Source organism: Muscardinus avellanarius (assembly GCF_963383645.1).
Source record: "Muscardinus avellanarius genome assembly, chromosome: 9".
Lineage (NCBI taxonomy): Eukaryota > Metazoa > Chordata > Mammalia > Rodentia > Gliridae > Muscardinus > Muscardinus avellanarius.
In genome coordinates, this window is record NC_137795.1 from 14,877,915 (window position 1) to 15,018,501 (window position 140,587).

At 47.2% G+C, this 140,587-nt stretch overlaps 3 protein-coding genes across 27 annotated transcripts in view; 1 reads left to right on the forward strand and 2 right to left on the reverse strand.

Annotated features, from left to right (window-relative positions):
* The window catches only part of IKZF1 (IKAROS family zinc finger 1), a gene marked incomplete at both ends in the record, with an annotated part of 93,990 nt that extends 77,740 nt beyond the window's left edge, over positions 1-16,250 (forward strand). For 6 of the 25 annotated variants that reach the window (XM_080701595.1, XM_080701606.1, XM_080701597.1 and 3 more), the window contains 3 exons: positions 3,367-3,492; positions 7,626-7,760; positions 15,541-16,250. In XM_080701595.1, the coding sequence (XP_080557721.1) occupies positions 3,367-3,492; positions 7,626-7,760; positions 15,541-16,250 (971 nt within the window). The remainder of the gene's footprint in view (positions 1-3,366; positions 3,493-7,625; positions 7,761-15,540) is intronic. The other 19 variants (XM_080701615.1, XM_080701602.1, XM_080701617.1 and 16 more) reach the window with 5 other exon arrangements.
* A 25,585-nt stretch (positions 16,251-41,835) lies between these two features.
* FIGNL1 (fidgetin like 1) lies at positions 41,836-43,897 on the reverse strand (the record flags this gene model as incomplete). Its single annotated transcript, XM_080702001.1, has 1 exon — positions 41,836-43,897. The coding sequence occupies one exon, from the start codon at positions 43,895-43,897 to the stop codon at positions 41,897-41,899; it is 2,001 nt and encodes a 666-aa protein (XP_080558127.1). The 3' UTR covers positions 41,836-41,896.
* Positions 43,898-55,305: 11,408 nt separating this feature from the next.
* Positions 55,306-110,181, reverse strand: DDC (dopa decarboxylase; the record flags this gene model as incomplete). The annotated part of the gene is made up of 13 exons (XM_080701831.1): positions 55,306-55,503; positions 58,733-58,834; positions 62,266-62,364; positions 62,934-62,953; positions 69,140-69,216; positions 77,493-77,560; positions 83,442-83,536; positions 87,151-87,217; positions 95,754-95,897; positions 97,003-97,137; positions 105,444-105,563; positions 108,975-109,088; positions 109,981-110,181. 13 exons carry the CDS (start codon positions 110,179-110,181, stop codon positions 55,306-55,308), a joined length of 1,440 nt encoding a protein of 479 aa, XP_080557957.1.
* Between the last annotated feature and the right edge of the window lie 30,406 nt (positions 110,182-140,587).

The following is a 140,587-nucleotide window of genomic DNA, read 5'->3' on the forward strand; positions in this document are numbered from 1 at the left end:
TGTGCTTGTGTGTGGCAGATAAGCAATTCATACCCCAAAGTTTCCAAACACATTTCTTCACGGTCATGGGTGAGCCACCCTTATTTCTGTCTATGTGAAGTATTTGTTCTATTTTTATATTTTTATCGGCACATTATAATTATACATCATAGTGAGATTCAAAGAGCTGCATTGGTACTCGCACCATTAGCTTGGCGTGTTTTTAAGAGTAGGGATACTTTTCTTTGTAGAGGCAACACTAAAAGTAGCTTTAGAGGTAGTGCTGGGCAAACACACAGCAGTGTTTCTCTAAGTACATCCCAGATGACCTGGGGTCTCAGCCGGGTCGTTCTGAGTGTAGATGCATGCCTTGTCCAGACACACAGGAGTCCGTGATTGGAAGGGATCATCCACCTCCTGAGAGCTCTGCTTTGGGTGTGCCAGTTTCCAGGAGCCCCATCCTCTTGCAGGTCTTGGAGTGGAAGGTTCTTTCCCAGTTGGCCGTGTGTCCCTTTTGCCCTTAGTCTGATCTTCAGGACACTATATACATGGAATTCTTTGGCCCATCTGGGGGCACTGGAGGTAGTGCTCTATGTGAGGCTTTGGAAGCCTCACGCAGTGTCCAGTCCGGCCATACTCAGCCCATTTTCTTCAGCAGATGCTATGGAGGAGGTCCATGCCTCAGATCAGCTCCTCCCTGCTGTCCCAAGCAGCAGAAGGTGGCGGAACTTTCCCTGCAGAAAGCAGAAAACTATGTTCTTTGCAAAAGGCTTATGGAGCTCAAGCCTTCTCTTCCCAAGAGTGAGGAGTATATTTCATGATGCAGGTATAGAAGTCTCTCGTCATCCATCTCTTTGTCCCACATTCACCAATCCCCTTGGGGTGCACATTCTCCAATGGAGACAGGTGCACACAAGCAGAGCACCAGCTTCTCACAGGTGTGTAGCAGAGCATCCGAAGGCACTTGTGAGAGCAGAGGGCAAGAGATAGCAGCTCCAGGTGAAGAGTCAGAAGAGATTTCCAAGAGGAGGAGGCACAGGTACATGCCCAAGTCCCCCTGCTTCTGAATTCACTGGAGGGGAGTTGGAATGAGCGTGTGATCCTGCAGGGATCCAAGAAAGGGAAGGTACACATGGTAGCTAGCTCAGCAAGGGCTTGGTTCTTCCGGCAAGTGGACTCACAGGAAGGACATTCACCAGGCAGCTGAAGCAGCAGGGAGAGGAGTCTTGAGGGCTGTGAGCCACCTCGTCTCCATTCCCACCTCCTTCCTGGAGATGAGCACGGAGGAGGCCCCAAGGTGGTCATCATCACAACATTGTGATGACTTGGTCGAGCTTCTCAAGACCTACCAAGCCAGGAGTTGGCCCCAGTGGGGAAGTTGTTGCCCAGACAGTGTGCAGGAGAGCCGCAGGTAGCTCTGGGCTCCACATCCGCATCCCAGGCGGGGCTGGTGAGAGGCTTGCCACAGGGTTAGGGGAGAAGAGAAGGCTGCTCTGGGGTTGGGGATGACGCCAGGGGGGCTGAGAAGCGCTTGCCTGTGTTTAAGATGAGCATGGATGGCTCCGCCTGGAGGCCAAAGTCAGCCTCCTATCACTGTCTGCAAGCTGTGCTCAGTCTCCTAGGGAAAAGCAGAGTCACTTTTACATGTGCAAGGGGTCACGTAGAGAGACACGGTTGACGGCAATATCGCACTGGTGTTTATACGCCTCCTGGGTCAATGCAATACAAAAATACTCATTCTTAACCAGCCACACCACTTGTACCCTCAGATTACTTTGCTTTGCAATGCGAATCTCTGCAGCCAGTAAGTCCTTAAAACCTCAGGTGACATTGCTCCTTTGCTTTCTGGCAAAACGAGGAGCACCCCCTGCGGTGTTGAGTGTCATGCTGGCTCCATGGCTCCGTATTTCATATGGGGCAGGATGATACCCTGCTCTCTGGATGGACAGTTGCCTGAATAGCTACATAGAACAGGTGGCACAGTCCAGCCCGTTTGCTTCTGTTACGCATCCATCAATGAGTAAGTGGAGAAAACTCGCATGGAGCCAGTGGTATCTGGAAACACCATGGGTATGCTCAGCTCCTGGGGAGAAAGAAAAGTGAGTGAGAGTCTCCAGAATGACTACACTGGGATGAATCTAAGACCACAGCCCTGGCCTGGCAGATGCGGTTATGGCCACATGGAACAGCCATGTCTTCTCTTCCATGGAGAACCAGTATCACGCTCTGCTCTCCCCAGAAACTCGCGGTGACTGCACTGCCCCTTGGCAAGCTTTATTAGAAACATCCTTTCCTGCCGCAAGAGAAACTTCAGTTCAGTTGCTTATAGTGAACATGCTTTTTGTGTTCCAGTGTTGAAATTAGCAATACAATCAGGAAAATGGATAACAGGCCACCATCCGAGAGACCATGTGGTCATGGAATTCTCCAGAGTTAGAGACTTTCCAGGAAAGGACATAGAGTGGTTATCCATATCATCTTAATTTCTAAGACAGTACTCAATAAAGAGTACAGATTTAGGCAACATTCCATACTTCAACATTATCTCCTAGTGTTGAGCCTACCTCACTTTTTATAGAGAAAGAAAGGCCTTACTTTCTCTATAAATGCTTCCAAGTCAAATTTGGGTTTTCATGTTTGTTTTCTCAAATCATAGCTTCTGTTCACCCAGGAAAAGAGAGTTCATTAATATAAGCTTTGGTTAAACCAGTTGCCAAACATTTCTAATTGGGTGGTTTGGGATTTTTTATAGAATACCTTGAATCATGTTCAATCAAACCACATGAGAAAGAAGGCCCTGGTCCTCGGGTAGAAATTTACATTTCTTATATATATATAAATAATCGAAGAAATTTTAATCCATTTTATCTTTTTTATTTTTTTCCTGGTACTGGGATGGAACCCAGGGGCATTCTACCTCCAAGCTACACCCCCAGCCCTATTTTTTATTCTTTATTTTGAAACAGGGTCTCACTTAGTTACAAAGGGCCTAAGTAGCTGAGACTGTCCACGAACTGTGATCCTCCTGTCTCAGCCTCCCGAATGCTGGGATTACAAGCATGCGCCACCACCTTGGCACACTACAGAGTTTTGCTTCTTCCAGTTAAAAGACATGTTTCCATGACTGAAAAAGGAGAGAATGTGGCCATCTACCCAGGAGACAAACTGAAAGGAAGCAAGTCACCTGAGTTCTTGGGGTGGCCACGTAGTCCCTGGGCATTCACATTTTTAAATTCAGTACTGTTGACTGAGTCCGTAATGCTTTTAGGTCTCAAGAGTAGAATTATTTTTTTAAACGTTTTTTGGTAATAACTGTATTGCACACATGGCCAGGGTACAGAAAGTCGGCGTTTAACGGGGTCTTGAACTCACTTGTGTTCCCTGCAGTTGGTAAGCCTCACAAGTGTGGATATTGTGGCCGGAGCTATAAGCAGCGAAGCTCTTTAGAGGAACACAAAGAACGCTGCCACAACTACTTGGAAAGCATGGGCCTTCCGGGCACGCTGTACCCAGGTAAGCGCTGCGCTCCGAGGCCAAGGAGGGCCCCTGGCCTCACACCTTGGCCGCGAGGGAGGAGCCTTTGGGCTGATAGCATCACGATTTCACTAAAAACAACACATGTGCTTGACTGCTTCCAGATCTTCATTTGACCAGATGGAGCACACCTTAAAACTCCTCCCCTTTTAAATATGTAGAAACACCCAAGACAGTAGTAGCCTTTAAAAGCTTTCTTTGGGTGAGGGAGGTTGTTTTTTTTAACCTAGAGTAATGGGTGAGGGCTGTGACTCTCGATGGCAAAGTGCTTGCCTAGCATGAAGGCCTGGGATGGATCCATCCCCAGCACTGCAGGGGGGAAATAGCATAAGTGGTTTCTTCTCTGTGCTTTGTAATTAAAATGAGATTTGCAATCTTGTTTTAAATCTATTTTTTGTGAAAATGATCAAATAAGGATTTTCCATGTTGGGGTTTCAATCAATCCTGGTTGAGCCCAAGGTCTCCAATGTGCAGGCAAAACCTGGGGGACCCTCCAACCATTCATAGAAAGCAAGGCTGTCAAGGGAGGCAAGGGCGTTGAAGTTGTCTTCCAAGCTGTCATGTGTGCTGTGTAACAAGACGCCCCTTGGCTGACTCTTACAGTGAAAGCTGTAATGGAAGTACTGCAGAGGGCAGGTTCTCCCCATAGGCTTGGCACTGCCAGGAGAGGTCCCTTTCTAACTTCTGAAGAGATTCAAGTTGTATGGAGAGGTGGAGTAAAGCTATCCTCTTTCCAAACACTATAGCCATTTAGCAGGACTACTGGAAAGTCATCATGGGTTGTAGGGTAGAAATCAAAGCAATTTACTAAGCCTTACTCAGCATTATGACTTTAATAGTTGATTCATAAAGGAAGATTCACCAGAGTACACTCAAGTTACTAACAGCAGATGAGAGCAAGAGATAGAAATGGTCAGAAGTCCTAAGTCTCCATTCAGATAAGTGCCAGCATCGAGATGCAGCGTATCAGTTGTCAAGAGCTTTGGCTTGCAGTGCAGTCTCTCCACACGTCAGCTCTGGACCGGGGCTGATCCTTGATTTCTCTGGGCTTTACTCTTCTTACCTATGAAATGGAGATATTCCATTGCCTTATCAGTTAGCTTCATTCACAGTCTAAGTTTTGGACTGGACGGATATTGAAAGAGAATGGGAAAGAAGAAATTGAAGGTTAAACCAACAAGAGTACTACTACTATTACTACTACTACTAATACTAATAATATTGAACAGTTATCAATGTGTGGGAGACAAAGGGATGCTTTTATTCTTTGAAAATAAAATGTGAACACTCAGATATTTTATTTTTCTATAAAAAATAAATCAATGAAAGCCAGCCATGCTGGCTTAAGAGACCCTGTTTCAAAAAAAAAAAAAACATAAAAAATAGGTCTGGGAGTGTAGCCTGCATTATAGAAGGGCTTCCAGGAACCCCAGTACCACCTAAAATAAATAAATAAATAAATAGATAAATAAATAAATAAATAATAAGCAAGCCTTGGCCGCAAGGATGCCGAATGATGTATTAATGTTCAATACAACATTTTATATACCAACTAATATTCACTGAGGTGTTATCTACAATACCAAACCGTGTTGAGTAAAATACCAAATATACACGTGAAACTCAAAAAATGACTGAGTGTATAGCTCAGAGGTAGAATGTCCCTGGGTTCCAGTCCCACATGTGTAATGTGTGTTGGGGGTGTATATATGTGTATATATTACCTCCTAGTGAGAATCTGTTTCACACTACAGTGTTGATTGTTCCCACTGCTGGTCAGTTGAATGGGATGCCAGCACATTCCCCTTCTCAATAGATGAGAAGGCTTCTCTAGCAAGGAGCCGCCATTCCTATGTCGCCAAGCTAGGCCTTGTGTTAATTTAATGGACCCAACCAAGAGTCTCTAGGGAGTGATAAGATGACCCAGGCCGAGTGGTCTCTTGGGCCTGGGGCCAGGAAAGAGGAGAGGGATATTATTTTCTTTAGTAAAAGACTTTTGGTTGCTTGTCATAATTTCCTAATATCTTTACAGAACAAAAATAAGTTTCTCTTGGGCCTCTAGTAACAAATTGAGGAGCAGACAGGATGGCGCAGTCAGAGACTCCGGAGTTTGAGGGCCCCTTATTCCTTACTGTGGTCAACTCTGGGAGTCAAGGCTCAGCAGGGCCATAGTAGGGGAGACCTCATTTAGGGATGGGGTGCCCCAGTGGGCCAATGGGCTCTGCTCCAAGCACAGGAGTTAGATAGGTCAAGTGACCCATGAAATTGGGTTTTATGGGTTTATGTATGTCCTTTCTATGAATCAGGTACATTTTTTGGCATCTTTGACAAGAAACACACATTTCCACTGTTAGAAAATAAATATAGCCAGGCGTGGTGGTGCACACTTGTAATCCCAGTATTTGGGAGGCTGAGACCGAGGATCCCGGTTTGCAGCCAGCCTCAGCTACTTAGTGAGGCCCTTTGCAACACAGTGAGACCCGGTTTCAAAATAAAGAATAAAAAATAGGACTGGGACTGTAGCTCGAAGATAGAATGATAGTATGCCTCTGAATTCCATCCCCAGTACTGCAAAAGGAAGGAAGGAAGGAAGGAAGGAAGGAAGGAAGGAAGGAAGGAAGGAAGGAAGGAAGGAAGGGGAGAGAGAGAGAAAAGAGAGAGAGAGAGAAAGAGAGAGAGAGAAAGAAAGAAAGAAAGAAAGAAAGAAAGAAAGAAAGAAAGAAAAAATGAGCCAGGTGTGGAGGCACAAGCTTGTAATCTTAGCATTTGGGAGGCTGAGACAGGAGGATCACGGTTGTCAAACAGCTACTACTTCATGAGGCCCTTTGTAATTCAGTGAGACCTTGTTTCAAAATAAAGAATAAAAAATAGGGCTGGGGGTGTAACTTGGAGATAGAATGCCCCTGGGTTCCATCCCCAGTACCAATAAATAAATAACTAAATAAAATATACCAGCAAGAGCGTTCAATTCAAAACATGGGTGTTTAAGGTGGAATTCTTCGTAGCAATAAAGATAGAACCTACTCAGGAATCCTGGTAGCATGCCCGGGGCAGGGCCTTGTGAAGAGAGCTACCGCACCACAGCAGGCCGGGAAAGAGCGTGGGAGACCGAGAGGGAGAGGCCTGTGGACACTGTCCGCGTGCATCCTCCTAAATCAAGGCCTTGCTCTAATATGAAATTGTCTCGCAAATCTCATTGGAATTCACTAACCACCCATCATAAAGTGTCTCTGGAACTGGCAGGTATAGCATTATGTGAAGACATGGCTGAATTGTGTGTCACTCTCTAAAGAATGGAGAGATCCATGAGATCCATAGTAGAAATGGGTACGCTCACCAAAGCCCCAGTGATAAAACGGCGTCGAGTGTCGGAGGAGGATGCTGTGTAAGGCAGGGTCGGTGTTGGGAGAACTGGTTCCATGTGCAAAGCGTCATCAGTTTACAGTTTTAGCTCCTTAAACTTTAGGGTCAATGTCAGGGAAATGAAAGAGTTACATCTCAAAAATAACAGCCCTAAAACCCATGCAGGATACAAAGTTGTGTCTTCAATTGTGGAAAAAGATGGCTAGAAAAATAGAGCAGACCTAGACGTCGCCATGTCTGCATTTACGTGAGCTCTCACTGTTGACATTGTGTAGGTGTTGCACAGTTATCTGGAGTTTCTGTTTTGGGGGATAAGGAGGCCAGGGTTCCATCCCCACATTGCCAAGATGCACCTAAAGGCTTTGGTGGCCACGTTCCTGCATCTCAGTTCTCAGTACCAGTCTGTGGGGTCGCAGCCTTCGGTCACTGCTCGATCTGACAGGTCCTTGATCTTTAGAGGGTGAATGATTGAGGTAGTGCACTTGTGACACGATTCCATAGCCCCAGTCCAGCCAGAAGATGGTGGTGACTTCTTTCTCCTTTGGCCATCGGGGGGATGGTGTGGTTAGCAGGTGTTGGAGGCAGGAGCCTTATCCGGTGGCGGGTCACTCCCTTAGCTATTGCTGGTCTCTGTCTGTCTTGCAGGGTGGCCTGGCTCTTATATATGTTAAATAAATGTTAACACTGGACACCACAGACTCCTGTAAATGTAAGCTTTTCTAAACTGGCCTCTCTGTCTTTGACTTTAGTCATTAAAGAAGAAACTAATCACAGTGAGATGGCAGAAGACCTGTGCAAGATAGGATCAGAGAGATCCCTCGTGCTGGACAGAATAGCAAGTAACGTCGCCAGGCGTAAGAGCTCTATGCCTCAGAAATTTCTTGGTAAGAGTTAAACATTCGTTGTCTCTTAAAAAAAAAAACAGCTGTGTGGGTTCTTTAGACTCAAGTAGACATCAGGTGAGGGTAGAGAAAAGGGAAAAAATCTTTTTAAGCAAAAATTGTTAAGCTTATCATTTATTAAATATCTTAGAAACTTTTTCCAATACATCTCTTTAGATTGAACTTTCTTCTCCCACCAGTTGTTCTTGGATGCAATTTTGTAAGTGTGTGGAGCCCTAGGAATGACTGATCTTCCTGCAGTCACGGAGTGAGCATCAGGAGAGGGTCTGACAGGGTGTCCAGGGAGATGCGCAGAGAGGAAGCAGTGAGTGTGTCTAAGGGTCATGAAGTTACTGACTTGGGAAGAAGCAGGCTGTGACTTCTCCTTTCAGGCCAGGGCCTGGGGAGTGCTAAGTGCTATGATGAGTGCCCAGCTACGGCCCCTGAGCTCTGGAGGACTTTGGAGACTTCACACCAAATGGAAGGTCTGGAAGATTCCACCACAGCCCCCGCTGGGTGAGGCCACAGTGCGGGTGGTGTGGTCTTGGTCCAGATGCTCCTATGTTCAAAAGAAAAAGAAGCCGGCATGGTGGCCCATGCTTATAATCCTAACACTTGGGAGGCTGAGATGAGGGGATCTCAGGTTCAAAGCCAGCCTCAGCAACTTAGTGAGGCTCTCAGCAACTTAGAGAGACCCTGTTTCTAAATAAAAAAATAAAATAGGGCTGAGGGTATAGCTCAGAAGTAGAATGTCCCTGGGTTGAATGCCCACTAACACACAAACACACACACACATGAAGAAAGCATACTCTGACAGCGACATTAGAGGAGAAAGCGGCCCCCAGGGAGAGGCCGGTGCAGGAGGAAGCAGCACTGGGGGTGCTGTTTCCAGTGGGGGCTGGAACGGGTACGACGTTCCCAGGGATGAGCTCCCCCAGCTCTGGGTTCTTTGGTGTTTCCCCAGGAGTTGGGGATTGACAATCAGTAAGGCCTGCCTTATCTTTACTTCCGTCTAATGGCTCTCCCATTAACCATTTCTAACATGGTCAAATTCTCCATCTCTAAAATCGAAAGGGAGGTGAATCCCAAAGGTCTCTCTTCACCCCCAGGATGCTGTGTTTACCCTCAGGTAAGCTGAGGAAGAGTGTCTAGGAATCCACCTGTGTACAGTGCCAGCCGGCTCAGCAGTGGTGGAGTCGCCTGAGCTCCTGGCCCTGGCTGCAGCTCCTGGGTGATGATGGGTGATTGTGGGCCCGTCTTGAGCCATCGCTCAGAACAGTGTGCAGTTCTGCTTATTAATACATGAGCTATGACTAATTTGTGTGTGTGTGTGGTACTGAGGATGGAACCCAGGGACATTCTACCTCCGAGCTATACCCTCAGTCCTAGTTTTTATTCTTTTTATTTATTTGTTTTTTCTTTTCTTTTTCTTTTTCTTTTTTTTTTTTTTTTTTTTGTGGGTCTGAGGATGGAACCCAGGGGCATTTGACCTCTGAGCTATACCCCCTGCCCTATTTTTTATTCTTTATTTTTGAAACAGGGTCTCACTAAGTTGCAGAGGGCCTCACTAAGTACCTGAGGCTGTCCTCAAACCGCGATCCTCCAGTCTCAGCCTCCCAAATGCTGGAATTACAAGCGTGCACGACCACGCCCAGCTTATTCTTTTTATCTTTTGAAACAGGACTTCACTGAGTTGCAAAGGGCCTTGCTAAGTAGCTGAGGCCATCCGCATACTGTGATCCTCCAGTCTCAGCCTCCCGAATGCTGGGATTACAAGTGTACCACCTGACGGCTAAAATTTTTAAATCAAACTTTGACAGGAGTTTAAATAAGCATTTGTTTTGTTAGAGACACATCTGACCATTATATGCATCAAAGATCTCACCCTTGGACATTACCTGCAGCAGGTCAGCAGGAGCAATGGATCTGAAGAGAAAGGACTCATGATACATAGTCATGCTAATCACTCTTTTTAGACGTTCTGCTGACTGGGATGAGAACATTGTTTTAAACACAAAAAAAAAAAAAAGCAAAGAGGAAAGCAACGACTATCGATATTCCTGACACTCGTCATCATTATTATCTCTGTATGTTTTCTTTTTTATGAGAAAAAGGAATACTCTTGTGTTATTAAAATGACACATGGCTGAAATAAAGAATTTTGGTGCAAAATTCTTTATTTTGCAAAAATGTGTTTTTGCAAAACATATTTTCGCAAAAAAAAAAGAATGTTTTCAAGTCATCATACAACCCAACATAAAGAGGTTATTAATTTTACAAGTACGGGAACATCAGCTCCTGACATGTCTTTCTGTCATAGGCATGAGTCGAAAGGGTGATGAACAGGGTCAAGACAGCGAGATGTAAAACAAAGGCTTTCATAAAGACTCCATCATTTTAAATAAACCTGTCTTAAATTTAAGAGGTGAAAAAAAAAAAACCCTCCAGAAATGGAGGACTGGCTGATCTTCATATAAATATGCTTTCCCAGATGGGGATACCATTTTTAAAAAGATTACTCTAAGATTAAAAATATTTTTTTATGGCTAAGTGTAAGGGCACATGCCAGCTACTCAGGGGGCTGAAGCAGGAAGATCACAAGTTCGAGGCCAGGCTGGGCAACAAGACCCTGTCTGAAAATAAAAAATAAAAATGTTGAGTGTATAGCTCAGTGGCAGAGCTCTCCTGGATTCACTCCCTGTACCAAATATTTTATATTATACATATATAATATTATTATATATAATAAATGATATTTACTATTTATTATAAATTACATATGTAATGCAAATATTAAGAGTTTGGAATCATATTTCAGTCCACTTGCTTCAACAGAGGTAGTATCTACTACCTCTAGTATATACTTCTTTGAAATATAGGGATTTCTAATAAATTCTAATAAATTCTAATAATAAATATAGGTTTCTAATAAATTCTAATAAATTCGGTTTCTAATGTACACAGTTGTATTGTTTTTTTCCTATCCAGCTTCAAAATGTTTCCCTTCTTTGATCATTATGGTCATTGTAGTTTGGCTATTTATTACTAATTATATTTAAATAGATTCAGGAATCAGACCCAGTCCGTTTACCACCGTTTCTATCCTTCTAGTTTGATTATGCCCTTAATCGGCTGGACTTTCCCTCCTCACAACCTTTTGAACGAGGCTCAGCAAATGCCCCCTCCGCCTTTGCTTTGCCTCTCAGGAGGCCCCGTCAACAGCACACCTGGGAAGCATTCTGATGGGCTGGCTGGCCTGGAGTCACTCTTCCTTTTCCCCAGAGGGTCTAGATTTTACGGAGCCACCTCCTGGCTTTTCTGGTTGACTGTGTCTGAGAGGCCAGACATCAGTAAGATGTCTGAGTCCTGTCTGTTTTTGTTTTTTGTTTTTTACAGTGATTTCTATCTTCTTCCTGAACGACTGAGGACACTTTCTTTAACCCTAAAGTCGCATGCCCTAACTGGGAAGTACCTTGATGTTTGCATCTGAATACAAATGCCCTACCACATAATCTAGAGGCTCCCTTTTTCTTCTCTTTATTTCTGGGAAATGCTCTTTCTTATAGAAACACAGCTTTCATTCTGTCTCTTGTGATCTCTGTTGTGGGATGCCAGTTGTTCATTTGTTGGGTAACTGGTCTTCCATATCTGTTAGTATTTCTCTAAGTTACATTTTTATTTATCTTTTAAATACTTTTCACTGTTATTATCTTGTGTTGTCCCTTTGTATACTTAAATCAATGCTTAGTAGTTTTTGCTTTATTAGTTACTGTTTCTTATTCATGTATTAATTCTGAAATAATATGATTTGGACCTTATTTTGCATCCTGGGACCTGAAATCTGTGGTTTTTAAATGTTATCTTGGAATTTTTTAAATTTACTCCATGTCACAAAACAATTAGAGGCATTTCATCTCTTCACTGAAGTTTCTTTGTTCTGCCCCTAGGATGGACTGTTTTGATTTTCTTTCTTTTTTCCCTTGTGCCTTGTGTTACTAGAAAATATTTTCACAGCCATCATGGTTTTTCTTCTCTCATTCCTGGTCTGATAGAGCTTGATTGACATTCAGGGCTCTTCTCACCATCTGAGACTTTTTTTTTTCCTTTGAGAGCTATCGGCTTTTTTTAAATCTGAAAGCCAGGGATGGAATTGGAGGAGTTCAGGTGAGGCCTAGTGCTCCTTTATTAAAGACCTCCCTCTCTCTCTCTCTCTCTCTCTCTCTCTCTCTCTCTCTCTCTCCTCCCTCCCTCCCTCCCTCCTTCCCTCCCTCCTTCCCTCCCTCCTCCCCCCTCTCTCGCTTTGAGATTTGATTAAGTGCCCTAAACCAGCACTTTGGGGCTCCGGGTTCTCTTCTCCTTCCCAGGCAGCACAGACCATCTGGGCCTTCCCTTCTGCCTGAGGGAGCCAGCCTGTCTGCCCACTTCCCCAGTGTGTCATCTGGTTCTTGCTGTCAGAGGCTTCCACTGCCCTTTGGTCAGGAGAGGGAAGAGATACCTGTCTGACTTATTTCCCTATAGAGATGAGATGTTAGTGAACATGCCAAGGATGTGGCTGGGGTTTTGGAAGTGAGATTAGCAGTCAGTCTTTGTCATGTATCTCATGGTAGAATTTTGTGTTTTGAGGAGAGGAGAGGAGAGGAGAGGAGAGGAGAGGAGAGGAGAGAGGAGGGAGGAGGGAGGAGCGAGGAGGGAGGAGGGAGGAGGGTGAGGAGAGAAGAGGAGAGAGGAGAGAGAGAGGAGGGAGAGGAGAGAGAGAGAAGAGAGAGAGGAGAAGAGAGAGAGAGGTTTCATAGAGTATAATCCCTTCTTCAACTGATAGTTGTTGATAAATTTTGTTGGTTATCTTTCTCATGGTGTTGAGTATTAAGGAAGAGGATTCCATGGGAGCCTCCATATGTCGTGGTGTCTGGAACATACGTCTGCTTTTTTCTAAACCTATTGTTGACACCGAGTTTGCAAAACAACAGACTTTGGTGGTTGCGTAGGAAACCACAGAACCAAGACTTTAGCGAGAAACAGAATGTTTAAGTGGGAAAGCTCCACTTTGGGCTATACACCTTTACATTTGGCAGAACTGCTACCAAGCCCACACCTGTCCTTTCTTCACCAGGACTTGGTAGCAGGATAGACTTGGGTGCAAACCAGGACATGTCGATTTTGTTCTGGGGTTAGTGTAACAAGATGTTTGGAACTTCAGCACAAGCACAGATAAAACCTTGTGTGGTCTCAGGAACGTGGATTCAGGTGATTCCTTCTAACTAGAGTTGGGGAGAATCGTCACTTCTTTGATTCCACCATCAGCTGCACAGGGATTTCATTCTGTCCAGTTTCTGAGAGTGTTCCTGGCTTCAGGAAAGTGTCCTTTCTATAGTCTAGAAGCACATAGTACCGTTATCAGGACCTGCGCCACTTCTGACCACCAGTAGATGAAAATAAATTGCTTTGTGATATGCATCCATTGAGAAAGCCATCCAAAGAGACTTCTTAGCGTGAAGGGCAGGCTATATTCCTGGACAGCCATTCACAAAGTACCTAAGGACTATTAGCAAATCCATGGGCTACAGAGTAGAGCGTACCTTCCACTAGAAGGAGCAGCTCAGGCTAAGGAGAGGCTCAGCCTCCTCTCCTGTGGGCTGGGAAGTGTCTCCTCTCCATGGTCCGGAAGGCACTTCCTCCTCCAAACCCTGAAGTACCTTCCATTTTTCTTTGGCCACCTCTACTTGGGATAGCCCTGCCTGCCACAGAGGCGCTGCCGTCGCCCCAGGACCCTCACGCCTGCACCTGCGTGGAGTCCTGTGGAAGCCGAGTGTCGGGCCTGCCTCGGGACCTTCCCTCTTGCTGTCCTAGTGCCAGGACACAAAGCGTCACTCTTTTGATCTGAGAACCCCGTGTTACAGCCTCCTTCATCTCCGTGGGCATTGTAGATGGGGAGGAGCATGTGCGCCATCACGCTTTAACCTCTCTCAGAGGCTGGCTGCCGGCTGAACAGGGGGGCCATTATCACCTGCTCATCTTCAGTCTCCATGATCGGACACAAGTGTTGAAGAAAGGAGAGACAGACGGGGCGGGGGCGAAAGTGAAGACCTGAGACAGGCCCGGGGGTGGGGCCTGAGTCCTCCCACTGGTCCATCTACCACTGAAAGCCCCCCAAGTCAGCGGTCCTAACAGTAAGAGTGCAAACGCTTGCCTTCCTTCGTTAATGAATTTGTGAATTAAGCCATACGTTCAGACTGGACTTATGACCAATATATGGAAGGAAAGGCATAGTGTTTGGGGTTTTTTGGTCTTTTCTTTACTTTTGAAACCGGATCTCACTGAGTTGGAAGGGCCTCACTAAGCAGCTGAGGCTGTCCATGAACCACGATCCTCTGGTCTCCACCTCCTGAAAGGCATAGCTTTAAGGAGGTTTATTTATTTATTTCATCATCAGAATGTATGCTCTACAGCTAATGGCAGGAAGCCAAATCCAGGTTCCAGTGTCACCGTTACCAGGAAAGTGAGCTTGTATTAGCTAGCTTTGCGTCACTACAATGCCATACTGGGAGAAATCGACTTACAAAGAAAAAAGGCTTATTTTGGTTACAATTTGGAAGATTTTAGTCCATGATCGGTTGGCCCTGTTGCTTTGGGCCTGAGGGGCCCCGCTATCCCAGGGGAACACCCCCAGTGGCCAAAGGTCCACTCACTGAGCTTCCGGCACCTCCCAGTAGTGCCCCCTGGAGACTGGGCCTTTGAACATCTGAGATCTGAACTGTGACACCGCTTCTGACTCCGCATCAGGGATATGAGGCCCTAGTTTCCTGAGATCAAGGCCTAAGACGACAGAGTCGTCAGCGATGGGCCCTGTCCATCGGGGCGCGCGCTGCAGTGACGTGCCCTTCTCCCTCCTTACTCCCCGTCGTTGCTCCCTGACTTCTACCATGTACGTCTACTGGGTACAAGACTAAGTATCCTTTATACTCGGACCACAGGTCAGAGCCCCCTTACCTGTGTGTTATTTGTAAGAAATATATCACTTTATAATACATAATATGCAATCATTGTATATTATATCTTGATTGCAGTTCACTGCAGCCAGCCTCAGCTACTTAGTGAGGCCCTTTGCAACTTAGTGAGACCCTGTTTCAAAATAAAGAATAAGAAGTAGGGCTGGGAGTCTAGCTCGGAGGTAGAATGCCCTTGGGTTCCATCACCAAACCCGCAAAAAATAAAGGGATGGGGGTGTAGCTCAGAGGTAGAATGCCCTGGGGATTCTATCCCCAGTACTGAATAATAATAATAATAATAATAATAATAATAATAATAATAAATAATTAAATATTATAATGGTTTTTTGTTTTGTTTTGTTTGTGTTTGCAGTACTGGGATAGAACTCAGGGATATTCTACCTCTGAATTACACCCCCCCCAGCCCTATTTTTTTATTCTTTACTTTTGAAACAGGGCCTCACTAAGTAGCTGAGGGTGTCCATGAACCGGTGATCCTCCTTGTCTCAGCCTCCCAAGTACTAGGATCAAAGGCATGCACCACCACGCCTGGCTAAATATGATCATGCTTAACTTTGCCTTGTGCAGTAAAGACATGGGTACTGGCTTCGCCTGTGGGCACCTGCAGTTTAAATGGACAGAGAGCATCTTTGGTTCTCTTACTGGTTTGTAGATTTATATGCTAGATTGAGTGCACTGAGCTGGGCAGGGCCCGTGCTAGTGCACCAGCGCAGGCAGGCCGGCCCCTACCGCACACACACACATGGATTTCACTCACTGTCTCCTGCTTCCCACAGGGGACAAGTGCCTGTCGGACATGCCCTACGACAGCGGCGCCAGCTACGAGAAGGAGAACGAGATCATGACGTCCCACGTGATGGACCAGGCCATCAACAACGCCATCAACTACCTGGGCGCTGAGTCCCTGCGCCCGCTGGTGCAGACGCCCCCGGGCGGCTCCGAGGTGGTCCCGGTCATCAGCCCCCTGTACCCACTGCACAAGGGTCCTGCCGACGGCGCCCCGAGGCCCAACCACGCGGCCACGGCACAGGACAGCGCGGTGGAGAACTTGCTCCTGCTGTCCAAGGCCAAGGCCACCTGCTCAGAGCGCGAGGCCTCGCCCAGCAACAGCTGCCAGGACTCCACGGACACGGAGAGCAACGCGGACGAGCGGCCCGGCGGCCTCATCTACCTGACCAGCCACGTGGGCCCCCACGCGCGCAACGGGCTGGCGCTGTCTGAGGAGCCCCGTGCCTTCGAGGTGCTGCGCGCGGAGAACTCACAGGACGGGCTGCGCGTGGTGGGCACGGGTGGCGAGCCCGTCAAGGCCTACAAGTGTGAGCACTGCCGGGTTCTCTTCCTGGACCATGTCATGTACACCATCCACATGGGCTGCCACGGCTTCCGAGACCCGTTCCAGTGCAACCTGTGCGGGTACCACAGCCAGGACAGGTACGAGTTCTCCTCCCACATCACCCGCGGGGAGCACCGCTTCCACCCCAGCTAGGCTGGGCGCCCCATAGCCCGCCAGGCCGGGTGGGGTTTTTATTTTGTTTCTTTCTTTTTAAGTTGCTTGGGATTCGATTTGCTTTTGAAAACCAGGAGATTTTTATTGTTAAGAGGCAGGTTGCCTCTGGGCCATTTGGAATGGGCCTCTCCCTAAGAAGCTTACCTAGACTGCTAGCCGAAGTCCTCCCCCTACACACACACACATACACACACACACACACACACACACACACACACACACACACACACACACCTCTGTTCCCCAGCATCTTCTCCTCCAAGCAATTTGTCTGAATTTTCAGAGAATTAAGTAAAACAAGCCACAGCCAGGCATAGTAGTGCACGCTTGTAATCCCAGCATTCGGGAGGCTGAGGCAGGAGAATCACAGTTTGAGGACAGCCTCAGCTACTCAGTGAGACCCTGTTTCAAAATAAAAAATAGGGCTGGAGGTGTAGCTTGGAGGTAGAATGCCCCTGGGTTCCATCCCCAGTATGCAATAAATAAATAAGCCAGAGACTGGGAAGGCCCAGATGGTCCCCACGCTAAGATGGAGTTGGCGCACCGGACAGAATCCAGGTTCCCAGAGACTGTAAGCACAGCCCCTCTTTGTAGCCCTCTCAGCAAGCTCCGATGGTGACCAGCAGGAGCAGAAAGGCCATCCCTGCTGAGGCAGCAGCCTCAGGCCACCCCTATCTAGGGCAAAAGGGCTGCCTCTGTCCAAGGTAATACTCAGTCCTCTTCTGAATCAGAAAATAAATTGGGGAATGTTGTGTTGTTGGACCGCCTTGCGTAAAGGGGGGGGGGGGGATTGGAGAACCTTCTAGACCCCTCCTTTTTCCAAGGCTGAAAGTGCTTCCCAGGTGACAGGGACCCTCCCCAACTTGTGCCAGGTGGGGTGAGCTCCACTTTCCTGCGGACGAAGCTGGGGACCCCTGTTCTCCACTCTGGCATTCCCACACCGTAAGTGGCCCCACAGCCTATCAGTACATTTTAAAACAGAAGTCCTGAAATTTAGACTTTAATTTTCTTTTTAAAAAATCCCAAATACTAAAATTCTTCAAACACCAGTTTTCCTCCAAATTCTGTACCCTTTCTCTAGTTATCTGTCTCTTCCTTGAGCTGGCTCTACCTACGACCAGGACCTGTGATCCTGCCCAGAGCCAACCCTGGGCCTTTATTGTAATTAAGTTCATATTCTATTTGTAGCTGCAGGCCTGGATTTCTTAGTATCAATAAATTTTATTTCCTTACCCTAACTGTATATTATTCTTGTTTGAAAACCCATAAGAGGAAGATTTAGAAGGACCATTCATTTTTAGACCAAGGAGAGAGAAGGAACCCAACATCTCCATTGCTAACACACAGAACTCACCTATTAGAAGAAATTAAATTTTCAGATAATTTGAAACTCTCTACCATAATGACAAAAGAGTGTATGTGCCCACACATTAATGAAGCATGTGGCCCTGCCCCTTTATCCCAGTAGAGTATTGGGATGTATGGGGCCATTGTATGCGTAGTCTGCGTCTCCAAAGAGTAGCACCCACCAGGTCTCACTTTAAAGAAGCCCAAGTCGAGATGAGAACCAGCCCCACAAATGTGCTCAGACACGGCCACATCACCGGAGCCCAAGTGGGGTGTGTGGGGTTCTCATCTCAAGAAGGGTCTCCGTCTAGATTAATCATATCATTAAAGCCATATTCTTCACCACCTTGGCCAAAACAAACAAACAAACAAACAAACAAACAAAAATCACCATGCAGCTTTAAACATTTACAGTGCTTGTTCTCACCAAAACAGCAAAACTGCCCCAGGTGAGCAGGAGCAGGAAGAAACAGAGGGGTTACAGCGTGAACCTCTCGGCATTTCCTCCTCAGTCTCAGCCCTGCTAACATTTCAGGCTGGATAAGTACCTGTCCTGGGGACTCTTTTGTACACTGTAGGACTTAGCAGCATCCCTGGTCACCACCCTGCAGGTGCCAGTAGCACCCACAGTTGAGCTACAAATGTCTCCAGATGCTGCCAATGTCCCAGGGACCGGGGAGACCGGCTCCTCGTTGGGAACCACTGGTCTCAATGAATTCTAAACCATCTGAAGTTCTGGGAAGCTTTTCAAAGATAAAAAGCACTTTGAAGACTTCCCCGTCAGCAGTCTTAATCTGGACTTTGCTTCTTTGGAATGATCTTCAATTCTATAAATTAATCAGTCCCTTTCAGAATTTGCAAATGTACTTCTTTGTGCGCACTTGAGTTTCCTTGCAGGGACGGAGTTTACCAAGATGTTATTTGTGACTCAAGGGTTTCTTTGCTTCCAGAATGGCATGGCATTTGGAAACTGGAAATAAAAAAAAATTGAAGGTGTAATAATTTAGTCCCTGCCACACCAGCTGCAGAGTAAATGGAGAGGTGGGGGAATGAGGGTCGGGAGCAGTTTTCATTCAGCACGCAAGGACAGACAGATGTTTTCATCCAAATTCCTGCCACCATGGTGAGAACCTCCTTAGATTTCCTGTTTGCTGAAGATTTTGCCTGCCTTGCCCTTTTTCCACGCATCCCAAGGCGTCAATGGTTGAAGGGGGAGTTTTGTTTTTCTTTTTCTTTCTTTATTTTTTCCAGTGGCATTCAAGAATTTAATTCAAGAATCAAAACAAGAAACTGTAAATAGTAGCCACGGGGTCCTTTTCTCAAATGCTTTGTCCCTCCCTCTCATTGACTTTTATAACCGATATAAATGTCTATTTGCACACCTTTTGTTGTGGTTTTCTATTGTAAAAGCAACTTTGGGGAACTATTGTATTTAAAGTTTCATATTATGTCAACAAGTAATTAAATTATGTTTGAAAGGTGCCGATCTTCTGTACCAACACTTGAAGTTTTTCTTCTAAGCTGGTAAAAGTAGGACTTTGCATGACCTCGCACATTTGGTTCTGTGGTTTGTTCAGTAGCGATGGTGTGTGCCTAGGTCTCGAATCCCGCTGTGTCCCAAAGTGAGCCGAGGTCCCGTACATTCTCTGCATTTCAAATAAATTCGAGAGGTGAGAAGGTTGCCAGGAGCAGTTCGACCTGCTGGTGACAGCTAGCAACTGCTGTTTCCCATTCCTTCAGCCCACGCCCATCGGTCACCCAGAACCCCGGCTTCCTGCACTTCCACCCACGTGCCTTCTGTAATTTGTCCCTCGGAGCGTGTATGTGTCTCCATGAAGGCATCCTTAGACATGATGGCGTTATCGTTATCACCCTGGGCCAATCCCAGGGCCAATTGCTTCAGATACCAGCACACTTCATGTCAGGTGTAGAAGTAACTACTAATAAATGCATGCAGTCATCTCTGAGAAAGAGAACTACTTGTTCAGGAGATGTGGGCTCCTTGTGGGATGTTTGTTTGTTTGTTTTTATGTTTCTGCTCTTTTTTTCTTTGTTTGTTTTGACTATATCCCAACTCTGGTAAGGTCCTCTTTCTTGCTAAAACAAAAGATAGATGAACCAGACTTATGTAGACACATTCTGAAGCAAACATATTTCTCTGTCCTTCAAGTTCTTCCAGCAATAATGAAGTCCAACTCTATTTAAAACCCAGATCTCCCTCACCCAACATCCATTTCAATGTTAATTACTTTATAATGAACCAGCAGGCCTGGTGGCACATGCTTGTAATCCCAGCATTTGGGAGGCTGAGACAGGAGGATTGCAGATCACAGACAGACTCAGCAACTTTGTGAGGCCCTGGGCAACTTAGTGAGACCAAGTTTCAAAATAAAGAATTAAAAAAAAAAATAGGGCTGGGGTGGAGCTTGCAAGTAGAATGCCCCCTAGGTTCCGTCTCCAGTACCGCAAAAATAAAATAAATAAATAAATAAATAAATAAAATGAACCAAATTTTGACTTATTTAAGATGTATAGGCATCAAAAAAAGAAGTATAATATGCTGTTGGTGCGCTAGCACTCACTCTGAACACGTGTAACCAGACATGAATATGCAATATCGCTTCCGATACTTTTGAATACATTTTTTAATAATATGGTGTATGGTGATTGTTGAGGTCAAGTCTGTGCATATCAGGTGTTCCCCTCCCCTCCAGCAGGCGCACACGCAGGATTGTAAATGAGGAAACGCACTGGTCTTTCCCATCTGCCCCTGTGATGATAACTCTGCTTAGCTGTGAAGAAGGAGTGTACCACCCCTGGAGCACGGAGAGAGAATCTTTTTGTACACATTTTACCTAATCTTCTGTAGTGATGGAACAAATAAATGCAAAGAACACTGTGTGTGCCCAAGCTTGTGACGTCCACACTCCTATTAGACAGGGCCGATACAGAAGGAATCTGCTGTGTAAGACTCCCTCCCGGTGGGACTGCAGGGCGTGAAGGAGCAGAGCTGGACCAGGAGCCCATAGTAAGGTTTCCAAGGGCCCTGCCTCTCAGCTCCATCCCGCCCACAGCGGTGGAGCCGAGAGTGGTCTTGGGCCCCGGCCTTCCCGTGGCCACCTCAGAGCCGGTGTCTGCTGCCACATGGCTTCCCCCTGCCCTGTCTGCTGCAGCACTGTCTGATGGCAAGCCTTTCTTTGGCAAAAGCCCTTTGTCCCTTGCAAAAAAGGAGCCAGACATCATCCGAGTTCAGATCCAGAAAATAAGAAAGGGCCTCAGTTTCCCCGGTGGGATGATAGAACCAACAAAGATGAAACTTGAAGGAAACAAACAGAATGTCTTGGGAGTCACACCCGGCCCTGGCAACTTTCAAAGATACCTTTTCCAAGGCAGCATCTTTAAGATAAAGTTTCCAGCCCCCTCACTTAGCTCATCTCATTGAAATAGCACGTGGGTGGGTATACGTAACAAATGTGGTGGTAGATGATTTAGAAATGTATTCTACACGATACGTTGCATATATCTCGGTGATCACAAGTCAAAAGAAAAAAAAATAATATCCGCATTTACTATAAAGTAGCCCAGGCTCAGCCAGGTGTGCTGACTTCTACCAGTAATTCCGGTACTTGGGAGGCTGAGACAGGAGGACCACAGGTCCAAAGCCAGCCTCAGCAACATAGTGAGCTCTGTTTCCTGGGGAAGGGGATGTATCTTAAAGGTAGAATGCCCCTGAGCTCTAATCCTCAGCACCACCGAAAGAAGAAAAGAAAGCAAAATTAGCCTGGACTGAAACTAAGGGGGTGGGGAGAAGTAATTGAGCAGGGTGGGGATTTGGTGGCCAGGCTGGGGCCCATATCTGTGGTTATATTCGTGACGCTGTGTGATCTGTGTATAGCTCGGGGCCCAGGGAAGCTCAGTAGATGCATATGGCAAGTTTCCTGTGACAGGGAGTCACTGCGGGCGTCCCAGAGACCAGCCTCGCAGTGTCAGCTGAGGGAGGGTTAGGGAAATCCGTGTCTTGCTCCTTTGACTTTAAAACAAAGGAATTATTCTCAGCCTTTTAACGCCGGAGACCATTCACACGTATTTATCTACTTGTGGTCTAAGCGGAAGTAGGGGACCGCTGCTTGTTTTATTTCTGAGGAGTAGGGCAAATTTAACCATCAAGCTGTATTTTATTTCATTTCATTTCATTTCGTTTCATTTCAGTTTATTGGTGCACCATAGTCTCACACCATAGTGTGGATCATCTTGACAGTGGCATTCATTCACACGGTACCTGGTGCCCCCACCCCGCTTCCCTAAATGTGAGCCCAGGATTTTAGGATTTCAGCTTGAAATCCTCAAATCTTTGGCTGACAAGGGCCAAAGATCCCTGGCCCTTTCTCTACTGGCTTCCATCACATTTTCTATCCAAATAAAATGTCAACTGGATATGGAGGCACAGGCCTGTAATCCCAGTACTTGGAAGGCTAAGACAGGAGGATCACAGGTTTGAGGCCAACCTCAATGACTTAGCAAGGCCTTCAGCAAGTTAGTGACTGTTTCAAAATAAAAAAGGACTGAGAGTGTAACTTGAGGAAGTTGATTCATTGATACTCTTGGGCTCAATCCACAGTACCACAAACTTGGATCAATCAATCTGTCTGCCTTGAGGGAGTTTTTTTGACTGATGGGCTATTAAGGTCTTCTTTGCTTCTCACTGAAAAAAAAATTTCGATTCCCAAGAAACAGAACCCTTCTGGCTGCTTCCAAACCAACTGTCTTTCTGTTATGGCTTCCCAACTCCAGCACAGGCCTGAGGAGACCAAAGACAGAGAAGTGAGCTATCAGGAAAAGCCTCGGAAAGTTCTCAGATGACGAGAGCAGGAACTTCATGGTCCGCCATCATTCTAGAGACTTCTGTTCCTGGGCAGGCGCTAGCTGGCACAGCTCCCGAGCAGAGGCGGGGCCAGGACGTCCCTGTTGCCACACACCATCGCTGGGCCCTCACCACCGCCAAGGAGGGAAGAGATCCCCTCCCGTCTGCGAGAAACAACACTGCCTTCCGTAGCCCGGCTGCCTGCCCGTGGCTTCCCTTGGCTGGCTCCAGAGCCCCACCCTGAGATCAGCCTTCTGGAGACTCCCTCGCCAACTCCAGCCTGGGCTTCCCATCATCCTCAGACATAGCCCATAGGCAGTTAAATACACAGTTTCCAGAGGCCGCCTCTGGGCCATCCGGAACCAGAACCGAGGCTGCAGGGGAGCCGGCTCTGTCTTGTAAGCAGACCTCAGCCGGTCCCACTCAGACACTCTCCAGGGCTGGGACCACGTTTGTCTCCAGGGCACCAGCTCCAGAGCCAAACATGACCATGACCTGTGACCTGCAGGAAGGTCATTTGGAAATAAGGTGCATAAAAAGTCGTTTAAAAATGGCAGCCGGGCGTGGTGGTGCATGCTTGTAATCCCAGCATTTGAGAGGCTGAGACAGGAGGATCATGGTTCATGGCCAGCCTCAGCTACTTAGTGAGGCCCTTTGCAATTCAGTGAGACCCTGTTTCAGAATAAAGAATAGAAAATAGAGCTGGGGGTGTAGCTTGGGGTTAGAATGCCCCTGGGTATTCTATCCCCAATATCGAAAAAAAAAAAAAAAAAAAAAAATTGGTGAGGTGCTGTAAAAGCCCACTGGAAAAAAACATGGTTTCGCACAGGGGGAACTAGAGGGGAAAATCTCTTAAAAAGGTCCAGTCTGACCTGATCTGAACTTTGCAGAAGGAATGGAATTTGGCATCTGAAGGCAAAGGGCAGGAAGAGTGGCTTTCAAGACAGATGCAACAGAAAAACAGGATCCATTGTGCCGGGCGTGGTGGCCCACCTTGTCATCCCAGGACTTGGGAGGCTGAGACAGGAGGATTGTGGTTCATGGACAGCCTCAGCTACTTAGTGAGGCCATTTGTAACTCAGTGAGATCCTGTTTCCAAATAAAGAATAAAAAACAGGGCAGGGGGTATAGCTCAGAGGTAGAATGTCCCTGGGTTCCATCCCCAGTACTGAAAATAAATAAATAAATAAATAAAAGATCTATGTGCATCAGTGCCAGAGCCATAGGGTGACTCAGCTGGGCTGAGAGGAGGTATTCAAGAAGGAGCAGGAGAATGAGCTTGAACAGGGAGATATGCAGGTGACTGGAGACCTTTTTTAACAAGGTCTTGCTAAGTTGCCAAGGGCCTCACTAAGTTGCCAAGGTTAACCTGGAACCTGTGATCCTCCTGTCTCAGCCTCCCACGTACTGGGATTACTGGTATGCACCACCACACCTAGACTTGGGTTTTCTTGATTTTAAAAAAGAGGCCCAAAAAAAGAGGTCCAGTCAAGCAGATCAGCAGGGGAAAAAAAGGAATCTAAGAAAAGCCTGTGGGCCGGCTGTCTAGTGGGCTGGGGGAGTGGAGTTGGTGGTAGTGAGCCAGTTGGGACAGCCCTGGCTTTGAGGAGGAGGCTGGCAGAGTCCGCGGGACTCGTCCACACAGCCCCAGGCCTCTGCTTTAGAAACATCAAATTCTAGGCCAGATTTTCCTGAGGAGGGAGATAGAGCTTCACTGAGAAGTCCCTTGGTTTTGTCTGTATTTTTGACAGGCCCAGGGCAAAGTGGCATCCCTGGACCACTGTCCCGCTGCCTGGGAAGCCCGGCTGCTGGGGCTGGATTCCAGCTGGAGATTGGGTGCCGTGCCCCTCCTCAGCGGCAGGTGGCTGGCCCGGGCCCAGCAGTGGGGCCCTGCCGACCGGTGAATCTTGCAAGGGGAAGCAGGCGTGCCCACCAGAGTCCCCAGGCACAACCTGGACCTCGGCTGGGGGAGTGAATTTGCATAACAGGGATAATTTAGTACCAAAACTGTCCCCTGGGGTGACCTGCATGGATCCCAGCGCGGTTCACGGATTTCACTTCTTCTTTCCCTTTTTTTTTTTTTTTCAAACTAGCTCCATGTGATGTCGGGTGTGAATTGTCCAGCACTGACCCTGAGCCTGTCCCAGGGTGGCCTCACGGGGGCTCACTGCACGCCAGCGTGGCCTTGGGGCGGGAGGGAGGACCAGAGCCCCTTGCAGCTCCCAGCCTGCTTGGCTGCTCCCTGCACCTGTCTCAGCTTCCTCTTTGCTGGGTCCCTGCTGCTTTCTGTGGGCGGAGGGCGGGCGACCCAGCACCAGAGGCTGTGTGGTTTCAGGCCCCTCTATTCTATTCCCCTTTCAGGGCCCTCCCCCCTCCTGGGCACTGCCCCGTCCCCACCCACCGCAGGCCCCTCTCCTTCAGCCTGTCTTCCCTCTGCTCACACCCACTCCCCACCCATTAAGCATCACCATTTATGTTTTTTAAATACTGGGTTTGAAGCTGGGTGTAGCAACAAATGCTTGTAATCCCAGCATTCAGGAGGCTGAGACAGGAGGATTGCAGTTGGCAGCCAGCCTCATCTACTTAGTGAGGCCCTCTGCAACTTATTTTGCGACCCTGTTTCAAAATAAAAAATAGGGCTGGGAATGTAGCTTGGAGTTAGAATGCCCCTGGGTTCCATCCCCAGTACCGAAAAGAAAAAAAGAAAGAAAGAAAGAAAGAAAGAAAGAAAGAAAGAAAGAAAGAAAGAAAGGAAGAATAGCCCTGGGTTCAAACCCCAGCATCACAAAACAAACCAGAAGAGACCAAAAAAAAAAAGAAGGGCCACAAATAAAGCATTAACCTCAGTATACCAATAGCCACTTTAAATGTCAGTGGTCTAAACACAGCAATTAAAAGAGACTGTCGGATTGGATCCCCAAATGAGACCTGCCTAGAAGTTGTCAATGGAGCCCTCACCTTATATGTGGGGACACGTGCAGGTTAAAAGAGATGACGAGGAAGCAGAGATAGCAGGGGAAGCGTTAGCACAAAACAGGCAGGACCAGAGCCGCTGGTGTCAGAGTCCGCTTCAGAGCCAGGAAAGCTCCCGGGCGACGAGGGGCCAGCCGGCTGATGAAACATCACAGTTCTGAGCTCACAAGCCCAGTAACGGACCTTCCAAAGACTTCAGCCCAAAGCAGAACTGCAAGGAGAGAGAGCTGAGCCCTGTTACACCCTCTGCCTGAAACCCAGGGACCCGCAGGCAGAAAATCGGTGAGGACGTAGTTGACCTGCAGGGAGGAGTTATTTGGGGAAAGAAAAGGCGGCCAGAACGTTTTGGGCAAAGGGACAGAGGCCTGGCCGTGGGATGCTGTGTGGGGGGAAGGCAGGTGGCCAGGGTCTTGGAGGGTCTGCGGGGCCCGTGGTGCTCGGGATGCCACCGCTCGCTGGAGACTGCCCTCTCCACGTCCCGAGAGTAAGCGGCCAGGGAGAGAGGCCACAGAGGAGAGTCCCATCCTGGAGCTGTGGGCCTCAGGAGGAAGGGTGGGAATGGGTGTGACCACTCATTTCAGGTAGTGAAACCCAGGCCAGCTAAGCCAGGGCCGAGCTCAAGGTCACGGGGAATCATCCTCAAGCCGCGTTTCCTAAAGCGCAGTCCATGAGGCGAAAGGGGAACTGGGCGGCGCGGCTCAGGAGAAGCCTGGCCCTGGCCTCCTCCTGGAAGGACCCAAAACGGCCCTCGGCATTTAAAAAGTCCCCTGGGTAGCCAGGCACGGTGGCGCACGCTTGTAATCCCAGCATTCGGGAGGCTGAGACCTGGAGGATTGTGGTTCGCGGACAGCCTCAGCTTAGTGAAGCCCTCTGCAACTCAGTGAGACCCTGTTCAAAATAAAGAATAAAAATAGGGCAGGGGGTATAGCTTGGAGGTCAAATGCCCCTGGGTTCCATCCTCAGACCCACAAAAAAAAAAAAAAAGCCCCCGAGGGTGGAATAGGACTTAGTTAAGTGGATGTGGCCCCACAATCCCCATGGCCTGCTTCCGTTGTCTTCAAGACACAGAGGGGAAGCGCGTGGGGGAGCAGGCTCCTAGAAGAAGGGTCGAGAGCCCTGCAGTGCCCCGCGGCCTGGTGTGGTCCCTCGCTGCCACGCTCCAGGCCCTGTGGTCCCAGCACTGTCCCTCCCCCCCTGCGGCCCCAGGCCCACAATCATGAAGATGCAGGCTGATGCTGGGTGAGTCCAGGGGGGCCCTGACCGGCCCCCAGGGCTGGTTGGTACCTGCTCTTAGGAGGGCCCAGGCAGGTGCCCTTGGCCTGTCTTCTGGAACTCAATCATTCCACGATGGTGAACTTGCTGGGGCCAGGGCCCGTGTTTTGCAGCCCACACAGGTGGAGCTGGGGGCACTTTGGAGCTGAGATTAGGGGCATTGAAGGGAACCTAGGCTCATTTTTCCCATGGTGGGACACAGACAGGCAATGGTACCTGCTTCCTCAGACCAAGTTTAGATGTGACCATGAGAACCTGACCCAGGGCCTAAATAATTCAGAAATGATGTATATAGCACCTCAGTAACCGGGTTGACCACGTCAAAAGTGCCAGCATAGCCGAGCATGGTGGCGCACACTTGTAATCCCAGCCTTAGAGAAGCTGAAACAGGAGGATCGCGGTTCACAGACAGCCTCAGTACTTAGTGAGGCCCTTTGCAATTCATTGAGACCCTTTTTTCAAATAAAGAATAAAAAATCAGGCTGAGGGTGTAGCTCGGAGGTAAAATGCCCCTGGGTTCCATCTCCAGTACTGAAGAAAAAAAAGAAGTATAATGTCCCAATATTGCGATGCTATCAGATCTTAATAATATGTCTGATATGTTACTTTCAAATTATAGAATAAAAGGTATTGCTTAAGCTAATAAATTGTCTGCTTTTACAGATACATTCGCTGTAACCTGAGGCCTTTACTAATTATTCATATTTGCTTCATAGTGCTGGGATTAAACTCAGAGTCATTCTACCCCCCAGCCCCATTTTATTTTTTATTCTCAACAAGGTCCAAGTTGCTAAAGGCCTCACTAAATTGCAGAGACTTGCCTTGAACCTGTGTTTCAGCCTTTCAAGTAGTGGGATTACAGGTGTGCACCACTGTACCGGCTTCCTGATTATTTTTTACAACATGCAGACTTCTCAGATAGATTTGATTATTTCAAATCATGAAAAAGAATCCTCAAATGGATTGGGTGGTGTAAAACCTGCCTACAATACTCAGGTGAGAAAGTCGCTAGGTTTGGAATCCTTTATGGAAAGAGAAAGATGATGAAGACATTTGAGTACTTGGGAGGCAGAGACAGGAGGATAGCAGGTTCAAGGCCATCCCCGGCAACTTAGTGAGACACCGTTTCAACGTAAAAGGAGCTGGGGGTATGGCTGGAAGGTAGAATACTCTCGAGTTCAGCCCCCAGTACAGAAAAGAAAAGAAAAGAAAAGAAAAGAAAAGAAAAGAAAAGAAAAGAAAAGAAATTTGACATTTTACTTCTACAAGGTGTGAAGAAATGTAACTACCTCTGGAGCATGGAGAGGTGCGCATATGTCTTATTTTCAAGTCTAAAGCAGGTACAAAGCTCGAGGTGCCAACAGTTTCTCTTCTGGATGAAGGCAGGTTTAGAAAACCAGAAAGAATTCCCTCAAATGACCCTGCTTTATATTACACAAAATCCTTTACCCCATTTTAGGAGTAAATTGATTTTCTTTTCTTTATGACAATCTCCACATTGTAAGAAGTATTTGTATAAAACCGTAAGTGAAGGTGAATCTCTTTTTTCTTTCTTTTTTCTTTTCTCTTTTTTTTCTTTTTTTTTTCTTTATTTTTTTTTTCGGTATTGGGAATTGAACCCAGGAATATTCTATCTTGAGCTACACCCCCAAGCCTGACTTTATTTTTAACTTTGAAACATCCACTTAAACCAAAATCAAAGAGAATGCCAAGTTCAGCTGCTGAGTGGCCGACCTTCCAGTGCTCCACAAGCCAGGTGCAGCGTGGCCACCATCTTGTAGGGCGCAGGGGTGGGGCATCCCCATCCCTGCAGCCAGCTAGGTCCCTAGTGCTAAGGGACTCCTCGGGAGCACCGTGGTGCTGACCAGTTTCCAACACAGTTCAGGATGCAAGGTGGAAGTGCTTGGCAAACAGAATTCCCTCCCTTCTGTAAGCTGTGTGTTCCCAACACTGTCCCCGCAAAGCCTGTCCTGGGTCCTGAATCCCCAAAGGGCCTTCGCTGTTCCGTCTGTGGACGCCTCCACTCCCAAGCCCTTTGCTCTGCCCGAGTGAAGTAGTATCTGCTTGAGGCACGTGCTGCTTATAAAGCAGTCGGTGGCGCCCTCAAGGTGTTGGCTGCAGGCCGGCCCTCGTGGCTCCACACCCAGGTGCCCTCGGATGCTCAGGCCTGCGGCCTGCATCCCTGTGGGCCGAGCCCTGATGGACTGGGCCTTGCGACCTCTGTGCCCCTTCCCGCCAGTTAGTAACCTGCAAAAGAAGAAAGCGCAGAGCAGCCTGGGGTGGGATTTCCAGCAAATAGGGAAGCGCAGGCGTGGCCCGCTGGCCTGTTCTTGTAGGATTGTCCTCCTCCCAGGAGAAAAAGAGGAAAAGAAGGCAAATCACTTTCCTCTTGGTTCTGCTTCTCCTAAATAAACTGCTTGCCTAATTTCCTTGGCAGTTAGAGAAACGTCCCTTGTGAAAGCCGCTATTTCCACACGCGCGAGCGCTGCGGATTTGTAGGCTGTGGGAGGCGTTCCGGAGTTGAGGCTGTCCTTTGCCCCTCCGCGTGGAGACAAACACCAGAGCGAGTCAGACTGGCTGAAATCACGGATCCTGTCCGTGGCCCGCGCCGGCCTCCGCTGGAGCCGGGGGCACGTGCTGGGTGTCCACACGAAGGCTGGGGGTCTTGTAGGGAGGCTGTGACCATGTCGGCGACACAGCCCTGAGCAAGGCTTCTTTGGCTCCCACTGCAAAGCTCAGGAGTAGAGAAAAACAAAACGCCACTGTATTCAAGGGTACATGAAGTCCATTCTCTATTCCGTGTGCGTGCGTGTGTGTGTGTGTGTGTGTGTGTGTGTGTGTGTTGGGGTACAAGCAGAGATGTGCACAGTTAATTACTCAGCCTCACCTCTTCCCTAATGCACATAATGTACATTAACAGACATATCAAAGCCAAACATGAGAAGGAGGGCGGGGGGGGGGTGGGAATGGGAAAGGGCTAGTAATTGAGTGTTGTGTGCATGTATGACTCTACCATCTTGTAATCCATTAAGATGTATGACTACAGTGCACCAATAAAAATAATTTTAAAAATGAAAGACAGCCGAGCATGGTGGGGCAGGCTTGTAATCCCAGCATTTGGGAGGCTGAGACAGGAGGATCGTGGTTCACAGCCAGCCTCAGCTACTTAGGCCCTTTGCAACTCAGTGAGACCCTGTTTCAAAATAAAGAATAAAAAATAGGGCTGGGGGTGCAGCTCAGAGGTAGAATGCTCCTGGGTTCCATCCCCAATACTGCAAATAAAATAAAATAAAATAAAATCACTAAAAAAAATATGTCTGGGGGTATAGCTCGGAGGTACAATGTCCCTGGGTTCCATCCCCAATACTACAAAAAGAAGAAAGAAAGAAAGAAAGAAAGAAAGAAAGAAAGAAAGAAAGAAAGAAAGAAAGAAAGAAGGAAAATACAAGGGAAAAAAAGAGGCAGAGACCAGGACCACTCAGTGTTGAGGGATCAGCATCATTCCTGTTATCAGCAGATCCCAGGTGGGAAGGCATCCTTGCTTGGGGCATTTCCTACAAGCGCGTCAAGTCATTGTCAAGCATCGTGAGTGTAGTTCGTCTCAGTGCTGAGCACTCATGAATATACCAGTAGAGAAGAGAACTCTCCTCAGCACGTGCCGAGGAGCCAGCCTCTGCCCGTCTGTATCTCCGGCTCACCCAGCAGAGAACAGCTCACACCCATCAGAACAAGCCAAAAGGGAATCTCTGAGGAATGAGTAAATGCAGGCCAGAGCATTTTCAAGTCCATTTAATTGGGTATAAATGTATTTTTAAAAAATCTAAGTGCCTGCTACTAAAACAGAAAAGCGTAAGGAAACTTAATATTTGAAATTCGCATTGAACCAACGCCTATTCCTGACATGGGAGCCGGGACTCCTCCGAAGGGCAGGGAACCTCAGAAAGCTTTCCCTGGAGGAAGGTCACAGCCTGCGCAGGGCCTGGGGACCCGGGAAACCTGGGAGTCGCTCTCCACCTAGTGGCGGAGGAAGGCAGAGGCCGGAGTCTCCTGAAGACCCAGTCTGGCTGGGGAGGGGCCCACTGACCTTGGGGAGAGGAAGCGAGCCCAGGGGCGCAGCGAGGCGCCAGGTCACTGCCAGGCTGAGGGTGCGCGCGACTGCCGCCAGGTGAATGTGCTATATCACTATCCTTCACTGACCATCTGACTTTGAAACTACCCTTAAAATCGGTTATTCTGCCAGCGGTTCCTATAACATCAGTTCTCTTCTATATCCTGTTAATGCCCAAAGCAGGCATCTCTCCCCACCCAGGGGGTAGGGGACATTTTCCTTTGGTGGCTCAGACCCTTCTACCTGCTGGTATAATTTGGGAGTGTGTCTGCCCCTTTCAGTTTTATAAGCCGTATATATTTGGCATATCCACAATTCTTTTTATTTGTTGACTGTTTTCAGTCTGTGGTTAAATCCATGGCTTTGTTACCTGAAGACACCCGGAGCCAGCACACTACACAACTCTGAATGGTTCTTAGGAATTTGAAGGGCTGGGAAGTTCTACATAGAGTATATAAAGCTTTATAAAAATGTATCATCCTGTCTGGGTCAGTACTTGGGAGGTTGAGACAGGAGAATCACAAGTTTGGGACCAGCCTCAGCAATGTAGTGAGACTCAGAACCTGAGCTTGGAGGTATAATGCCCCTGGTGAATCTCCAGCACCACCAAGGGGTGGGGGAGGACAGACATAGAGTGTTGTGTGTACAGAGAATGCTCTAGAGAGAAATAGAGTAAAAGAATTGTGGGTGTGGGATGGTGTTATTTTTCCTTATGCATTGTGTACTTTTCAAACTTTATTCGATAAGCATACATTACAAAAAGTATTATATATATTAAGACAATTTTTAAAACTAAGATTGTGTCTGTTAGGAATGACAAAATCTGTAATGAGAACTTATTACATCTGTAATGAGAACTTTTTTTTTGGTTCTGAGGATGTAACCCAGGAGCACTGTATTTCCAAGTTGCATCCCTGCCCTATTTATTCATTTATTTTGAAACACAGCTCCAGTAAGCTGTGGAGGGCCTCACTAAATTGCTCAGGCTGCGATCCTCCTGTCTCAGCATCCCAAGTACTGGGATTACAAATGTGCACCACCACATCTGGCTAAATTGAGAGTTTTGTAAAGGTTTTTCTAAGTTTTAGTTGTTCCTTAAGAAAAGGTATTAAAGTAATTCACCTTACCAAATACTAATCAGTAAACTTCAGTTAATATCTGAACACCCCCCCCCAAAAAAAACAGAAGAAAGTCCAGTGGAAGGAAGAAAAAATTTTTTAATATATATTAAATATGTACATAGCTAGGCGTGGTGGTGCATGCTTGTAATCCCAGCATTCGGAAGGCTGAGACAGGAGGATCTTGGTTTGTGGACATCCTCAGCTACTTAGGCCATTTGCAACTCAGTGAGACCCGGTTTCAAAATAAAGAATAAAAATAGGGCTGGAAGTGTGGCTCAGAGGTATAATGTCTCCAGGTTCCACACCCAGTTCTGCAAAAAAATAAATAAAATAAAAATTGTACCTGATGTGTGTGTGTGTGTGTGTGTGTGTGTATGTGTGTGTGTGTGTTGGTACTGGGGTTCCTGGAAACCCTTCTACCTCCGGGCTATACTCCCAGACCTATTTTTTATATTTTATTTGGAAACAGGGTCTCTTAAGCCAGCACGGCTGGCTTCGAACCTGCACCATCCTCCTGTCTCCGCCTCCCAAGCGCATGGATTATAAGCGTGCACCGCCACCTCGCCTGGCTTGCACCTGATATTTTAAAATTGATTATCATCATGAAAATAAAAACAAGAAACATTAAGAGAAGGGACACAAAGACTGTTAAATTCTGGCACCTTTTAGAGCCATATTGTTTTATTTTTTGACCCAGGGCCTACATATATTTTTATTGTTACCTAAGAAAATGTTGGGTTTTTTATGTATGTTACAAAATTCAGGTTTGCCCATTTAATATATATTATCATATATAAAAATTTATAATCTTAGGTGACTTAATTTATCTTAAGCTGTTAACATCATATATCAAATGTCCAGAAAACGTTCCTTTTTGCTTTTAAAAAATTGTATTTTCTCTGTAACATTACAAAGTTTCTATTGTTATATGTAAATTAGCACATTTCATCCAATAAAGGAAATACTCTATTGAATTTCTCATTTATGAGAATCAATATCTATTTGGTTCCTAAACTTGGGCAGAGTTTTGGGAGGTCCTTACGCAATAATATTCACTTTAACTCCTACCCCTTCTTGATCAATCTGTTACATAGGCTGCAAGAAATATAAGTCTTTAGCCAGGCGTGGTGGCCCAGGCTTGGAATCCCAGGACTCAGGAGGCTGAGACAGGAGGATCACAGGTGCATGGCCAGCCTCAGCTACTTAGTGAGGCCCTCCGCAACTTAGTGAGACCCTGTTTCAAAATAAAGAAGAAAAATAGGGCGAGAGTTTTAGCTCAGAGATAGAATACCCCTGGATTCAATCCTCAGTACCACAAAGGAAGGAAGGAAGGAAGGAAGGAAGGAAGGAAGGAAGGAAGGAAGGAAGGAAGGAAGGATAGAAATGAATACAAGTCTTTCTTAATCAAAAATGACCTAGTTGGAAGGTATCACAGCTAGGGCTGGGCTTGTCACCAGTTATTGTTTGCTGTTTGTTTGTTTGCTGGTCTGGGGATGGAATCCTGAGGCATTCGACCTCCGAGCTATAGCCCCTGCCCTATTTTTTATTCTTTCTTTTGAAACAGGGTCTCACTGAGTTACAGAGGGCCTCACTAAGTAGCTGAGGCTGTCTGTGAACCGCGATCCTCCAGTCTCAGCCTCCAGAATGCTGGGATTACAGCGTGCCCACCACGTCCGGCTCAGTCGTTCTTTTGTTTGCAGATATTTGTCTGGTCTCACTAATTTGTTTTTTGATAAATGAAATCACTGACTCTACGATCCAAAGAGACTCAGTTGATCAAAGAGAACTGTGGGCTGCATTCAGTGGTAAAGAACTTGCCTGCCTGGGCAAAGTCGACACCCAGATGGTGTGCGAGATTATGCAGTGCGACCGAGCCTTCGAAATTAATTATGCGCCAGGATTAAGTTTTTCCAAAGTACTAAAATGGCTTGGAAAGACTCCTTTTTTCATTTCCATGTATACAATTTGAGTAGCTATTGTGTGCATCCCCCCTCTAATTTAGACGGGTTGAAGGGAATAAATAATGAAGTATGGACATGTTTATTTTGCATCTACCCAGTGTATCCATTAAGATAGATTTATCTGCACCATTTCCCTTAAATTGCAATCATGCCCTCGTTTTACAGCAATTTTCTATATTTTGTGAAATTATGCCTCCAGAAGCTTATCGTGCATTGGGGGCTGCATCGCCCCACCGGGTCAGAAGCACGTGGCTAGCTGGGCCGCTTCTCCCAGGCGGGAGAGCTCAACATTATCTGGATCCCAACTTCTGATGACACAGAATTTATCCACTTCCATAGGCACAGAGGCAATGTGATGAATGTCTGTTGCCTGCTCCAAGATTCCTTTGTAAGATGGCTTTCTGAACATTCCGTTTCTTACAGTGCAGATGGAATCCGCATTTGCCTCACAGCTACGTCTAAAAGCAACGTGGATAGCTTTACTCAATCTGGAGTTGGATGCACGACTATCTGCTATGGATTCTGATTCTGAGAGGTTTACGTTTAAATACAATCTTATATATGTGCAAAACATGGAGCCTTTCAACCTGTTTTTTAAGATTCATTTCTTTTTGGCTGTCATCTTTGAAGCCACATTTTCTGCATGTAATGTAGAATGTCTCCAAGAGGAATGTTTAATGGGGGCTTCACTTCTTACCTCCTGCCTCCCTGTGACTCTCTAACTAATCTAATGGCTCCAATTTAAAAATATACTGTTTACCTATTCAAGAAAGCTCTGTCCAATGCTTTAAATATGCTGTCTATTGAGCTTTTCCAAAAAGAGAGTACAATATTGTTGTAAATAATCAAAACAACCATATTGTGTATGTAAATTCAAATATAGAAAATTTCTCTCCTCTAATTTTTATCACCAGACAGGTAAACACCGTTAATTATCCTTATATATCTTTTTGGAGCTTTTTTGCATTTTTAAATGTACATATTATAAATTATGAATGAATTTAATGACAAATATGAATTCTTGTGTAACTTGTGCTTTTTTTTTTTTTTTTGCACTATACCACACAGCTTGGAGCTCTCTCCCTATCAGTGAATACACTTCTACTTAGCCTCTAACAACCACTCCATAGAAGCCCACGGGATGGGCTGACCCATTCCCTATTGATGGATATTTAGCTCATCTACTTTTTATATATTAAAACCTTTCCGTGAACTGACTTATATTATGCCAATTCCTAGAAGTAGAGTCATTTTTAGTAGATTTAACTAAACTGTCTTCCAGAAAAGCTGGGCTTAGTAAAACTCCCCAGCAATGCACGCCAGCACCTACTCCCCAAACTTTTACCAACACCGGATACTTTTGGTATTTTCATGTTTTGCTAGTATTTTAATAATTTTAAATGTTGAGTTTCACATTTTGGTGCTTATAGCTCAGTGTGTAACAGTTTGTAGTTGATATGAACGGTAGTAATCCTTAATCAAAATATTCTTTATCCCATGTAATGATACAAAAAGTAGCTATAATGATGTCATTATAAATGTAAAATAAAAAGCAGTCATAATGTAGTTGTAATGATATAAAAATAATGATATAAAAAGTAGATAGTTGATATAAACTGGCACTTTCCTACTTTCCTGTCTTTAGTTTCAGCATTTGTTCCACTTTATACAGCAACTGTAACTGAAGTTTTCCTTTTTACCTTATCTATGAAGCTTTGTTTATTCATCAAATAATTCTTTTCATTCATTTTATACCTTGAAATGTTTGTTTTCCTGCCACTTAAATTTTATCTTTATTAATCTTATTTTTCTTCATTGCTTTAAAATTTTTATGTGTCACTTAATTGACATTTTATTCTTTCTTCCTTTGAATCAGAAGTTTCATATCTCATTTCTGACTTGTTCCATTTCTGTTTTACTAACATTTGCACACATATTTTAGACAGACATTGAAATATGCACACATGTGAGTGCACCTAGATGAACACAAGTTTGTGTTACTCAATTTAAACGAGATAGACATATATTTAGGTAAAATCTACATTACATATGTAATTTCATTAGATGTTTGATGCTGTTGGAATAGTGTTTTAATCTAAACAAGTGACTTCATGTGAAGTAGTTGATTATTCACTAATATTTGGAGCCACCTATCCCAAAGTATTAAACGAAAGGTCAGTAAGTTTAAATGCCATGTTAGATACATGCTACTTTGAGTTCCAAATTTCAGTGCCAACAATTTTAGAGGCATTTTCAATAATCACATTATTTAAAGCATCTTACTTTTATACAGCCTTCTATTTTTTGCTTCCTCAATCTATAGGACTTCAAAATTACTTTTTTGACTTTTTAACTTTTCCTCTGAAAATAAGTTCTGCAGTATAAATTCACACCACATGATTTTAGATGGCGGAATGAGCCTGGGCTGAGACAAATGCCTATGGGATTTATTTATTTATTTATTTTAGTGGTACTGGGGATGGAACCCAGAGGCCTTTTACCTCCGGGCTACACTCTCATACCTATTTTATATTTTATTTGGAAGCAGGGTCTCTTAAACCAGCTGAGGCTGGCTTCGAACCTGCGTGATCCTCCTGTCTCCGCCTCCCAAGTGCCGGGATTACAAGCGTGTGCCACCATGCCAAGCGAGGCTGAGGGTTTTAAAAGATCAGCGTCCAAATCTGGAGCAGTCCTGGGGCAACGTGAGGCTTCTGTGAGACTCACTAATCCTGAAACCAGATTCTCAATTTGTACCTTCAAGGTATCAAAATTATTTTCTAGTTTCAAGATGCTGCCTGCAAAGATACAGCAGAGTTAAAGGAAACTGCCCCACTTTGCTGCAAACCCAGCTGCTGCAGTGCATTCTAGATCTGCTCCAGGTGCAATGGGTGCAATGGGTGCCAACCTGCCCCGGCTCCCTCAGGCAGTCTCTCCGGGAAGGGTCCAGGCTCACTGGAGCTGCTGGAAGGATTCGGTTCCCTGCATTGCAAACCGAAGCCTCCATATCTGCTGACTGCATCCAGGGACCACCTGCAACTCCCCAGCTCTTGTGCCAGCCCCGCAGCTGGGTTCCTGCAGCTGAGAGCTGCGAAGGCAGTTCAGATCCTAGGCACCTGGGATCTGACTTCCTCTTCTCTCTTCCTCTTCTCTAACCACACATGGAACATTCTTTCCATTTAAGGACTTGTAATTAGATTGGGTTTATACACATAATTCCAGAGAGCCTATTTTTTATAATGTAAAAGTGGTTAAAAACTGTGCTTGATCAGCTGAGAACTCAGTATTAACTATTAGCATTGTCCTTTTAAAGGTTGGAAAACACTGAAAAGACAGTAATATTCAGTCTAGCCTTCCTATTTTAATGCCTATAACTAAATCATATCTGCAAGGTTCCTTCTCAGCAGTACCTAGGTTAGTGTCTGATTACAAGTAGGGAAACTTGGAGGAAGATCTTTAGGATTCTGCCTACCATACTTCTTTGGGGAAAAGATGTTTGTTGTACCTCAGAAAAGATAAGGAAAGAATAATGAAGGCAGATGATGTTGAGATTCACTTTTATTTCAGTAGAAATCTATTGGAGACTTTTCATCATGGGAGAGGGACAGACTAATTCATACTTTAAAAGGCCCAGTGCATCAGGTGGTGAAAGCTCCTTTGCAGTTGTGTGGCTCTGCTCAGCAGGGCCATGGTGTGAAGGGCTGGATTCATTGTGGCATGATCTCTTCTGTGCTGAGAGAGAGTGCAGTGTGTGTCAGTGGCAGGGATGTAGGGAGGGACTTTTCTTCAGCGACTGCAGGTAGGAAGGTTGATCCTTAAGAATGAGAATGCAGATGAGGATTTCAAAGGCGCCTGGAGTGAGTACCCTGAGCACTGTCGCTGCATCCTCAGGTTCTTAGGCTGTTGTGAGACGTGGCAACCTAAAGTCCCCCCGCACTCTACCTCTGCACTCCCCGACTGCAGAACCCCACCTGAGTGGCTCCATGTGGGCAGAGTGGGCGGGAGCTCCACAGGACCTTCGCCACACAGTCCCTTCGGCTTCTGGCCTGCTGGCCACAGCTGGCTCTGCCTGAGCACGAGGTTCAGCCCTTGCACTGCCAGAGACCCAGTGGCCTGCCCTGGCCTTCCTTAGGCTGCGTGGCTCTCGGCTCTGGGATTCCAACAACCCACTGGGATTGCAACAGCCCCAACTTGTTGCCCTGTAACTCCCAGAAACTAAAATGCTGTTCTTATTTATTTTGTTGTGGTACTGAGGATTGAGCTCAGGGGCATTCTACCTGCTACCTCTGAGCTACATCCCCGGCCCTATTTTATTGTTATTTTTTTATTTTGAAATACTAAGTAGCTGAGGCTGGCCATGAACCTGAAATCCTGTTTCACCCTCCCAAAACTGGGATTACAAGTGTGTGCCACTATGTCTGGTTAAAAATGTCATTCTTAAAAAGACTATTCTTTCCCTATTTTTCCAATATTGCAATAGATTTATACTTAGTTCCTTCTTTTCATTTCAACAAGGATTTTGCACACAGAAGTGGCAAAGGTAAACCTGTGGCTTAGTTCACAATCTTAAATAGGAGTCTCCATACAATGCTTTATTAAACTAGAATTTTTTAAGGGGGGCTGGCAGAGTGGTTTTTTTGTGTTTGTTTTTTGGCGGTGGTACTGGGGGTTGAGGCCAGGGGCTTCTACCTCAGTTTGGTGTAGTTCTTTTTTAGAAGCACTGTAAAGGAAGCTAGTTTCCTCTCTGCATATGTTGGATTAAAAAATAAAGAGCAACTCCAACACCAAATATGGGAGCCCCCAAGAGGAGGGTTCCCTCTCCAGGACTGCATGCCTGGGTCACACTGGGGATGAGCACTGGGGTCTGACAGTCTAGGACAGCAAGTGGTGGGAAAATGGGCTGGGAGGGAACGAGGCTCTGCACTGAACCCGACTCTACACGTATCATCGTGCTATCAGGAGCTGGCTCTGGGCATAGGAAATGGAGACGTCCCTAAATGGTCTTTAAACTTCTGGGTAGAAATAAATAAACGGAGTTGGGCGTGGTGGCGCACGCTTGTAACCCCAGCATTTGGGAGGCTGAGACAGGAAGATCCCGGTTCGAGGACAGCCTCAGCTACTTAGTGAGGCCCCTTGTAAGTCAGTGAGACACTGTTTCAAAATAAATAAAAAATAGGGCTGGGTGTAACTCGGAGGTAGAATACCCCTGGGTTCCATCTCCAGTACCACACACAAAAAGAATAAATGGCACCAGGACCCAGGCTTCTCCATCAGCAGCCCCTTGTGGTTACCCAGACTCCTTGGCCTGGCAAGCCGCCAGGGCCCTAGCAGCCTTTCACGCTGGTACCTTGGTGGACTTGCTCTGCCCCCTTTGCCTAAATGATTCATAGTCAGCAGCACATGGTACAGACTTCACTCCTTTCCAAAGTTTTCTTCGTGGTTTCCCACTCAGTTTCTATGATGAACCAGCTTAGTAAGTAGCACCTGAAAAGTCCGCCCTCACCTCACCACGTTTTACGCTATGCTGAGCACAGTACCCAGCACCTAGCACTTACACATTTGTCAAATGACTGATTCACACTTGGTAATTGTAACAGGAGAGCAAGTCTGACTGTGTCCTGAAGATTTACCTAGGACAAGCCCCTCATTTTCATCACTAGGGAGGAGCAGGGATCACACCATCCAGATAACGGCAGCTTACTAATGCCACTCAATGCTCTTCCCGTTATGAGATGCTTGTGTACTGGAAAAAGGCAAAAGTCCTAGACAGAAGTTAAGAATGGTGGCACTGTCTTGCCTGTTTTCATGAGACTCCATCCCTTTAGCCAGGCTGCTGGAGCAGCTGTTAAAAATAGCTCCATCTGAACCCTGCCTGGTGATACCGGCCTGTAACCCCCGTACCTGAAGGCTGCCTGGGGAACTTAGCAAGATCCTGTTCCAAAATAAAAAGTGAAAAAATCCTAAAGGGCTGTGGGTATAACTCAGTGGTAGCATGCCCCTGGGGTTCACTACCCAGGAAAGAGGAAGGAAGGCAGGAAGGAGGGAAGAAAGGAAGAGTCCCATCTGCTTGAAGAAGTACACATACCCACAAACACACACTGTTTAAATCCACCTACTAAAAGTGCTTAAAATTCAATTTTAGACTTCAATGTTTAAAAGAGAAAACAGTAGATCCTGAATAAAAACTGCGTGAAGCCAGGCACGTGTGTCTGATTCGCTCCTTGACCTTCAGCACCTGGAGCGCCAGCTTTCAGTTTTTGAATAAATAAATGCACAAACGAATGCTAACAAAACCCCCAAGTGCTAAGTGCCCAGAGCTGCTGTGGACAGGTAATCAGACCCTTTGATCCAGGACAGCTGGAAATTCTAAACAGGCACTATCTTCTAGCGGACAACTTAGTACATATGCCAAAATCCTTAAAAACATGCATATTCTTACTCCAAGAATTTGACTCAAGAAAATTATACATACACATTTATAGACATATATACACATACATATAAAGAACATTAAACGGCATTCAATATATTATTATTTACAATCAATAAAAAGATAACTTAATGTCCTGCTCTAAATGTCCTCTAACAAAAGACCAAATCAATTACAGTCCATCCAGACAATGGACTTGTAGGCAAGCCTATAAAGGATGAGCATAGGTACTTATGTTAAAGTAGAAAACAACACACTTGAAAAGGAGCAGGTTACAAGATAACGCATAGTACAGTCCCACTTCTGTATAAGACATCAAAGCGAACCTATGCAGAAATAACATACCCCCACAGTGGTACTATGACAGCAATTTTTATTCTCTATATTTCAAGGTTTTTTCAATGAACATGTATTATTTATAAAACAAGATGGCCCATTATAAAAACCTGAAAACACTTATTTTTTAGATAGAGCGATACTACGGGTTGTGAATTAGTGTCAAAGAATTAATAGTAAACACCACGGGCCACCTGAAAAAAATACAGCATTCTTCACCTTTCAATCCTGTGGATCTGTCTCTGATACTAATTTGCACATTGTTATTTCTGCACATGTGTTTAATCATCTTGGTAAGGGAAGAAAACCACAAAATAGGTTATCAATCATAAGACAATAGAAACTAGCACTTTTTTTTTTTTTTTTTTGCATGTCTGGGGATGGAACCCAGGGGCATTCTACCTCCCACCTACACCCATTCTTTATTTTGAAACAGGGTCCCACTAAGTTGCAGAGGGCCTAAGTAGCTGAGGCTGTCCACGAACCATGATCCTCCTGTCTCAGCCTCCCAAATGCTGGGATTACAAGTGTGTGCCACCACGCCCGGCTAGAGACTAGCACTTTCACTGCAGTTTTGAGCCTGATCTTAAAACATAAACAAGAGCCGGGCATGGTGGCGCGCACCTGTAATCCCAGTACTTGGGAGGATTGCAAGTTTGAGGACAGCCTCAGCAAGTATTAGACTCTTATCTATGTAGTGGGACCCTGCTTCTAAATAAAAATAAAATAGGGCCAAGGGTATAGCTCAAAGGTAGAATGTCTTTGGGTTCAATCCCCAGTACTATAAAAAAAATTCTAAATATTAGTAAAGACTGTTGTTTCAAATGTAAACCATTAAATTAGCCAAGAGTAAGAATTATGTGGCTTTCAGAAGGAAGTTTCTGTGAAAAGGGAATAAAAATCAGATATATATATAAGTGTAATCTTTAAGGTTCCAATTTGAGTTCACTATTTGTATATTTTCAAAGAAAATTATTTTTTAGAAACAAATTCATTCTCATTCTGTTTAATGTGCACACATCACATAATAAGGCAAATACAACTTTAATACAGGCTACATCAATCAGCTATAAAATCTGAACTACTCTTATTTTTAGTTGAGGTAGAAAATTCAGAGTATATTCCAAAAAATGCAACTAACACAATCCCAGTGTCCTATGCTAAAAAACCCAAAAGTCTGCCCTACCAAGATGACATCTTCTAATGTCAAGTGTCCCGTTTACTTTCCACAACCAAATGTTTTGTTCCAGTCTTCATAAAGCTCTAAATCTTTTGGAGACACACTTGGTCTCACAGTTCTAAACGCATTTTCAAAATCAACATAAGCTATGGGTCGAACCTGATCGGGCGTTATGGTGGCAATGTCAGCAGTCTGTAAACTGCGAATAGGGCCAAGAGAGGCCTCTCTGCAAAGCTGGGTCATGTCTGCTCCAGAGAACCCGTCAGACCGCTGGACGACCGCGTCCACATCCTCTTCACTGAGGCGACACTGCTCCTTGGACATGAGGTTCATCACGATCTGTTTCCTAGCGGAAGCTTCTGGAAGGGGGATATAAAGCCTTTTCACCAACCTTCTTCGGGCTGCCTCATCTATCTCCTGTGGCCGATTTGTCGCTCCCACCACTAGGATGCGGTCTTCAGAAGATGTGGTTGCTCCGTCTAACTGAACTAAAAATTCCGTTTTTATCCTTCTAGAAGATTCATGCTCGCCATCTCCCCGTTGAGATAATAAGGAATCAATTTCATCAATAAATATTACAGCTGGTTGCTGACACCTTGCAACAGCAAACAATGCACGAACCATTTTCTCCCCCTCGCCGACCCACTTAGAAGTCAAGGATGAAGCAGAAATACTGAAGAAGGTTGCCCCAGACTGACTAGCGATGCACTTGCCAATTAGAGTTTTCCCAGTCCCGGGAGGCCCAAAGAGCAGAATTCCTTTAGGAGGTCCGCGTAACCCAGTAAAGATGTCTGGTCTCATCATGGGCCACACGACTATTTCCTTTATTGTGGTTTTTGCAAATTCTACCCCTGCGATATCTTCCCAATGCACTGGAGGTCCGTGATCCATAATCTCACTCATAATAAGTTCAATCATCTTTGGCTCCAAGTTCTTCAGACGCTCGTCGATGGGATGTGCTGGTTCCATAGGTCCTGTCCCACAGGGTCTGCACTGCATCCCTCCGTTCTGCTCGCCCTCATCCTGCTTAGGAATCGGAGGAACAAACTTCCCGAATATCCCTCGAGATCGACCTGCTCCCAGAGACTTCTTAACTCCACCATATGAAGACCCCGATGCACGCTGAGATGGGTGGCCCTTTTTTTTCTGCTCCACCCATAATTGTTCTTTTGCAGTTTTAAAGGTAGGCAGACTGCTATTCTCTCTTTGGCCGTTATCATCTGTTTTACTAAAGGCCTTATTCAGCTCTGGATTAGAAAGGGCATCAATGGCGCCAGAACCATAAAAAGCCTTCCTTTCCCGTGTCTTTTCAGAGCCAGAAGGAAAACAGGGCTGATTATATGAAAACATATTTAGTCTTAAGTTGGCTTTAGGAGAGCTATGATTTTCCTTTCTGACACTTCCAAATAATGGTGTGGCATGGAATTTCGCGGTAGCGGACTCCCCTAGAGGCACCGAGGATATGGGAAAAGTCCTGGTGACATTAGTCAGCACAGGCGGCTGGGCACTCTGAGGGCACCTCGCAGGGTTACTCCCTGGAATGCCTTGCGTAGGATCTGGGTTATGAATTGAGCTGGGCTCGCCCTCTCCAGAAGCTCCACAGACAGTGGCCTCCTTATACAGTACTACTGATGCATCACTAGGTTCCAACAGAGAATCTCTGAATTCTTTGCCAGCTTTCATCATCTTCTGTACACTGCTCATGTTGAAGATGTTATTTATTGACAGCCCAGACTGCCACTTCTCACTGTTGGCTTGTTTAGATCTTGCCAGAGCCAAAATGCTGTCTGCATAGTTATTCAAACCAGTTTCAACATTGTCAGAATCAATAATTGCAGAATATCTCTCTGCATACCTTTTGAACAGTGTGGTAGCGCAGACCTGGGAGATCTCAGAGTTGGCCCGTGAATACTGAATGCGTAATATCTGCGCACGGTGTGCGTCTGCCTTCTGTTCTGGTGTGCACGCGCCAGATGTGATTGCAAAGTAATTCTTCTGCCATTCGCTCAGGTGTACAGACCTAGAGCTGGAGGTCTGCATGTTAAGTTTCTATAACAAATGCCAAAAATGAAGACAAATCAGTATCAACAACACAAAGACACAAGAAAGATGGTTTCAGAATCTCTGCTAAGAAAGTTATGCTGGATTTTTAAATTATAATATATATGTAAACCAGGTGTGGTGGCACGTGCTTGTAATCCCAGCTTTTAGGAAGCTGAGACAGGAGGACTGCGGTTCGTGAACAGCCTCAGCTACTTAGTGAGGCCCTTTACAATTCAGTGAGATCCTCTTCCAAAATAAAGAATAAAAAACAGGGCTGGGGGTGTAGCTCAGAGGTAGGATGCCCCTGGGTTCCATCCCCAGTACCACACACACACACAAAGATATATGTATGCGTATTTATGTATCTGTGTGTACATGTATATATATATATGATATATGTGTGTATATATAGATTGCTTACATAAAGACATTGATATAGTCTTCAAGATTAGACTTAACAGCTTTTTATTAAATTATTTAAGTTATATCATAATTTTCCCTGCAAACAGAAAAAACACTCATAAGCTTCATTTCATTTTTTTTTTTTTTTTGGAGGTTCTGGGAATGGAACCCAGGGGCACTGTACCTCTGAGCTATACCCCTAGCCCTACTTTTTAGTCTTTTGATTTTTTTTTTTTTTTTGTTTTGGGTGGTACTGGAGATGGAACCCAGGGGTCTTCTACCTCCAGGCTACACTCCCAGACCTATTTTATATTTTATTTGGAAACAGGGTCTCTTAAGCCAGTGTGGCTGGCTTCAAACCTGCATGATTCTCCTGTCTCAGCCTCCCAAGCACAGGGATTACAAACGCACACCACCATGCCCAGCTTGGTCTTTTGATTTTTGAAACAGGGTCTCATTGAGTTGAGAAAGGCATCCCTAAGTAACCGAAGCTGTTTCCAAACTGCGATCCTCTGGTCTCAGCCTCCTGAATGCTGGGATTACAAGTGTACGCCACCATGCCGGGTGCACTTATAAATTTTAAATGCAAAGATTTAAAATTAATCACCAAAAAAGGCAATATGGAAGAACAATGAAACTTTCAATAAAAAAAACAGCCCAGGAGTTTTTAAACTTTAGTCTTTAAGAAAAATGCGCTCAATGAACCTAAGCAAGGCTTTTACTATTTCAGGGCCTTCATTTTTCTTATCTGTCAAACGAAAGGAACCTTTGTGAGAATCAAGTCAGATAATGAGCATCAGAATAATCTGAAAATCACTAATGTTATTCCTACTGTACACTGTGGAAACTGAAGCCAAGTAAGTCAAACTTACTGGGGACACACAGCTGGTTATGAATGGAGCGCGTCCGTTCCTGGTACAGAACCGAGCACCTCACCCTGCACTCAGGCTTCCTCAATGCTTCCACCAGACAGAGCTGCATGGGTCAAAAGTTAACTGAGTCATAGTGAACTTTTTTTTTTTTTTTTTTTTGCGGGTCTGGGGATGGAACCCAGGGGCATTCGACCTTCGAGCTATACCCCCTGCCCTATTTTTTATTTTGAAACTGGGTCTCACTGAGTTGCAGAGGGCCTCACTAAGTAGCTGAGGCTGTCCGCAAACCCTGAATGCTGGGATTACAAGCCTGTGCCACCACGCCCAGCTCATAGGTAACATTTTTACAGAGGTATTTATTTATGTCCGGACATGGTGGGTGGCGCACGCTTGTAATCCCCGAGCTTGGGAGGCAGAGACAGGAGGATCACGCAGGTTCGAAGCCAGCCGTGCTGGCTTAAGAGACCCTGTTTCCAAATAAAAATATAAGAAATAGGTCTGGGAGTGTAGCCTGGAGGTAGAAGGACTTCCAGGAACCCCAGTACCACCAAAAAAAAAAAAAAAAAATGGTATTCATGAAGAAGCACATAAAATAGGATGCTACAGAATCCCAATTTCCCATGAAGTCCTAGAAATTAAAACTGTTAGGTCACATGGACTATTGGAACAAGCTAAACAGTCTTCTAGTTAAGCCCTTTTACTTTAGATTTCCTCTCGGGTTATTTTTATAAGCCTCTTTACATTTATACTTCACTCATAGATGGACACATCATGTTGATGGATATACAACATTTATCGGCATATTTTTGAGAAATACATGTATGGAAACTTGTTAGTTTCTTAAAAGTACTGCAATAAAATAAAAGCTAATAACTCAAGTATTTTAAATCTACTTTCCCAATTACCTGGAAGTAGAGCTTAATAATCAATAAATTACTTTAATGCAAGAGCCAGGTTTAACTAAACAATTCTTTATCACATTATAGGTAGGTGTTCATAAATCTTTGCTAAAAAAATATAGAAACAAGGCAAGGCATGGTGGAGCACTCTGTAATCCCAGGATTTGGGAGGCTGAGACAGGAGGACCACAGGTTCAAGGTCAGTCTCTGCAACTTAGACCATTTCAAAAAAAAAAAAAAAATAGGGGTGTGGGTGTAGATCAGAGGTAGAAAGTCTCTGGGTTCAATCTCACTGCAAAAAAAAAAAAAAGAAAGAAAGAAAGAAAGAAAAGAAACAATATCCACTAAGATTGTAATTTGTTTAAAGCTATAAAGCTAAATAGTCACAACTAAGCAAACAGTTCTGACAAGTAGTCCATCCTTGCTTTCCGTTTTACCATTTTTAATCGTATTTTAATCTCCTTAATACAATACTGTAATCAAGAAACTGAGAGCAAAGTACTTGGAAAACATCACAGATTTACCATTACAATGACTATAATCACAACGCCTGTAATTACCCTCTTTCTATAACTTCCTTCCAGTTTACCATCTGTGATCCTAGGAGTCCTCCAACAGCTATTGTAACAACCCTTTCCCCAGGAAACTCCTTTGTCAAACTCTCCACTGTCAACGTTCTTCTTCAATATCCACTCCTAAGTCTTCTTTCAACTCGATCAGATAGCCAACGACTATAGATAGCCAAAGCTGGCCATCACTAATCGAGGACAGATATTGTCCTGCCCACCATTTCCAAGTAAATTTTACTTTTATGGCCTCTCCTAGGTCTAAAAAGTACGTTAAGTTAGCACTGATATAAACCTTGCATTTCAATTTTCATTTAGATAATATTTGATTTTGAATGGACTTACCTTTCTAACTAGTTTCTGCAAGTAGGAATTATTTTCTATTACATTTACATTCTTTCAAAACCTAGATTATGGTATCCATTAAAATAATAGCTATTAAAATACCGTATAGCTCCTACCATGCATCAGACACTGTACAAGCCCTTTACAAAACTATTTCCCAGAGGCAAAACAGCACAGAAAGAGAGGGAAGTTTCTGAAGCCAAGCTGCCAGTGTCGAGCCTGGCTCCTGTATCTGCCAGCAGTGCCCTTGAGGATATCTTCATCTGTATGTTTTCACATATTAAAAGAGTGCAGTAATACTACATAGCTGCCAGGGCCTTTTAATTCTGCAAAACACTTAAAATAGGTACCAGCACTCCAAAGTACTAGATGAAATACTGCATATTTATTGCTGACAGTGATTCCTCAGTCAGGGAATCAGCTTTTCCTTCTGACCACAGGGACTGTGCACGGTCAGGGCCTAGGGGAAGCAGCTCTGAAAGACTCAAATATCTTACAGGCTGAGCATCCCTCTCTGAAAAGCTGGGAACCAGAAGTGTTTGGGATTTTTTTTTTTTTTTTTGCGGTACTGGAGATGGAACCCAGAGGCATTCTACCTCCTAGCTGCACCCCCAGCCCTATATTTTATTCCTTATTTTGAAACCGGGTCTCACTAAGTTGCAAAGGGCCTCACTAAGTAGCTGAGGCTGTTCTAGAACCGCGATCCAGCTGTCTCAGCCTCTGGAATGCTGGGATTACAAGTGCGCCACCACGCCCGGCTCGGAAGTATTTGGGATTTCTGAATACTTGCACACGTATACAATATCCAAGGAGGAAAACTCTAGTCAAAACACGGAATTCATTTACATTTCCTATACCTCTATTGCAGGACCCGAAGGTTAATTTTCCATAACATTTTAATATAATTCTGCAAAGGAAATAAAGTTCCATTTGAGACGTCGTGCGGGGGCTCAAACAGTTTCAGCTTCTGGACACTGCAGATTTTCGGGAGAAAGATGCTCTACCTGTACCCCCAGCACTGCACGCAGCACGATCCTGAGACGCAGTCAGCTGATACGGGAAAATGGCTGCATCGCCCGGAACCTCACTCAGATGTATAATTGCAATGCGCTACAAAAGTCATTTAAAAAAAAAAAGAAAGAAAAAAAAAACCGCAAGTCAGAGCCCTGGCCGCAGGCAGCCCAAGCCCCAACCCGGCGCCCAGGGTCCAGCCCACCCTCCCCACACGCAGGCGAAAACCAAGAGGCGCCGGGGACGTGGCGCTGCCAGGAGCCCGGCCGCCCCGGCCCCGCCCTGCCCACGGCCCGCCGCCCTGCCCGCCCTGCCAGGCGCTCCGCCCCGGCCCGAGGGGCCCGGCGCCCACCTGCGCCCGCCGGAGCCACCAGACCACCTCCGAAAAGCGCGGGGTCCTCAGTGCGCCTGCGCGGCGTGACGTGTCTGGACTGTGCGTGCGTGCGTGCGTGCTTGAGGGCGGGGCGCGCGGCAGGGGCCTGGGCGGGGCGTGACGCGGACGTGCCTTGTGGTGGGCGGGGCGTTCCGTGGGCGCGGCGCTCATTGGGCGGGCGTTCCGTTGGCGTGGCGCCCATTAGGCGGGCGTTCCGTGGGCGCGGCGCCCATTGGCTGGGCGTCCTGGGCGGGGCCAGGCACTGTGTTTCGGGTTACTTTGGGGTAAAGGCTGGTTGCGAGGTTTTGCTAAAGGAGTCTTGTGAGCTCTCCGTCTACGGTGGGCTTACTTTAGGTGGTGAATTGCCTTCGTTTCATCGAGCAGCAGCTTGGCTTTTCAAAGTATTTCAAAGTAAAGACAGAAGGTGGAAAATCTGCAGGATTTCTGTAGATATCCACCCGGACTTACCTGGAGAGCCCCGCAGGAGCGAGCCCTTGCGTCTGCGCCGCAGGCGGCCAGGGGTGCGAGAGGGGTCGGAGAGTTCAAGGGGAGTCCTTCAACACCCCTGACCTGGACACCCGCGCCCCTGCGCCCTCCGCCCCGTAGCCCCGCGGGTGCCCTCCTCCTCCCCCTGTCACCCAGGAATGAACCGTGACTCAGGAAGCTACTGGGAGTGCCCTAAGCCACCGGAGCTATAATGCTTCAATTGCCAGAGGCGTTGGCAGACATTCGACAAAAGCTGTGATAAGCCGGGCGTGAGGGCGCACGCTTGGAATCCCAGCATTCGGGAGGCTGAGACCGGAGGATCGCGGTTCGTGGTCAGCCTCGGGTACTTAGTGAGACCCTTTGCAACTCAGTGAGACCCTGTTTCAAAATAAAGAATAAAAATAGGGCTGGGGGTGTAGCTCGGAGGTCGAATGGCCCTGGTTTCCATCCTCAGTACTGAAAATTTTTTAAAAAGTGATACTGCTATTTTTATTGTTAATATGGGGACTCAAACCCTTAAGCTAGGTCAACACTTTGCAATCTCTTAAAAACGGGGCATGTGCTAATAGCATCCCAATATTTTAGCATAACCTAGGAAAGCTTAGTGCTTAGCTGTACAATTATTAAACTTTCCTGCCTGGAACACGGACTGTACCCGACTCTCCTTTTTGTCTTGGGTAGAAGTCCTTGAGGCTGCAGTAGATGGAGCCAGTCCTCTTGCTGGGAGGGATTCTGGGAGATGGCTTTCATTTCCATATTCATGAACTCTGCAAACCTGTCTCCAGTAAGGCCAGTGTGGTACAGTCGAGAACTGTGATCGTCCTGTCTCAGCCACCGGAATGCTGAGATTACAAGCGTGCGCCCCCACGCAGGCTTAGTGAAAGGCTTTCATTGGCGCTGCAGAATGAATTACAAGGGGCGCGAAGGGGCTCCCCCTGGCGTCGCCTTGGTATACAGAGCCGGTGAGGGGGAGAGGGTGCTTTCCCAGTGTCGGAAGATAGAATCTCAGCACACTTGAAGTTTTAATTAGCTTTTATCTGGGACTCATGAATAGGGCAACTTCCAGTCTCCCAAATAGAAAGGGTGTTTCCATTGGGCAAAGAGAACAGAGGGCTTTGTAACGTGAGGGAAAGGAAAAGGAACAATAGAAAACGAGCTGACAGGTGCACGTCTGATTTCTATAAGTGTTAAAGGGCTCCCTTATGGAGCCGGCTCAGGTAACCTGAGTTCTCTTAAATTGGTTCCTGTGAATTGCCAGTTTTCAGGAAGAACTGGTCTGTTCGGGCACCAACCTGCTTCCTCCAACTTTCAGTTTTATTTTGTGACACTTAGCATGAGTGACTCTGTTTTGGTTTGCGCTGGTGTGTTGCTGTATAGTGTGGAACTCAGCCCCAAACGATGGTGTCTCATATTTTTACTAAACATCTGCACTGGGGTGGAGGAGGGAAGAGTGGGAAGAACTCTCTGTCCTGGTTATCTTTCTCAAAAACCATGCTACCAATGTAGCTCAGAGCTGCTGGATGCTGCCAACTTCACATGTTATGGGTAGCATTGTGCCCTCCACAGAGATATGTTAAATTCAGCCGGGCATGGTGGTGCAGGCTTGTAATCCCAGCATTCGGGAGGGAGACCAGAGGATCAAGGTTCTCTGACAGCAAGGCCCTTCGCAACTCAGTGAGACCCTGTATCAAAAAATAAAGACTAAGCCGGGCGTGGTGGCGCACGCTTGTAATCCCTGTGGTTGGGAAGTTGAGACAGGAGGATGGCTCAAGTTTGAAGCCAGCCTCAGCTACTTAGTGAGGCTTTCAGCAACTTAGTGAGACCCTGTCTCCATATAAAGTATAAAATAGGGCTGGGAGTATAGCCCTGAGGTAGAAAGCCTCTGGGTTCTACCCCCAGTACCACAAAAACAAAAGACTAAAAAATAGGGCTGGGGGTGTAGCTTGGAGGTAGGATCCCCCTGGATTCCATCCCCAGTACTGATAAAAAAAAAAAGAAAGGAAAGGAAAAAGAAAAAGAAAAGGAAAGAAAAGAAAGAAAGATGTTGAATTCATACTCCCCAGCATCTGAGAATCTGAACTTATTAGAAATAGGGTCCTAACCGGGTCTCCATCCATTTATGATGAGGTCATTATGGATTAGAGTAAACCTCCATCCAATATGATTGGTCCTCATAAAACCCAGGAAGAGACAGACAGCAGGAAGACGCGAGATGAATGTAGAGATTGTAGTGCTCTGCTACAACCCGAGAGACGTCTGGAATACCGGAAGGTGAGCTTGGAGGTAGCCTGGCTTCTCTAATTCTTGGCTTTGGGGTTCTGGTCTCCAGAACTATAATAGAATAAATCTCATAGTTTGAAGATATCAAGAATGCAGTACTGTTTGAGCAGCCCTAGGAAACTAATACATGGTATTTTTACCTTCTGAGGACCAAGTCCCAGCTCTGCCACTCACTAGGGACCCAGTCCCCTCAGCCACCACTGAGGGCTGATGGGGATAACCCTAGCCAGTGTCTGAAGGGCAGTTAGCCATGGCCTGGGCCCATTACACTACCCACGAGTTGGGCGTTGTCACGGTCAGGGCCGTATCTTTCCACAGAGGTGACCCTCAGCATCGCTTGGGACTGAAAAATAACCCATCTCATTGGTGAATTTTTCACTATTTAGGCTGCTTAGCCTTGCTATTTAGCAGTTTAGGCCAATTATTTTCTTTTCATTAACTGTCAGAATCTCAGATACAGGAGATATATGCACTTCCCAGTCTCCGGCCTTCCCCATTTCCATTTAAATCCCTAGAATGGTGAAGAATTCACTATCTTATAAGAAAACGCATTCCATTTGCTGACGGACAGACTTTTACGTTTTCCTTCATATTTCAAATAACTGCTTCTCTATCACTAGCTCTTTGGAGCTACAAAGAAGATCCTCCAAATTAAAGTAAGAAGTTCAAAGCCAGCTACTGAGCCCTCTCTAACTCTAGCCGGACATCCTTCCATTCTGACTTTACTTGGTAAATTTTTTCAGTGACTGGGTTCCTCTCCCATAGCTAGACAAGTCTGGATTTGACCTCCAAATGGAAGGCTCTAGATTTGACTGTGGAACTTTGGCCACTGCTGTGGATTGGATATGATCGAGTGTATCTCTCATGTGTTGAAATTTCAACCCACTGTGAAGTCTGTTGGAGAGATGCCTTGGAGAATCAAGAGGTAGGGTGAACTAGAAATAAGCCAGAAGTCAGACAGGGTCTATCCTGCCAGGTCAGCCTCTAAACCATGGTCCCAGGCTCTCTTTTCAATGAATCCAGCCAGTCCAGAAGGAAAGCTCCAACCCCTCATCCTTTTCTGCTTTTATACCTCATGGCAGTGAGTATAAAAATATCTACGATGCCACTGTGAGGTGTTAATGCAGGGCTTCCACTGGGCAACGCAGAACAGTGGGTTTCATATACACACGCGCACACACACAGAGGTATGTGATAAATATCACATAATGAATTTTATATTTATAAGAATGCTCTTCTATTGCTTATTGGTCATGATACCATAGGAAAGATGAGTTTGTCAGACAAGGGAAACAGGGCCCAGGAATTCAAAGTGATATCATCAGGACAGAAAAATTCATCCCATTGCTTAGATCCAGGTAATCTCTTGATTCTGAATTTATTTCCTGTGAAGTCAAAGTCATCTGGAGTAAAACATGTGTTTTTAGTGCATCTAGAACAGTGACTAACATGTACTACACTGTCAGGAAACACTTGTTGAATAAATTAATGCCATTGAAAAGTATCTAGAACGCCATCTCTGATCACTTTGAAAGGAAGTCTGTATCACAAGACTCAGTTTGAGCCGACGTAGAACAAGATGATTGCCCAACACAAGCAGCATTTCACGTCAACTGTTTATTACGTGTTTAGCTACATGACACAGGACAATTTAAGACACAGCTATAATCTCAAGTCATGAGCATAGACTGTCTGGAAAATATTTCCATAAGCCTTTCCTGCCACAACGCACGGCTTCATGAGCATGAAAACCTATGTTTATTTTAATCAGCAAAAAATCACATCCAAATAATGAATGATAACTACAGCCACTGGGTTTAACTTTACAGACAGCAACTATTCTTCATTGATGAGACACTAGAGAGACAGAATCACGAGTCCCTTGTTCACTCTGGAGACAGCCGTGGGCGGTGACACACAGATACAGTTCCACAGAGACAGGATAATGGTGATTTTCTTCTACTTCCAGTTTTCTGATACACGTCCTTTTAGTGTTTGATCTCTACAGGGGGAAAACGGCATGTATAAATAGCTACATGGAAAAAGTCAACAGGGGAACTTTGCATAATTCTTATTTGAATATAGAGAAGGAGTAAACTATTTCTCCAGTGAAATGGAGCAAACTGTACAATGCAGAACAGTTTGAGCTGGAAGAAAGGTGTTTGTGTTTCAATCTAATATCTCTAGCGACAAATTTTTATCAATATCAACTAGAAATCTCTGCCTAATTTTCTACCCTCTGTAAAAGAAAAATAGTTCCTGCTTTTAGAACCATGACCATGTGGAAATGATATGGTAAACTTAAATAAGTGGAAATAAAACCAAGGTGGTAAGAGTTTTATTGTTCCATTAAACTGCCCAAAACAATACATATGCATTATAATTTCCTGGGGTATCCTATTATATATTTAGAAAACGGAAGCTCATTTTCACCTTTGAAATCTGCAGCATATATAATAGCCCACATTAAATGTGGCTAGTATCAGACACACGCCTTTGTTTCTGGTCATCTTCCAGAGCTACATATGATTTGGCCATATGAGAATAAAATCCTGACACGATACATACTGGGCAGATTTCTGCAAACATAGGTTTGCAGAAACGTTAGCAGTGTTTGGATGCTGGGTTTTTTGTTTTGTGTATGTCAACATGTGCTTAGAGCAAGGAACTAATTTGAAAACATGGGCTTTGCTCCACACCTTCAGAGACAAGATATGAATGCGTGGTTCAGGGGGGAGAGGGCTCGCTCCGCTAAGAATGGAGGTAGGCTCTCGTTATGCCAGGAAGAAGGCTTTGTGTAACAGGGCATTTTCACATGAAGAAGGCCACAGGACACTCACATAATGAAATATACTTTTAAGCTTCTGTGATTCTTGAGAACACTGACATTTCATGTATTCACAATTAAAATTAGGAGCAAATAAGTTCAGTTGCATGTAATTAATCAAATGAATGATACAGAAAGATATCATGGCACATGCCTGTTATCCCCATACTTGGGAGGCTGAGACAAGAGGATCACAGGTTTGTGGCTAGCCTCAGCAACTTAGCAAGACCCTGTACAACTTAGGGAGACCCTGTTTCAAAATAAAATTACAGTCCAGGTATGGTGGCACATGCTTGTAATCCCAGCACTTGGGAGGCTGAGACAGGAGGATTTCTGTTCGTGGACAGCCTCAGCTACTTAGGGAGGCCCTTTGCAACTCAGTGAGACCCTGTTTCAAAATAAAAAATGAAAAATAGGACTGTGGTGTAGCTCAGAGGCAAAATGTCTCAATCCCCATTACCACAAATTAATTAATTATTTATCCAATATACCTGGGTTATGCATTTGCCCCTGGGTTATAAAAATGGAGAAACCAAGAGAAAGAAAGATAAAGAGAAGCAGAAGTTAAGTTCACAGAGATTAGTCTGCCACCCCTCCCCTAAAGGGGACAAAATTTAAAAAAATGACAGAAATACAAAAAGATAGGCATCCCCAGTTGAATGACACTCTTAAGATAATCTAAAGCCAGACAGGGCGGCCCACACCTTAATCCCAGTACTTGGGAGGATGACAGGAGGATTGCAAGTTCAAGGCCAGTCTTAGTGAGGCTTTTTAACTTAGTGAGACTGTTTCAAAACAAAGGATAAGCCAGGCATGATGGTACACGCTTGTAATCCCAGCATTCGGGAGGCTGAGGTGGGAGGATCTGGGTTCACTGCCAGCCTCAGCTACTTGGTGAGACCTTTGCAACTCAGAGAGACCCTGACTCAAAGAATAAAAATAGGGCTGGAGATGTAGCTCGGAGGTAGAATGCCTCTGGGTTCCATCCCCAGTACTGCAAAAAAGAAGAAGAAGGAGGAGGTGAAGGAGGAGTAGGAGGAGGAGGAGGAGGAGGAGGAGGAGGAGGAGGAGGAGGAGGAGAAGAGGAGGAAGAGGAAGAGGAGTAAAAATCTCCAATCCGGGTGTCCCTCTAGTCAGATTTCTAGACTGAGGATACTGCCACTGGCCAGCTAATAAAGGCTTCAATTGGCGCATCAAACACAAAAATAAATCAAAATCTATGTGTGTGCAGAGAGTGATTCCAAGCTTACAAGCATCTTTACAGCGCTTGTCTCCACTGGACATGAGCTGGACCCTCCCGCCCGTTTCCCGGCTGGCCAGGAGCTTACCTGCAGGGCCATGTGCTCACTTCTCCGCCCTGAGCACCTCGCCCGCCAGTCTGGAGATGTGCTCCCAGGCCAGCCGCACGTGGGAAGACTCCACCCTGCGGGAGCAGATGGCGAAACGCAGCACAAACTGGTCTCGGAGGTGACACGGGACCAAGTGGATTCTTTTGGCGTCGTTTATTCTCTGCAGAAGCGCTTCATTCAGCTGGTTGGAGCCCTGGGGGTTCACAGAGACAAACTGTCCACATCTCTGAGGCCTCAAAATAGTCAACCGATCCGCACAGCTGAGTCCTGTGAGTCGGCACAGCTCGCGATAGGAACACCTCTACCACCACCTTTTGTGTGTGGTGTTGAAAGTCAACGAAATAGGGACGGGCACAGGCTAAAAGACCACGTGTGTGTGTGTGTGTGTGTGTGTGTGTGTGTGTGGTGTGCTGGGAATAGAACCAGTGGCCCTCTACCTCCGGACTACACTCCCAGACCTATTTTATATTCTATTTGGAAACAGGGTCTCACTAAGTTGCTGAGAGCCTAAGTAGCTGAGGCTGGCTTCAAATCTGTGCGATCCTTCTGTCTCAGCCTCCCAAGTACTGGGATTACAAGCGTGCGCCACCACACTGAGCCACCTCTTTTTTTGCAGTACTGGGGATGGAACCCAGGGGCATCTTACCTCTGAACTACACCGCCAGCCCTGTTTTTTATTCTTTATTTTTGAAACTCACTGAGTTGCGAAGGGCCTCACTAAGTAGCTGAGGCTGTCCTTGAACCCTGATCCTCCTGTCTCAGGCTCCCAAGTACTGGGATTACAAGTGTGCGCCACCAGGCAGGGCTCCAAATCTTCTTTTGAAACTGTTTATTTGCTTTTTTTTTTTTTTTGTAGTATTGGGAATGGAACCCAGGCATTCTATACCTGAGCTATACCCCCAGCCTTACTCTTTTTATTATTCTTTATTTTGAAACAGGGTCTCATTGAGTTGCAAAGGGCCTCAGGAAGTAGGTGAGACTGAAGCCGGGCGTGGTGGCATGCACTATGTAATCCCAGCATTGAGGAGGCTGAGACAGGACGATCTGAGTTCAACGCCAGCCTCAGCTACTTAGTGAGGTTCTTTGCAACTCAGTGAGACCCTGTATCAAAATAAAGAATAAAAAACAGGGCTGGGGTGTAGCCTGGAGGTAGAATGTCCATGGGTTCCATCTCTAGTACCACACAAAAGTAACTGAGGCTGTCTGCGAACCACCATCGTCCTGTCTCAGCCTCCCGAAAGCCGGGATTACAAGCGTGCGCCACCATGCCCCGCCTTCACACGCTTTAGGTAGGCAAAGAGCCTCGATATACACCGAAGCCATAAAATGTGTAGATAACTTGAAACACAAACTGAAGAGGACTAGCATGAAGAGAAAATACCAACAACATGGAAGTTTCAGAGGCAGAAAAATTATTCCGAAAATTCTTGCTTCCCACAAAGAAGAACCCGACTCCCAGGATGCAAGCAGTGACGTTTCACAAAAGAACAGGCTTGTGAACTGAAAACTGGCCTGGGTTTCCTGCAACAATGTGCATAAACAGGGACAGGAACTCAGGCCTGGGTCCAACCATCTGCAATTTATGTAAATGGAATGAGTCTGGACCTTGATAGCATTATGGAACGCAAAGAAGCCGGCCACAAAAGGCAGCGTTTAGCAGATTGATCTGAACATCCAGAGCAGACAAGCCTCTATTAAACAGAAAGCAGATGAGCAGCCTAACCTGGGAGGCGGGGAGTGGGCCACTCATAGGTGAGGCTTTCTTTGATGGGGATAAATCTCCTCTTAAATTAGATTGTGGCGATGGCTGCACAGCCCTGGTGGATATACTTAAAAATCACTCACACACACGACTGAAACGGACAAAGTGAATTACATCTCCATAAAATCATTAAAAATGAAAATACAGAGGTGCTGCAAAACACTAGCAATAAAAACAACACAACTCCCAGGAGCAGAGTGGTCTGCACGCCACGCAGTCCAGAGGTTGATGGGTCCGGCACTCGGGGTCTAGACAGGGCTCTGGACGCGGACACGCTGGCTCCTGCTCCCCAGCACAGCCACCGAGCCTCCGCCCTCTGTGTTCTCTGCACATCATCCCACACCTCAGCACTCCAGGCTCTGCAGAGGCCTCCAGGCGCCTGTCCACAGAGGGCTGCTGCCTCCAGACTTTCCCAAGACCGATCTCATTCTAACCTCAAAGCTGGAGCATCAGGACAGGGACAGTATGTGGAAGGGCGGAGCCACATTTTGAGTGACAACACCGTGACTGTGACACAGACCCGCAGCTCCTGCTCCGGCTCCCTGTCTTTGAGTAAAGCCAGGGTCCTGGTGGGAAGGCTTGGCAGGGGAGCTGAAGCTGCCAGCCAGCCAGGCGGGGTCGCAGGCACCCATTTAGGGCTCCCAGGGGGAACGCAAGTTCCAGGACAAACACAGAGAGCCTCTAAAGGGCACTGTGTGAATATATACCACTGTCAACATGATCCACACTATGCTGTGAGACTATAGTGCACCAAAAATAACTAAAATAATAATAGAAATAGATAAATATTTTTAAAAATGTGCGTGGCGGTGCCTGCCTGTAGTCTCAGTGCTTGAGAGGCTGAGACAGGAGGGTCACCTGTCTGAGGACAGCCTCAGAAATATAGTGAGACTCTCAGCAACTCAATGAGACCCTGTTTCTAAACAAACAAGATAGATAGATAAATAAATAAATAGGCCGGAGATGCAGCTCAGAGGTAGAATGTTTCTGATTTCAATCTCCAGTATCAAGAACCACAACAAAAATCAAATGAAAACAATCAGTGATAGAACATTGACTAGCATGTGTGAGGCCCTGAAATTCACCCCCAAAACTGAAAATAAATAAGCAAATACATACATAAATTTTAAAAATGTGGTGGCAACAAACTTGTCAGCGTGCTAAAAGCCTTCCCCATAGTAATGGTCAGCAGGAGTAGTTGCTAGGCGTTCTCTGGCATTTATGCACATCACAAATTAGCAGGGGGTGTGCACAGCACACCAGGGGGCCTCTGAGGAATGTGAGCAGGCCTCTCTGCAAAGATGGCTTTCTTTCACGGGGATGCCCCTGGGCGGGCTCCCCGGCACAGTGAACAGGAGCCCGGCCTCGCTCACCCTCTGTGCAGGGTCCTATGGGGGTGCAGAGTCGGGGGGCCTGGATGGGGAGAGGTGCTTTCTAGCCAGCACCAGCTCTTCTGTGGGGCTGCAGAAGAGCCTGGGTCGGCGAGGACCATGCTGTCCTGTTCCTGCAGGAATTCCAGCGGCGCAGAGGTGGGATAGAGTCTCAGGGGTGGAAAGAAGGAACTCTGGAGCAGCGGGGTCCCCAGGCAGGACGTGTGCAGGGGTCGGGGAGGTGGCAAGGGCCTGCCATAAATGGCAAACCGCAACAAGCACAAACACACCTTCAGCCGGAAGCAGACCAGCCCCAGGGTGACTTGAACGCAGATCTCAAAGCGTGGGTCCTGGCGCACCAAAGCCTCAAACTCGTGAGACAGCTGGACATGCTGGAGAGAGAACAGAGAAAGCAGCTGGAGTTTCTCCTCACCTCTGTTCAGGGCTCAGCCGCCGAGAAAGCTTTATTAGACTGCACGCCTGAGCGTTAGTTTCATGCTCTTAGCAATGTAAGGGTGTGCACCTCGGCTCACCAGCTGTTCCCACGCAGGCTCAGAAGAAACTCGCTCATTGCTGGAAAGAAAGCCCTAGTGGCCTCAGGAAAAAATAGTATCATTTTCTTCTGTTCACAGTGATATTTCACACCCCTTCCCATCCTTAGTAATTTAGAATAAGCATTACAAAGACATATTGGGACAGCTGGGCGTGGTGGCGCATGCTTGTAATCCCCACACTTGGGAGGCTGAGACAGGAGGATCGCGCAGGTTCAAAGCCAGCCTCAGTTACTTAGTGAGGCTCTCAGCAACTTAGTGAGACGCTCTTTCCAAATAAAATATAAAATAGGTCTGGGAGTGTAGCCTGGCAGTAGGAAGCCTCTGGGTTCCACCCCCAGGACAAAAAAAAAAAAAAAAAAAAAGTATTGGGACATTTTAGAAGAGATACATGTGCCGGTATTGGGAAATGGCTTCAAAATGTATTAATTCCCCAAATGTAAAAATGCAGTCAGGGCCTGGTTGCTGCCAGGCACTCAGGCAGCTCTGATAACACAGAGTCCCTCACTAAAAGTAATTAGCAAGTACACAAGAGTTGGGACCTAGCGCCTTTGTATTTTAAAGTTTACATAATAAATAACTTCTAGCACATAGGCTAGAATTCCCCAAGACTGTGGAAGGAGAGTATGGGCCTCTGTCAAGGGGGGGCAGATACCACGGGAGCCCAACTTTGTTAATCTTTGTTAACAAAGACCTGGGCCTACACCTGCATGGAGGCTGGAAGGCTTTTAAGGGCCAAGCAAGACATCACCATAATCATAAAAAAGGCCCGCAGGGAGTTAATGGGAGGGCTCACACCTAGCTCAGAAGATGATTGGCTGGGCAAGATGAAGGATGATGCATCTTTATAAAAACTGCTCTGTATCCAACAACTTCAGTAGTGTATTTTCAAGTTACTCTCCTACATCCCTCTGATGTAAGTGTTTCAGTTTCTGTCCTATCTTTCTGCCTTTGTAATAATAAAATTGCTTAAGCTTACAGCAGAAGACTTTGGGCTATTCTTTTCTAAAATAGCTAAGAACAAGAACCCGTGGGTACACCTCACACCGGTACAGTTTTGCTGTGCCACCGTAACAATGCAGGCTCACATCCATCTGCCCTGTATCCTCCTGACAGCCCACAGCAGAGTGACTGATAGACTGCACCCATTGTGTAGACTGGGGAAACTGAGGCCAGAGAGGGCTGGGGACATGCCCAGGGTCCTTCCCCAGGGCCTTGCCTGAGCTCCGAGTGCAGTGCTCCCGCCTAAGGCAGGAGATTCAGTTCTCTGCTTGGTGTGGCTGTCTTTCCAGGGCTTTGCGCTGAAGATAGCAATCAGGCCGCCTTGCAACATTCAAGAGCTACCTTCCTCTTTTTGAATACACCCATTTTATTAAATTTGTGTCCATAGAAGCCCCAAACCAGTTCAAATAATATGCGATCTGCAGAGAACTAGCTCTACGGCCTGGAAGCTCCGGCGCCCTCGAAACACCAGCGTCTAGCTGGGGGCCATGGCGGGGCGGTGCTCAAAGTGCCATCCTGTGACTGGCGCTCTGGAAAATCTCTACAGAAAAGACCAAGCGGCTGCAACTCGTCGAAACTGGCGGAGCTTGGTCAGACCACCAGAGGGCGCCAAAGACTTGGAACCCAGCGCCGACTGGGAGCCTTTCCAAAAGCGCTGCGCTGTGTTCTCAACAGGGGGCAGCACACCCGGCTGCTGGCCTCCCCGAGCTCAGGGATGACGTCACTGCGGGCAGCTCGGCCACGCGGCGTTCTGCATTCTTTCCACCCTCCTTACACTTTTCTCAAATGAAGACAGGAGCTAGGTTGCTCACAGATTCACACACAAAATCTTTCTCCCAAATAGATCCTCATAGTGTCTGACAGTTCCAACCTGCAGCTCCTGACACCTGAGAGGGGCTCTTGCGTGCTTGCAAATGGTGTTCCCGCAAACCCCGTCTCAGGGAGGAGACTGCAGTGGCCAGCCCTGCCCTCGGCTGGGCACAGCGGCAGAGGGATTTCAAGCAAAGTGCAATCGCCATCACCGGGACTGGCAACCAGAGCCATGCTCCTACCTGCAAAGCTGGGGGTCTGTGGCCAGCAAGAAGATGGTCCCCTGGATAGCTGGAAATGGGTCCATGCAGCCCTTTTTATTTTTATTTAGTTAGTTTAGAAAGGGGGTCTTGTTAAGTTTTCTCGTTTAGAAAGGGGGTCTTGTTAAAGTCCCCTGGGTAGCCACAAATGGGTGCATGCAGCCTTATTTATTTATTTATTTATTTTGTTTAGAAGGGGGGTCTGGTTCAGTTGCTGAGAGCCTCGCTATGCTGCTGAGGCTGTCCTCAGACCAGGGCTGAGAAAGGAGGCAGGGTCAGAAGGAAAGGCCAGTTCCAAGTCAGCAGACTCTGCAGGCCAGCGGTTTTCAGAGTCGAGCGCGTAACAGTCTCAGTGACCCGGAGTGCTCCCGCTCCTTAAAGCAGGCTACGGGGACCTACTCCACGCGGTCACTGCATATTGAAGCTGGCCTAGTTTGTATCTATCTTGTACCAACTCTAAAAAGAGCTACCTTGGCAATTTGGGGGCAAAAAACGGATTATATTCTCACGATTGCCGTTGCTCAGTGAACGTCACTGTTGGCTAGATATGGCGAAAGTAGGATCTAAGTAATGCTTTGACTTTGATCATCTCCTTGAGCTGGTCATTTGTGACCCTGACGGATGTATCTTAAAAGGATTCATAATTGTACCAGCTGGGCATCGTGGGGCACACCTGTAATCTCAGCACTTGGGAGGCTGAGAGAGGATGATCACAGGTTTGAGGACAGCTTCCACAAGTAGACTCTCATCAACCTAACAAGACACTGTTTCAAAGTAAAAATAAAATAGGGCAGAGGGTATAACTCAGAGGTAGAGTACCCCTGAAATCAACCCCCACTACCACACACACACACACACACACACACACACACACACACACACAAAATTGTGCTCCTGACCATCCTACAGCTCAACAACCCAAACTCCAGCCTGCTTGCACATACAACCATGGCTGCCTGAGATGTTTTGGTCCCCAGTGAACCACGGACACCCTGGTGGCCCCACAGGACCGCGTCTTCATTCGTGTAAGACACTTGGGGGTGTTGGCGCAGTGTCAGAACCACCGGAGCGTGCATTTCTCAGCGCTTCTCCATGTTGTCAAGTGATATGCAACTGCCTTTGCTTACTAAGATGTGGGAATTCATTTCTAATTCCCCTAAGCCCTCCATAATATCACAGATAAAGAATGAAGACAGTCACCTTACGGATGTAAGCCTGCAGTCCTTTGACTCCATACATCCTAAAGACAAACCACAGTTTTAACGAGCGGAATCTTCGACCCAGAGGGATTTGCCAGTGCTGAAACAGAGTACAAAGACTTCATCAGGGAGGAATAGGAAGACCCGGCTTCCTTCCCACGCCACTGGCTGTTCTGTTTCTCTTGGAGGCCGCAACTTTCCTGTGGCCTCCCCATCCTGGGGCCAGGGACAGGGACAGGAGGGGCTTCCTTTGCAAAGGTCCCCCGAGGGAGATGAGGTCAGGCAGACTGGGAGGGGCTCTTGACTTGGAAGGAGGCAGTATTTATTGCCTTCACTCAACAGATATTTGCTGAGTACACACCCACGCTGTGCAAGAGGTGAGCTAACAGAAAAGGGGCTCCCTTGCCTCCAGGAAGCTTACCGCCCCATCGGGGTGTCTGTCTGCAGGGCAGGGGGCAGGAACGCTCGCTTGTTTCTGCCTGTGGTGTCCTGACAGAGCACACCTGGTTGTTCACTTAGGACCAATTAGGGGTCCCCCGAGTGGAATACCGCTCAGGAGTGTGAAAGGGGTCTGCGGTTATAGCCACGAGCACCCCCAAACCCCCAGGCTCCATTCACATTTTCTGTTTCAACAGACCCAGAGTTTAGAGACAAGAATCTCCTACTTACCCTGTAGTCTGTGATAAGCCCTGAGAAAAGAGAAAGAAAGCGGAAAAAGAGACCATTAGACAGAGACGTTGACCACACGTGAGTCCTTGCACCTCTGAGATTTCTTTTGTCACCAACTCCTTTCTCTGAGGCAGACATAAAACTTCCCGAGGGCCATGGGACATCTCCAGGTAAAGATTCGAGGGGCTTTCCCAGAGAATAGGATGCCGGGGACACACAGTGGGAATGTGGCGCTATCGATGGAGCGCCACGAGTTCCGCCTTCTGCTGCGGCATTAGCAGGAAAGGCTGAGATTTCGTCTCGTTCCCCGTAGCAAGTCACATGTAGATCATGTAAACTATTCCTCACTTATTCACTCACACAGAGTGGTTAGATGAATCAGAACAAAGAGGGACAGGACTGATGGGCATGTCCAGCCCCACTGCAGGTGAATCTGGAAAGAGTGAGGTGCTGTGTGGGGACCTGTCCAGGCAATATCCTCATCCAAGACTCAGTGGCTCTACGCTGGTTATGAAAAATGGCTGCGGTGCTCGGGAGTCTTCCCTGATGCCTTAATCAGTACATCCCAGGATGACCAGGACAAGAACCCTGGGGGCGGGATTGCAGGCGAGTTTCTACAGGCGGCCTTGGGGAGGATCAGGGGATAATGTCAGGATGTGGCGCCATCCCGCTGCACAGCTTGGTTGAAGAGGAAGGCTAATCACTGAAGTGGTCGGCAGGAGAGGCACACTGACTTGAAGCCTCCCCTACCTGCTGGGCAATCCCGACGGCAGCGCGGCTGTGGCAGATCTTCACCAGTGAGCCAGGACAAACACCTACTGCAACCGCCCTCTGCACGGCCAGTTCTTGGCCATATTTATAAGAAATCAAAAGCCATTCCCTGATGGCCGTCTGACTTCCAGGAAAGACCAGGGATTTTCTCAACCAGGATACAAGTGGCAGAAGTAGGGGCGAGGTAGGACCTTGGGGCTCAGCCTTTCCCGAGAGAGGAGGCCACTGTGATACCACTAGCTTTGCCCTCTTCCTGTCCTCTTTGTCCTTTACCCCCGGAGTCTCTTGCTCACAATGGAGTTGGTAAATAAATACAATGATAGCAGAGGAGTAGTCAGAAGGAATCTGAGAGGAACTCATGGAGACCAAGACACCTGGAGTGTCCTAGGCACTCCAAGAGAGCATTAAAGAGCCATTTGTGAATGACACTGAAGGGATGACGCTCATTCGGCTTATAGGCTGCACTATCTGACATGGAAGCCACGAGCCACACGTGGCTATTAAACGTGTTACTTAAGAAGGATGTTCAGAACATCCTCCTCATCTGCCAGGGGTGGGCGTCTAATTCTACCACAATGGACAGAATTACAGGGGTTTTCCTTCACTGCAGAAAATGCTATAGGATAGTGCAGCTAGAGGTTTCAAAGAGAAGATTCTACCACTGCAGCTTTTATAGCCAACTACTGTTAACCTAAAAAAAGAAAATGGTGAACTCCTCTAAACCATTAATTCCCTATGATGACGGTCTTATACCACCATATGTGCTTAATATGTCTTCATTTGTCTTATGAGACTATTAAGTCTTTAAAACCTCCTAAGACATTTGTGGTATGAGCAGCCTGAAAATTTTAAATGATATATAGATAAAACAATAAAACCAAACAATGCATAAAAGCCATGCCACAATATAACAGCAATGCATGCATCTGAGCGGTTGGATTAGGGGAGCGTCTGACCTCGCAGTGATTTCTTTCTCTTTTCCAAATTCAGACCAGCTGAGCCTCCTTGCTGTCTGGCAGAGCCAGGGCAGCAGGGTGCAGTGCTCTGCGTTGAGAGATCACGCAGACTGCCACGGGGATGGAGTGCCTGCATTACGCGCGTGAAGCCTGACATTTAAAGGTAACATTTCTAATTGCCCTGTTTTTGAAAGTGTAGAGAAAATTGGGAACATTCACAACTAATTGCTGCACCCAGATGTAGGTACTATTGACATTTGGAAATTTTCCATCCCAGAGACTTTGGTGGCACCGAGATAATTCTTGTAATTATCAGACTCTACCTCTGAATGAAGCTACCTCTTGGGGGTAATCTGGATTTTCACCTTGGTCCCTTTTAGAGCCCAACCTGTGTTAACTCACACGCTGATGTTTGGCCATGGCTTACAAGCAAGGGGGATAGCCATATGGAATGTGTTGTTTGATGTTTTATAAGAATTCTGCTAGCCGGGTGTGGTGGGCACGCTTGTAATCCCAGCATTTGGGAGGCTGAGACAGGAGGATCACGGTTCATGGACAGCCTCAGCTACTTAGTGAGGCCCTTTGCAACTCAGTGAGACCCTGTTTCAAAATAAAGAATAAAAATAGGGCTGGGGGTGTAGCTCAGAGGTAGAAAGCCCCTGGGTTCCATTCCCAGTACCCCCCCCTACACACACACACACACACACAGAATTCTGCTGCCTTATAAAGGGACATTTTGTGGGGAGGTGCTGGAGGAGTTTCTCTAGCATCTCCATGCTACAGGGATAGCTCTGTCCTTACCCTAAGCCATCACTGTGGTCTGAATGTGAGTAGTGACTCCCAAAGGTCCACAGTGAAGTAGTCACTCCCAAAGTCATGGACAGCCTCAGCTACTTAGTGAGGCCCTTTGCAACTCAGTGAGACCCTGTTTCAAAATAAAGAATAAAAATAGGGCTGGGGGTGTAGCTCAGAGGTAGAAAGCCCCTGGGTTCCATTCCCAGTACCCCCCCTACACACACACACACACAGAATTCTGCTGCCTTATAAAGGGACATTTTTGGAGACTTCCGGGAAGATGGCGACCGAGAAAAGCGGGGCTTAAGAGCCCCGCTAACAACAAATCTCCATTACCACAAAATCAGCGCCTTTCATAGCCAGAAAACACCATCACCAGTGAAACAAAAAATCACCAGGCTCCAGAGAGAAAGCGGACTGAGAACAGAGCCACAGAGGAGATCCACCGGCCTCGCGCCCGAGGACGCGGCAGACGCGGCAGCAGCGCCATACTGCCGGAGGCACCAGCAAATTCACAGGACGGCTACAGCAAGCCGAGGTGAGCCACTGCGGAACAGTTAGGCGGGATTTCTCCGTGCAAAGAGCATCTAAAGCTCCCAGTGGCCGAGCTCAGCACACGCTGCAGGGATTCAGAGTAGAAATCAAAATCAAGAAGAAAAACGCCAGCCCCATAGCCGAGGGCGTAGCAGCGGCGCCATATTGCCACCAGCGGCAGCAGCAGCGAATTCAGCGAGGCCAGTACAGCTACATCTGCGTACTCAAGAACAGTGAGTCAAATTGCGGGCCACAGAGGAGAAATCCCAGTACTGTACTCCCTGGGACTTGACCCAGTGGGGGAGTGGCGGTGGCAGTGATATCACACCATAGGAGAACGTGCAACCTGGCACCCCCCACAGTCTAAAGCAGCCTCTATCGACTCTCTGGGTCGGAGACTCTGTGATAAAACCCAGTAAAGGAGTAGTGGGGTCCGAGATACTACTGACTCGAGATCCAGAACACCTTAAGGGAAGTCATAGTGACCCAAGGGAAGAACCCAGAGAAGGCACAAACATCGGATATCATGGGAAAGAGGAATAATACTGGAGCAATTAATGCCCACAACCCCACAACATCAGAACCCGATAAAACAGAAAATCAGAGATTTCTAGAAGATCAAATCAGGAAAATAACTGTAGAAATAATAGAGGTGCTTCGAAAAGAACTCAGAGAGAGCCAAAAAGAGATAAAGGATGCAATTAATGAAGTAAAGGCCTCAATTCAAAGCACAAACAACCGATTAGAACACATGGAGAACAGAATCTCGCTCTTAGAAGATGAGCAATCCAAAAATGAACTCATAGTTTCTAATCTAGAAAAAAATATCCGACAGCAGGAATCTGATATTGAAGAAATATGGGCCCATTTTAAGAGAGCTAACCTAAGAATCATTGGAATAGAGGAGGGAAAAGAAAGTGAAACCAAAGGGATCAACAATCTCTTCAAAGAAATAATAGCAGAAAATTTTCCAAACATAGAGCAAGAGGTTGATACAAAGGTCCAGGAAACTTATAGAACTCCCTTTAGATCGGAGAAGAGGATCCCCACGCCACATAATTGTCAAAATGACCAATGTGGAAGCCAAGCAGAGAATCTTAAAGGCAACAAAAACAAAGGGCCAAGTGACATTCAGAGGCAAACCAATTAGAATCACTCCAGACTTCCCAAACCAAGTCATGAGAGCCAGAAGGGCTTGGAGTAACATATTCCAAACTCTGAAAGAAAACAACTTCCAGCCAAAAATTTCCTACCCAGCAAAAATTTCTATCAAATTAGATGGAAAAATAAGAAGCTTCCATGACAAACAGAAACTGAAGGAATTTATGTCTTCAAAACCAGCACTAGAGAAAATACTCAAAGAGATTAACTACAAAGAAGAAATAGGTAACACACACCAGAACCAGAGAAACAAGAGTTTCCATCCAACAGACAATTAAGATTGGTTATCTGTGGAGATTCATTATTTATGTTAGTCTTTTACCTATCTCTAAATGGTATTGTTTGCCTTTATTGTTGTTAATTTTTAGGATTTCTAGTTGGAATATTAATATACCTTCAGATATAGCAATTGGAAATATTTTATCCCATTCTATTAGTAACTGTTAACTCTGTTTACATTGTCTTTGGATATACAATTTTTTTTTTTTTTAGGGAGTCTGTATACTCCTCTGTTGCCTGTGCCATTGAAATCATAACCAAGAAATCACTGCCAATTTCAATGTTGTGAGGTTTTATGACCCAGATTTTCTCCTAAAAGTTTATAGTCTTAAGATTTATATTTAGGTCTATTATCTATTTTGAGTTAATATTTGTATATGGGATTAGGTAAGGGTCCAATTTTATTCTTTTCCATGTAATTATTATTTTTTAACAATATTTAGTTAAAAGATTTATATTTCCACCACCAAATGTTCGTGGAAACCTTGTCAAAAATAACTTGACAATATAGGGAAGAATTTAGCTCTAGGCTTTTATTTAACTCCAATGGTTTATATATCTGCCTTTAGAATAGTACTACACTGTTTCAATTATTGTAGCTTTATATGGTTTGAAATCGGAAAATATATATCTTCTAGCTTTGTTCTTTTTCAAGATCATTTTGGGTACCTAGAGTCCATATTCCATATTAGGATAGATTTTTTTTCTGAAAAATAAATACATAAATATATGATAGTTTCACCTAAAAAATAGAAAAAAATATTCTCTGGTAAGAAAGAAAGCAAAAAGAAATATTGAAATGTTATCTTTAAGTCATCAAAAGCTTGGTATTAGACAAATGAAACTGTTATGTGAGATTATCATTTTTAATTTTAGATAAATTGCCATAATACTAGATGTCAACTGCTAAGCCAAGCATGGGAGGGAGGGATAGGGAGAGAATGGGGTGGGGATTGGGTGGGGGCTGACTGGGAAAAGTGTGCATGTATGTCTACAAAAGTATGTATCCTACTATGATGTATGAATACAGTGCACCAATAAAATAAAAAAAATAAGTTAAAAAAAAATAAAAAATAAAGGGACATTTTGTGGGGAGGTGCTGGAGGAGTTTCTCTAGCATCTCCATGCTACAGGGATAGCTCTGTCCTTACCCTAAGCCATCACTGTGGTCTGAATGTGAGTAGTGACTCCCAAAGGTCCACAGTGAAGGACTGGTCCCAAGGGTGTCATCAACAGACGGTGCTGTGGACCTTTAAGAGGTGGAGCTTAATGAGAGGTGTTTGGGTTATCGGGGATTCTCTTCAAGGGCATCCTGGGAGTCTGCCAGTCCTCTCCCTCCCTCTGCTTCCTGGCTTGTGATGGGAGCCCTCCTTGGGCACCATCCTCCCTCGATGATGTGCGACCCTCACCAGAAGCCTAATTGCTGGGCCACCCAGTCTTGGATCTGACCTTCCAGAGCTGGGAACTGAAGAAACCATTTCTAAGCTAATGGCTTTGGGGAGTTGGCTGTAGTAACAGAGACCTGACTGTCGCCTCCACGCTTTGGGCCGTGACCCATTGGAGGCCACTCCAGCAGCTGTGCACACCCTGCTATGGCCTGGAGCAGCCAGTGCTCACCGGTGCCTGCTGGCCCCGCCCGTTGCTGGTTTCCATTGCAATCCCATGACACAAAAACCAGAAGCAGGCTGCAAAAGCAAGCACACCGCTCACCGGAATCCTGATGGCTGTGCTTCAGGTAGACGGGGTCCAGCTTGAAGGCCCCGGTCAAGTCTGTTCTCTTCTTCACCCTGGTTTTAGCAAACAACAAAAGGACTCACGACACAGCGCTTTGGGTTGGACCAGGCTGCCCGCTCCCCTGCCAGCTTGTGACCCCTGCTCCCCGCATCTTGGCCTCGGGGAATGCCCTTGCCTCTGCAGAGCCCTGACACTCTGGGAAGATGGGGTAAAATCCCAATCCATGTTAGGGCTTTGTCCCTGGTTCCCAGCACACAGCTTCTGAAGCCTTGGGAATACCAGGAGTCATGGGAGTGTGGTCAGGAGATGGCTGGTGGCAGGACCCCGGTGACATGCAGGGTTGGGACTTCTTGGCACAAAGTCAAAGGCACTATTGTCTCCAGGGCTGGAACTTGCAGGTCACCTGCCACTCTCCAAGAAAGGAGATGGGCTAGACAGAACTGGCCAGTGACTTAACCAATCATACCTACGGAAGGTAAGCGCCATTAAAAACTCCAAAATATCAGGATTCAGAGAGCTTCTTGGTTGGTTAGATTTCTAGGTGCTGGGCTCTGAGAGAGCACATGGAAGCTGCCTGCCCTCCCCCTCTTCCCACTGGCCCTGTGCCTTTCCTGTGTGTTTCTTCATTGTCTGATCATCTGTAACCTTTAGAAGAAACCTATCAACATAAATACAATGCTTTCTCGAGCCCCATGAGTCTAGCAAATTATCAAAGCTGGAGTAAGGTGCCAGTTATTCCAGATCTTATGCAATCTTAAAAATCATACGAAAATGTAGAAAGAACAATCTCTCTCCCCCACTTATGAAATAAAACTTGACTCTTAAAAGTTTAATCTTGAGCTGGGCATAGTGACACATGCCTATAATCCCAGTACTGGGGAGGCGGAGACAGGAGGATCACAGGCTCAAGGACAGCCTCAGCAACTTAGTGAGTCTCTCAGTAATTTAGTGAGACTCGGTTTCAAAAATAAAAAATGAAATAGGTTTTGGGATATAGCTCAGAGGTAGAATGCCCCTGAGTTCAATTCCCTAGTACTACCAAGAAAAAAAAAAAGTTAAATCTTTATTATGAATCCCTCCCCACACTTTCTTCCTCTCCCTAATCTTCCCAAGACACATGAAGGCTGAATTTTGGTTGACAATACCTACAACCATCTACAAAATTTTCTAAACACATCTCTAAGCAATCTACAGCATGATTTTTTAAAGCATACTGTAACATACACTTATAATGTTTAAGTATGAATGACATCTGTCTGTCTGTCTGTCTCTCTCTCTCTCTCTCTCTCAAGTTGCCCAGGGTCTCCTTAAGTTGTCCAGCTGGCCTCAAATATTCAATCCTCTGGCCTCAGCCTCTCCACATCTGGCCAGTTCATCATTCTTTCACTTTTACTCCTGCGTTGGATTTCATTGTACAGACGTAGCCGAATTCATTTGCTTTCCTGCTGTTCCCTAGTCGTTAGGCGAGCTCTGCTGCTGTGAACATCCTGGCCTTTGCCTCACGTGGCAGCAGATGCTCATCTCCTTATGAAATTGGGACAGGGTACAGTGTCTTGGGGTTATAGGAATGCCTCTATACAACCGTACTGGATGGATGGATGGATGGATGGATGGATGGATGGATGGAGCCAAATTAGGCTCTGGAAGGGTTTGTAGCGTACAGGTTCCTCTGGCTCCACATCTAGGCCCACATTTCACACGAAGACATTTGATTTCTGACAATCCGTAGAGCTTGGTGATGATTTTAACTTGCATTTCTGATAACACATGAGGCGGAGTAACTGCATTCACAAGAAGGCCGTGTCTGTTTCCTCTTCGGTGTGGAATTTTCAGTCTTCTCTGCCACTGCTGGACTCTGCCATACAGGACTGTACCTATCCTGCAAACCCTGGGGACGCTGGTTTGCACATGTGCCGGCCTGCCTCTGGCCCGCTCTTGCGCTCTGGTCTCCGGGTTACTCCTGCTCTGCCGCCATGTCGGCTCGGCCGTGTTACTTCCCAGGCGTCGATACTCAAGGCAAACTCTCCATCATCGTCTCCTTCCCACTTCTCTTCATCGTTCTGGCCACACACAGAATATGCTAGCTAGATATTTATCACACTCGGTATTGAGTCTTCCTCCAAGTAACACACCACTCCATTTAGCTAGGACTTCTTTAATGATTTCTTAAAAAATTGTAGAATGTTGTCATAAAAATCTGAACAGGTTTTAATATACTTATTCATGATAACCTTGTATCTTTTCTTACTGTTAAAAAGAGCATTTCTCTCTTTTTTAAAAATATTTTTGTATGCAATGTTAATTATAAATGTAAACTTAAAAATCTAGAACTGTTGCTCTGCTCTCTTATTAATGACAATACCTTTAAGATTCTCTTTCTATTGCAGTCATTTCATTTGAGAATAATGTGGGTTTTATATCTTCCATTCTAATGTTTTTACTTCTTTATCTTTTCTTACTATGCAGTTTACGAAAGTACAATGTTGAAGAGAAATGCTGATTACAGGAATCCTTATTTTTTTTCCTGGTGGAAAGAGAGGGTACTTCTAACATTTCACCATTAAGAATAGGTTTACTGTAGGGTTTTTTTGGTAGATATCTTTGAGCAGACTAAGTTCTCTTCTGTTCCTATTTTCCCAAGACTTATTTTTGTTCTGCATGGGTGTTGAATTTTATCTAATGCTTTTTCTGCACCTAATATGATGATAACTTTGTCTCTCCTTCACCTTTGACACAGCAAATGAAATTTTACAGCCATATAATATTAAACCACCCTGGCACATCTGAGATAAACATGAGTTGGTTGTGCTGTACTATTTTTTAAGCATCACTGGATTTTATTGATAATATTTGACTTTGAGCTTTAACTTTCGAGTATGTAAGACTGTTCCACAGTCTGTCTTTCTCAGCTTCTCATCTGGTTTTAGAATCAGGGTGGATCTTGCTTCATGACATAAACAACACTGGCCGTTCTCTATGAATTGCATCTATGATGGGCTTGATATCTCCCCTGACAGTTTGGTGGAACACTTGCTGTTAAAATAATTTGAAGAGTTCTGTTGCATGAAAAATTAGCTACTGGCACACTGTAAGATTTTTTCAGGTTTCCTCTTTATTCTTGAGTCAGTCTTGGTAGAATTATTTTTGCCTTTACTGTGCATATACGAATAACATGTGGGCAATTCGTGAGTAATGTTTTTTCATAGGACTACCTTACTATTTTTTTTCTAGAAATCTCTAAGGTCCTTGTATTTTGACCCTTTTATTCTATGCCACAATTTATTGGTTCCTTCTCCTTTTATTTTATTTCATTTCTTGGGCGTGCTGGGGCTGAAACCCAGGGCCTGGCACACGCTGAGCAAGTGCTCCGCCACTGAACTAAAACAACACTTTCCTTTCATTATTGGTCCATCTTTCCAGCAGTCACCGGTTTAATTGGGTGGGCCAGGGGCCAGGAGCTGGCTGTGTTGACCTCTGTCTTTCTTATCAATTTCCTCACACCTGTTAATTTCGACTATTTCCATCCACTTACTTCTTAGGGTGTTATTCTGGTGCCGTTTCCTGGCTTCACTGGAACAGTGAGCTCATGACTTCCGGCTCGTCCCTTTTCTCCTTAGGTCTCTACTCCCAGTGCTACAGCAGCTGCATGTCGTAATTTTTGCCGAATCTTTCTTTCCACTCAGTTTCTGGCACTCGATTTGACTCATTGGCTCACATTTCTAATAGAGCTGTAGTGTCTCCTCTTCAATATTTAAGAACCAGCTTTGCATTTCCTTGTAGTTTGTGATGGATGTTATAAAGAGGATGGATTTTACTTGAACAAATAAGTAGGTGTGAGCTGAGCGTGGTGGCACAGGCCTGTAATCCCAGCATTCAGGAGGCCGACACAGGAGGATCACAGGTTCGCGGTCAGCCTCAGCTACTTAGTGAGGTCCTGTGCAACTCAGTGAGATCCTGTTTCAAAATAAAGAATAAAAAAATAGGGCTGGGGGTGTGGCGCAGAGGTGGAATGCCCCTGGGTTCCATCCCCAGTACCACACAAAAAAGTAGGTGTGTGTGTGTGTGTGTGTGTGTGTGTGTGTGTGTGTGTGTTCATATATCCTCCCTAAAAGAGGCAAACACAGGGAGAAACCTGGGGGCTCAGAGGATGGCCCTGTGATAGTTGAAATACTGACCTCTTAAGTCTTCTTTAAAATCTACAACACTAGGTGGAGTTTACTAAATAAGGATGCATGTTAGGACCCAGGGTGGTACAAATAATAGTTATCAAGGATTTGAGGTGTTGAGAGGCTGCAAGGGCCACAGTGCCAAAAAACAAACAAACAAACAAACAACAAAAAAAAAGCAGAACACACACAGTACACTGACAGCTCTAGAACAAGTTCTGGAGTCAAGTCTTACTGTCACCAGGTATTAAAACTGCTTCAGAGTAACCGAATGAGGAGAAGAGGAGCAGGAGGAGGAAGGAGAGGAGGAGGGGGATGAAACCGCCAGTAGAAAACAGAAGTGTACCAACACTCAAAACTGGTGATAATACTTAATTTGGGGGAATCAAGCCTTTTATAAAAAAACATAAATAACATATGGCTTTGGTGTGTGTGGGAGTTGAGGATTCTTTTGGAAAATAGCTGACATTAAAGGGACTAATGTTTAATAATGTTTAATGCTTAATAGCATTGAGCAGAATGGTCTACATTTACATATAAAGGATTCAAAACACCAAATGAACAATAAAAAAAGCTTATGAACAAATAATGAATTCATTAGGAAACGTATTTGCTGCGCTTGCCATGATTGCCAGTTTTAGGACCTTCAATTATCTTGTCCATTTCAATATTTAAAGATAGAACCAAAGGGTTTGTGTTAAATTATGGACTAACCATTGGTAAAATTTCATTAAACAGAAGAGAGAAGCTTCTTATTTTAATAAATACAAAAAAGTCAATGATAATGATACAAAAAATTTTAATTTACCCGTTGTTTGTTGCACTGGTGAAATCTTAAAAAATAGATATCTAAAAAATGCACAGCTTAGGGCTGTTTGCCTGTTATAATTTTTCTTTTTAACGTGTGTGCATGTGTGCAGGTCTGGGGATGAAAACCTGGGGCATTCTACCTCTAAGCCACACTCCCAGCCCTATTTTTTATTCTTTATTTCGTTTGTTCGTTTGTTTTGGTGGTACTGGGGTTCCTAGAAACCCTTCTACCTCCGGGCTACACTCCCAGACCCATTTTTATACGTTTTTATTTGGAAACAGGGTCCCTTAAGCCAGCGCGGCTGGCTTAGAACCTGCGCCATCCTCCTGCCTCCGCCTCCCAAGCGCGGGGAATTGCAAAAGCGGAGTCTCACTAAGTTGCAGAGGGCCTCAGTAAGTAGCTGAGGTTGTCCTCCAATGGTGGTCCTCCTGTCTCAGCTTCCCAAGTCCTAGGATTACAAGTGTGTGCCACCATGCCTGGCTGCCTGTTGTAAATTCTTAAGGGTGCAGAGGGCTGCTGACCTGGCCTAAAGCAGCTCTTGCAAGCGTTATTATTATCTGCGCCCTACTGTGTGTGTTAAGGCAGTTCCGAGTACTGCCATTTTCTCTTAGACTAGAAAAAGACTTATTTTCATTTTGTGTTTATGCAGGAAAGTACAAAAAAAAAAAAAAAAAAAAAGGTTTCCGAGTAAACGCTGAGACTTCCCCTCCAGAGGTGCTGTCTCCACCTGGCACAACACCGCCTGCGCCTCCCCCAAAATTTATATGCTGAAATCCTGACAACCCCCAAGTGGTAGTCTTGGAAAGCAGGCCTTTCAGCTCCTGAGAGCAGAGCCCTCAGGAATGGGATCCATGCCCTTATAAAAGAAATTCCCAAGCCGGGTGTGGTGGTACACACTTGTAACCTCAGTACTTGGAAGGCTGAGATTGGAGAGTGGCAGGTTTGAGGACAGCCTCAGCTACTTAGGCCCTCTTCTACATAGCAAGACCCTTTTCCAAAATAAACAATAAAAACAGGGCTGGGGGCGTAGCTTAGAGGTAGAATGCCCCTGGGCTCCATCCCCAGTAACGCAAAAACAAAACAAAACAAAAACACTGATCCCTTGAGATTAAGCATCATCAATCAATATCAGATCCTCCCTGTCCTATTATGGAGCAACACGTGGGCGTGGAAGAGATGCACAGTATCTCACCGAAATCCTTGAGAACTGTTCTGCCCAGAACCTACTAGCTCGGGAGACAAAGAACACATTTCCTACTGTAGTTGAAATTTCATTTTTTAGGCACTTAAACCCACAGGGAAGAAGAAGGTGGCTTCCCAAGTACTGAAGCCACACCCTTCCCACCCGGGCCGTCCCACCCTAAGAAAGAGAACCCGCCCACCTCCCCTTGCGCAGGCCACCTCCGGCCACCAGAGGTCGCTGCGGTGTCTTAGGACGCAAGTTTTTTTTTTTTTTTTTTTGTTTTGTTTCTTTTTTCTTTTTCTTCTTTTTCTTTCTCTTTTTTATGTGCTTGGTAATCGCCGAGTCCTTTCTCTCCTCCTGGGGTCATCCCGGTGTTTCCTGTGTCTCCTCCCTATGTCCCATCCAATTTCCCTACACAGGCTGGTGCCTGAGTTGACCCTGGGATGCCAGGTAGGCAGAGCCGGCGCCGCGCTCCTGGCGTCAGCTTGTCTCTGGCACCCAGGGTCACGGGGACTCGGGGTAGCACCGCGCGGTGGCCTGTGGGCCTCAGCTCTTCCTCCCCACATCGTAGGTGAAGCTTGCTTTCCCCGCCTCCGGGGATGCATTGCTCATTGGGTACCAAGCAAGACTGCTCTGCGTACCTTCGCGTTGGCATTGGCCACCAGCAGCATCGAATATTTTTCATCCCCAATTGCCTGCAAAGGGGCGTGGCGGCTTCCTGCTCTGGCCCCAGCTTCCAAGGGGGTGCTGGAGTTACCTGGAGGACCGGGCTGAGGGAGCCATTGGCTCACCCAGGGCCCCTCCTCCGCTCCCTGAGGCCAGCAGGTCTCCTTTCAAGATGGTTTTTTGGTTGGTTTTAGGGGTACTGGGGATGGAACCCAGGGGCTCCTGCATGCTAGGCAAGCGCTCTACCACTCAGCTACATACCCAGCCCTTCTTCGTTTTATTTAGGGACAGGTCCCTTTGAGTCCTCCAGGTGGCCTTGCCTTAGCCTCCGGAGTAGCTGGGATGACAGCCTCTCAGCAGAACAGAACCCAGTGTCTGTCGGCGGAATTAAATTTAAAGAGACTTTGACATGGTAGGAGCCATCCTCACTGTGTTCTGCTTTAGACAGAATACAAGAACACAGAGTTCAGAGGAGTACTCAAGTCACACTTAGGGTCCTTTCAAACGTCCTGCTTAGGATTTCAGACAAAAATAATGCAAACTGCCATATGCCAGTTGGCTTTAAAATCACATACCAAAAGTTTGAGGGGGAAAAAAAACAATGACTTTGATTTGAACAGAAGTAAAGCGCGGCCTTTGGATGAACCAGTGCAGGGAAGGCTGGTCATTAGCCAACCCGGAGGCTCCCTACTAATTAGCTTGAGTGAGAGCCGCGGCCAGACTTTCTAAGGCGACAGACCATTCACTTAATTACAGGCACGGAGCAATTTCACCAAGCAAAGCATACTGAGATTTTTGAAAATTTTGTAATCTTGCACACTATACAAAATTCATGCAAGACCCTCTGGTCCTATGATCTATTCATCAATCTTTTACTCTGAAAAAAATTATTTTGGAAGAACAAGTTTCAGAGTCCTATACCACCCTAATTATCATTATTTCTTTAAGTGCTGTATGTGTGCTATAGTATCACCAATTTAATTTTAAGTTCTTTTTCTTGCTCTGCATAGAACCAACATGATTATAGCACTATTATTAACACTTTCCAAGAAAAAATTTTTATAGGGATACTTTTATTTTAGGGCATAAGGATACTTTTCCTTTTTCTTAGCAAATGCTTTTAAGCATTTAGCCTTAGATTGCTTTGAACATAGCATCCGATGAAGACTGAGAAAAAAGTTAAGAGTAAAAACGCAGGGGCAGCTGAATTCAAAGCAGTAAGATGTCCCTAGGCTGTGTTCTCATCATGCCCACCAGTCATATTTCAGATTGTCTCTGTCTTCTCTTTTCTCATGCCAGTACGTTGCAGCAAAATGTTCTAGATAAAAGTTTATAGCCAGGGTAAGATTTAGCAAGAATCCCCTCAGTGGCTCGGAAATGGAGGCGTGCGGTGTGCTGAGGACTAGACCTGGCGCTGGGCTCTCCCTCCCTCCCTCAGCCAGACCCCCATAGCTGCAGAATGGACGCTCAGATGACCGGCACCTGGTGGCCAAGGAGACTTACCACATGGCAGAGCAGTCAAAGTTCACCAAAAGCCATTTGTGTGGATTAAAATTAAATGAATCTGCAAACTGTCAAGGAATACAGACAAGAAGCAAGTGCTTTAGTTGTAGGTTGGGTATAAAACAAAACCCCATACATAATAGCTAAAAAAAAAAGTTTATATTCCCAAGTGAAAAGCACCTTTGCATTTACATAGTCCAAAGTCACATAAAGTGTGTTCATATCATATTTCAGAGCGCTGGAATAGTTGCAGTATTGAATTCACAAGCACCAGGTCCAGATATTGTGCTGATTGGACCCATAGAATACATTCTGCCTGTTCTTCCTTCCGCTTCAGGAACTAGCAAGCTACTCAGAAGAGTGGGGAATTTTTATTTATTTATTTATTTATTGGTGGTATTGGGGTTCCTGGAAGCCCTTCTACCTCCGGGCTACACTCCCAGACCTATTTTTACATTTTTATTTGGAAACAGGGTCTCCTAAGCCAGCGCACATAGCTGGCTTTGAACCTGCGCGATCCTCCTGTCTCTGCCTCCCAAGAGCGGGGATTACAAGCGTGCGCCACCACGCCCGGCAAGTGGGGAATTTTTATCATTAACATACAGTAGCTGGAAACTGGTTTTCCATTTAATTGATTAGTTCTTCTGTCAGCCTGCCATAAGATTATACCTGTTGTCATTACCTAAGGTTTTTTTTTTTTTTTTTTTTTTTTTTTTTGGTACTGGGGATGGACCCCAGGGGCGTCCTACCTCTGAGCTACACTCCCAGCCCTAATTTTTTATTTTTTTTTACTTTATTTATTTATTTTTGGTGGTACTGAGGTTCCTGGAAACCCTTCTACCTCCAGGCTACACTCCCAGAACTATTTTATATTTTTATTTGGAAACAGGGTCTCTTAAGCCTGCGAGGCTGGCTTCAAACCAGAGCGATCCTCCTGTCTCAGCCTACCAAGTGTGGGGATTACAAGCGTGCGCCACCACGCCTGGCTCATGCTTTATTTTGAAGCAGGGTCTCACTGAGTTGGGGAGGACCTCACTAAGTAGTTCAGGCTGGCCGCAAACCTACAATCCTCCTGTCTCAGCCCCCCAAGTCCTGGGATTACAAACCACCATGGCTGGCTTCTTCTTTTTAAGACGACACCCAGCCTCATTGTATTCCTAACAGTTACAGGTCCCAGGGCTGGAGGATCATAAGAGGGGAAGCAGTTGCAACAACTAGTATTAGGCACCAGATTTTTAAAGCAGTTTCAACTATCAAGAGTGGTCAAAGCCAGGCGTGTTTGTAATCCCAGCATTCCGGAGGAGGCTGAAACAGGAGGATCGTGATTCGTGGCCAGCCTCAGCTACTTAATGAGGCCCTCCGCAACTCAGTGAGACCCTCTTTCAAAATAAAGAATAAAAATAGGGCAGTGGGGTGTAGCTCAGAGGTCGAATGCCCCTGGGTTCCATCCCCAGACCCGCAAAAAAAAAAAAAAAAAAAAAAAAAATGGTGGTTGAGGAGGGTGCTCTGCGTTTTCACTGAGATATCATAAGAGGTGCTCCCGTACATGGTTTAAAACACATGTCCCAGTTTATCATCTGACTTGGGAGTAGAAACAGAGTCCATCTAAAAGACAGGAATTTGGATGCATGGCTAAATCCATACTTGAGCAGAAATACAGGCAGAAAGGCCCAGTCCGGCTCAGGCTTTTAAAGGAAAACGTTCCAATCCCTCCAAGCTCCGGGAAACCTACTTTTCCAGTTCCATGAAGGAGGGCTGAGAGGGTAGGGAAGTCCTCAGGGGCCAGGTGGGCACCTGTGGGTGACTCTCGGTCCACGGGTGGCAGCCCTTCACGGGACGGACCCGCGCCGCGGGTACAGCCTCATATCCTTCCAAGTTTCGCAGAAAAGCAATTTTAAGAAAGGGACAGGAAATTACAGCAAGTTTCATTTGTTGATAAAAGGGAAGGAAAGGTTAAAGAGGATCTTTGTTTGCTAGGAATTTTATTAGTCCTCTCCACTGGGGCTGATCTGTTTAAACTTCTTTCATTACCCAACAGTGATATTTTCCTCCTGCTGACAGAGAGAAAGGCGCTTATCTCCAAGGCTGGGGCCACAACAGGATATTGCAGCCTACTTATCTAACCCACCGAGCAGCGAGCCCTCGGCCAGGCAGGAGAGAGGCCGGAATAATAAAGGAGAAAAGATTGAACTGACTCCTTGTCGGGCATGAAACACTGTCTGCCGTTGATACGATCTGGCTGGACTGCCCGTCTCAGTGGTGGTCTGACTGGGAGGCACCCTTCCATGAAAAGCAAAACCTCACGCTGTCAGCCCAAGAAGAAAGGAAGAGCAAGGGTAGGAAAAGATGCTGAAACCCTAACCCTGATGCGTGGGGTCAGAGAGGCGCCTCTGGCCCAGGCCCTGCTCTAGGGAGGAGCACACCGATCGCAAAGGACTGCAGCCCTCTTCCTCTGAGGCTGGGCATTTCAAGTGATGTACATTCTCTCCATACTAAAGGATACTTAGCTGGGTGTGGTGGGGCACATCTGTAATCCTAGTACTTGGGAGGCTGAGCCAAGAGGATCGCAGCTTTGAGACCAGCCTCAGCAACTTATTGAGATTCTTAGCAACCTAGTGAGACTCTTATTTCAAACAAACAAACAAAAAAAAATTTTTGTGGTACTGGGGATGGAACCCAGGAACATTCTACCTCTGAATTATACCCTCAGCCCTATTTTTTATTCCTTATTTTAAACCAAAGTTTCACTAAGTTGCAGAAGGCCTCACTAAGTAGCTGAGGCTGGCCACGAACTGTGATTCTCTTGTTTCAGCCTCCCAAGTACTGGGATTACAAGCGTGTGCCTCCACCGTGCCTGCCTCAAAAATAAATTTAAAAAAGGGGTGGGGGTAGAGTTCAAAGTTAGAATCCTCATTCCCTGAGTTCATCCCCAGCACCTCCCCAAGATAATTATACACCATAGGTTAAGTATAACTATCCTTTCTCCAAACTGCTTGAGTTTAGAACTGCTTTCAATTTCAGATTTCTTTGGATTTGGGAGTATTTGCATGCACATAATGAGATGTCTCAAGTAAGCGACCTAAACCTTAACATGGAATTCAAATATGTTCCAACATCAACTTTAAACAGAAACTGAAGGTGATTCTATACAATATATATTTTTTAATTTTGTGCATGAAACAGTTTCATGGCATGGAATTTTCCATTTGTGGCATCATATCTGAGACCAAAAAGCTTTCAGATTTGGGGGTCTGGCTTTGGAAGTTAGGAATGCTCAGCCTGTTAGGAGATTTCTTTCTCGTTTTCTTAGCAGTGGGCGCTCACAGAAGGAGCCTTCCGCAGGGAACTGCAGACGGGTTGGTATTGGCATCACGTTATCAGGATGTCTCCATTGCTGACCCCTCCCTGATACTTATATATGGCTTTGCAAGCTCCCGTGATCCCCAGAGGCCATCTAAGTCCCATCATGTATAAAGCGCTTGCTAAGTCATTATCGACTGATTGAGTGAATGGATGAGGCCCAGCCCGGCACGTTGCCGTGTTCATGAGTAATAAGGATTCATCTTTCCCAAGAGGTGACCCCGTATGTCCCATATTTCCGACCTTCACTTTTCTGGTTCTGTGGCATTATGAGAATTCAAAATAATAATTAGAAAATTGATTGGTGAGACTGTTGTGCGATCAGAGAGAGGAGAGTTTTTTTTCAGGGAAAGTTGCTCTAAGCCTCGGGGAGAATTAATGGAAGGCTCGAATGCGTGCTCAGTCCCTCCTACTTGCAAGGCTGGGCTTCAGCCCTTTAAATAGGATGAGCTCATCCTTGTCACAACCCCATAAAGGAGCATCTCTATGAAGTCCATCCCATGAGGTACGGAGAGGACCCTAACCTGCCCAGACCACGCAGCCAGCCAAGTGACCCAAACGGTCACAGAGCCCCACTCTCCCCAGAAGTTGTTTTTCTGCAGCTGAATGTCCTTATGCTGAGAATAGAAACTGAGGAGTTGGCCCAAAAGCCTGGGGAGAGAAAGTTGAGAAGCTGGACCTATAACATATTCTCTGGTAGCACATGCTGGATCAGCCGGCATATGTATATTTTCTGATAAAAGCTGTTTGTGCCCCACCTCCAAAGATGGTGCCCCAAGACCTCCAAAGATGGTGATTCAAGACAGAAAAGGTCTCCTCTATCTTCCTCAAGGCTGGCTTTAAATACACCTTTCTTCCTCTGCCAATCTCTGTCTCCCCAGCTTTGCTGGAACTGTGAGCACGATTCCATTAACAAAACGGAGGAGTCTGATGCCAAAGCCAGCAGCCTTCCTCCTGCCTCGCCTACAGGGGGAGGTCTCATGAAACTCTGCCCTGAGCAGAAAGCAGCTCTGTCTTTTTTGCCAGTGCCGTGACTCCCCTCATTTATCATCTCCCTCCCTGGATGCACTGCTGGAGACAGCCTCTTGGGACCTCCTATTGCATTTATATCTGAGTTTCTGGGGAGGAAAACTGTGGCCTGTGAGCTGCCGTCAACAATGACTCCTGTTTGCGTGCGAAATAAGACAGCCTCGCACGTCCTCAGACCATTTCTTTGTGTCAAGTGTCTACCATTTGACATCCTGTAGCTCTGTGGAGAAGCAGAGAACTGGTCAATAATTTTGATTACTATTTCTCAAAAGAAGCAGATGTTTTCCCTGGTTTTACAGGTTACGTCTTACAATTTCCAGAAAGGCGCGTGGGGATGTTTAAAGGTATTGATGGCTGGGGGTTCAATACTGGTGAAAGCAACCATTGTGTTCAGGAGGACGAGCAGAATGTGAATGGCAAGTCAGATTGCCAGGAATGACAGCTTGGTATTTAACATGACCCTTGGAGTAAAATATGTTCAAATTTTATCTTGTTCTTAAATATTTCTTCTTTTTTTTATTTTTTGTGGTACTGGGGATGGAACCCAGGAGCATTCTACTTCCAAGCTACACCCTCAGCTTGTTCTTTCTTTCTTTCTTTCTTTCTTTCTTTCTTTCTTTCTTTCTTTCTCTCTTTCTTTCTTTCTTCTTTCTTTCTATTTTTGCAGTACTGGGGGTGGAATCCAGGGGCATTTTACTTCTGAGCTACACCCTCAGCTCTACTTATTTATTTATTATTTATTTATGTATTTATTTATCTTTTTACAGTACTGAGGGTGAAACTCAGTGGTATTTCTGAGCTACACTCTCAGCTCTAATTTTTTATCCTTTCTTTTTTATTGTTTATTTTGAAACAAGGTCTCACTGAGTTGCAAAGGGGCTCACTAAATAGCTGAGTCTGTCCGCGAACCATAATCCTTCTATCTCAGCCTCCCAAATTCTGAGATTACAAGTGTGCGCCACCACGTCCGGCTCTCCATAATTTTGTAAGCTAAAAATCCATCTTGTTATATACAGCTCTGCCCAGGATTTGTGTGGACTGAAAAACAGTTGCCAATATCAAGAGTTTTTCAAGATGTGACGTCTATGATCAGGAAAGAATCTAAGCCCCTGTCCTGAGGAAGTAGAAATTCCAATAATTACTAGCATTTATGGGAAATAATTTGCTTAAACAAACCACAAAAGTGAGGAATTTGAGCCTAGGTTCTTTTTTGGGGGTATAGTAGTGGAGGTTGAACCTGGAGGCAGTCTACCTCTGAGATACATTCCCAGGGTCTCGCTAAGTTGCTGAGGGCTCCCTTAAGTTGCTGGGGCTGGTCTAGAACCTATGACCTTCCTGTCTCAGCCTCCCAGTACTGGGATTGCAGGTGTGCACCACTATACCTGACATGTCAGATTCTTATAAAAAGCCGAAGATATTGATAATAGAGTGCTTTAAAAAAAAAAAAATGACCTGGGCTGGGGGTGTAGCTCAGACCATTTGCCTAGCAGGCCCTGGGCTTTGGGTGTCATCACCCAAGCAAAGAATCCTACCTTATTACACAGGAAAAAGCTCACTCACCTCCACTCCGTTGAGCAGGTGCCGGAACTCAGGGCAGATGAAGGCGCTGCCGGCGTAGGCAGCATCCACGTGCAGCCACATGTTCTCCTTGTTGCCTGCAGCGAGAAGCAACCTCCGAGTCCTCTTGCAGACACCAGCCCCTGCGTGGTCTCATGCTAACCTCCAGCCTCACCTGCCCTGCCCAGCATCCCTGGTGATGCCCCCCACCCCCGCTAAGACCTGCGGAGCTCAAGGCCAGGTCCCCCAAAGGCCATTCTGGAGGCGGAGATGGAGCTGGAGCTGGGGCCTGGGCTGTTAACAAGTGTTCAGACACTGGAGGAAGATGGGCCAGTTGCCAGGAACTCAGCCCTCAGCACAGAGCCAAGGAGCATCTCCGCCAACCTGGCCGTGCTCACCTGCGTACCCTTCCTGCCCTCCGCCCTCCGCGGTCCTCCCGCCCCTCTTCTCCTTGAGGACTGTCCTCCTGTTCTCGGTACCCTTGCTCAGGGGCCTGGCCCGGCTCCACACTGACCTTCCCTGCCTGACTCCAGGCATTCCTGGAGTTCAGCCCAAGCTCCTTGGTCCCTGCTTGTATTGGGCTTCTGTTTTTTAACCATTCTAGAACAGCGTGTGGGCAGGGGCCGCACCTTGTGGGGTGCGAGAGCCTCCTGCACAAAGCTGGGTCCCTCACGTGGGACATCTCTGGGTTCAGCTCCAGCTCCAACTGCGGAGTGGCTCTGTGGCTTTGCTCACTTTCTCCGAGCCCTCTTCTCTTCCCAGACGAAACAGAGATAAAGGCGGTGCCCATCACTCTGACTAATACTTGGCCAGTCCTCACAGGACGCCTGCCACCGCTCCCCAGATTTACCCCTCCTGGGCTCGTCTTTGCATGGCTCTCATCCCTGTCCTAAAGCCTAACAGGGAGCACCACTAGCCGTGAGTTGAGCCTCCTGGCCGGCGTCACCTGGGGGAGTGTGAACTTGGAATCGGAGCCAGAGCACAAGAGGTCAGAAGCCAGGATGGTCTTCTGGAGACCAGGAGGGCGAGAAGCACCCCTAGGCGCGCTGCGGGATGGCTGGGAGCATTGCCTCCCTCCCGCCCTCCACGCCTGCGCACCTGGGAGGCACGGAGACATCATGGCCGAGCTCAGGAACCCACATGTGCCAGGTGCACACCACCCTGAGGCCCAGAGGGCATGGGATCTTCCAGGGCCGCCACTGAACACTGCTCCCTGCCGCCTAGCTCTCCACTTGAGACCCTTGTGTCTCAGCTTCTCCTTAGTCAATCCTCCCCCACAGTGCCACCCTAAGGGGACTATGGCAACAGTTTCTGGTAAAACATGTGGAGGGAGACTAAAAAGAAACTGTCTTTCCTAAAGCAGGCATTCGAAGAAAATCACCTATTTGTGATGGTTGGTGAAGGACTTCTCTGAATTTCTTGAATAGATTATTAGATGATGATAATGATAATGATTATTATTATTATTATTATTATTATGGCACTGGGGATGGAACCCAGGGGCCTTCTACCTCTGAGCTCCAACCCCAGCCCTATTTTTGATTCTTTAATTTGAAACAGGGTCTCACTGAGTTGTAGAGGGCCTCCCTAAGTAGCTGAGGCTGTCTGCGAACCGCGATCCTCCTGTCTCAGCCTCCTGAATGCTGGGATGACAGGCGTATCTCACCACCAGCCGGCTCTTAGTAGCTTATTTTAATCATGCTGTAAGGCGAGGTTGGCTAAGGCTGTATGTAGAATGGCTGCCTAGGGTGGAGGAATGTTACCTCTCCTCTGGAGTCAGATGAAAGGATCTGGATGAGGGGAGATAGGGCACAAAGGTGCTGACTTAATTATTCAACCCAGCGGTTGGCACCACTGCCCTCAAGCAGAAAGGATGGCAGTCACTGAGAGGGGTTTGCAGCCACCTGTGCCAGCAGAAACCAGAGGTAACCTTGATAAGCCCAGCCCAAGGCCAGCCCACCTGGCCCAAGACCACGGGGAGGGAGCTGCAGGCAGCGGTGGGCGGGCTGGAGCCTCCCACCCAGGGCCTGTGAGCCGCAGGTGCCACATCTAGCTGTCATCTCCAGAAGACCTTGGCCCTTTAAATCCGATAGCCCTGGGGAATTACATCAGCCGGCTGCTGGCCAGGACATTCAGTTCTTAGCCTGACATCTGAGTCAGAGGACTCTGAGCTGCTTGGCTGAACTGGCGAAGGTTTGCAGCTAAAGAGGCCAACACCACGGCTGAAGGCCTGCATTGGCCAGTTAGTTCTGTTTCTTCTACTGAGCCCAGCCATGCAAGGGTGCCTTCAGCTGGTCATCCATACAGATGTCTGCCCTGGCTCATAACCGGGGAGCAGACTCCTCCTGGGTGAACGGGCAGGCCTGTGCCCATCCAGCTTCCCTCTGCAGGTGACCGGCAGCACTAGCAATAACATCTACCTTTCACAGAGCACTTTTCCTGTATTAGCTTAGCCTCGGAACAATCCGGGGAGGGAAATAATACTTTACAATCAGTGCCACTTTTCTCTCGGATTTCTAGATAGGAACAAGGAAGCTCAGAATTGAAGGCACACGGCTGTAAGACCCACCTTCATACAGGGCTGCAGCACCCCCCCACCCAGTCCCAGCGGCCGCCAGAGGAGGAGGGCAGCTCCTGAGGATAGACGCTGGTGAATCTCTGGCTGCGGGAGCTGAGGGAGCTGAGAACCTTGCTGGGCTCGTGCCACTGAGAACCCAGCAGGTTGCCGAGCAGGTGGCACGCTGCCTGGCACGAGCCACAGGTGTGTGGTCTGGAAGCCACCGGCGTGCTCACATTCCCAAAGGAAAGAGGAAGGGAGAGTTCCATGGGCTGGTGTCTCCCAACCACACGCGAAGCACCAAGCCCTGTCAAGTTCCCGGTCTGACAGGAAAGGTGAGGCTTTAGAATCCAGTGCATATTCCTGCCGCACGCTTGAAAGCCTAGAATTCTAGTCCTGACCGGAGAACCGACGTGCGCTGATCAAGGGAGGAAAAGGCAGGCGTGAGCCTGCAAACCGTCTGGAGTGCAGAGCTCTCTTTGGAGAAATCTGGTTTCGACACATTGATTTGCTAAATTACCTTAAGCAATTTGCTTGAGCGCAATCGGTACCGCCATGTGCTGTTTAATTATGGGATACCCTGAGAAATAGGTTGTCAGGTGATTTTGTCGGTTGTGAGAACGCTGTAAAGTCTATTTATACAAACCTAGACAGCACCCTTAGGCCATGAGGTCTGACTTCCTCTCTGGGAATTTTAAGCGGTGCATGAGCACGATTCCAAAACAATAAAGCCAAAGTAGCACCTGCCCAAAGGCTCATTTCAAGCCTGGGCGGTTTCCGTGTGTGTGTGTGTGTCATGTACAGACAGGCCCCTCACGTGAGGGGAGCTGCATACGATTTTGAAGTTTACTTTCTTCGACAGGGCTGGCTTAGACTGCAATGTTCTATCATTTGACTTCCCCTGGAACATAGTTTCTCCCTTACAAGTAGTATGTGGCTATAGCTCAGCCCAGCTCTAGTTAGCCCAGATTCTGAGTGTGTGGAAGTCAAGCCAATGAGAATGTGTTATTGCAAACCAGGGAGAGTCTGGAAAAGTCATCCGAATAGGAAATTAATGAGGATGAGGAAGGTAACCCAGAGGGAGAGGTTTGCTGGAATCCCCAAAGGCTTTTTTTTTTACATTTTTACAAAAAGAAAATTGAATCAGATACTTACAGACAGGGCCGACTTCCAAAAGGTTGTCGAAAGAGCAGCAAGACGTGGTCCCCAGCGTAACCACCACCTGCAGAGTAAAGAGCAGACAGCCTTTCATCCCCCAGTGCATAGTCACTGTTGTAACCTATATACACAGGCCCCGACTTGCCAGGACCTTAAACTCAGTGCATGAAAACACATGAATGCACATTTAACCTTTGGGTGAAAACTTCATAGTGGGTTAGGAGAACCAAAGGCCCACAGAAGCCTGAAGTCTGAGGGCAGATAGATAACCAGAAAAGATTTTCCAGGAGCCTATATTCTTCTTTATTAAATATATCTATTGCACATAAGGACATCGTTTCTCCTATGACGTAAGGAACCTGTGTGTCTCTTCCTGGGTGTGTGTGTGTGTGAGCACAAAGCACGATCAGAAGTGACGTGCACCCCGGCGAGACTGGGCTTGCTCAAGGCCCGAGTAAAGCACTTCCTTTAGAACAGCCCTTGGGGTCAGCAAAGGGCCACACCGAGACGTGGTCCTCAAGTCTGCGTCCCTAGCTTTAATCCGCCACCCTTCTTTCTCATCCTGGATGATGCTCCTCCCAAAGATTAACCTCAACCTTTAGAAGGTTCCCGAGGAGGCACCGCTGATGCTGAAGATAATTCCAAAAGCAAGTTCTGAGAAAGGAGTGAGTGCCGGGGCCACAGAGCCCAGGAACGTGGCCCAGACTTCTTTGCACTCTCCCTCCCTGTGCCCGGGCACCCTGTGGTGCTCCTCGCTGAGTATCACTGTGGAAACTCTTCTCTGCTCATGGAACAGGTTATGGTCCCGCCCGCTGGCCCCAGGATGCTCCCAAGTCAGGGGCCTGTCTTACTCTTCTTTTTTTTTTTTCCCTGCACTGGGGATGGAACCCAAGGGCATTGTACCTCCAAGCTACACCCTCAACCCTATTTTTATTCTTTATTTTGAAACAGGGTCTCACTAAGTTACAGAAGGCCTCACTAAGTAGTTGAGGCTGGCCATGAACCACAATCCTCCTGTCTCAGCCTCCCAAAGGCTGGGATTACAAGCGTGTACCACCACGTCCAGCTTCCTGTCTTATATTGCTTGGAATTTGCACTTTTCTGGACACAGAATAGATACTAACACGTATTTGCTGAATTGAAGCTCTCTTCAAACGACCACCCCCCCAAAAAAAAAGAAAGGTTTACAAAAGCAAAAATTGCTAATTGATTCATGGACACCATGTAACGTACTGTCTGGATGATGAAACTGTTCTGTAGCTGTAAAGGGAGTGAAATTTAATGGGATGTGTGGGAGCCCTTACTGAACACCCACTAAGGGCTCAGCAGCACCGCGGCCCCAAGGAGAAACCTGGCAGGGTCAGAAACGTAAAGCTACAGGCAAGGGTTTTTCCAGTATCGTCTAACCTATGACCGCCTGCACCGGACCTGAGCGTCCAAATCTTCTCTCGCCAGGAGTCAGGGCCCTGTTACCATGGTGACGGGGCATCTGCCCTGTGGGTGGCTCTGAGTGCCTTGGCTGGGCCCTGCTGCTCCCACGGTTGTCTGAACTGGAGGAGGTTTCTCAGGAAGCAACTTTTGCCCAGGAACCAGGAGGATGGCCTGCAGGGGGTGGGGTGGGTCCAGTCCCAGAGCAACAGGAAGCTTTATGCACAGGCTCTAATGACCGTCTACGTGGCCCCGAGCTACAAGTCAGCTTGTCCAGTTCTCACAAGCCACATTACAGCAAACACCTGCTCTGCTCCAGGCTCTGATTACCCCCGTTCAGCATCTCTTAGTGACACTAACCTGATTTCAGTCCCCTCTGCAGAGACATAATCATGTTTGTGCAGGGGCGGGGGCAGGACACGGTGCCTGCAACTCTCCAGCTGGGGGCAGCGGCTGAGTGACCTTCTCCTCTGCTGTCCGTGCCCATCCGCCACGCCAGCCCTCTCCTCCGTACGTGCCTCGCAGGCATGGCCCTTCCTCTGTCGCCTGATGTTATTAAATGCGCTCTTTGGAGAAGCAGACCATTGGGAGGAAGAAAGGAGCAACTCATGACGAGCCCCAAGCGAGTGCACAGGGGCCAAAGACTCAGCTTGTCTGGCTTAGACTGTCACCGGTGCCCCTTGCTCTGAGAGGCAGGTCTTGAATATCCAGGGGCTTGCCACCCCTTTGAGAAAATACAGAAAATGTTGGTGTGTTTGGTCATTATGCATGTCCAGGTATGAGTACTAAGGAATACTCAAGATGCTACCTTTTCTCCACCTGGTCCTGGATAACATAGACCCCAGCCGCACCATCCCACAGCTAACCATCAAAATAACAAACCAGCGGTATGTCTCTGTTACCCTTTACTCTCTCATATCTGCGACACAAAACACAAAATGCACATGAGCGCCTGCCCTCACATCCTCTAGGATGCAGTTTCTGCATCATCTCTTAGCAACAGACTTCTCCATCCCCTCCTCAAAGCGAGCTGAACCAGTTGTCATCAAATGGCTCAAAGACTGAGGAGCACCCTGTCTTCCCACCAAGAACCACTCCAAGAGGAGAGACTGCGCTTGTCACCCAATCCCCAAGTTGGTGCAAGACCAGCCTGGAGGGCCCTGAACTACGAGTGAGATTCACGCAGAAGCAGATGTGTAAAGGATGCAGGCGCTCAGGAAGGAATTGCTTGGCCTGCTCCACTCCCAAGGGCAACACTGGCCCACGTCTGTGGCTCCCTCTGCAGAGCCAAGAATGCCATCCAATATTTTCTGGAATTTTGGTCTCCAGTGCCCGATGCCAACAGTGGCATAGTAATTTGGTTTGCCATCTCTCCTACTGGGATTACAAGTGCACGCTACCAATCCCGGCAAGCAGTTCTTTTTCAAAGATCCAGTTATCCTGCAGTCTCCAGAGAGGATTGGTCTCAGAATCACCTTGGATACCAAACTCCACAGATGCCCATGTTGCTCATATAAAATGGCCTAGGATTTGCAGATAAACAACAAACATATCTCTTGTGTACTTGAAATCATTCTAAGCTGGGCGTGGTGGCGCATGATTGTCATTCCAGCATTCAGGAGGCTGAGACTAGAGGATCGCGGTTTGGGAACAGCTCAGCTACTTAGGCCCTCTGCAACTCAGTAAGACCCTGTTTCAAAATAAAGAATAAAAAAAATAGGGCTGGGGGTGCAGTTCTGACGTAGAAGGCCCCTGGGTTCCATCCCCAGTACCGCAAAAAAAAAAAAAAAAGAAAAAAAAAGAAAAAGAAAAAAAGAAATCATTCTAGATTACTTACAATACCTAATACAATCCATGTGCCAAATAAACAGTTTTACACTGCACTGTTTAAAAAATGATCACAAAGAAAAAATACCATACACATTTAATTCAGACACAACTTAAAAAATACATTTTTAGCATATTAAAATTCAATTCCGATTCAATCTTAAAAAATATGCTTTCAACATATCCCAGCATTCGGGAGGCTGAGACAGCAGAATTGCAGTTCTTGGACAGCCTCATCTACTTAGTGAGACCCTTTGCAACTCAGTGAGACCCTGTTTCAAAATAGAGAATAAAAATAGGGCTGGGGTGTAGGTCAGAGGTAGAATGCCCCTGGGCTCCATCCCCAGTACTGAAAAAAAAAAAAAAAAAAAAAAAAAAAAGAAAGAAAGAAAATTCAGACACAGTCTTAAAAATATTTTTTCAATATATTAAACTTTGATTCATATGCAATCTTAAAACTTTGGTGGGATCTATTACTGCAGAAATCATTGATATAGAGGGCCACGGTGCAAAGCCGGTGGTGTTGCCTGCTGCCATACAACCCTTCCCAGGCCGCCTCTGCTCCAGGGAGGAGCCCCGTGCCTGGGGCTCCAGCAGAGTTTCCTGCACAGCCCCACAGGGCCCTGCCCGCCCGCTCCAGGCAGGGCCACCTCACTCATTTACCGAATCCACACACCCTTAAAACTGCCTTTACCCTGACATTTCCCAGGCCATGAGTTTGAATTATTTTTAAAGGTTCAGGAGAAACTCTGAAAGCAACGAAAGCTATAGCTCTGGAGAGCGATGACCAGGCGTGAGGAGCCTGTGTGCTCAGGTCTTGGCGTTGTCAGTCACACAGAGCAGATTGATGGAGAAGACTGGGGCATCTGTGACTTTAATTAAAATATAAATTTTAAGGTAAGTGAAAAATTAGATTTCAATGAAAGAACACAGGGACGGGCAAAAGGGAACAGGGGAAACTTCTGGTAAATAAATCAGTACTCTCCCTCCCAATGTTATTACCGTCATTCGATTTCTTTTCATTGAAGCTACTCTTTTAGCCTTAATCTAATAACTTTTTAAATGAAATTTGGTGTAAATTGGTACAACCTTTCCGAAAGGGCCTATAAGCAGTACCTAGCAAAAATTGTGGGGAAAAGCCTTTTCTTTGATTAATTTCCATGCTAGAAAATGTTCCCAAGAAAAATTTTGACAGATATAATCAAGTTAACAAGTAAATATAATACTTATATGTTTAAGTTGTTATAAGAAATAATATACAATAAATAAATGTTTAACATTAGGATATTGTTAGAATATAGACTATATATTTGAATATATATATATATTTGTATTCTTATAAAAGGAATGATAAATTATTTGTTTATGTTAATTTTATTTTTTTATTTTTTGGGTGGTACTGGGGTTTCTGGAAGCCCTTCTTCCTCCGGGCTACACTCCCAGACCTATTTTTTATATTTTTATTTGGAAACAGGATCTCTTAAGCCAGCGCGGCTGGCTTCGAACCAGCGCAATCCTCCGGTCTCCGCCTCCCAAGCGCGGGGATTACAAGCGTGCGCCACCATGCCTGGCATTTATGTTAATTTTAAATGTGTATATGTGTGTGCATGTATATATGGAGATAAAAAGAGGAGAAAGATAGAGATATAATAGAGCATTGTAAGACTTTTAAACAGAATATCACTTTCACATAGTAGACAATAATGTGTAGAAATATTTATATGTGGTAAGAAATTACAATTAGGGGTATAACAAGATGTATATTAGCATATGTGAATGTAAAGATATAAAACAATGTTAAAATGGCTAAACTTTTTTGTGTGCGTGTGGTACTGTAGTGAAACCCAGGGCCTTTTCTACCTCTGGACTATGCTCCCAGACCTATTTTATATTTTATTTGGAAACAGGGTCTCACTAAGTTGCTGAGAGCCTCACTAACATAGCTGAGGCTGGCTTCGAACCTGTGCGATCCTCCTGTCTCAGCCTCCCAGGTACTGGGATTACGAGTGTGCACCACCACGCCCGGCTAAATTATTATTATTATTTTTATGTGTGATTCTGAGGATTGAGCCCAGGGCCATTTTACCTCCAAGCTCCAGCCCTTTTTATTTTTATTTTTATTTTGGGGATCCATGAGATCCCATCAACTTGACCAACAGACACATTGTGGAAGCCTTAGGAGAGAGAAAGGGATAGAGAGAATATCTGAAGAAACAGTAGCCAAAAACTTCCCAACATTGGTAAAGTTGACGGTCAGCTTTGGTGAAAGAGGTGAGTGTAAACACCCAAGAAGCTGAGCACCTCCAAGTGGAGTGAATTCACAGAGAACCCGACAGAGACACGGTGTAAGCAAACTAGCAGGAAGCCAGTACAAAAGCAACCAGAAGAAGCAACGTACCATATAGGAGGGGCCCTCAAAGACATCAGCTGATTCCTCATCAAAAAATTCAGGGCCAGCTGGGCTTGGTGGGTAATCCCAGCATTCGGGAGGCTGAGACCGGAGAACTGCAGTTCACGCCAGCCGCAGCTACTTAGTGAGGCCCTCCTCAACTTAGTGAGACCCTGTTTCAAATAAAAATGTCTTGATGGTCAAAGGTGTTGGTAATTTGGCCTGAGTTACAGTTGAGGCTGTCCTCAAACCATGGTCCTCCTGTCTCAGCCTCCTGAATGCTGGGATTACAAGCGTGTGTCACACATGGCTAGCCCTAAAGCTTTAATTTTTGGGGGGAGGGGGACCTGGTTGTGGAATTCACCACCAAGCCCGGCTTATTCTTTATTTTGAAACAAGTTCTCACTAAATTGCAGAGGGCCTCATTAAGTACCTGAGGCTGGCCGTGAACCCATGATCCTCCTATCTCAGCCTCCCATGCATTGGGATTATAAGCCTGTGCCACCACGCTGGGCTTACACTTTTTTAAAAAAATCACTGCTTAAAAAGTTAATTTGAACTGGGTGTGATAGTTCACGCTTGTAATCCCCAGGCTTGGGAGGCTGAGACAGGAGGATCCCACAGATTCGAAGCTAGCCTCAGCAACTTAGTGAGAACCTGTTTCCAAATAAAATATAAAATAGGTCTGGGAGTATAGCCCAGAGATAGAAAGCCTCTGGGTTCCAACCCCCAGTACCACTAAGAAAAAAATTTAATTTGAGCGGGGTGTGGTGGCACATGCCTCTAATCCCATCAATCCAGTTCAAGGACAGCCTCAGCAAGTAATAAGACTATCAACCTAGTGAGATGCTATTTCAAAATAAAAATAAAATCGGGCTGGGGGTATAATGCTAAGGTAGAATGCCTCTGGCTTTCATCCCCAGTATCTCACACACACACACACACACACACACACACACACACACACACACACACAAAGAAACTAATTCACTTAAAAATGATTACTAGCTGTGTGTGGTGGCAGGAGCTTGTAATCCCAGCATTCGGGAGGCTGAGGCAGGAGGAACATGGTTCACGGACAGCCTCAGCTACTTAGTGAGGCCCTCTGCAACTCAGTGACACCTTGTTTCAAAATAAAGAATAAAAAATAGGGCCAGGGGCATAGCTCAGAGGTAGAATGCCCCTGGGTTCCATCCCTAGTACTGCAAAAAAACTTAAAAATTAAAAATAATAAAAATGATTAGTGATATTTTGGGATCTGTAGATATAACAAAAAGATAAAGTTTTGTGACATCAACAACTAAAATAAATGGTGATACAAATGTAAAGCACCAGAGTTTTTGCATGTTATTTAAGGCAAACTGGTCTAAATCCAAGTTAGAGTGCATAATTTTAGGATATTAGAGTATGTAACCTTAGAAATGCGTTTTTACACAGACTGTGTTTTGACACAGATAACACAAACACAGATAATATTATTCCTTCCTTCCCTATCTGTAATCTTTTATTTTTCTTGCTAGAACAAGTAACATAATGTTGCACAGCAGTGCCGAGAACAGACAACCTTGCCCTATTCCCTACCTTAGAGAACACACATGCCGGTTTTCATCTCTGAGTATAATATTAGCAGTGGATTTTTTTTGTAGGCGCCACTATCAAGGTGAGGAATTGCCACTAGACTCTGTTTGCTAAACGATGTTTGTGTTTGTAAACCATGGATGGGTGTTGAGTTTTGTCAAGTGCTTCGTGTGCATCATTTGTATTATAATATAATTTTTCCTTGGCTGCATCCATTCCTTTTCAAATATCGAATTGGCTTTCATGTTTTGATGGACCAAATCCCACTTTGTTGTGGTATATAATTCTCTTAGTGTTGGACTCTATTTGCCGTTACTTTGTTGAGGATATGGTTTCTATTTCTGTTCTTGGGATGTCTTTGTACAGTTTGGGTATCAGAGGAACGCTAGCTTCATAGACTGAGTGAGGAACTATTCTTTTTCTTCTGTTTTTCTCTAAGATATTCTGGAGAATTCATGTGATTTCTTCCTAAATTTAGCAGTGAATCTAACTCGACATATACACGAGTACACACACATATATTCCCAGGTTTGAGGACAGCCTCAGCAAGTAGTTGAGACTCTAATCAAGTTAGTGAGACTTTGTTTCCAAATAAAAAAATAAAACTGGGCTGGGAGTGCAACACTAAGGTAGAATGTCTCTGGGTTCCATCCCCAGAACTGCACATACAAAAAGAAACAAATTCACTTAGAAATGATTAGTGATGCTTTGGAACGTGTAGAGTATAAAGATACAACTTTGTGACATCAACAACTAAAACAAATGGTGCTATAAATGTAATATAACACACACACACACACACACACACACACACACGCATGTACATATATGCACGTACATGCCCCTCTGTGCCGCGGTAGATGCTCTAAGTAAGGAGAAATGTATGGATACATCAGATTGAAACTAAACCGGCTTCACTAGAGGCTGTCCCCCCTAGCCACTAGGATCCGCCAGAGGTTTGTTGCAAGCAAACTGTGCTAATCCCAGGTACAATATCTAAGCCGCTGATGGGCATGCTGGTTCTCTTGTGCCTAGATATGTATTTCCCAATGGGGAAGAGGTATTTCCCTCTGTATCTACAGTGTGGGGACTGTGAGAGTCTCTTCCTGGCCCCAGCAGAATGCCGTGTAGGACTATGGACTGAGTGTGATGGAATCTGAGTGCCGCAGCAGGAGCAAGGCTCCTGGGCTCAGCAGAATCCTCCAGGCTGGGGTGTCATGCTGGCTTCTTTTGGGGGGAATTAGAACATGAATAAAAACAAGCCTTTGTCAAAGAGACAATATAAGTGCTGCCAGCCTATGATGGTTACACACATGAACAATGCACGCACGTCCAGGCAAGGCCCAGGGTTGCCGTCTACCAGTGCCAACTGACTTACAAAGAATGGAATCAGGCCAGCTGCCTTGTCTCGGTCCAGGGCCTCCTGCAGGGCCGAAGCCTGCATAGCATAGTTGCCATCCGAAGGGATCGCTTTTAATTTCACTCCGCCAATTAAGCCAGCTCTTTCCACTGAGGAGTGTGCCTGGCAAGAGAAAGACCGAGTCAGATGGGTGTGGGCATGCCAGCATGGCCATACCACGTTCTTGGCTCTGCAGAAATACCTGACCCTCAGCTCCTTGCGCACCTGGGAGGCAAACGTTCCTCCTCCCATCCCTCTCCTTAAGTCCTCATGAAGCCCCTTTCTTCCTGGATTCAGGTGGGATCTTGCTTTTAGTGGATCAGTGCTATACAGACAAGGGCAAGAGACCCTGCAACTCATACCCCAGTGTTGGACATGGGCATCCTGCCCTGCCTCTTGTTCTGGGCCTCAGGTGGCTTGTAGCTAAGGTCAGTCAACAGATGCTCAGTAAACACAGTCACCCCTCAGTATCCTTGGATTGATCCCAGGACCTCAGTGGATGCCCAACTCCATAGGTGCTCAGGCCCTCATATAAAAGGGCAGTGGTGTAGTATTTGCTTATAATTAGGCACATCCTCCAATGTACTTCAAATCATCTCTAATTGTCTCTGCTATCTAATACAATACAAATGTTATATAATAGAGTTGTTACACTATATTGTTAAGAGAATATAAGACAGTGGCCATAAATGTTCAGAGACATTTTTTAAAGTATCTTTTGATCTCTGGGTGGTTGAATCCACAGACACGGAGCCTGCTGATCTGTGCACTGCCACTGGGCCAACCTCTTCAGAGACTCTCAGGAAAATGGTCTACCTGAAGCCTGCCTCTCTGCCCTGCAGCCCGCCGCCTCTCCCCTGCCCCTCCGGGATGCCTGAGCAGCCCGCTGTCTTTAGGCCACTGCCAGGGCCAGCAGGGCTTCCACAGCATAGAGCCTTCCGAGACACCTGGACTTCCTTTCTGGTGGAATCCTGCAAGGTGCTCTACTAAAGTGACTCTCGGTGGCCTCCTGCACACAATAAGGACACGGGAACCCCAACTACAAAAGACACTGTGAGAGCGATGGCCAGGGTGCCGGGCACGGGCTTCCTTTGGTCTTGACTCTATCAGGTGCTAAGAATTCGAGGGCATCTCTCCCCCAGGGATCCCTGAGGAGCTGCTCTTGGACAGGGAATGATGAGCTTTGTTGGGATTCAGATCTTTCTCTGCCCCGCACTGGCACACGCACCTGGTCAGAGGAGTACGCCACCAGCTTCCCCATGATGTCGGCCTGCGTCCGCTCTGGGGAGGCTGCCTGCAGCTGGCGGATCACCTTGGTGCGTGCGGCCAGCAGGGCCACCAGGGTAGCTTCACTGGCACTTCCCTGTGTTGGAGAGAAGAGTCCACGTGACGTTCAAAACGCAACCAAGGATCGGCATCTTGCCTGGGGGAGACATGTAGTGTTTCCGCGCTTTTCTCAAAAGATGAATCTGAAATAGCCAAGCTCGTTTTGTTGTTGCGCATTTGATTTGCTCCAGGACACTCTAAAGCCCGCGGAGGTCTGAATCTTCAGCGCTTAGGGTTAGCCTGACATGGCTCTGTGTCTGTAGTGTGGTGGTGACAGCTAACATTTCTGAGCACTTATCTTGTACTTGGCATCGGGAAGCCTGCTTGGCAGGCATTTTCTCATGGAATCCTTGAGCCTAGGCTGGAATATACTGTGCCTATCTCTGGCAGAGGAGGAGAAGACCAGCCCAGGGCATCAGTGCACAGGATGAGCTCTGTGTTCATATCCATTTCGACGGAGCAATTTGTATGTGTTTATACAATAGAGGCGCACTTTTCTTGAGATGCAGAGATTGCTGGCAAGTAGTTCTCTCTATCTCCTATGCTACAGGCTGATTCTGTTCCCCAACATGCATAGGTTGCAACCCTACACCTCAACATCTCAGACTGTAACTGAATTTAGAAATAAAATCTTTCTAGTGGTATTTATATTAAAAGGAGATCTGTAGGGTGGGCCCTCACCCAATCTGAGTGTGTTCTGATAAGAAGAAATGAGCCGGGTGTGATGGCACATGTTTGTAATCCCAGAATCTGGGAGGCTGAGGCAGGAGGGTCGCGGTTCTAAGGACAGCCTCAGCTACTCAGTGAGGCCCCTTGAAGCTCAGTGAGACCCTGTTTCAAAATAAATAATAAAAAAAAGTAGGGCTGAGGGTGTAGCTCGGAGGTTGAATGCCCCTGTGTTCCATCCCCAGACCAGCAAAAACAAAAAAGAAGAAGAAGGAGGAGGAGGAAGAGGAGAAGGAGAAGGAGAAGGAGAAGGAGAAGAAGAAGAAGAAGAAGAAGAAGAAGAAGAAGAAGAAGAAGAAGAAGAAGAAGAGGAAGAAGAAGAAGAAGAAATGAATCACTAGATGTGTGCACACACGGAGGGAATCAAAAGATGTGTGCACACACGGAGGGAATCACAGGATGTGTGCACACATGGAGACACAGTGAGGGAGAGACACTTGCAGAGAAGCCAGGCCACCGCGCCTTGGAGACCCGGTGCCTCCACGGCTCTGGGACAATGAATTCCCATCGTTTTAACTATTGGGTTCCTGGTGCTCTGAAAAGGCAGCTGTAGCAAACCAATGCAGCCAATGTTAGCCTTTCATTTTAGCAAAGCACGTGAGAACTAGCCCAACCTCCTCCTTTGGAGTGGAGAGTAGAGCATGAATCCAGGGTCTGCTGTGTCACCCTTTGGATATGAAAAGCCCCATTATTGAAGATCCCATCTTCAGGTGCAGAAACCGATGCTCAGGGGTTACATAACGCCCCCAAAAGCCCCAGCCAGGAAGGGCTTGCTTAGACCGAAACCGTCCCTGGCCTTCCTTGGGTGGGTAGCAACAGTCTCCTGTTTCTAGGGCAGCTTTCTCTGAAACAAATCCCAGAAGGATCCTACTACTTCCCATATTAACATTAGACAGGACAAGCCCAAAAGGTAGCTTCCGGCTGACTTTGAAGAAGGCTCACAAGGTTGTAGAGTTTTCCAGAGAAAGATGCAGCACTATGATGATGCAGAAATGCTAACTTCTCTTACTCACATCGGATCCTCCCTCACCGATCCTGATTTGCCATTTGGGTTTTACCTTTCTGCTGCTTTTACTTTTTCTTTTGAATTAACACGTAGCCCTTGGAGAGGTGGGCAAGATCTGAAGATAAGTCCGTGGATGCATGTTTCTGTAGCTCTAATGCTGGAGTGCAAACACACCGAAATACAATACTCTTTTTTTGTTCTTTTTTGCTGTCCTAGGAATTGAACCCAGGAACATTGCACCACCCAGCTACATCCCCGGCCCCATGTTTTTTATTCTTTATTTTGAAACAGGGCCTCACTAAGTTGCAGAGGGCCTCACTAAGTAGCTGAGGCTGTCCACTAATGGCGATCCTCCCGTCTCAGCCTCCCAAGTACTAGAATACTCTTAATTCGGCATTAGGAATGGGCTTGCATTTCCCTCGGCTGCGTTTTCATGAGCTGCAATTAGAGACGTGGACCTAGGACCCTGTGGAAGAAAGCTGAGGAGGCCAAGTCAACTGGTTGTATGTTTCTCTCATGCACCCCGTTACCCCCTGCATGGCTCACTTACTCCGGTACCCCCATTTTTATTTGTCAAGGATCTACCCATTGGAAACAAAGGAGAGGAGCTGCTTCAAGCTGTGTGTGTGTGTGTGTGTGTGTGTGTGTGTGTGTTACTGGGCATGGAACCCAGGGTCCTTCTACCTCCGAGCTATACCTCCAACCTATTTTATATTTTATTTGGAAACAGGGTCTCACTAAGTTTCTGACAGCCTCACTAAGCTGCTGAGGCTGGCTTCGAACCTGCGACCCTCCTGTCTCAGCCTCCCGAGTACTGGGATGACAAGCGTGCACCACCGCGCCCGGCTCGCTTTGCTGTGGTACAGCTTCGCCATCTGAATCTAGCTTCTGTTTGAAGCCTTGGAATCCAAGTCCATTATCCGAACCACACAGTTTAATGAAAGCTTTTGGCCACCACGCCAATTCATTATGGGGGTTTTTACTGGGCAGGCGGGGACACTGTCCACGTCCTGGGAGAAGAGTCTCCTTCTTTACTCAATAAAAAATTAAAAAAGCAACAACAGCAAAGCCCAGTGAAACAAATTGTCAGCCAAGCATCCAGACCTCTGCGGGTCCAATCAGCCAGCAGGTTTTAGCAAACTGCAGCCAGAAGCCAAGTGCATCTCTCTGTCCTTTGCTGGAAGCAGACACTTGCGGAGGGAAGAGTGGGGAGGGTGGCCGCTCTTTGGTAAGAGAGCAGGGAGTATATTTGATGCCTTTGCTTGGGGTGGACAAAGGTTGCCATGGCAAACAGAATCAGGAAGCAGGAGGGATGCTGTGGAGAGGTGGGCCTGGCTCGCGGCTGCCGAGGCTCCGAGCAGAGGCCCTTTCATCTGGACTTTTCAAGTGTTACCTTCTGCATGGCAAGACATTAGAGCTTTTCTTCCACGAGAGCTTTCAAGCCCAATTCAGGGGCCACTCTTGCAGTCACCTGTGTCCAGCCTCACAATGAGGATTTGCCGCTCGGCTCAGATGCCCGCCCCAGCCGCGATGATTACCGCACCGAGTGGATGGATGGGGCAGGAGGATGCGCGGGCTGTCACCAGGCTCCGGCTCTAGCCGTCCTGCAAATTACAGCTCGTTGGCCTCATCCGGATGCTGGGAAGGCGAGCGAGCTTCCAGCCGCAGACGCAGAGTGGCAGTCTGCTTTCGTCCAGCAACAATTGAGTGGGCTGTGCTCCCAGAGGCACTGTGTTGAAACCTGGGCTGTAAGAGGTCAGGATTTTCCCCACCAAATGCAGAACGGCTCTTCTTTCTCAAAAATGGAATTCTCTTATATGAAAAGGTGATTTATCCCATGGCAATGTGCATTACTCCAGACATTCACCCAAGCAAATGTTCAGGGCGCAGATAGTGTTGACACTCATAGCTTGAATTCTCTTTCGTACGAGCCTGGACTTGCATTAGCTTTGCCCCTACACTGCCTCCCTGGGTCTCGATTCCCTCATTTGTGAGAAAGACTGTCACTAATACAATCAACCAGCCGGGCGTGGTGGCGCACGCTTGTCATCCCAGCATTCGGGAGGCTGAGACGGGAGGATCGCGGTTCGCAGATAGCCTCAGCTACTCAGTGAGGTCCTTTGCAACTCAGTGAGACCCTGTTTCAAAATAAAGAATAAAAATAAGGCAGGGGGTGTAGCTCAGAAGTAGAATGCCCCTGGGCTCAGTCCCCAGTACTGAAAAAAGTTACAGTTGATCCACTAAATATTCTAAGGGTGAAAAAGCACAAGACATAAGCCTAGAGCCAAGTTTGTGGTCAGTGTTTAGTACATGCGGCTACTATTAAAATTGGCGCCTTAGGTTAGAAGGTGTAAAATTCTTTGAGAAGTATCGAATTAGAACACTCAGCTTCAGGTACTGAGAAGAACTGAATATGACATTGTTCTCAGAGTAAAATCTAATTGCCCAGAAATATGCTTTCTTTTGTCGGTTTGGTTCTGTGTTGAGTTCAGTGGAACGTTTCACATGGGCAGAAGCAGAGACCGCAGGAGGAGACAGATAATACGGAGCAACTGTCTACCTCATCCCAAAGCATGTCCTCTAAGTGTTATTTAGAAGAGTGAGAAGTTGTTCTCTTTTTGTAGTACTGGGGATGAAACCCAGGGGCATTCTACCTCCGAGCTACACCCCCAATCCTATTTTTTATTCTTTATTTTGAATCGGGTCTCACTGAGTTGCAAAGGGCCTCACTAAGTAGCTGAGGCTGGCTGTGAACCGCAATCCTCCTGTCTCAGCCTCCTGAATGCTGGGGTGACAAGCATGTGCCAACATGCCTGGCAAAGTAAGACGTTTAATACAACATACATATCTTAATATTATTTATATAAATTGTGACAGCATTGGAAACCATGCAGCAATAGTATCCTCAAAGAATACTTAAATAGTGGAACATGTTCTCGGGAAAAAAAAAAGAAGAAACACCATGTAGAAAACCTGTGTGTAGTGTATTATCTCAAATTGTTATAGATAGACAGATACAGAGATACAGACAGATGTTAAAATAATATTGCTAACTCTAAGTAGAAATGTGCCCCAACATATTGTCCTTTTTTAATTTTTACAATTAGTATATAATTTTCATAAATAGGGAGGGAATTATATATATATTTAGGAAGGCAGTACTGAGGATTGACCCCAGGGATGTTTTACCTCTGGGCTACATTTCTAACTTGTTTTACCTTTAAGTTTTAAAACAGGAACTTGCTAAGTTGCTCAGGCTGGCCTTGAACCTGCAACCCTCAGTTTCTCAAGTACTGGGATTACAGGTATGTACCACCATGCCCAATTAAGCAAGACAATAATTTTTAAAACTGAAATAATTTAATCAAAGTTAGCACTTGGCGGCAATAAATTGACAGTGTAGAAAACTGAAACGATATAAAAAAAAACAGAAATTTCCCCAAAATATACAGGAGGAGAAAATGACTAATAAAAGCCAAAGAAAGAAATAAATCACATAAGAGTTACCTGAACTGTGGAAATCAATGCATTTGAAAACCAGAGCAGAAGTGGCCCGGAAACAATAGCTAAGATATAGTTGAAGAAAAATATCCCACAGTGAAGAGAAGGCTCTCTTGGGTCAGCAGAGTTTACCAAAGGCTGAGAGGTGCAAGGAGGTGGGACAAAAGGAAAATTAGACCTTGGCAGAATGTAGTATAAAAAATGGCAAATCTGAGCAGGCCATGGTGGCATGCCCCTGAGACAGGAGGAGCACAGAGTTGAGGCCAGCCTGGTCAACTTAGAGGGACCATTGGCAACTTAGGGAGACCCTGTTGTGAAACAAAAAAATAATCCCAGTACTTGGGAGGCAGAGATAGGAGGACTGAAAGTTTGAGGCCAGCTGTAGCAACTTAGGAAGACTCTCAGCAACTCGATGAGACTGTGTTTCAAAATAAAAAGTAAAATAGGGTTGAGACTGTTAGCTTGGAGGTAGAATGCCCCTGAGTTCAATCACCAGTACCAAAAACAACAACAAAAGAAAAGTAAGTCTGCCTGCTACAGTACCGGGCCTTTCGCAAAGGGCACCCTGGCCTGGGGCCAAGCCATTAACTTAGCATCTCTGCTAAGCCTCTCACCCTCAGAGGAGAGAGGACACTCGGGCTTGCTCTTAATTAACAAGGATACAAGAGCATCCTCTGGACACTTGGGACTTAGGGCCAGGACTGGCCAGCCTATAAGCAACAGCACCGTGGGGGTCCTGTGCAGAGCCCTGCCCCAGGCTGCAGGGGTACCTGTGTTGCCGTGTCTTTCCTGGGACCTCGACCAAGGAGGGATTGGCAGAACCACAAGACCTCTCAAAAGAAGATCACTATCCCGGATCTGGAGGTGCTGCCGATGCTGTTTATAAGCCTGGCTTGTGGCATCTCCTTAATGCTTACAATACAGCCGACGTTATCCCTTTCATCAGTCCCCAGAAAGACTCAAGTAGGACAGAGACGACCACAGAGCGCGGGGGATGAGACGAGCTCACAGCGGGCCTGACCTGGCCTGACTCTCATCCCTTCTGATCACAGAGGCTCGGTCTGGAGTCCCCCGTGTGTCCTGCTCAGGGATCTCTGCTGCTGCAGGAAGTAGAATTCCCATTGCTCCGCCCATGAAGACCTGTCGGGTTTGAATTTCTAAAGACAGATCCAGGAAACAGAGGCGGGGTAAGCAGGTTCTCTGGACTGCTGCAGGCTGCTTCCAGCAGGCAGAACAGTGCGCCTTGCTCCAAAGATTATAGGTCTTAGTCCCCCAAACCGCGACTGCCTCCCCGGGAAAGCGACTTTGCTGGTGTGATTAAGACCCGGGGAGATGATCTTGGATTAACGGAGTGGCCCCAATCCAATCACACGTATGCTGCAAACTGGAGACCTACATTCTCTTCTGTGGTCAGAGGAGCAGCGACCATGAAAGATAGATAGCTCAGGGAGATGGGACACATATTTGAAGACGCAGGCGGGACAAGGATTTCCAGAAGCCTCTGGAAGAGGCAAGGAGATGGCTTCTCTTCTTGGGCTATCAAAGAATCAACCTTGAGCTTAGCTCACAAGGACCCAGGTCAGACTTCTGACTTACAGAACTGTAGGATAATAAATTAGTGTGAAGCTGCTAAGATGTGTTGCAGCAGTGAAATGAAATATTGGAGCTACAGAAAGCCAACAGATGGGAGTCAGGTTTTGTTTGTTTGTTTTGTTTTATTTTTGGAAGGCAGTGCTGGGGATTGAACCCAGAAGGGTAGCTACACCCATATCATATTTTATTTTTTTACTTTGAAACAAGGTCTACCATGCTGAGGGCCTCGCTAAGTGGCCGAGGCTGGCTTCAAACCTGAGAGCCTCCTGTCTCAGCCACCCAAGGACTGGGATTATACATGAATCCACACCACACTCAGGTGGGTGTTTTAAAACCCTGGTCCTGTGGCGCACACTTGTAATCCCAGCATTCAGGAAGCTGAGACTGGAGAATCGCAGTTTGGGGACAGCCTCAGCTACATAGTGAGGCCCATGGCAACTCAGTGAGACTCGGTTTCAGAGATTGAATGCCCCTGGGTTCTGTCTCCAGTACTGCAAAAAAGATAAAATAAAATAATAAATAAAACCCTGGTCCGCAGTACTGGGACTTGGAAGGCTGCTTCCTAATTTGTTGTGGCCCCACAAGTCATGTGATTTTATCCAAAGAAATTCTCCAGGATGTGCCTCAGTTTCTCACCTTTGGATGGGTGAAACCAAGTCACCTTTACTCGGAGCCTTTAAAAAGACAGTATCTAAAAAAGAAATCCCTTGTTTCCCCAAAATGAACAGTGCTATAACAATGTATGAGACTTGAGAAAAAGGATTTAAGGGAGAATAGGAAGTTAACAGAGTTCATCTTCTGTCCTAGGAAATCGGAAAAACAAATGTGTTCATCCTGCAGGCCCCAGGGAAGGGGGCCACGCAGGGCTGCCTGTCTTACCCCGCCCCAGCCCAGCTCTGCATCCTAGATATCAGCAGACTAAAGAAAGCGATGGATTACATGTGTGCCCGGGATCAGCGCATGCTTGGGTAAGCTTCTGGCTCACAGGCAGGCAGCAATTATGGCGCTGGACGCGTGCCCGCTGCTGTCACCCAAGTGTGGGCAGGGTTCTGCGACGGAGTGTACTCTCAGGCTCTGTGGCTCACAGGTGCAGCCTGGAACATCCCAGCCGGGAGACAAGGTGAGTTATCTGATGTGCTGTGACTCGACTTCCTCTTCTGCCAAAAGAGGCCCTGGTAGCGAGAGGATCTCAGATGCCTAGAAAGTGCCTGGGCACCACAGCTGGCGAGGCAGCCCAGGTCGGCGCCAGTAGAGTTTACTCCCATGCACCTGCTATGCTATGTGGTTGCCCCTTTTCTACCATGTCTAGGGGTCTGGAGAAGCCACTGTCCTGCTCTAGCTAGTGAGACACAGCGCTGGGTCCAAATTCAGACCCTGCTGCCTCTGGGCCAGGGCGTTCCTCGGAGCTCAGCCTCCCCTCACCTCTGGAAGGACTAGGAGGATGCAGCTGCCCATCTGTGGTCCTTTGTGAAATCCACAACCCTACTGAAAGCCTCCTCCAGCATCCCCTGGCTCACCTGGATCACGCCGCCTCCTTCTCCAGCTTCTTCAGCCAAAAACACCTTCGGCAGCTCCAGCATCTTCCCGAGCCAGTCCATCATCACAGTCTCCAGCTCTGTGCATGCGGGGCTGGCCGCCTGCCGGAGAGAGAGGGAGCTAACCCCGGGCAGCCCCGGCCGCCCTCGGCTCACCATCTGCCTGGGACAACAGAGGAGCCGGAGGCTATGGTCGCCCTTTCTGCCACTTCAAGCTTATCAATAGATTTCTAGCTGGGCGTGGTGGACACGCTTGAATTCGGGAGGCTGAGACCAGAGGATGGCTGTTCGCGGACAGCCTCAGTTACTTAGGGAGGCCCTCTGCAACTCAGTGAGACCTGGTTTCATGATAAAGAATAAAAAAAAAATAGGTCAGGGGGTGTAGCTCGGAGGTCGAATGCCCCTGGGTTCCATCCCCAGATCCGCAAAAAAAAAAAAAAAAAAAAAAAAAAAAGTTTTCCAAACAGAAAAACCCACCCCCGGATGAGAGTAATCCATGGATGGTTGCTCTGGTTTGAATGCGCTGCCCCAAGTTGGGGTATTGGAAACTGAGTCCGCAACGGGAGGACACTAAGCGGTGGGGCCCCGTGCGGTTCGGGATGTTCACTGGCTCAGACACCTTGTGAGGCAGCGAGAAGCCCTGAGGCCAGCGCCACGCTCCAAGGCTTCCAGCCTGCAGAACCCAAAGTGCTCACTGTTCCACAGTGGCCAGTCTCTGGGGCTCAGCGAGCGCCCGTGGAAAGACAAAGGCAGCTCTGTTCCCATTTCCCAGAATTCCCGGGAAGCAGCGGCCGCCGCAGCAGGTTCCAAGTCCCTCCTGGTCCTAACACATGGCCGAGGAACGGCTCTGAGCAAACCGCTCTGGGCAGAGGCCGTGCCTCCTGTCCCCCTCATGGGTGATGTGTCACCCTCTCCAGAGCCCGGTGACACGCTGACCCTATGCTCCTTATCTTCATCACAGACGAGGGTCACGGGAGGAGAGCTACGAACTGTCCCTGGAAATATCACCCCATTCCTTCCCACATGCATGCCCAGACACACACACACACACACACACACACACACACACACACACACACACACCAGATTCTCTCTATGGGGTGGCGCCAGAGCCAGAGGCCAGACTTTTCCAAGTTTGGGAGCAGCAGCAGGGCCCGACCTCCTGCTGAACTGCAGATTAAAATCTCAGTTAAGTTTGCGTCTTGCCCAGCCTCAGACGTGATTCACCGGCCAGAAACGAGGCTCCAGCCTGTGTCCCTTGACCAGGAGAATGGCTGGGAAGGAACAGGCATCACTGTGCAGCTGACTCCAGGCCGCCTGGCTGCTCAGCGTGCGTGGGTTTCTTCATTTAGCGTGGATCTACAAAGGCCCCTGGCGGCCCCTCCACGGCCACAACCACGGGAAGAGCAAAGATCATAGTCAAGGTCGCGGACACCAGGCACCTCTTATCTCTGGACATCCCTAGGCAAGCCATTGGTCTGTCTTGTAAGCCCTGATGACCTTGCTTTAGAGACTCCCCATCCTTCACATGGGACATGGAATGTGTGCCTTGAGCCCTCCTAAACATGGGCTAGGCCTCCGTCTTTACCTGGGACCCATGTTAGGGGCCTGAGGCAGTGAGCAGGGTGTTCTCGTGCTACCGGGGCACAGCATTGCGATGCCTCCCAGTTAAAAGGAAGAGAGGCTTTCTCCCTGCTGGTCAGGCTCAGTCCTAGCACGATCCACCCCATCCTGGCTAAGCCTAGACCCAGGCTTAGAAACCAGTCTCCCTACTAGGAACAGCTGGTACCAGGCACCACAGCCGCCGAGACAGAATCATACGGTCCCAGACAGAGCAGATACATTTGAAGACTGATGCCAAATCACCCTGCAAGGACACGGTGGGCCTGGACGGGGTAGTAGAGCCACACAGGGTTCACCACAAAAGCCAGGCGCCATGGCACATGCTGGTAATCCCAGCATTCGGGAGGCTGAGACAGGAGGATTGCAGTTCTCAGACAGCCTCAGCTACTTAGTGAGGCCCTCTGCAACTGAGTGAGACCCTGTTTCAAAATAAAGAATAAAAAAATAGGGCTGGGGTGTAGCTTGGAAGAATGCCCTGTAACACACACACACACACACACACACACACACACACACACACACACCCCACCACCACAATATCTAGTGAAAGAAAATCAGAAGACAGTGGCTCACCACCGTCATGCTGCGGCGCCCTGGCCGCCTAGGCCACAAGGAGGGAAGCTGTGGTGTCCAGAGGAGCAGCACAGACAGCGGGTGGCTCCCCAGCCCTCCTAGTGAGCCAGTCACCCCCTGCCGACCCCCGGCCAAGGAAGAGCAGGAGCCGTACCGCGGGAGCAGCCGCCTGGGCGAGGCCCTGCCGCTTGGTGCTGCAGATTCAAAACCCAGCTTCACCTCTCCATGGTCCAGGCCCTCGAGTGATGCCCCCGTCTCCACCTGGCCCCCAGGCACAGGAAAGGTGGACACTCTGGCCTAGAAGGTCCAACACAGACCCCACGGGGAGGGAAGCCCTGGCCTCTGACACCCAGGCACCTCGGCTTCCAGCCTCTGTGCAGTTTGGCTTTTCATTTTTCATTTTATTTTGAGTACTCAGAGGCATTCTACCTCTGAGCTATAGTCTCAGCTCCATTTTAGTTTTATTTTTGAAACAGGGTAGGTAGATGAGAGTTTCACTACTGGCTGAGGCTGTCCTTGAACCTGTGATCCCCCTGTCTCAACCTCCTAAATACTGGGATTATAAGCATAAGCCACCACGCCCCTTTCCCGACGCCCTGTGCTGGCTCAGAGGGCCATAGGAGCAGCGGCCTGCAGCATGCACAGGGCCTTCCTAGGCATTGCATCCCAGGGAGAACCAGGCGGGGCATGCCAGGAGGCAATGGCCCAATTCCAGCCCCAGCCCACCTCCATTGCGTGCTTGGCCATCTGATGGGCCAGGGCCTCTCCTTGGCCGGACCCCTGACAGAAGACAGGCCGCGGTGTCTCCAGCCTCAGAGCAGTAAGGAGTTCTCTGGTCCTCTTGGGGAAAATGCAGGCTACTAGCCTTGGTCTGCAGAAAATCTGCAAACTTGGACTGTGATTTAATGCAAGCCATTATATATTAAAAAAAAAAAAAAACAGCCTCATGCAAGTTGGCTTTGAGTTGCTGAGACTTTTTCCAGAAAGTATTCTCTCTGTCTCTCCGTGTCTTTCTGTCTTTCTCTTTTTCACTTTCTTTTTCTCTCTGCCTCTTTGTCTCTCTATATCTCCATCTCTGTCTCTCTCTGTGTCTCTCTGTCTCTCCCTCTGTTTGTCTGTCTCTCTCTTCCTCTCTCTTATTTTTCCCTCCACGTGGAATCTCTCTGCCTTTCGAGGCTCCTTCTTGGGGCTGAGTCCTTGTCCTCCTGGCGAGGTGTACTGCCGCCCTCAGGCAACCCAGCCATCTGCTCGTGTCCTTCCTGCATGGGCAGGCCCGGTTCCCGCAGAGACTGACCCCAGGATCACCAGGACACTCACCCAGGAGAAGCCGATGCAGCCGATGGCCCCACACAGCATGTCTGCGAGCATGGAGGGGTAGGAGCTGGCCGTGGGGAAGTAGGCGAAGAAGAAGGGGCTGTGCCAGTGGGTCACCTGCAGGGGTGGGCAGTCATCAGGGCAAGGGTCGGCGGCCCTGGGCGCGCAGGCCCAGCGCCCTGGGCACGCTGGCTTCTGCTTTCGCACACTCTCCCAACCTCGCTCACTCCAAATGCACATTCGGTCTCAAGGCACAAGAAGAACAGGACTCTGTTTTATTTGGGGCAATGAAGCTATTTGCAATCAGCTGCCAGGGGCTTATTTTCTTGGAAAAAAGCCAATGACCATTTGTTCCAGGTACTAGGTGTCTTGGGACAGGAACCACATCTCAGGGACCAGGTGTTAGCAGGAAGCCCACTCGATTCCACTGGATTGGGTCCTGGCTCCATACTTTCCTAGCTTGGTGACTTTAGAGAGACCGCCAACCCTCTCTGAGCTTCTCCTAAAATGTAGAAATTGGAGCTGGGCATGGTGGCGCACGCTTGTAATCCCAGCATTTGGAAGGTGGAGACCAGAGGATCGCAGTTGGAAGACAGCCTCAGCTACTTAGCCAGGCCCTTTGCAACTCACTGAGACCCTGTTTCAAAATACAGACTAAACAATGGGGCTGGGTGTGTAGCTCAGAGGTAGAATGCCCCTGGGTTCCATCCCCAGTACAGCAAAAAAAAAAAGAAAGAAAGAAAGAAATAAATAAAGAAAGAAAGAAAGAAAGGAGGGAGGGAGGGAGGGAAGAAAGAAAGAAGGAAGGAAGGAAGGAAGGAAGGAAGGAAGGAAGGAAGGAAGGAAATAAATAAATAAATAAATAAATAAATAAATAAATAAATTGGAGTTTTCCTCCAATCTAACGGCAGTGAGGACTTCAGTGCATCAATGCGTGGGAACTGCCCGGGGTCCGCAGCTACTCCATGAGCCCAGCCCTCCTGATCTGTCACCTTGGGCTGGCACTCACCCCTGGCATGATTATCTTCTCGATGTCCCTGATGATGTCCTCAAATGTCTCTGGCTCCTGGGGGGCAGACGTAGGGATGAGGGGCCGAAGGTAGCCGGGCTCCACGTCGGGGTAGACGGGGCGTCCCTCGACGCCTTCCAGGTAGTCAGCAATGTAGTCTACCATCTCCTTCCCTCGCCGGCGGAACTCGCTTGCGTTCATGGTGAGACCTGCAGGGACGAGAAGAGACCAACTGAAAACTGTCGCGGCCTCTCCATTGGGGGGGGGGCAATTCCAAGCTGCCAGGCTGAGCCATCTGCCAATGAGCTGCGCACCTTGGAGGCCACGTACAGCGGGGCTGGGCCACTTGCTCTCTGTGTCTGGAAAACAAGACCAAACACTGGGTCTGGACCCCCACAGCAAGTACTTGGACTATTCACAGCTACTCAACCGGCACTGCATAGCACCTCTTTTTTTTTTTTGGTGGTACTGGGGTTCGAACCCAGGGGCATTCTACCTCCAAGCTATACCCCCAAGCCTATTTTTTATTCTTTATTTTGAAACAGGGTCTCACTAAGTTGCAGAGGGCCTCACTAAGTAGCTGAGGCTGGCTGTGAACCTGCAATCCTCCTGCCTCAGCCTCCTAAGGATTACAAGTGTGTGCCACCACACCCGGTGCACAGCACCCGCTTCTGGTCAAGTGTGCTGGGAGATCACCTTCACACTCCTGGCCCGTTCCAGCATCATGACAAGCACAGACTTGAGCTCTGCCTCTGCGCTTCTCTAAACATCCTTTGGAGACAGCTCCGCCCTTGAGCCTCGTGTCTTGGCTAGGATACAAGTCTTGGCACCCACTTCTGAAGAAGACCCAAGCGGTGACTGGGCACACCACCTACACTAGCTCACCCAGAGCCGGCGGCAGTCCCAGCCAAGGCTAGAGCACGGGGTGCTTCCTTCTTACTGCGGCTCTCTGGCCGTGCTTTTCAGAACATTCTCAGCTAAATCAACAGTGTCTAGCACTTAGTAGGTTACTTCCATGCCTGTTAGTAGATGCAGTATTTTTAAAGTTATTATCGGGTGCCTTTTTTTCAGCCAGCTAGTGTCTTAAGCTGCATGACTGGAGTGTAAGATAGACTCTAAATTATAGCAGCGGTGATTTATGTGAAAACCACCATGACCGTCCCAAGTCCCAAGTGACTTGACATCTTTGAACTTCACAGGCCAAGGGCTGAGGCGGGTCACACACTTAGCGGCCAAAACATCACGGCCTCGGGGGAGAGCGCCCAGTTTATGATCCCTGGGGGTGCGGGGAGCCTGCAGCCTTCATAATTCATTCTTAATTGGAAGTGGCGCTGCTTATTTCAGTTTGCACACAGAGGGAAACTTGGTTTTCTCCTCGAGTTAGAGATATTTGGCAGTGGTGTGACTGACGGAGCCAAAGCATCTCCCGTTGGCGCTCTCGGCGCAAGCTCCAGCTTGTCTCATTACCGCACGATGCGCCGTCCTGTGAATGGGGCTGCACTTAGGATGGACACCTCCGTGGCTGAACATCTGGATCCCCGCCAGTGTCCATTTACATCTGGGAGAAGAATGGGCCGCTCCCCGGGGCTGACTCCCCAGGGATCCTGAGCTGAGGGACTCAGGGTCAGGCCCCAACTCACCTATTTAGTAGATGCACAACCTGTGTAAACGGCTACCATCTTGACTCTTGAACAGGTTAATAGAAAACCAGAGTCATGATAATATAGTGCTTGCTCAAAGAGTGTTTTGTGATAGTTAAATAAGTACTTAAATAATTTAGTTAAATAAGACAGCTAAATAAGTAAATAAGGACAGCTTAGAACAGAAATACAAAATAACCACTTGTAAGGATGTCCATTCTGGTTGTTGCCCTCTTTCCTGAAGGCCTGCTTTCCAAAGTCTCAATTACTCATTGCCAACCCCGGTCTAAAAGTCTTAGGTGGAAAATTCCAGAAGTAAATAACTCGTAGGTTTTAACTGGCGTCTGGAGCAGCAGGATGATATCTTGCAGCTCGCTGCTCCATCCGCCCCGGACATGGGTCACTCCTTCCCGAACTGTGACCCTGGTGTTGCCTAGCTGCTTCCTGGTTACCAGATCAGCTGTCACGATGCCCGGTGCTCACCAAGACAGCTACTGTTCCCTTTCTTTATTAGTTCTTGTGGTTAATCTCTTACTGTGCCTAACTTATAAGCTAAACTTTATCATAAATATGTGCGAATAGGACAGAACAGAGTACACATAGTATACTTTCTGTACTTAGTTCTAAGTAAAAATCACTGACAGTCTTACCCCGTGCAAAAGGATGTTAAGAGAAGACCACTCTATTAGCGAATATTATTGTTGTTGTTGTTTTGGTACTAGGGATTGACACCAGGGGCAGTCTGCTTCCAAGCTACATCTGCAGCCCAATTTTATTTTTATACTTGGAAACAGGATCATTCTATGTTGTTAAGGCCCTCCGCTAAATTGCTGAGGCTGGCTTCAAACTTGTGATGCCCCTGTCTCAGACTTCCAAGTCCTGGAATTACCAGCCTGCCCCATTGTGCCTGGCTAGGTTTTCTTTATAACATAGAAAAGTATAACCTCTTCTGGACATTTTTGCACACTTTGTTTGGCAAAATTCCTAAAAGTAAGTGCATCTTTATAATTTCTTTCAGGAAAAAACGTATTTTAGGGATAAAAATGTCAAGCATTTTAAAATAATAGTGCAAATTTTTTCCCCAAAACATTATTTCACCAAATTATACTTTCATCAGGAAGGGTGTAAGAATGTTCATTTTGCCCCATAAACCCTGGATTTGAGCGTTCCTTTTAAACTTTACCTGTCCTATTAACATTAACGGTTCTGTTTTACTTCGACTGATGAGATTGGACCATCTTCTTGTGTCTCTTTGCCATTTGGAGTTTTTCTTTCCTGAATTGCCTGTTCCCAGTATTCTTTCCCACTGGGGTATCGGCTATTTCTCGTTAAGTCACAAGAGTCTTATTCTCTGAATGATTCCACCCCACCCCTTATGGCTGTGACATTGTATATTGTCATTTATGTCATTTTCATTTGACCTCATTTTGCCTATGATTTCATTATTACCTCTAAGAATAATAACTTGGTGTGGAAGAATCTTTTAATATTTTCTTTGTACTTTGGACCTTATGTGTGACTATTAAAATTGGCTTTTTTTTTTTTTTTTTTGATGGTACTGGGGTTCCTGAAAACCCTTCTATCTCCGGGCGACACTCCCAGACCTATATTTTTTATATTTTTATTTGGAAACAGGGTCTCTTAAGCCAGTGAGTCTGGCTTTGAACCTGCGCGATCCTCCTGTCTCTGCCTCCCAAGAGTGGGGATTATAAGCGTGCACCACCACACCTGGCTTAAAATTCACTTTTAAAATACATAGTCGAGCAGTCTCCGTTTGCCCTACTGAGTAGAAGGACATGGCATCCAGCAAGCTAGAGACTGAGAATAAAGAGACCACCAAAGTTCAGGAGGATGCTTGGCTTCTCAGACCACCAGCTGCCTCCTGATGGGAATGAGAAACACCAATAGCCCAAACACAGTGCCTTAAGAAACGAACACACGCATTACAATTGCCGCCAAAGAGCTATTTCCATTGAGATGCTAGGATGAGACCTGGTTACTCTTTTCAAGTCCTTCTCTGTGGCTTATTTGCAGACGATTTCCCACCAAGACCTTTTTCAGAAGGCTCTTAGTGGAAAGCCACAGAGAATCTTATGCTCACTGGGAGGCTGTTTGATATTTCACGCTCCACGCTGGGCAAATATTAGCTGCAGGGCGCAGACTATGATAGGGTATAGGGTAATGGCTTGGGCCAGGCTTTTGAAAGAGCTTATGTTGACAGAGCCCGATGTGCTCTCAGCAGCAGCTGCACCCCAGGGTGTTTTACACACAGACTCTGCCGTGTGCTGCACCTGCTTGGTGAGCAGCCACCTCCCCGGATTTCAAGCTTTTGTATCAGTGATGGAGTACAACCCAAACTCATGTGCTTTAGGAAGATCTGAACTCCCTCAGACTTCCGGACCAGCCCTCAATCTTGAGGTCATCACCTATTTGTTTATTTATGATTGCAGTTTATCATGCCACTGATACTATTTGCTAACCATGAAACTCCCAAGCAGGGTTCTTAGCTTGTCTATTTTTATGTTCTTAAGGCCAGTCGTAGGCCCCGGGGCACTGAGAGCATTTTGGATGTTTGCTGGAAGATGAATGAATAATAGTTGGTCGTCTCGAAAGTTGACTTCTGGTTATAAACGATAGTGTAGCCCACTCTCTACCTTTCAGACAAACCAAACCAGTAGCCCATCACATCTCCACCATGACGGTCACAGAGGTAACAATGGCTCAGGAATGACAGCCCCCGCCCAGCATGCTGTCTTGGCTCTACCCCTATGCCAAGCGCTGTCATCCAATCTCTGGCTCAGGGGTTTTATTCCTCAGACTCCCTGCCACAGCTCACATCAACCCAGGACCCTAGAGGATGTTCATCTAAGCCATGGGCGGGGGTGTGGGGGAGTGGGTGGAATTGTATCTCTGTGAGACCTGGGTGCAGCCTGTTGCTGGTTATTTCAAACCTGAAACTCACAGGGTCCCGAGCACCACCACGGGGTTCAGGAATAAGACTGTCCCTGGGTGCGGAGGGTAGGACGGCCTCATGGTAATCAGTTGGTCCACGGTCCAGCCTGTTACCTCGTGCAGGGTGGGACTCACTTCAAACCTCAGGGCACTGGAGACTGGACTTAATCTCACTAGACTTTCATTTTCTATCTTGACAAAAAGAATACCATTAACATTTTGCCAGGGCGTGGTGGCGCATGCTTGTAATCCCAGCATTTGGGAGGCTGAGACCAGATCGCGGTTTGCAGACTGCCTCAGTTATTTAGTGAGGCCCTCTGCAACGCAGTGAGACCCAATTTCAAAATAAAGAATAAAAAAAAAAATAGGGCTGGGGCTGTAGCTCGGAGGTCGAATGCCCCCTGGGTTCCATCCCCAGAATTGCAAAACATACAAAAAACCATAAAATAATAATAATAAATAAACTGTAATTTATGATTCCAAATATACTGGTCTCTGTGGACCATGAGGCCCTGTCTCTATTTTTCCCCCTCAAACATATATGTAGAAATCTAATCTGGCTGATTTGCTCTCAAGTGACTGGTTCCTGATGAACAAACTCTCCACGAAACCAAAGAGCGTAATTAAACCCAATAGGAGAAATTCTTCCAAGCAAGACTGTGAGGGAGTTTCAAGCCTTGAGTGTTTATTAATAATCAGAAGAAAAGCTCTGACATACGGCCTAAAACAAGCCAACGAGGTTGGACGAGGCTGGGTGAGCCTGTGTGAAGATGGTCTACACTCAGCGACAGCTTTTACTGGTATTGGGAACACTGCGCAGAGGACGTGAGTTAATACAGAAACTCTGTATTTGCTGTTCAATCTTTACAAAAACCGGAACTAGCTCTGAGTATCTTATTTTTTAAAAAGTAAGAGCCGGGAGTGGTGGTGCACACTTGTAATCCCTGAGCTTGGGAGGCTGAGACAGGAGGATCACGGTTCATGGACAGCCTCAGCTACTTAGTGAGTCCCTCAGTGAGACCATGTTTCAAAATAAAGAATAAAACATAGGGCTGGGGGTGTATCTCAGAGGTAGAATGCCCCTGGCTTCCATCTCCAGTATGGCAAAAAAAAAAAAATTAAAAAACAAGTAAGCCGAGCGTGGTGGCGCATGCTTGTAATCCCCACACTTGGGAGGCTGAGACAGGAGGATCACGCAGGTTCGAAGCCAGCCTCAGCTGGCTTAAGAGACCCTGTTTCCAAATAAAATATAAAATAGGTCTGAGAGTGTAGCCTGGAGGTAGAAGGCCCCTGGGTTCCATCCCCAGTACCACCGAAAATAAAAAATAAATAAATAAGGAAGGAAGGAAGGAAGGAAGGAAGGAAGGATAGAAAAAAATTTAAAGTAAGAAACAAAACAAAAGGCATTTTCTGAGCAGAGACACCTCGTTTTCTGGCCTTGGAGACTCCTGCGCACCTCTTCCAGGAAGCCATTTTCTCCACATATCTCTTTCTTGGTTCACCAACCCACCTGCTTACTGAGTAGAAATCCCTGTTCTGAAACCCTGGTTCTTTTTGTGTCCTGCAGACTTCGATGGTTCTGACCAGTGGGTGCTAACCAGACTTGAGTCCAGCCCCAGCACCCACACACAAAGTCAAGGCAGGGAGCTGGAGCCAGACCTGAGCTCTCCCATCTAGAGTCCACAGGCAGGGTGGCAACCCCGTGACCATCCCTGCATCCTCGACCCCAGAGCAGGGCAGGCCAGCTGGCTGTGCCCCTGGAGCCAGGTCCAGGCCACCGTTGAAAGGATGGTACTGTGGCCACACCAGCTGGTCTCTCCAAGCTTCTTCTTGTCCATTTTTCAGCAAAGCCTTCCGCCAAACCAGGAGTTCTAAAGCCTAAGAAACGGTCCACGGGGGCAGAAGGCCAGAGATGGGAATGGATCCAGAGGCAGAGATTGGAAAGGTGATGGCGTTAACTCATTTGATACTATCTTCCGTGGGCACGGTTACTATCTGCATTTTAACAGGAATGAATCTGAGACCCAAAGATCTGAAGAGATGTCTCAGCCGTGAGGTCAACCGGTAGCAAGCCAAGATAGAAACTGCGTTTTCCTTTCTGCCAAAGCGCTTCTATTTACAGTTCAAGTGATTAAGCCAGCCTACAAGCCTGCCATGCACACGGACACAACACCTACCACTCTCTTGTGCTCATACCATTTCTTTTATATAAATTTTTATTTTATTTTACTTTTTGTGGTTCTGAGGAGTCACCTAGGGGCATTCTATCTTTGAGCCAACTACACCCCCAGCCTTATTTTTTATTCTTTATTTTGAAACAGGGTCTCACTGAGTTGCAAAGGGCCTTACTAGGAAGCTGAGGCTGGCTGTGAACCCAGATCCTCCTGTCTCAGCCTCTTAAGTGCTGGGATTACAAGCATGCGCCACCATGCCCAGCTCTAAATTTGTATTTATTTATTTATTGTGGTACTGGGGATGGAACCCAGAGGCATTCAATCTCCGAGCTACACCCCCTGCCCTGTTTTTTATTCTTTATTTTGAAACAGGATGTCACTGAGTTGCAGAGGGCCTCACTAAGTAGCTGAGGCTGTCTGAGAACCGTAATCCTCTGGTCCCAGCCTCCCGAATGCTGGGATTACAAGCGTGCCCACCATGCCTAGCTCTAAATTTGTATTTTAAATAAGGACCCTCAATGGTTTAGAACACGGTTAACATTTATAAGAACTTACATATGCCAAGCACTCTGTTAAGGTCTTTGCCTGCATTCTCATATTTAATCTTCATAAAAACCTCATCAGGACTCTATTATCCCCTTTAGCAAAGGAGAAGGGTGGGGCCAGAAAGGCTAAGACTCCAACCAAGACCTCAAGGCCAGCTGACTCGGGTGGCCTGGCTCTCAGAGGCTCTAGACGGAGGCACTGGACTTAAACGCAGACAGGGAGCATCGCTAACAGACTTGGCAAGTGCCTGTGGTTAATGAAACCTGAAAAGGCAGTCCTAAAGCTACTTAAGGACGAGGAAAAGGAAAATTCAGCCATTCCTTGAGCCACAAGTACAGCAGTGGTTTCCAAAGGCCTCCTCATGGGCCCTTGGGGGATGTCAGCCTCGGGGTGCCTGGGTTCCAAAGAGAACCCATTCCAAACGGGAAGAGGAAGGGCTTGGCTCGGCTAGCCCCTTGCTGGAGATGGAGCCCTGGCCGCGCCAGCCGGGCTCTCCAAGCTTCTTCTTTTTTATCCCGGCTGCTCTGCAAAGTACTGTACACGACATGGCTTAAATACAGCAGATATTTGTTTTGCAAAGTCCTGGAATCTTGAAGTCTGAGCTGATAGTTCCTTGTGACATCCCATTTCTGGGCTGCAGACTTCTCACTGGGACAAGGGCTCACGTCAGGAGCCCTTTTACAAGGGTACTAATCCCCTCTCCAGGGTCCACCCTCATGCCCTAAGCACCTCCCCTAGGCCTACCTCTGAACAGCATTGTTTCCTAGAAGAAAGTTTCAGTATAAGAATTGGGCGGCGCAGACATTCAGTCCCTTGCACATCTATTTCCAATCTGCAAAATGCCCACAGTACCAAGCACTGTAAAGAGTTGGGATGAAAATATACGATGATTCCGGCGGCAGCTGCTCAGAGCACAGGCTTCTACCCCCCACTGCAAACAGGCTCACTGTCTAGAGAGCGATCCTGATCTTGCCAGGCAGCCTCCTCCTCTCTGGCCGGCCTTGTCTGGATGGAGAGTGTTCCCGCCCCAAGCAAGGGGGGGCTGAACTTTCCAGGGTGTTATCCAATGCTCTTCTGTGGGATGACATTCTTCCCTTACCAGCTATAGGGAGTAGAAACAGCAGGGCATTGGGGTAAAGAGAAAACCGGCTCGAGCTTGGCTCTGAAAGCAGTTTGGTCTATAAGCCTGTCTGAGTGAGTGTTCATTATTACCAGTGTTATAAAAGCAGGGAAGAGAAGTCTGTTCTTAGCCAGCTACATCTTTTGGCTGTGATAGAAACAGCCACAGAAGCAAAAGATAAACAGGAGAAACTTTGCACAATCGAAGGTCAAAGTCCAGGGGAAGCCTTGTTCCTCTGGGAATGTGAAATAAAAGGGAATTTTCTTATTCCTTCTCTATTTGGTAAGTAATGCCACATCTAGGTATTTTCTTGACCAACATTTTCCTATGGCACGGAGCCATAATGAAGTTTAGGGGAGGATTTTTAGTGTCACACCCATGAAAAAATATCATTCCCCATCGCAACCGTGTGTTGCGAACTAAGCCGAAAATGACTGGAAAACCCTGTAGCTTAATGCGATTTTGAGGAAAAAAAAATAGCAAAGCATGTTCCACCGTTGCTATTATTTCAGCTTAGTTTTAATTTAGTTTTGACCCTGAGAAATTCAAATCACCACAAGAAGAATAAGTATAGTATTGGGGTCCCTTGTTCCCAAATGCCTAGTTATAAACCGAGCTATTGCAGGAGGAACCTCTCACACCAATCAATTGTGCTTTTATGGCTCCTGAGCGGGAGCCTCTCAGCATTGCTGTGACCCCTGTGTACCCCAGTGTTGCAAACACAATCACTGGGGTCAAGAAGAGAGCACTGGGCAACATCCTGACGCCAAGCCTTAAGGCTAATTCCGCCTCAAGGACGTTAACCCCTGAGGCTCTGAAAGCGGGCGCTTTGCTTGGTTGTCTGTGTGAGACCGGATTTCTTTTCAGAACCACGGGAATGCTACAGACTTGGTTAGCAGGAGTGGCCACGGCTGATCGCTTCTCTCAGCCACTTGGCTTTTAAATTTCAAACTCTAAACGCTGATGTGCATAGTTGCTCGGATCTAATCACTTTCCTTCATGTGTGCTATTTTTAAAGGCTTGGAAAAGAACCGCCAAGCAATTTGGTGGACTCCCCTCTTTTGTTACCATTCCCATTTTATTCCATGCTATGCCAGGAGAAACTTTTCTGCGATGGAAAGCATTTTCCTTCCTTTAAGACATGCTTTTCTTTTCTTTTTCTCAATTCTTTCCCCTTCCAGTTGTGCCTTTTTTCTCCCCCTTACAGTATAAATCATTTCAAACATAGAAATAAGTAGACAAAATAACTAACCCCATCACCACCTCTGACAACCTTCAGTCCATGCCCAAACCTGACTCATGAATGCCCAACATACCTCCTCTTCTTCTATTATTTTGAATGAATTTTCAGGCACCATACTATTTGTTTGTAGATATTTGATTATGTGCTTCTAAAACATAAGGACTTCTTTTATAACATAAACACTATATTGTTAGTATACTAAAAACAGTAATTCCCTCTACCATTAAATATCCAGTCAGTAATAAAATTTCCAATTGTCCCATAAATTTTGTTTGAGTTGGACTCCAAATAGCCTACCTAAGATCAACCATCCTTTTTTTAAAAAGTATTTTAATATACTTTTGTTGGTGCCTTGTAATTACACATTATGATGAGGTCCGGAGTAATGGAAACACACGTGTGCACAGCACTGGGGCTGCTTCTTTCCAGATGCGACCTCCCTCCTCTTCCCTCCTCCTCCCTCTACATAGTATTGGGAACTACATAGGATTTATGCCCGCCTCCCTCTACATAGTATTTTGGAGCCGTATTACTAGTCTACGAAAGATCATGACCATCTGCCTTCTGTAGACTTAAGACTGCTCGAAATTATTGTCTAGCTGGCTGCTTCTTTTCATAATAGCAACAGCATCCTGTGACCACGGGCCTACTAGTCTATCATTCTGTATAAACACTGGACACCTGGCACTGTGGGTCTGTTTGGTACGCTTTGACATGTTCTTTGGGGAGTCTCTCTCTCTCTCTCTCTCTCTCTCTCTCTCTCTCCCTTTTTAATTAAGCAGATCAAAAGTAAATATTGACTTCCCAATTCATGGGGCACTCTTCATTATTTCTTATACTGCAGCTGTTGACCAGTCACCTGGTGTTGCTGAGAAGCCTGCATTTGAAGTGCTCCAAGCCAAGCCCCAGATTACACTGACATTTGGTGTCCAAGAAATCAAACACATCGGTATTGCCTGACCTTCGGCTAAGCGTGTGGTGTGTATGACCTCATTTAACACTCTGGACGACCCCAGAGGTGTGGAGGCATGTATTATTATCACTGTCTACCAACAAGTGCACGGGGTGGGGGGGCAGCTATACTCTTTGATTCCAAAGCCATCCTCTTCCCATCGCCCCTTTGGCACGAGCATCCTGCGGTGCCAGCAGCACCTGAAAATCACAGCTGGATCCCCGGCTCCAGCAAGGCTTCCCACCAGGGCTGAGGACGCATGCGGGTGGCTGCAGTTTCAGGACTCCTGCCTGTTCACCACACACAGAAAAACCTGGCTTCAGGTACAAGGGCTGACTTGGCTTGATCCCAATGGAAACAGACAGAGGCTGAGCAAACATGGATGGATGGGAAAGGAGGGGTGCACGGACCCAGTGCACTGTGCAGGTAGAGAGTTGCCGGCATTCTCCTACAGGGCTCTAGTGAATGCCACACCACCCTTTGTGGCTCAGGAGAAATGCCCATCCCACCTCCTCCCAAATGGTATGCGTTGCTTAGTTCCTGTGTACAGAGCACCTCATAAGCACTCCGCCCAAGTTCTCCCAGGCCGCACATCAGCTCTTCAAAGTAGAGGCATCACCCTTTCTCAGAAACGAGGAAATAGACCCAGGAATGCCTGGGGCTTAGCCACATCCCATGCAGCTCAAACATGGTTTTCCATACATCTGTCTAACCTGCAAGGAGAGCCCATTTCCTCTCTCCTGGAGTTGGTCAACAGCCACTCAGAACAGTGGATGTTAACCTTTCTTAGGAGCCTGCACATCAGTGCGGCCTCATATGCCTACAAGGTGTGTTTGTGCCCCGGGTGTCTTTCTCCAGAAATGCTTACAAGCTCCACGCAAAACACCAGGACCACCCTTCCAAAATATCCAGGATCCTCATTCCCCCAGAGCCATTTCCCCAACTTCCCAGCAAACACAAGTAGAGTTTCTGAGCACTCAGGATCAAACCTTCAGATCAACTGACATCTCAGAGAAGAAAAGGGATGTCCCAGCCCTTTCTTTGACTGCATGGAAGCTTGAAAGGAGGGTTTTATTTCAATGATTTCATTAACACTGGCTGCGTGCAAAGGCCCGCCTACTACGCACCCACCCAGGAAACAGGAAAGGAGGCTGCAGTGAATGACATGATTTTGTCTCCTTCAGAAACACCAAGACACTCCTCCCTGTGCGAGGTCCTCGCCCTGGACCCCAAAGACCACAGGCTGCAACTCGGGGAGTCCTTAAACAGTCTGTTTCTCTGTGACACCCCGACCTCCAGCTCCTACACTGCACAACACCTTGGCCTCAGTTTTGCTCCGGTGGGGAGGCGCTGCCCATTTGAATGAGGGGCCATCTGTAGGGAGGGGAGCTCTGGAAGCCTCTGAGAGAGATTGGTGAATATGGAAACACAGGTTGCCTGCTGGAATTTCCCTTGGAAGCGGGGTGAACAGCTTTGCGGGTTGCGCGGTGGGTCACCAGGTAGCACATTCATTGCCCAAGCAGGCACTTTCCCCCTGTAGTTTACTGACTCATTCCTAGGAGAGGTCCCAATTACAGAGCACCTACTGTATGCCTGGCTCTTTACAAAATCACACCTGGTTCACTAGAGCCCTGCAGGAGAATGCCAGCAACTCTCCACCTGCACAGCGCACTGGGTCCGTGGATCCCTCCTTTCCCATCCTATCGCACCCCTCTCAGGCTCCAGACGCACAACAGCCAGCCTGGAAATCAATTTCTATTCACTTTTTTAATGTTGCTACGATGGCTCAAAGAATGCGCTACAAACCACGTTAGAAGTTCCTGATTCTTTGCTTGACTTGTTGCTTAGCAATGGCTTGAAAAATTGGGCTGACCCAGGCTGGTACCTGATTTTTCAAAAAGTTCCTAGAGCATCTCACCACCTGTACACACCAGTATGCCCAGCTGTCTTTGCATGCATCCTCTCTTTTCTCCTGACTAAAAGGGAATCACAGAGCTGGAGTGGACTACAAACCCTCCGCCCCAAGTCCCCAGGCTTGCAGCCATCCCGGAGATGGGCGCTGGGGTCTGGCCCCGAGCACAGAGGACAAAGAGCGGTACTCACAGGCAGCCGCGAGTCGCCTCCTCTGTCCGCTCTCTCCCTTCTCCTTGGTGACAGTTAAAAGGCACTGAGGATGCGATTGCCATTTATGTAGACAAAGTGTCCGCCTCCCCAAAGCCAATCAGCGCAGCTCGCTTGGCTTTATTTACTCAGAGCAGCTCCCTGTCTCCTAGCGCCTCCTGCCCCCCACCGCAGCCCAGCTGGGTGGAGGGGATCGTGGGGGCCTGTGGAGAGCCAAGGATGCTGCCAAGGAGGTGTGGGTCCCCTGCTCCTGGGCACTGCATGGGCACAGACACAGGCCCTGTGCTCTCGGGACTCTCCTGGCCACTCAGAGGCCACGGACTCCATTCCCAAGGTGAAGAGGGGCTCCCCTTAGAGCCAGCCCCTCCTATGTGGGGCTACTGGGATGCACCTTGCACCAGAGGGGCGAGAGACCCGGGCTGTCGAGTTGTGACCCCAGCTGAGGGCAGAGAGCTGGGAGCCCATGAAAATTTGAATTATCATCTAATGTGTGCAGCTGGTGAGATGCCCTGGGAACTTTTTGAAAAATCAGGTACCAGCCTGGGTCAGCCCAGTGTTTTGAGCCAGGAGTGCTCCCTCAAAGCCCCCTTTTGCCACTCTTCAGCCTGCCGGCCCCCACAGTGGCAGTCAGCCCCCCCCCCCTTTGTCCACTGGGCTGTGATGGGGAGAACCATCCAGGCTTGGCAAGGTGGTTTGGGTGCTGGGTTTGGTTTCTCTGAGCCAAGGGTCCTGCAGACAGGGAAGGACTGAGAACAGGGTCAGGCAGGTTCCTTTAACCCCGAGGGCTGGGAAGAGCATCGTCAGGTTGGCACCATCTCAGGAGCTCAACCTCCCGCCCTGCGGAGACAGGTAACCCTTGCTCCAGTTTGCCCTGGTGCCCATGAGGAAGAGGGCGCTTGGGAGGGGGATAGCTGGGACCTTGGCGCCCCTGGGCAGGATGACTGTGCAAGCAATGGACATGGGCAGGTCTGGCCCCCTTGAAAGAGCACATAGCTCCACCCAGAGGCGGGCCCCGAAAACACTAGCTCCTCAGGAGAGCCCCGAGAATGGCTGGATTCAGGAGAGGCCAGATGCACCTGCAGAGACCCCCAGGGACAGAGCTCTGAGAAATCCAGGGACATCTTCCATGCAGACTCACTGTGATCACGCCTCGCCTTTGAAAGCGTCTGTCACCGGAGTTTCTACAGAGGACAATTCAATCCTTCACAACTTACTTGGTGAAGTAGCATTTATCATTGGCCACATTTGACAGATAAAGCAGCAAAAGCCCAGGGTGGTTAGGAAGCTGACAGGAAGTCCGGCTAAGACGAGGCCTGCAGGCCGCCCCTCCCTCTCTCCTCACCATGCTTTTGCTGGGCGTGGAAACCGAACCAGAGGAACCTGCAGCGGCCGACTGCGACCAGCTGTGTTCTGACCCCGCTTCTGATTTTCCTGTCCCTGAAAATTGGAGGTGCCCATGTTCTCTCATAAACCGACTGTTTCATTTGTATGTTTTTATTTTTTAAATTTTTTATTGCTGCACTGCATTAGTTTCACCATACGTCACAATGAGATTCAGAGTGACGTAGACATGCGCGCGCAGCCCTTGGTGAGCCCCCCCCCCACGTGTGCACCATTGGATTGGCGGTGCTCATTCTGGACGTGTATGTCCATCCACTGGGGTGTTCTTCCCTTGAGCCTCCGTCCTCACCCGCCTCCCTTCTGTAGGTCCCCTCCCTCACCACACTAAGGTCTCTCCTCTATCCGGAGCCCTCGTGTGTCCCAGTGTCTCCCTACCTTCAAAACTTGAGAAAAAAAAATCAGCACTTCACCTTTCACTTTTTGTGACTGACAGATCTCTTATAGCAGAATATTCTCCACTTCCTTCCATTTCCCTGCCAACGACATGGTTTGGCTTTTCTTTATGGCTGAGAAGAATTCCATTGTGTATGAATTCCATTGTGTGAGGATCCCATAGATCTGCCATCCATCATCTGCTGACGGACATCTCTGCTGGCTTCAGAGTCTGGCAATCAGGAATTGTGCAGCTATAACATAAATAGGCACGCAGTGTTGGGGTGTTCTGGTTTCAGTTTCTTTGGGTGGATCCCCAGGAGTGGTATTGCTGGATCACACAGTAGGTCCACTCCCATTCTTCTGATGATCCTCCATACTGTTTTCCAAAGTGGTTGCTCTGATATTCCATCTCACCATCAATGTATCAGAGTTCCTGCTTCTCCACACACTCATCAGCATTTATTATTTGTGTTTTTAATGCTTGCCGTTTTAATTGGGCTTCGGTGAAATCTAGAGTAGTTCTGATCTGTATCTCTCTGACTGCTAATGATGTTGAACATTTTTTCATGTATTTATTTTCCATTTGCATTTCTTTTGTGAAATTTCTGCTAGTCACCTGCTCATGTTTGAATTTTTTTTTTTTTTGGCTGTAAGTTTCTTGAATTCTTTGTCTATTGTAGATATTAGTCCTCTATTGGAGGAGTAGTTGGCCAAGATCTTCTCCCATTCTGCCAGCTCTCTATTAAGGTTCTTGTTTTCTTTGCTGCACAGAAGCTCGTCAGTTTAATGCAAGCCCATGTGCTAATCCTCATTTAGTTTTTGGGTCTTATGAAGGAAGTTTTTACCTGTGCCTATATGCTGGGTCGTTGATCCTATGCCTTTTTCGAGTAACTGCAAAGTCTGGTCTAATTTCTAGGTCTTTGATCCATCTTGAGTTGACTCTTGTGCAAGGTGAGAAAGTAAGATTTTTTCCACTTTTTAACACACAGATAGCCAGTTTCACCAGCATCATTCGTTGAAAAGGCTTTTTTTCTAGCGTATGTTTTTGGTCCCTTTGTCAAAATCAATTAGCTATAAGTGTGTGGATTTGTTTCTGCATCTTCTGTTCCGTTCCACTGGTCTATGTCTGTCTGTCTGTCTGTCTGTCTGTCTGTCTCTCTCTCTCTCTCTTTGCCAACACTAAGCTGCTTTTATTACTATGGCTCTGTAATGCAGGTTTAAGTCAGGTATGTGATGCCATCTGCATGGTCCTTGTTGCTGGGAACCCCTTCGGTAGTATGGGTCTTATTGCCCAGGACTTATTTTTATTACTTTTTCTCTTATTGCTATTGAGGGTTTTTTTGGTTCTTTATCTGTTGTGGATAGCAACCCCTTGTCAGAAGGGTGGTTTGCAAATATCTTCTCCTGTGATGAAGGCTGTCTCTTCCTACCACGTGGTCTCACTCGTCTGTAGGAGATAATAAGGTCAATTCCATAGGAGCTGAAAGTGGAGCGGTGGGTGCCGGAGGCTGGGGAGGGCAAGGAGGAGGAAGGAATGGGGAGAGGCTGATATGGGTGCTGAGCTACAGCGAGACAGGAGTGAGAAGCTCTGCTGTGCTGTGTCCAGGAAGGTGGCCACAGGAAAGCATAATGTGCTGGACATTTCAAAAAGATAGAAGAAAGAATAAATAATGTTTTCACCATAAAGAGATGATAAACGTTTGAGGAGATAGGTGTGTTTAGCCCAGTTTATGTATTTATTTATTCTGGGTAGTGGAGATTGAACCGAGGGGTATCCTGCCTTTGAACTACATCCCAGCTCTTTCATTTTTATTTACTTTTTTTTTATTTTTGTGGTACTGGGGATGGAACCCAGGGGCATTCTACCTCTGAGCTACACCCCCAGCCCTATTTTTTATTCTTTACTTTGAAACAGGGTCTCACTGAGTTGCAGAGGGCCTCACTAAATATCTAAGGCTGTCCACAAACCGAGATCCTCCTGTCTCAGCCTCCCAAATGCTGGGATTACAAGCATGTGCCACCATACCCAGCTTTTTTTAATTTTTATTTTGAAATGAGGTCTTGCTAAGTTGCTGAGGCTGGCCTTGAACCTGTGATCCTCCTGTTTCAGACTCCCAAGTGCTGGGTTACAGGCATGCGCCACTCTGTTTAGCCGAATTTAAATGCTATGCGTGGCTCTATGTGTAAACAGCTCCATTTCCTCACATGTTGCTCAGTAATTTTTAACATCCAGAGGTTACAGTTTAGATTTCAAGCAGAACGATATTGTCCTTGATTCCAAAATGTTACATGTCCACTCTGAGAGGACATCCAGAGTGAGAAGTACAACTGCATCTGTGTCCTGCACTTTCACTTGGATAAGCCCAAAGGACAAGGCCGGGGTCCTTTCCCCTGGCCGTACGAAGAGCCCTGGCCTTCCTGGACCAACCAACCAACTGGCTCGCTTGGCTGGGGGCCAAGCCAAGGAGCCTCCTCCAGGGCTGAGGGTGAGCAGGGGCCCAGCATCCCTGCAGGGACATCTCAGAATTGAGAACAATGAATGGCCTGTGTGTGGGGACCCGTCTAGAAGACCACCCATCCCGGCTGGCTTGACGGCTGCTGACGCTGAGGACCGCCTTGGAACCCACAACCTTCCGCCTGCACCCGGCTCTCTTCTTTCGCTCCCCGGCTGTGCCCATGCTCTATCCCCACCCACAGGGCACTGCCCTTCATCCCACCTGCCTCTCCTGCCGGTTCCCCTGGACCCGGCAGCCCGATCTCCAAGGCTCTGAAGAAGCTCCAGTGAAGCTAGCTAGCGGAGCGCTCCAAGGTAGAATGCCCCGGCTTCCATCCCTAGAAACCACAAAACAAAAGGAAAAAACCCCAGCTTTCCCAGAGTGGCAGACCCAAGTGCTGAGTGATGAAGCAAGAAGAACAACCTCAGTTTCATTCTATCTTCACCAGCTGCGGGGTTTTGGCATCATCCACCCTAGATCTTCTTAGTTTGCCCATTTATGGACGGGGCTGTGATCAAGGGGTTCCGAATGTGACTTCCCTTCCCGATGGAGCCGGGTACCACACAGCCTGGAGACTCAGTTTCCATCCTGCCTTGCACCCAGTGCAGGGCTGGGACTTCTCAGGGACTTTATCTTCTGCTGGGAACTGAAATCAGCAAGCCGGGTGGCGAGAGTGATCTTTGAATTCTCTTTAATCCCACTGCATAAGTGGACACCAAATTTAGCGCTAAGAAGATGCTATCATATGTCAAAAAGAGAGAGCCTTCCACAGAAACAAAGATGTCACTTGAATAAGGAAAAAGTCGTATGTATGTATGTATGTATGTATGTATGTATGTATATGCTGGGAATTGAATTCAGAGTCAATCTATTCCCAAGCTATATGCCCAGCCCTATTTTAAATTTATTTATGTATTTGTTTATGTACTATTTATGTATTTATTTATTGTGGTACTGGGGGTTATACTCAGAGGCTTTCTACCTTCAAGCTGCACCCCCAGTCCAATTTTATTTCTTATTTGGAAACACGGTCTCACTAGGTTGCTGAGTCTCACTACTTGCTGAGGCTGTCTTCCAACCTTCGATCCTTCCATCTCAGCCTCCCAAGGACTGGGGTTTCAGGCATGTGCCACAACAACTGGCTACTTTATTTTATTTTGAAATAAAATAAAACTGTTGAAGTTCTCACTAAATTGCTGAGCCTGGCTTTCAACCTGCAATCCTCCTGACTCAGCCTCTCAAGTACTGGATTTACAGGCGTGCAGTGTCATATCCAGGTTTATATTCATTAGTCTTCTGCCATGGCTACGCTGGTTCTGTTCCATAGTCATGGAATTTAATCCTCACAAGACCCTGACGAGGTAGGAACTGTTAAAAATCCCCAGTTTACAAGGGAAGAAACAGAGGCTGAGGGGAATGAAGTGCCAGTCCCACCTCAGTGTCTTGTGGTGGAGAGAAATAAAATCCACGTTCCACCTGCATTTGCTACCAAGCTCCAGGCAAGAAGTCTGTCCCAGGACCTCAGCACACACGAGTTACAGGAGAGACTGTGTGTGTACACGTGTGCCACCCGCTGCGTGCTCCCACAGAACTGGAAACTCCGGGCCCACTTCCATGTAAGAAGCAGCGTTTGGCCGGCAGTAACCCCCGTGGGTGACCCTGCCGGCAAACTGTCCTGAGAGCCAACACACAGAGCATTGCAATTTCCAACAATGACTGTCCAACAGAGCATAAAACTAGAGACTTACCCAATGGGGTATTCTTACAGGTCAGCGCTCCCTTTAGGGGACTCTGGCTCTGGAAACTGAAGGGTGCGCAGAGGAGCAGCTGAGGCTGGGTGCCCGACTTGGAACCCACACGCGTTTCCTGCCCTTGTATTTGTAGCCTCGGGTGCTGGTTAAGCATTAATTTTTGTTGGGGATAAAGGTCAAGGGCCTCTAGAGAAACCAAGAGGGAGCAGCTCTTCTCTGAGAAAGCTCATTCTGGGAGGCTGTTTAACCCGACGCCCTGGCAGCTTGGATCTTTCTTATGATGGCTCTCACATTTCCCAAACAGCCCTGATTTCAAGTCTGCAGCACCATTATGTTATCGCTGCAGTTCCAGCCCTGGGGCAGGGCAAGCTCCCTTGACAGGTGGCCTCCTGCCCACGAAGGCAGCCCCGGCAGAGCCTGCAGATGTCCAGCACTGCACACGGTGATGCCACCATCACCACGCCACCATCACCACGCCATCGCCACGCAATCCCCACACCATCTCCATGCCATCCTGCCATCCCCACACCACCGCCACACCATCTCCACGCCATTCCCATGCCATCTCCATGCCATCCCCATGCCATCTCCAAGCCATCCTCATGCCATCTCCACACCATCTCCATGCCCAGTCCTCCGCAGGTCTAGGGCCCAGCTATCTTCCCCAAGTCCACTGCAGTGCTAGCTGAGGTGTGTGAAGCGAGACTTCAAATGAAAGTTTGATCCATCTCTGCAAATTGATGGAGATTTCCTGGAGCATGGGACAGGGCTGAGAAAGCAGGTATGAGACAGGAAAACCTGCACTTGGGATCTTCGTGGGAGCGCAGGAAGATCCCAAGTGGTCCCCACTCAGCCAGCGGGGACAAAGAGCAGGGCGGGGGAAGCTGTGTTTGGGAGAACTCAATAAAGGAGCAGGAATTCAAGGAGAACTCAATCAGAGCCAAGGACAGAATGGCTGTCCCCACAGGCGCTGGCTCAGGCCAGGTGCTGGGAGGCATTCTCGGTGTCCCATCTGGAGAGCCAAGGAGCCATACTGTCATACCTGGGACCTCCGAGGGAAGCTGGGTGACTCCAACCTTGTGCTCTAGCCCCTGGGGGAAGGGTTAAAAAAGAGAGGAGAAGCGACGGGGAGTCCGCCTCACAGGGGACAGGACTGCTCACACCCTGAGCCTCTGCAAGCCTCGCCCTCACACGTGATGGTCCTTAGCAAAGAGAAGGACGCGCAGGACCAGAATGGGGACAGCACTGCGCGACCCGGGGGAGGCCGCAGCATCCGGGCGCCTTCCAGGCCCTGAAAGGAAGCCAGCCCCAAAGGACCACGCGAAGCAGGGCGTCTCATCAGCCATGTTGCACAGTGTGTAGCCCCAGCTGTGAGAGAAACACTGGAGTGTTCTAGAAAGCCATTTTTAAAACTTGCTCTTTCTTTTTGCTCTTTCTTTTTCCTTCCTTCCTTCTTTCCTTCCTTCCTTCCTTCTTCCTTCCTCCCTTCCTTCTTTCATTCCTTCCTTCCTATTCTGGGGGATTGGATCTGGGGCCTTCTTCCTTTTTTTGTTGGTGCACTGTAATCATACATCTGGATGCGGTTCAGTGACATAGGCACACAGCACGCAGCAGGCTGAGCCCCTGCCGCGCTCCCACCGCTCAGCGCAGCGATGGCCTTGTGAGGCTGTGTGTGCTCCGCGTGCACTGCGTGTTTCTGTCTTCAAGTCTTCCTCCCCCACCCGTCTCCCTCAGTTAAATCCCCTCTCTAAAGCTCTCTCCTCCTCTGTCTGGGGGCCCTCCTCGGTCCTAGCTTCTCCCTAGCTTCTGCCTATGAGGGAGAGCATCCTGCCTTTCACTGTTGTGACTGGTCACCTCACCTGGGGGCGAGGGAGGCATCAGAAACCCGGGCGGCTCCCAGGGGGAGGAGGCCCGTAGGCAGAGCGTGCTCTCCACGGGCTCTATGACAAGTGGGACCAACTCTGGGTCGAGACATAGACACTGAGAACTCACTTGGGGCATCGCGCTTTAGATATTTACACACTGAGTGGAGTTGTCCAGTAGACCTTGCAATATATGAGTTTAGAGCTCAGGAAAGTGGTGCGGACAGGACAAAATGTTATGAGTCCAAAGTGCTGGGATAAAACATGGGGGCCGTGCCACTGGACAGAATCACTAGAGAGGACAGGCAGCAGTGAGCACAACTTAAACATTTCATGAAAAAGAAAGAAAATTCATCACTGGTAGCATTTCGGCCGGCAGGCAGCTTTTCTCCCAGGGGATAAATCTTCGCAGGGACAGACACGCACTCCCAATGGGGCGCTTCAGGCTTTGGTCTTTCTCCCCCTGAGCTGTGGGGCTTAAAGGGGCTTAGGGCGAGGCTTATAATATAAAAGACAGAAAGAAACACAGCGCAGGCTTCTCAGCCTGGAGACTGGTACGAGCGACTCGTGATTTTCCAGAAAAAGAAAGCTAATACCAGGTGTAAGTAACCTTTATTCACATAGATCTAGGTGTAGACCTGGAGTCCTGTTACTGGAGGAAGTGCTGCAGCCCACCTGCCGCCAGTGGTCTATGAATCTTTCTCAACCTGAAATGGAGGCACCAAGAGTTCTGAAGCCCAAGGGCAGGAAAAGACAGGACCTGAATCAAGGAGAAAAGAAGGCTGGGTGTAGTGGTACACACCCGTCATCCCAGGGCTTGAGAGGCTGAGATAGGAGGACTGCAGGTGGGAGGCTAGCCTCAGGAACTTAAAGCAAGACTCTGTTTCGAAAAAAGTAAAAAGGGCTGGGAATATCGCCTGGGTTCAACCCCCAGTACCATAGACAAAGAAATAAAAAAATTAAAAAAATAAAAAAGGGAGCTGGGCGTGGTGGCGCGCGCTTGTAATTCCAGCATTTGGGAGGCTGAGACAGGAGGATCGTGGTTTGCAGTCAGCCTCAGCTATTTAGTGAGACCCTTTGCAGCTCAGTGAGACCCTGTTTCAAAATAAATAAAAAAATAGGGCTGGGGGTGTAGCTTGGATGTAGAATATTCTGGGTTTCACCCCTCCAGTACTGCAATACATACATACATACATACATACATACATACATACATATACAAAATAAGAAAAAAAGAGAAAATAGATTCTCCCTTCTCCACCATTTAGTCCTATTCTGACCATCAGCAGACTGGGTAATGGCTTCCCTATTACTGAGGAAAGGTCTTATCTTAGTCTATAATTGAAATGCTGTTCTATGCCAGACGTATCCTCACAGCCCCACCCCAGCACAGCGCCCTCCCAGAGGTGGGGGCATCGCTTAGCACAGTGAAACCCCAAATTCACCACCCAGCACAGCTGCCTTCGGGGCTGGGTAGCTCAAGGTGGGGCTGCCTGGCCACTGTGGGTGTTTCGCACCATCCAGCTCTCTAGCTGCCTGCAGTCCAGGGTGGGGACAACCAAGAATGTCTCCAGGCACTGTACACGTTTCCTGGGGAAACAGCACCCAACACAGCGCGACCTTGCTGTGATGGGGTGTGGGTGGCAGCTGTGTGGGTGCCCACCCTCCTGCAGCCATTCTTCCGAGGAGCAGTGTGAACGCAGAGACTGGGAGATTCCTAGAAGGGTGGGGTCACGGAGGCTGGCGAGGTCATGACATCCTCCTCACAAAGGCTCCCTTCATGACTGTGCAGGGGCTCCGGCGTGCTCTGCAGTGTTGAGAGATGGAGGATGATCCTTGTTTTATGTTAACATTGCTGGGGACAGAACCCAGAGCCTTGTGCATGCTAGGAAAGTGTTCTACCCCTGAGCCACATGTCAGCCCATTAGCCCTGTTCCAAGTGCAATTTTCCCAGGACATAACCTTTCCTTGGGAAGTCCTGCACAACCAACTCTCACTCCCGTGGTTAAAAAAAAAAAAAAATGGCTGTGTCTTTGGATGTGCACCCTCTGAGGTTTCTGCTTACATTGAAAGGTCTTGTATGAGCAAACATGCTCTCTATTTAAAGAATAAAATTCCACTTAATCTGGGGAGACTCTCCTGTGAGCCAGAAAATGTACATTTTTTTTTAAAAATCTCAGGCTCACATTTACTTCTTGAGAAGGCTGGGATTTGGTTGAAAAGCCTCTTTTCTCTCTCACGGGGGTTCAGGAGGGGTTGAGCTGACAGTTGAGTTTTGTACCCGACACACAGGTCTGTGACCTTTGTTACATTCAGAAAGCAAAGCTGACTGCAGCCAAGGAAGGCAGGGGCTGTTCATTCTGCTGTGACATTACCTCCCCGGCCAGGAGCATCTTACCCGGGGGGTGCCAGAGGCGCTGCGCAGGGGGAGGGACCTCAGCTCTAGCTCTGAGTCACACTTTACCCATCCAGACCAGACCATCAGCTAGACAGAGGGAGACCGATTCTGAGCAGAACCTCCTCCTTAACCCATGGCTGCGACCTCTGTGCCTTAGGCTCTACTGACCTGTTGCCTGGACCAGTCCATGGTGATGAACACGTCCTCCACCCACTCCCCATCACCACAGCGGCCAGCCACATGTTGGCTACCGAGAACAGGAAACATGGCTAGGACAACCAAGGGACCCAGCTTTTCCTTTTGTAACTAAGATTCAATTTGCGTGGTCACGTGGACTGGTGGCATTGAATTAGACAGAACGCACGTGTGCTAAGGCCACTGGGTGAGGACACCTCCGCGTCAGTCCTTCGCGCGCACTCCCTGTGCCCCCCGCTTGCTCAGGGCTGGGCGCTGTACTTGATCAGCGTCTGTGCTGCTGCGTTCCTCAAAGGTTCAGTGTGTAGGGTGTATTCATTTCGAGTCACCCCTTCATGCCATTTTGGCATGGGGCTGTATTCCTATCTTTTAATAAACTTCTTTAAATCTTCCAAAAAAAAAAAAAAAAAAAGGTTCAGTGTGTATGTGTGCGAGTAGGTGGGGTTGTCCCGGACATTCTGCAGATGCTAAAATCTACAGTTGTACAAGTCCCCATACTAAATGGCTTAGTACTTACACAGAACCTATACGCTTCCTCTCACATCATTTCAATCATTTCTAGATTATTGTTATTATTAGTAGTAATAGTAGTATGTGTGTCTGGGGGTGGAACTCAGGGGCATTCAAACTCTGAAATATACCCTGCCCTATTTTTTCATTCTTTTTATTTTGAAACAGGGTCTCACTGAGTTGCAAAGCGCCTCATTAAGCAGCTGAGGCTCGCCTTGAACCGTGATCCTCCTGTCTCAGCTTCTCAAATGCTGGGATTACATGCCCGGCTATTTTTTTATTCTTTATTTTGAAACAGGGTCTCACTGGGTTGCAAAGTGCCTCATTAAGTAGCTGCGGCTCACCTTGAACCACCATCTTCCTGTCTCACCTCCCGAATGCTGGCATTACAAGTGTGGGCCATCACGCCAGCTTCTAGATTAATATTATATCATCCTCATCATCAATTATACTGGGGATGAAACCCAGGGACATTGCACCTCCAATCTATACCCCCCAGCCCAATTTTCTAATTCTTTATTTTGAAATGGCCTTAGTGAGTTGCATAGGCCATAAGTAGCTGAGGCTGTTCATGAGCCTCCCAAATGTTGGGATTATAAACATGCTGGGTGTGGTGGCGCACGCTTGTAATCCCCGCGCTTGCTGCACTGGCTTAAGAGACCCTGTTTCCAAATAAAAATTATAAAATAGCTCTGGGAGTGTAGCCCAGAGGTAGAAGGGCTTCCAGGAACCCCAGTACCACAATAAATAAATAAATAAATAAATAAATAAATAAATAAATAAATAAAATAAACGTGCGCCACCACTCCTGGCTATTTTTTTTTTTATTCTTTATTTTGAAACAGGGTCTCACTGAGTTGCAGAGGGCCTCATTGAGTAGCTGAGGCTGGCCTTGAACCACGATCTTCCTCTCTCAGCCTCCCAGATGCTAGAATTACAAGCATGTGCTACCACGCCCGGCTTTCTAGATTATTTTTTAATATCTAATATAACATCAATGCTATGTAAATAAATAGCATACTGGATTGTTTAAGAAATAATGACAAGAAAGCCTATACAGGTACACAAATGTAGCCATGGTAGACCAAACTATATATTAGACATAAACCACAGCTTGGCTAAATCTACTGATGTGAAACCTGTGGGTACAGAGTGCTGACTCTAGTTACAATAGTTTTTAATTTCTAAAACTACAGCATAACTTCATTTTAAATGACAAACTTCAAAGTTATCACAAGATGACCTCTGGTTAATTTACAATGGAAAAATAGTTGGTTATTCTGATTATTCAGCCACTTTTTTTTTTTTTTAAGCGGTACTGGGGGTGGAACTCAGGGGCATTCTACCTCCGAGCTACACCTCCAGCCCTATTTATTAGTCTTTTTATTTTATTTATTTTATTTTATGGTTTTTTTTTTTTGGTGGTACTGGGGTTCCTGGAAACCCTTCTACCTCCGAGCTACACTCCCAGACCTATTTTATATTTTTATTTAGAAACAGGGTCTCTTTGGCTTCGAACTAGTGCGATCCTCCTGTCTCTGCCTCCCAAGCGTGGGGATTACAAGTGTGCGCCACCACGCCCGGCGTCTCTTTATTTTTGAAACAGGGTCTCACTGAGTTGCGGAGGGCCTCACTAAGCAGCTAAGGCTGTCCGCACACCACGATCCTCTGGTCTCCACCTCCCCAATTCTGGGATTATAATCCCAGTCCCCTCTATGAGCTTTGGAGTGTGTGATGAAGGCCGATGTTGCCACTATGCCCGGTGAATCAGCCACGTTTGACTAAGTTACAATTAACATTTTGGTTGCTCACTTGTAAATCAGAAGCCACTTCAGAACATCCATTTAGAAGGTGTGCATAGGTCGAGTGACTGGCTTATTCTGGGGCTAATCATCCAGTGAGCTCTCCTGTGGCCTGCATTGTTCAGTTCCTGACGTCTCCGTGCACATGGAGACTGGTCATAGGTCTGCTTATTTATTTTCTTGTCCTGCTAGTATCAAATAGCTCTTCTCTTTTCCCCCACACAAACTCCCTGTGAACGGCTGGTCTCCAGAGAGCTCCCTGCTTCAAAGGACCAGCATGAGCTTCTATGAAGACACCCCAGGATAAGGGGCCAAAGGAATGAGAAAAGGCAAAGTACTCACTATTAGAAATCATTATCATGGAGAAAAATGAAAATTGTGAGCTTAAAATGCACAAGGGAACCACACGGTCATTTCACAAAAGCTCAGCACAGAGATACAAGAGCTGAAATAGACCAAGGAAGCTGGCTCCACTCCAAAGAGAAGGCACATGGGCAGCCACACAGAGCAGAGGACCCCACTAAACTGGGCCAGTGTGGAGCCCAGGCCCGAGGCGGCGTGTCAAGGGTGAGAAAAAGCACATGCTGAGCCCCAAGCAAAGGAATCAGGTGCCCGGCTGACTGTGGTCTTTAAAAAAAAAAAAATCCAACAACCCCAAAAGTATATTTTAGTGGAATTTGTTGGACAGCCCCACACCTCTCATCCAGCTACAGATTCAGGATGCACACTGTGTCCTGGAAAACCAAAACCAAAGGACACCAAGCTGTTGATACCAATACTGAGTCCCCACCTGGGCGCCATTTGTCACAAGACGCCCCCTGCTGGCGGTTCTGAGCTCTGCACCCAAGTCCCCTTAGCCTTGGGCCTCTGATTGGGAGCAGCCCAGTCCCCTCTATGAGCTTTGGAGTGTGTGATGAAGCCTGATGTTGCCTCCAATGGCAATTTCAGTTTTGTTTCCTGTCTCAGGAATGTGGTCTAACTTTCCAGATGAAAAGGGGGAGGACTGAGTTCACGCCACCATTTTTTTCTTTTTCTTTTTCTTTCTTTCTTTCTTTCTTTTTTTGCGGATCTGGGATGGAACCCAGGGGCATTGGACCTCCTAGCTATACCCTCAGCCCTTTTATTTTGAAACTGGCTCTCACTGAATTGCAAAGGGCCTCACTAAGTAGCCGAGGCTGTCTGAGAACCGCGATCCTCTGGTCTCAGCCTCCCAAATGCTGGGATTACAAGTGTGCGCCACCACGTCCAGTTCCACCATTCTTAAACCAGATGTGTTTTCACATTTGTGCCTAGTTGTAGGTAAATCCCTTCCTAAACATTTCATAATCACTCAAAATATATTTCAAAATTTTGTAGTCATCTGCTGATGGACATCTCAGCTGTTTCCATAGTTTGGCAATTAGGACTTGTACATATAAACATAGGTAAGTGTGCATTGCTATGGTGGTCTGGTTTCAGTTCTTTTGGGTAGACACCCAGAAGTGGTATTGCTGGGTTATGTGGTAGGTCCATTCCCATTCTTCTGAGGAAACTCCCCATTGCTTTCCACAGTGGTTGCACTAATGTTCAGTCCCACCAACGATGTCTACCAGTTTCTACTTCCCTGTGTCCTCCCAGCGTTTATTACTGTGTTTTTCATGCTTGCTATTCTAATTGGGGTTCGGTGAAACATCACTGAAGTTTTGGTTTGTACCTCTCAGATTGTTAATAACGTTGAACTTTTCATTTGCATTTCTTCTTTTGTGAAGTATCTATTTGGGTCACTTGCTCATATTTTGATGAGGTTGTTTTTCTTTGGTGGTGAGTTTCTTGAGTTCTCGATTACAAAATTATGGGATATATATGCACAATAGAATTCTACTCAGTCATGAAGAATAAAATAATACCATTTGCAGGGAAATGGAGAATATTATGCTAAGTGAGATTAGTCAATCACAAAAAAGTGAAAGGTGGGATGTCTCCCTCATATGCGGAATCTAGGGAGAAACTGGGACACAGGAGGGACTCCAGACAAGGGGGAGAAACCTTAGTGGTGTGGCGGGGAGACCTAACTGGGGGAGACGAGAGAGGGGGACCCCGAGGAGACGCCTCAGTGGACACGATGCACACAGGAGCTTATCAAAGTCAAGCCCACACACACGAAGGTGGGGCTGGGGAGGGCTCACGGGTGCCTGTCACCTGGACTTCACCAGGATGTAGGATTACAATGTATCGATAGAGAAGGCTGCTTCAAACCCAGCTAAGCATGGGAAAAAGCAGCCAGGGCAAGGTCTGAGCTGCATGTTCTGAGCATCCTGTCCATTCGGTCAGTAGGTCAGTACCGAGTGTGTATTTTCTTTGAAGTTCCCGTCAAAGTCTGCATTTGGTCCTCTGGCCCAGTCGCGCCTCACCCACCCGGCAGCTCCTTCTCACAGCCCAGGAGTGATGCGGGAAGCCAGCCGTGTCATGGTTCCTCAGATGCTTAGGGCACCTTGTTGTTTCTGTCTTGGAGAGGTCAGCTTCCCACGGGGTTGGGGGCAGCTACCAGAAAACGGGAATTCAGACTGGCCCTTGGACTTGTTAAAGGTGGAGGTGTATGTGGTCTGGGCTTCCGTGCTCAAGCCCTGTGGCTCACTGACTCTTGGTAATGTCCCGAGGCCTGTGATCCTTGCAGGGTGTGGAGGAGCTGGCTGAAAACCGTCCAGTTCTGACTGCTGGACCTGCGTTTCCCCAGGGCAGAGCAAGCCTGTGGGAGATGCACCCAGAAGGGTTATCAGTTCCTGTGCTAAGTTGTTTCCAAGTTTTTAGCGGCTCAACAGTCAGAGTGGTGTGTGTGTGTGTGTGTGTGTGTGTGTGTGTGTGTGTGTGCATGTGTGTATGTCTGTGCGTGTGTGCACACGTGTATGTTACCTCCGAGCTACACACACAACCCATTTAATTTTTTTTTTTAGTTTTGAAACAGAGTCGCACCAAGTTGCTGGAGCTGGGCTTCAGCCTGTCTCAGGCTCCCGAGTGCTGGGATTACGGGCCTGCCCACCGCGCCCAGCCAGAGGGTTTGCACATACAGACAGACACGGCAAGCGACAGGGAAATGAAGAACACTGTATTGTTTATTTCTAATTACAAGAAACAGAACATCAGTCCCTTATTTGTACAAAAATACCTGAAAGTTTACAATTAGGTTCACGAGCCAAAGAGCTATGTACAGAATGAAGCAAAGCGCGTGGCATAAAGGTTTTGTCTCTTCATCAACAGCTCTGCATTCCCTGAAAACGTTTACACGTCAGGACAGTCGGCACGATGACACCACAAAGCTACGATGGGCCGGCCTCGCCCCGGCAGGGCGCGACGGCCGGTCAAATTGTCAGATATTCAGTGCAGAGTGAAGACAAGACATCTAAGCTGAGGCACATGTTTCTTCAAGGTTTAGCAAACAAAAACACGCTCTGAAACTCTAACACCTAATGGAACAGAGCTTGCCTATTAAATCCTAACACCCAAAGCTTTTGGCGGTTTCCTTCTTGACTCAGTCCAGGTTGCTACATGGAGTTTTCACTTGGAAAAGAAAATCACAGGCAGAGATCAAAAAGTCAACAGGCTCCAAAACAACCCTGAGCTGACCCCTTTACATTCATGTCAATTAAATACGAAAATAAAAGTCAAACGTCCTTCACCCCCTGGCCTGAGGGCCGGCCGCCCCCAGCCCAGGCCTTGCTGCCTCCTGATGGAATTCCCAGCTACCTGCAGAGGTGTGCACCCAGGGGCTTTGGATGATCTGCCGCCATGGCGGTCCACAGTCTCCAAAGTTTCACTTTGGCTGGGGAAGTTCAAAGGACTACGTCAAACCAGCTACATACGAGACTGCAAACCAGAGTCAAGCTTTTATTCTTTTAAATAAAAACGCATACTCATAAATATGAAATACTGCACATCCTAGCTGTCTACGGGGAGGCGTGAGAGAGGGATTATACACTCAGGGGACTGGTCTACATAAACAAAGAAAGAAAAAAGAAAAAGAAAAAAGAAATCCTAGAATTGCTGCTTTTTTTTTTTTTAATTGTTGTTGTCGTTGTCGTTTGTTTGGACAACTGGAACGTCTGTCCCTAACGCAAAGACCAGCGGAAACGTGCTGCCAGGCCTGAACTTGAGAACGACCTCATTGTCAATTGTATGATGATTAACTGGTTCAGAAAGGAAGAAATGCAATAGAGTATCGATGTTAGTAAAAATAAAAACAAAACAAAACAGGAAAAAAACCCCAAAAAACCCAAACAGGTCTTACTAAAGACACAAGAATTCTTCATTTGTCTAAGAAGATATTTCACGGGAACAACTGGAGTGTGGTCTGTAAACTAGAGCACAGTTTCTATGCCGCTGGCGGATCTGCAGCTGCTCTGCCTGCCTCAGGCGCAGCGCCCTTTCCTAGTGGACTGGAGAGCACAGAGAGGAGGTTCCTTCCGGAGCGGAGCACTTGGGTGGGGGCCCAGTGGCTAGCACGGATGCGGAGGAGCCTGTCAGGTATTCTGGGCCAGGGAAGCTTTCAGCTCACCACAGCGGTGTGTAAGCTTGTCGAGGGAGCTCGGCTGGAGGGGTCAAGCATTAGGAAATGGCCACCCTTGCACCTGGTCACTCAGCTGAGGGGGCTCGGCAGAGGGTCCACCGTGGGGGGCGGGGAGCGCGTGGCGACATGCACCGCTGGGCTCACGTGTGCCCCTAAGACTCCCCCACCGTGTGAGGTACGTCGGGCCCTGGGCCAGCAGCGGGGGCCTGTGGCCGCACCTGTCTGCGGCTCACGGGGCTTCAGGGGTGTGGAGGGCCACCGGCGCAGACCTCTGTGGAGGCTGTATCTCTGTCGCCATGGCAACCACAGGCCACGGCCCGAAGCCCGCCGGGGCCAATTGCCCTCTAGATCTTTTCATCCTCTGAAGGAGGGGAGTCAGGAAAGGACCGGGCCACTGCGCCACATACAGCAGTGGGCATCTAGGACGGCCGCGGCCACCAGAGGCTGAGGCGCCCGAGCCGTATGTGGCGCCGCTGTCAGAGACCGCGGGCGCCAGCAGGCATCCTAGACCTACACTGATCTAGAGGTGA